At 51.1% G+C, this 142,393-nt stretch overlaps 1 protein-coding gene across 1 annotated transcript; it reads left to right on the top strand.

The window, feature by feature from the left end:
• The first annotated feature begins 91,979 nt into the window (after positions 1 to 91,979).
• On the top strand, positions 91,980 to 140,828 carry PRMT8 (protein arginine methyltransferase 8). The gene is made up of 9 exons (XM_012783177.2): positions 91,980 to 92,165; positions 100,936 to 101,091; positions 104,209 to 104,272; positions 117,717 to 117,859; positions 118,451 to 118,538; positions 125,441 to 125,556; positions 130,339 to 130,489; positions 139,109 to 139,230; positions 139,956 to 140,828. The coding sequence occupies exons 1-9, from the start codon at positions 92,085 to 92,087 to the stop codon at positions 140,037 to 140,039; spliced, it is 1,005 nt and encodes a 334-aa protein (XP_012638631.1). The 5' UTR covers positions 91,980 to 92,084; the 3' UTR covers positions 140,040 to 140,828.
• Positions 140,829 to 142,393: the final 1,565 nt, after the last annotated feature.

Genomic DNA, 142,393 nt, shown 5'->3' with positions numbered 1-142,393 from the left:
CCAGAATGGAGAGCCTGAGTATTTCTTCATCTTCCTCTCCACACAGGTCCTGCAGCCCAGAATGGAGAGCCTGAGTATTTCTTCATCTTCCTCTCCACACAGGTCCTGCAGCCCAGAATGGAGAGCCTGAGTATTTCTTCAGTTGCCTGCAATAATTTAAAGCACGGTTTAGCTTCTTCCATATGTGTGCTCATGGATTTGGTTTCTTCTTTCAGAACTTGTCTTTCTTGAAGTAACAGACGTGTGCTCTTCTTGATCTGAGCCACCGAAGTTCTTTTCCCAGCTCGTTTGCTGTAAAGCGCGTGAGACGCACCGACTCACGAGGCTGGGTGTGTCCAGGACGTTGAGCACGTCTGGGCTTTCATCTTTTTCCATTTTGTGGTGAAACTTGAGGAGAGCTTTGCATCTTACTGGAACTATTGCTGAACTAACTGCTAATGGTAAATTTGTCTCTGCATACAGAAAGTCTTTCTTTCACCAACTGAAAAGTTCTGTGTAAAATCAAGAAAATTGTTAGCACAAGCGGTACCATGACACACGCTACATCTCTCATTGCTATCCAGAGAGAGAAAGACTGACCTCATTGTCAGGCGCTTCTTCCACAAAACTGTGCAGTCTCTGGGTCTCACCAACAGTGCAGATCTATAGCATGCCAACGCTCCTCCACGGGCTCCAGGTTGTCACAGAGCACCCTATAGCCACTGTGGCCAGCTGCACAACAGCAGTCATGGAGGTCACTCAATAGGGTGTCACCCAGAACCAAGCCTGGACCAGGTAACCAGGGCAGAGAGTGGAGAGGACAGAAAGCAACGGGAACTCACATTCCCTCACCCCTGCCCAGGGCTCCCGCTTTCCAGAGGAACCAACCTCTCTATGTCTGTGTTTGCTGTTTCTTCTGCCTGGAAAGCCTCTGAGCGCTGCCCGTGTGGCAAGCACCCGCCCACCTGGAGCCACTGGGCCTCATCACCTGCGTCTCCCCGATGCCAAGTGAAGGGCTGGCGTAGAGTGGGCGCTCCGTGCTCCACACGTCTTGGAACGAATGGGATGAGTGAGTGAATGAATGACAAAGGGACAAAGCCATCCTTGGCTGTCCCTGAGGAGTCACACACATAATGCTTTCCTGGCTCAGCAGTTGTTTCCACTAGGGGTCTGCAGCTCCCATGGAGGTAGAAAATCTGGGTAATGTAATCAAAATATTTAACAAATGTTTAACTTTGGCTGACCGTGTACCAGTCCTCAAAATTCACCCTTGGACTATGAAGTAGACCTCAGAATTGTTTGAAATATAAAATTCTTTGTTGAAGTTCATTTTCTGTAATCACATTTCAGTAAATTTAGAAACAAGTAACAAAAATTGAAGTAAAAACAGCAACTGTGGAAATCACAATGCTCTCCTCAGTAAATTTGGGATCAGAGAATCACCAAAACCCAAAGTGAACAATTATTTAGAAAATACTAACAATGAAAACATGATACATCAAAATCTTAGAGCAAATGTTATCCACAGAGAAAAATTCATAGCATTTAATTAACATAACTAAAAATGAAAATGTAAAAATGAATTGGACAATTCAGCGTCCAGCTAAAAAAGTTAGAAATGGAAAAAATGGAGCACAAGGAAAGAAATGCAACGGAAATAGTATTGTAACAAAATGTTTTAGCACCCAGAAAATCTGAAGACTTGATAAAATAACCAAGAGGCTAATTATAGGGTAGCTATTATTTTTTCTATTGAACAGAAAAGGCAGGAATACAAAGTTGAAAATGAGAAAGAATAAAAACCAAAGACATAGAGGAGAGTAACTTCTCAGAGCCTACCTTTCATAACTCTGTGCAGGGTGGTGGAGAAAAGGGGCCTGGCAGGTGGCAGCTTTGGCCTGGGCTCCTGATCAGCCGCCTCCGTGGCCTGACCTGTCACCGCCCATGTGAACAGCCCAACCCCTACTGGTGCGGCTGAGACATCGCAGCTGGCTGCAAAGGCCTCGTGTGCCGGGCCGGCCAGGAGGTGGTGCGGCCAGGACGGCAGCTGGGGCCATGCTTGGATGCATTTCCTGAACGGGGGAATGAGAGGCCATGCTTTGGCCTTACTTGTACTTTTCTGTGTCTATCTCTATTAAGAAAGACAGTTTTTATAAAGCAAAATGTCAGATTCGGGATCTAAAGGCCTCTGTAGGCTGATTATTCTAAAGACTGAAGCATGTGCAGACCTTCCTTCTGGAACACATGTGTGTGTTTGTGGGAAGAATGAACGAGTGAGTGACCCAAGGACAAAGCCATTGTTTGCTGGCCTTGACGATGACACATAGCACTGTGGGCTCTGCCGCTAGTTTTCCCAGCAAAGCTGGAGACCCCAGTGAGATGCCGCAGCTCCCGGGAGCTGTTATGGGCCCTATGATAGCATTGCGTTTTTAGGGCTTTGGACAACCAAATTTGCCATGTCCCTGTCCCCAAACAGGGTTCCTTTGTTTTCTTCTTCTTCTTCTTTTTTCTTTTCTTTTTTTTTTTTATAGACAAGGTCTCACACAACTCACTGCCTCAAGCTTTAAACTTCTGAGCTCAGGTGATCCTCCTGCCTCAGCTGGGACTATGGGACTACAGGTAGTGCCACCACCCGGGCCCAGAAACAGGGCTGTGAATGACTGCGGCCCCCAACTCTGCGTTGCCTCTCTTTTCTGTCTGACTAAATGGCCCCACGCCCATGCAGAATTGCTCAAGCCAAGACCCTAGAGGCCCACCCTCCATTCCTGTCTCCGGTCTCCCTCTTCCCCAGCCCCCCCAAGTCTTGCCAAGACCCCCTCTAAAGGCTCCCCAGGTCGACGTCTCCCCCTCCACTCCTTCCAGCCTGGTCAAGCTGCCGCCATTTCTGGCCTGGAGCCCCACAGCAGCCTGGCACTGAGTCACGTCTGTGCTCTTTCCCCCTTCGGGTGTGGAGTCATCTTTCTAAACACGACCTGGTCACATCACCCTCCTGGTGAACCTGCCCAGGGCCACCTACCAGGTCAGTAATGAAATCCAGACTCCGCTCCCCAGAAGGCCACCAGGGCCTGGCCCTGCCGGCTGGCTCAGCGCCTGCCCCCGCCCTGTGCCCGGCGTGGTGCGCGGCTGCCTTTGCGTCCGTTCCCCACGTTCCCGCCTGCCTCCCAGATGCGTTAGCTGCCGTCCTGCCGTGCACCCCCACAAGGACAACGTATTGCTTTCCTTTTAGTTGTCTTCGTCCGTCCCGCTGTTTGCTCTGTCACATGTCCCTGTTACAGCTTCCGCGTATAATGCACTGGGCGACCTAAAATCTGCTCTCATTTCCGTAATGAGAGGTTCGTGGCCCTGGTTCCTCTTAGCCTGGAACCCAGACAAGGATTTGGGTTAATTTCCTTTCTTATCAGATGGGCTGTGGAGCTTTTTGCTGTTCTGGATCAACGAAAGTCCTATTCCCAGGTGCTTAGTAAACACTCCCATCCTGCAGGTAATGTCCCGGCCCTCGTGCCTCTGAGCAAGAACGCTGTCTCCATTCCAACTTTGCCATCTTGCTTTCCGTACTATTAATATTCTAGCCTGTAGACCCCTGAGGGGATGGGGGCCACAGGGAAGGACACTTGCCTAGGGAGCTGTGGGCCTACTGGCCTCAGCAGCTGGGAACCAGCCTTGCTAGGGCGAGGGCCCGGGGGCGAGGCACGCAGCTCTCCTCCAAAGTCAGCCACTGTCAGTCCCTTTGCAAACCTGATATTCTGATCGTACTCTCAGTTCCTTCTAGACCTGCTTTGTGGTAAGTAACTGTTGAGTGGAAGTTTTGATCAGAGGGGATACTTAGAGGTCAAGTCTGTGTGACAGGGAAAGGGACAGGCGTCAAGGCCGTTCCTATTGGAGGAGCCGGGCTGGTACATTTCAGAGAAGCTGTGCAGGCCACTAGACATCATGGGAGCGGAGCGAGAACCCAGGCAGTTCAGTGGGGGCGGGTGCCTTCCTCCAAGAGCGAGGGGGCCCAACGTGGAGGGCCCCCACCCTAGCCGAGCAAAAGGCACATTGGAGCTGTCTTGCACACGCCCCTCCTCGTGGCCCGGCAGCAGATGCCACCTGTGCTATGGCACTGCAGGGAAAAGACAGAGGGCAGTCGGAGCCCCAGGGCCGTTGGTGGTCCCCCTGCTCCCTTAGGGAGAGAGGAGGGGAGGGGAGGGGAGGGAAGGGGAGGGGAGGGAGGACTTTGTGTCATAGAAGGGAACGATTGGCAGGAAGGGGAGATTGCGAGTGAGGCACAAAAGGGGTTTGAAGCTGTGGTTGGAGAGCCTCTGCGTATGGGGTCCTCCCTCTCCTGCTTTTCATCAGATCAAGAGTGTAAATAGCAGATCCAGAGTTACATCCGCATCATCTCCTGTGTCTGCAGAGGGAAACTCGCGTCCTCCTGGGGCCTGGGGCAGGGCAGCCTGGGTGGCTGTCTCCCCAGGGAGGGGAGTGGGCTGATGGCATAACCGTTTTGTTTTATTATTAGTCACCAAACACAGGTAACTCATTACTGATGTAAGTTGCTTATAAAATGCCATACCAGCTACTGCTGGTTAAATGAGCTACTGTTGTAAAGAGCGCAGAACAGTGCCCCCACTGTCAGCTATTGCTCCAGCAACAGTAGTTTTTACTGCACTACGGTGTTTCGGCTCCTGGCTTCTTCTAGCCTGTATGGACAAATAGCTCTGGGTGTTACTCCAGGGTGAGCAGGGCGGTGTTCACCAGCTCAGTGTGCTTGTCTGATGGGCTTAAAAGGCACAAAAGAGAAAAAGGTGAGGGAACTGCTCCTGCACGCAGTTATTTGTTCTGACAGAGTATCTGAAGTACTCCAATGGCCCCAATACACATGCACGTGTATATAATGTACGCAAACCGCACGTCGGCTGGTGACACAGGCGCCTGCTTGTTTGCAGTGGTGCACCAACACCAAGGTGGGGCCAGCTGTGAGGCCACCTCTGAGCCACCTACCTCATGGCCCCTTTGATGGGGGTGCCCATATGGCCCTACTTGGATTTAGAGACCAGGCTGATAAGTCTTCACTGTCAGGCTTCCTATGGCATCCTGGACTGTGAGCAGAGGGAAAGCCTTGGCTCTCCTGGGGACATGTGGCCCACACCCCCAGATACCCTCTCCTCCTGGGGCACACTCACTGCCTTCCTGTCCCTTGGCCCGTAGATGTCCATAAGGTCCCATGAGTGAACTGGACCACTGGGTTACTGGAAAGAGGGGTTTAAGCATAGCTTCCTGAGAGTAAGACCCTCCATGTCAAGTTACCTTCCCTGAGCCATCTGGCTGGCCAGGACGGATGCCTTCCCTCTCTCTCCACTCCAGTCATCCCTCCCTCGCTGTGTGTCCCCATCTGCTCTGAGAGTCCCATCCAGCATGCTTCTGGGGCCTCCTGCTTCTCTTGATAGTTTCCTCGCCTGTTTGCAGATCACCTCGACCTGCAGGCCACTGTGAGCCGCGGGCCTCCTCCCGCCACCTCTGCTCCCTAGGGTCTTGCTGGGCTGCACTGCCTCGGCCTTCTGCTGTGCAACACCAGGGCAAGCGCCTGCCCAGGGGCTTCCCTGCTGCCAGCCTGCACAGGCCCTCCGAAGGGCTCTGAGACCCAAGTCCCCAGTCTGTAATTTAAGCGGTTTCCATCAGACTTCTGTTGGAAGCAGAGTCCCAGCTGCGTGTCAGACAGGCTTCCTCTGCCTCTTCCCAGAGCCTGCTGGAAAGGGCAGGCTCGCCCCAGGGACCGCTGGGCAAATGCCAGAGTCTCCTTTGGATCAGTTCAACCTTTGATGAAGGCTGTTGGCAGAATAGGTGGGCATTGATTATTATCAGAAAATGCTCCCTTTCTCTTCCCTCCCTTTCATTTGATGTAGCTAGCAGCACCCCCCCCCCCAGTGTGCTCTAGAACAGCACACACCTGCTGGTTTCTCAGAGTGGTGTTGATCTGCTGCTTCTGGCATAAACATTCAACCACCTTGACCAACTTCTTTGGCAGGAAAAACAACTTCACATGCTGCCTCATGAACTAGCCATACAACCCCTCTCTGAACCATGTGGAGTGAATTCCTGGGGGTTCATGCAGATGAGCCCTGAGTGGGGGCTGGGGGCCTTCCTCCTCCTTTGGCCCCCAAGGACCTGTGCACCCAAGACAATCATTCTGGGTGTCCCTTGTGAGCCAGCGATAGAACAAGTGCAAAGACAGAAAAGTGCTTAAAAGGAAAAGGGTGGCAGGAGTGTTTCCCTGTGTATTATAAGATGCAAGAGCAGAGTCTCATTTTTGTTTCCCAAAACAGGTACTCCGTATCTGCGTACCTAAATTATGAACCAGCCCATTCTCTTCTGAAAACAGAGTGGATGTTTGATGTTATCAGAGCTGCTATGTCTTGATTTTTAAAATATCTCAATTTTATTGAGTACATTACATTTATTTTGTTGGGGGGGCACATCGAGTCTGTTTTTCATTTTGTCTGCAGCCTTTCACAACTTCTGTTTCCTGTCTGTGGGCCTTTGTGTGCGCTGTTCCTGCCACTAGAAGCCACCTTCTGCAGCGCCGCTCCCAGCCAGTAACCACGTTCCCGCTGCCCCTGCAGACTCCAGGCGACGTCCCTTTCTCCAGGCAGCCCTCCTTGTTCCCATGGCCTCCCTCGCCCCAGCCCAAGGCTTCTCTCCACCAGCCTCATATACCCGTGCGCACATTTCCCTTCTTCCTACCCATATTTTAATTAGAACTTCAGTTGTGTCTCTCTTCCCTTCTAGACAGTAAGCTTTCTGGGCATGGCGAACGGACTTTCGTCAGGGTTGCGCTCCTCTCAGTCATCGCACACCCTGACACGGATCGGTGCTTAAGTTGATGTTGTTTGTCCCTGTGTTGGCCTCTTTATAGACCTTGCTCTAGACGCCTTCCTTTCTTGACAAGCAGCAGCATGTCCTCGGGCACACCAGCCAGGGCATTTTCTGATTTTTATAGCATGCAGGGCTGCCCAGCATGTTCGCCTTGTAATCTCTTTGCTCTATTGTCTACATCAGCAGTTCTTAAACTTTTTGGTCTCAGATTCTCTTTATGGTCTGAAAAATTATTGAGGACACCAAAGAGCTTTTGTTTATGTGGATTATATCTATTGATAGCATTATAACTTAAAATGATAAAATTTTAAAAACTATTAAATTGTTTAAAATAACAATAATAAGCCCATTACATGCTAATATACCTATTTTGAAACAAAAAATGTAGTGAGAAGAGTGGCATTATTTTATATCAGTGTTTCTCAACCTTGGCATTATTGAAATCAGTGTTTCTCAACCTTGGCATTATTGAAATTTTGGACTAGATAATTCTTGTTGTAGGAAATGTCTAGTGCATAGTAGAAGTTCACCAGCGCTGCTGGCCCCCACCCACCAGATGCTAATGGCACCCTCTCCCCCCAGTTCCGACAACCAGACAATTGCCTAATTCCCCTGGGCTGCAGGAGGGAGAGAACAACAACATCATCCTGAATGAGAACCACTGTCTTATTGTTTCGAAAATCTTTTTAATGTCTTCTTAATAGAAGACAACTGGATTCTTATATCTGCTTCCCCATTCAATATGTTGCAACATGTTGTTTTGGTTGAAGCATATAATGTAAATACAGCCTTGTACAGAGATATACTTGAAAAGGGAGACATGTTTTAATAGCTTTTTAAGGTAATTGTGTATATTCTTCTTTGATACTACACCAAAACTCAGCAAGGGGTACTTATAGCTTTGTTAGCTGCAATGTGGAATCTGAAATCCTATTAAGAAATATTTCTTACTCTGTTACATTAAAATATATTGGTTTATCTTGGACTTTGAATGGATCTTTTGCCCTGTGAGATTTTGTAACATCATATACTTGCCATTTGGAAACTATGCAGATCTTTTAAGTGTTGACACATCTTAATAAATAAGATAAATTGTATCTGTTAATTTTGTTAGAAAAGTTTTAAAGTACTGAGATACTATTAAAGTCACAAGAGAAGACCCAAGCATTCCAAAATTCTCATTCCCTCTTAAAAACTCAGATTTTATCAGTGACAAAAATGCTATCAATTTTCTTTCTTAAAGTGACCAGCTCACTTAGTTTTGAGAAAATGTCTGTCAAACACCAAAGTCTATACAATCATAGACTAAAAATTGTTCTTTTGAGTAAAAACAACATTCCACGTGAAAAGTGGTTGGTTCAGCCTGCAACTCCAGCACTCGCGCAGTGCTTTCCCTCCGGACACCCGCTGTGCTCTGGTGGGCAGCCCGAGCGTTTTATGTGTACTTCTTTTGTGGTCACGAAGACTATTTTAAAACGTGTACTCAAGAGCTGAGATGTAGTAAGATTAAACATGTTTCCCGCCTCCTCAGGGCACTCCCGTGGCTGCGAGGCAGCCATGCCTGGGCTGCCTGCGTCGCCTTGGCAGCACGCGGCATCCCGCACAGTGATAGGGGCAGACCGCATCTTACCCTTACCGCCAGAACAGTCTCGATGGCGCGGGCCCCGGAAAGGGTTTTGGGACCAGGGGCCACAGAACACGCTGCTGGCTGGCACCAGCGTGGTGTTACTTGGACTGGGAGCTCAAACTACTTCAAGAGTCCGGTGTGAGGGCACGGCGCTCTGTCCATGTGATTGGCTCATGAATTGCCAAGGCGATGGGCTTGGGTGCCACATTTCAGGCTGAGCGTCTAATCCAGCCCCTTCAGTTTACAGACAGACAAGCACACTTAGACCAGAGACAGGAAGTGACCGACTCAAAGTCTCACAGCCAGTTGTGACAGAACCAGACCCAGAACCCGCGTCTTTTGATTCCCAGTCCAGCGCTCTTTCTACCACGTCTGGACACTTGCAAGTGCTCGCGTAGTTTTCAATGCACGTCCATGTGCAAGGAGACCCTGCTGTGCTCGAAGCGAGTGATGTTTTATTATTGTTGGAATATTAACTGTCGGTTTGCACGGTGGTTTTCGCCCAGATCACATTAGGAGGCTGTCCTTTTCTTAAGTTGCTTGACCTACAATTACTCGAATGGCCGTCAGGTGTGCAGGCTAGGGGCTTGGCCACACCTCTGTGCTTCAGTGGTGGGACCTTCTGCAGAGCTGGCTGGCTAAGAGAGCCACGTGCCTGCTCCCACTCAGGTAGGCCACACTGCCACTTGTCGTCACCTACGGAGGCCACTTTTCCCCCTGCATGTTGGCTCATTTAAAAGAAGCCCCTGGAACACTTCTGCTGGGAACTGCTTTAGCTGGGTTGTCTTGACAATGCTAATTTCCTTGATTCCAGTCATAGCTTTGATCCATTGTGTCTCATGGCATTCTAGAAGAAAACTGTGGCCATTTTCCCTATCTGGCAGTTGGGGAGAAGAGAAGAGTAGATGTGGCTTCTTTGTGTAAATAATCTGCACAGCATAAAGTCGGAATTACTGATGACAGCTTCCCAGTAACCTGCAATTTTCTTGAGGAAGAAAGTGCCAGGCCTGCTTGGCATGCAGACAGCTGAGCTGAGAAAATAGAGACCCTTTCCTCTTAGTTGTCTTCAAACACCATGAAGAGACAACTTATTGGTAAAATGCAAGAGTGCAAGAAATTTTAGAAGACAAGTCTGCAGTGGAACTTGAGAATTATCTCCAGCCACATTTTTTTATTTTTTGGCATTTTCCCCACCAAATAGACCCAAGAGTTAATATCCTGAGTGGCCTTCTCAGAAGCTGCCCTGGGCTGGGGATCACCTGCCCAGGGATGAAGGCTGGGCTAGGTGGCCTCCAGCCTGTTTTAGGATTGGGACGTTCAGGGCAGCTGTGTGGCCTGAAAGCACCTTGTTTCACAAGCGATCCTAGAAACAGGGTCTGCTGTCTTCTGACCTCTTCCCAGGACTTTTGCATCCCCTGCCCAGGCTAGGCTTCCTGGGGTGGGCCTCCCGCCATGGTGAGGGCCTGGATTGCAAAACTGGTCAACCTTAGGGAGCGTTCAAGGCAGAGGAGAGTTAAAGCCACAGCCCTGATCGTGCTGGGCCATGCTGGCTCCCCTGGAGGCTGCTCTGGAAATACCTGGAGACCTGGGGGTGGGGGGTGGCTGGTGTGTTTGAGAAGGGGCCGTGAGTGTTGCCCAGCAAGCCCCAGAGACCCATAGGCAGAAAAGCAGCTCTGTTGGCATTTTGAAGGAAAACAACACATACACACAAAGAAAACATACCTGCCTGTTCAGAGCTTACAACCTAATAGGGGAGAGAAACCAAAACCTTAAAACATGACGAAATAAGTGACCAGCAGTGGACACTGTGCAGAGACGCAGGCCGGCCGGAGAGAGACGGCATTCACCACGGAAACCCTCCCGAGAGCAACGCTCTGACTGAAAGTTCATCGAGAGAGGTGGCAGCTGCGGACAGAGTGCAGGGAAAGCCGGTGCCTGCCTCCCCTCACTCCTCACCCATTTTCACACACCTGATGTGATCCAAGATCCTCCCCAGGACTCCTGGGGACAGGGCCTCAGTGGTCATTTATGGAGCCCGGCAGCAGGTCGCCAAGGGTGTCAGTTGGCAAATGCCAGTGGGGTGTCTCAGCCAGCAGGCCAGGGAGCTCTGGGCCAGCCCTTGCCAAGCCTGAGTGAGTCGTTTGGAGGCCAGTGATGCTGGGACTCCCAAGGGGTTCAGGACATGGTTTAGGGCCGAGGGAATCCGGACGCTACATTACACATGCCAGCGTGACCTTGGAGTAGGGCTGGGCATGACGTGTCGGGGTCGAGAACTGGTGAGCACAGGGTCATGGGGCACGCCTAGGAGGGGAGCCCACCCCTCTGCAGTCAGGGGGACTGGTCGCGGCGGCTCGCCCAGAGGACGCCGGGCCTCGTTCTGACCCGTCCAGCTCTCGAGCCCTGGACTGCAGCTGGGGTCAGGCGTCTCCCATCTGTCCCACCCACATGGCACGGTCAGCCCCTGTGGTTTGTGTCCTCATGTGCCCCAGCTGTGGATACCCTTGTCCTCTTGTGCTTTACGTCCATGTCTCAGCCCTTGCCCAAGCCTGGGACTCGGCGCCTGCCCTCCTGCAGTGACCGAGTCATCTTCAGCGCCTGACACAGGCTGCCTGGCGCCCCTCAAGGCTCGCGTGCCCTGCCAGGCCTCCAGAAGCAGTGGTGTGCTCGTCGCCTCGGGAGCGGGGTCTTACTGTACCGGCGTGTGAGGAAACAGGCAGTGCGGGCCATAGCCGGCACGGCCTCAGGCCTCGGGCCATCGAGGGCCCCCCCGTGGCTTGGTGGCGTGTGGCACGGGCGTCCTCTCAGCTCCGGTGCCTGCCCCAGTGTGTCTGTGGCTTCTGCCTTGCTGTCCTGTCCATGCCTCTTTGAGTGCCCTGCCCTGGCGCCCTCAGGGGGGCGTCACTGCACCTGGCCAGGTCCCCGCAGAGCTGCCCCACAGGCTGCTGCTTGGCTTTCAGGTGGCAGCTGTCCTCTCAGGCACTGGTCCCCAGTCCTGTCTGGACATGTGTGGCCAGGGTGGTGGTGTCACAGGGCACAAGGCATGGTGACCTGCGTCCGAGGAATGGCCTGCGGCTGCTTTCTTCAGGTGGGGTCTGCACTGGGGAGGAAACCGAGGTTTTCAGACCAGCCTGCCCACGTGCGCAGGTAGGAGAGCGTCCAGCCAGGCACAGCCACTCCGTGGCCATTGGCTGAAGCGCTTCCTGATAGTGTCCCCAAGTCCTGGGACATTGCCATGCACACTCCTCTGCCTGGGCGTGGACAAGCTTCAGAACACCTGCTCCTGCTGTCAGAGCTCGTCATGCGTGCCATCCAAGGCTCTCCGCAGACCACGAGGGACCCGACAACCTACCGGGTGTTGGACCTGCTCCCCTGAGGACGACAGCTGCCTGCGCTCCCCCTCTCCCGCTTGCCCAGGGCCGTGCGCGTGCGGGGTGGGGAGCGCGTGCGGGGTGGGGAGCGCGTGCGGGGTGGGGAGCGGGAGGCAGGAACCAGACAGAGGCGCAGCTGGGCCCCATGGCTCCCCTGGAGTCACAGTTGCTCACTTCAGAGAGGAATATTCACAGTTTGATGGGAAATGAATCCCATGGTTAATGAAAGGCCGCATTATGTGCGACTGCTTTGGAGAAGGGTGCAGGGCTGGAAAGGGACGGGGCGGCCACAGAGGATGTCATTCATTGCTCAGCACTGAGGAGGGCAGAAGGGCGGGCGGGAAAGACGGGGTGGAGCAGAGCGGAGACCAGCTGTTGTTGCTTCTTAAGTAGGAGACTGAGTTCGAAGGGGCTCGGGCTCCCGGCCCACCCCAGGGCGCTGGGATACATGCAGAGGAGGGAGGAGGTGGGGGAAGGGGCCCTCTGGCCTGGAGGAGGGCAGGGGAGCAGGATGGTGCCCGCAGGATGGAGGGAGGCAGTCAGTTCAGACAGGTGGAGGCAAGGATGGCAGATTGCATTTCCATTTTGGAGATATGAGAACCTGAATTTCCAAGAGGTTAGGTGACATGTTTGTGTCACTCCCCGCCCCCCCCCCCCGTCCCCTAGTGACACAAGAGATGGAACAAGGCCAGACCGAGTCTTAGAAAAAGCATGCCCCCTTGACCATGCAGTCCTAGTTCTGAACCCAGTTCTGTCTCTTGCTCGCTGTGTGACATAGGGGAAGTTCCTTAACTTTTCTGAGACTGTTTCCTCATCTGTAAAATGAGGATAATAAGTGCCCCCTCACAAGGGAACTTGGAAGTGGAAACGAGAAGACCTTTATAAACTGCTCAGCCCCATTCCTGGCCGGGCAAGCTGGGTGCTCAGTGAAGTTCCTTCCTTCGCTCTTTAAACCACACTTCCCAGTGACCACATCCAAGGACGGCCGCCGGCCGCCACCCCACGCACCGTCCCGGGGGGGGGGGGGGGGGGAGGAGTGGCACTTGCCCGTTGGCTGCTCTTTTCCCGGCCTCGCCATTCCCGATGGCCAACTGCAATTCCTACAGGGACGGTAATTTAGGGGATGGGGCCATTAGATAAAGTGTTACTGATGTTTTCCTGGATTAGGAACCCCTTTGAGAATCTAATGGAAGCTATGGATCCCCTCCCGAGGAAAAAAACTAACACTCACACGTTCTGCCACCCATATTATTGTCTATAGAATTTCAGGAGACTCCCAGAAACTATGACACTGCATGAAAAACTCCTCTGCCAGACAGGAAGGTCAGGATGTTAGCATCATTAGAGATTTGTTGTACAATCCACTTATTCTCCAGCTCACAGACTTTTCCTTGTGAAATGGCCAGGACGACCCTTCTGGATTACCCAACGGGGTGAAAATAGAAGGTCAAGGAATGTGAGTGGGTGGCTGAGAAGCTGGCCCAGAGGGGAGGTTGAGAGCTGAGTCGGCCTGGCCTGGGCGGGAGGTGCCAGTGAGGGGCGGGGCGGGCGAAACACCCAGAACAGCCACCATCCCAACACCCTTGGGGATTGAAGGAGAGAAAAAGATGTTGTCAGAAAGCACAGAAACCCCTGATTTCAGGGAAATTAGGTGAACAACAGAACAGAAGCTGTGGGCTCTCTTAACTCAAAAGCTTGAAAACACAGACAGGCATAGAACTTCTTGGTGTGGCTGAGGTCCTAGCAGCGTAAGTGGCGGAAGGCCAGGTCTTGCTGATCACTCCTGCCATGGTAACACTAAGGCCAGAGAAACAGAGTCCCAGTGGGATTGTGCCACTACCAGTTTTACATTACAAAAGAGCCCTGTTTTTGTTTTTTTGCAGATGACATGTCTCATAAAGATGAGATGCTGCTTGGTGTCTTTGCTCTACCGGTGTCTGAGCGAGCTATGCAAGGGCAGGCTTGGGTCCCTGGGCTTAGGCCGAGCACTGCTGCACATGCAGAGCTGCGGGACAGGGCCGTCTGGCTTTGATGATGCCCCAGGCCCTGGCCGGCGAGGGGCTGCCAGGCTTAGCCACAACCTCTGAATTCTCAGCTTCCGCTCTGGGAGGAAGTCCTGACTTTCCAAAGCACACCTTTGACTCTACAGCCGCCTCATCCTTGCTGCATTCAATTTAAAAAATACATACGATTTCAAAACCATACATAGTAGACAGTTTGGAGATATAGAAAACCAATATAGAAAAGAAGACAATAAATAAAAATCCCCTGCGGCCCCAGCCCCGACTCAGACACTGCTAACTGGTGAGCTCTTTCCAGGCTGCCTTGTCCCCACTTGGCAGCGTGTCCGCCCACAGCTTCCCTGTGACTGGGGCCTGGGCCTCAGCTTTCCTGCTTAGGAGACACAGCTATCTGCTAACGCGATGACCCGCTGCCTTCGCGTGGGCATCTCGCGTCCTTCATGCAGCAAGGGGAAGCAGCGGGGTGCTGGATCTTTCTGAGAACCGTGCCCGTGCTCCTGTACGCAAAATCAGAACAGCACCCGACCCCAGGAGAGAGTTTACAATTCACTTTCTGAGCCAACCAGAAAAGTGGACAAAAAACTTCCTCTGGTGCCATCTGTGTCTGTCGCGTGCACCTTCACTTCGGAGAGCTGCCCCATCTTTCTTGACAAGACGCAACCTCTCCTTGTCGGGCAAGCAATAGACTCATTGTCTGCTGCAGACGGCCTGGCGGTCTCGCTGCGGCCAGCCCTGTGTGCAGGGCAGGAGCTGTCACTGCAGCCCTCCCTGGTGGCTGCTCGTCGGGGGTTTTCTCAGTCCTCCTGGTCGGCCCCTGCTTTCTTTACCAGGTTGCTCAGAGGGCTCTGCTCCAGCGTGGTCGGCCTCGGGTGGTTGGCACTCACTCCCGCGCTGTCCTAGCAGGAACTTTCCCTTCCCTTAAGCTGTCTGTGGACAGCACCGATGGGCAGAGCAATTTGTTTCTGTTAGTGTGGCCTCAGAGCTGATGGAACAGCGACTGGGGCCTGGGCCTCAGCGTTCCATCTTTCAGCCAAAATACCTTCATTTCCCAAACTGTTCTGGATTTAGACTTATTTTGGAAATCGGAGAGAGCCTGGTTTGGCTAACTAGAAACATAACTTCTGAGTAGATAGTCACGGTGTGGAGCCAACAGCTCCAGACTGGGGCTTGTCCCTGTCCTCCCTCCCCACCTCTTGGATGGAATAGATGGCCAGGGACCCCACCCCATTTCCCCAGTCTTTCCCTATGGCTGAGAAAAGCTTTTTTTAACACCTTTTAGGCATGATTCCAGGCTGACATGGAAAATGCTCTGATGTCGGAGATGGTGAGGAAGCTACCCTATGGGATAGCTCGCGAAGGCTCTCACACAGAGTGCCTTTCCCAGCGCTCTGTAGAAAATCAAGTGTGCTCTCCTGAAATCCTCCTTAGACTGCTAATGCAGTCATTGTGTTTGCTCTTACTTAATTGGAATCGGGGCCTCTTGAATCCTACCTGCAAATTTATGCAAACAATATGCAAACATTTGTGACAAAAATTGGCAAAGGAAGATCTTTTGCAGGTGAAGTGCAGCTAACACTTAGTGGCTGGCTGGGGGCTGTTTGGGGTCGGGCACAGGGGAGAGTTGAGGCGGAGGAGAGGGTGGAGGGAGGGCTTGGCTGGTGTGTGCAGCGGTGATGGAAATTACTGGGCCCCTCCTTCCACTGGCCTTCCAGCTGGGGAATAGCCCGACACAGCAGAATTGGGGGGTCTTGTCCCTTTCTTACTGCAGGCATCCTCAGAGCTGGGGAGGGTGGAACCTCTCGGCCTGCCTTCAGACTGCTCCAGATGCCACATCCGGCACAGACAGTGAGTGTGAGAGGCCCCTAAGCCCTCCCGCCTCCCTCTGCCATTATATTTGCATCAAAGTGTACCACATTCTCATTAACTTCCGATTAAAACATTGTGATCGTCCCCCTGGGAGGTTAAGCTTTGTGGATTTTACTTCTCTTTGACCCTTCTCTGACTATCACAGAGACATTTAAACTTTAAGTCTTAAAATTGGAAGACTTAAGTGGCCATCTGGTCCCATCCCTTCATTTTTCACATGAAGGGACTAAGACCCTGAGGAGCGCCTTGCCCAGTTTGCAGACCCAGACTCTGAGTCAGTCACACGCCCCTCTGGGTGACATGACTCACGGGCAGCATGCTCTCAGCAATCTCGGTGCCATTTGAGATGTCGTGGCAGCCGAAAACATTTGCCTTCTTTGAAAGGGTCAGGAGTTACTTTGTAAATACACATCCCCGTCATTCCTGAGAAGTTGTGTGGGTTCCTGGACATCACCAGCTTCCAACTGTGCTTTTTGAAAGGCCAGGCAGCTGGGCAGGCTGCAGTGGGTGCTCTTGCACTTGCAAACGACATCCGGGCTGTCCCAAACTGCCCCGTTTGGTGATCATTCTACCCTCGGGCTGTTCTTAGGCAGTGATAAGCTGGGGTTCTGGGCAGGAAGAGGAAAGAAGAGAATGGCAGGGTGGGGTGTCGGGGTAACAAAGACAAATATTTATTGAGCGCTAACTATATTCCTGACATTATGCTTAGTGCTTTGCCTAACATTATCCCATTTTACAGATGGAGGAAATTGAGGTTTAGAGAGGTTAAGTAATTTGCCCAAAATCTCACAGCTAGTAGGAAGATCAAGGATTCAAACTTGGGGCTTTCTGATTTCAGAGCCCAGCTTGTCGTGATCATGCCATGGAGCAACGGTGTAGGGAGAGAGCCAGGCCACAGTCAAGAATGACCCTTTTATATCTGCTGTTGACAACTGGCCTTCATGGGCATTTCAGCCACCACGGTGGAAGAGAAGGCAGGCAAAGGAGGCGGCAGTTCCCTGAACTGTCCGAGACTCACCTCCCCTGCCCACTTTTTCCCGGGGGGACAGACTGAAATTGTTCTGCCAGGTGTGGCCTAAAGGTGTTAGGGCTTTACTTTTGTGCTAATGAAGGCAGTTTCCAGGCTTGGATGAAAATTCATTTAGCTGTTTATTTTTCCACCCCACAAGCATTTCCTAGACACCTCTTCTGTCAACAAGTCTAGCTCAGATTCAGAGATCCATTCCAACAAAGCTTTCTGTAGATTATCTTGGGGAATTTTTACAATCCTTTTTCTTTCCCACTTCTCAGCTATTGCTTTCCCAACAGGAACTTCTGCCGTGGAGGAATGGGAAGAGATGGAAAAGTTGGGCTGCTCTGCACTGGTTGGTGCTGAGGTTTTTGGGAAGGATATGGAAGCCAAAGACTAACAAGAGGTCTTGGTATTATTTGCGAATATCCCTGCTCCTTGCTATTCCATTGCCCTGTGCTTTTAACTAGGCCCAACTGTTGACTCAAAAATCCATCCCAGCATGCTCAGCTCTAGCTAACTGCCAGCCGCCACATGCCTGCCCAACGGAATTAACAGAAGCTGCCAACGGCCTTCCCTGACCTCACTGGACAGGACACGCCCTTAGCATACACGAGCTTCTGAGATAGCATCCCTCCTCCCAGGTGGCGTCTGAGCTTCAGACAGAGGAGTTGGGGCCATTTATTTGTTCCCACCAGGAGCCCCATTATTTGCGTTAGTGTGAATGTCAGGATTGGTTGGTCACAGGAAGAGCTGCTGGCAGGGACAGACAGAAGCCAAGGAGAGGGTGTGCAAGGACATCAAAGTGCTTGGGGGGGGGACGGCCAGCAGTCCCCTTACTGTGACCAACATTAAAAAGCACTGTAACTTCAGGCTGAAAGTGGTAAAAACTAGTTTGTTAAGTCACACAAGCATTTCTCAGACAGAACTGGCTAACCCTTTCCCCAGAGATCTTGTCACATGCAGGCCGATGGAAGAGACATGGAAAACAATCACTGCACAAATCTAGGGGTCAGTCCCTTTTGAAAGGTGGAGAGTGGTGGAAGTGCCTGGAAAATGCGTGTAGAAAGAGTGGATTTAGCAGAAGAAGGGCCTTAGGTTTCAGGGTTTGGTTACGGCAAGATCAGAGGGATCCGGGAGGGTGGAGACGTAAACCCGTGACTTGTCCTGGAAATGAGACTTCATGACTGAAACAATAATGTCACCCTGAGAATTTCTTTTGGTTCCTGGCTTCCAATTTAAGGTTATGGATGACGAGTGAATGTACACATGTTCAGGCAGGCACGTGAACCTATCTTGGACTTTTGGAGGATTTTCTCTGGGCTGAAGATTGTTAGCTAGGCTAAAATATCAAGGAAGGTTATAGTTGCTCTTTCTCCCTATTGTCAAGAAGGTGGACTCCTAAACCTGCGCGGAGGTTAGCTGCAGCCCAGAGGGAAAGCTCTGCGTCTAGGTTTCACCCTTGGCCTTGCGGAGATGTGTGCCCTCGGACGAGCCCTTTAACCTTTCAGCTGTGCTCTAGAAAGAGTGGCACCTGCCTTGCAGGACTCCCTTAATGATTAGGATGGAGAATAACCAAGAAAAAGACGTGTGAACTGTAAGGAGCTGTCATCACCTTACAACAGTGACAGTGACCATCTTTATGCTCCTGGGATGGTTGGTGCACATACTTGCACAGAGTGACTGTATGCAGAGGATAATCCTTCCATCTTTAGGACTCTCTAGTAGGCTAAAGGGTACTGAAATCACCTGATGTTTAACATAACTAGATGCACCCCCAGTGCTTTATACAGGGAAGAGATGGGGTTGAGGGAGCCTCGGGCAGCAACACTGAGCGTCTTGGGTAGGAGTGGAACGCACTGGGGGAGAAGATCGTCAGGAACCACTGAGAGCATGCGAATGGCAAGTTATTTTTGTTCAGAGACACAAACAACATTAGCAGCGAAAGGGATGCAAACCACATCTTGCCTATTTAGAGCAATAAAGGAAGGGAACGCAATTACACAGGCAGAGAGGTGGTTTTGCTTCCCCAGCCACGAGTGCTGCTGACAAAGTGTGCACAAACCACACAGTCGATCGCCGTGGCCCCAACTCCTAATGGGATGTGTTTCTTTAAGAACAAAAATCCTAAAAATAAAGCAGTGTCACACTTTCTTCAACTCACTCTATCTGAGCTTTATGTTTTTATTCTGTTGAGAAAATCTCAAGACACTACCCATTTTCTCTTCAGTAGTAGTTGATTCTTCCCAGGCAGGGAGTGAGGGGGGCAAATGCGATTTTCCAAGCACACACCCCTTCACGCGCTCAGTTTGCTAGCGCCTGCCGTGTGCCAGGCTCTCCGCTATGCAGGGATAACAAACACAGACCAGAGAGCCCCGCCCAAAGGGAAGACAAGGCACGCCCCCGGTCTCTGCACCTGGGCAGCGAGTGCGCTGTGGGAGATAGCTGGCAGGCTGGGTCCCGAAGGAGCAGCACCCTTCCTAGGAAATCTGACCTGCTGGAGGGAGCCTGAGAGGCGGACAAGGAAACAGTGGGCAAGGCGACTGGAGGTGGGTTAGACCCGATCCCATGTGGCCTTGGGTATGGGGTGAGGACGGGACTTTTTGAGGTCACAGGGAGTAATGGAAGTATTCTGAGCAGGGGAGCAGCATGATCATCTGGCTGTAAATAGATCCTGAAATTTGAATCTCATTTTTGGGAATGAACTTAGAAGTAATGACATGGGTGGACTGAAGGGTGACTCAAGAGCGGGTATCAGGGCACAGCATTTCGGCTGGCCTCTGCTAGCGCCCTCGCCCTGTGCTCGGGGGGAGGACTGCGCGTGCACACGCGGAGGTGAGGTCTGCCCGCCTCTCTGTGGCCAGACAGCCTCAGACACTTGGGAAATCCAGTCGACACTCCCAACTGAAATGGCCAGAGAGAAATGCCATATGTCTGGAAGGGGGAGCTGGCCAGAGAGGTTTCTTCCTAAGAGGAGGGCACTGAAGCAGGAGACTGCGGCACCCTGCGGTGACAGGAGGGACGAACACACCTGCCGTAAGGAGGTGGGATGTCGCAAGGCGCCAAGCTCTGGCAATCTCGGTCCAAGTCTGCGTGCTGCCACTCATCCCTGTGTGACCTTGAACTAGCTGCTCTCTCCTCTGGGCCTGGTCTCCTCATCTGTACACTGGAGATGAGACTGGCGGTCTCCAGAGTCCCTTTGAGCTCTGACGTCCTGTGGACTTGTGGAAGGAGTGAGACTGCTAGCAGCTCTGGCATGGCAAGACTGATGATCCCCAAGTTGTTCTTCCCTCGCCCTGGTGCTGAGGGAGACAACGCAAGGAGATGCACTTTTGCTCAGAACCCCTGACCAGGTTTTACAGCCTGAGTTAGAGTCCTGGCCCTGCTGCAGGCTAGCAGTGTGAACTTGAGCAAGTCACTTAACCACTCTGACCCTCAGTGTCCGTTTCTAAAAATATATATAAATTAATGTGTCAATGACATCCAGACCAAGACTCCTCCTCCTACCCAGGGAATACAAAGTCCAACTGTGGGACGTTGATCTCTGACATTCAGATCTTAACCATTGTGAGTTTCTGCCGATGAGGGTCAGGGCAGCGTCCAGAGAACGTGGCCTGTGGCTGGACGAGGCTCTACCCTTCTAGGCTCCACCCTGCTGTAGGGTGAGTTCTTGACTCTGACTTGACAACAGCACTAAAGACCTTGAGCAGAAAATGCCAACCAACTGCCACACAGGCAATTATTAGAAACAAAAGGATTATCGGTGCCTGTAACAGATAATAATAAAAATAGATAATGAAACTCAGACAGTGAAAACATCTTCCGGAATCCATCTGAGTCTGCTTTAGAGAGCCAGGTGGTTTTACCTTTCCCTAGTCACATACTTGCCCTGTGCTATTGACATAGGATGGCCGAGAGTGTTGCTGTGACATTAATTTCTCCTTGGGTCCCTCAGGGGAAGTTAAGGGCCGTGCGATTGTCCATGAGCAGCGACTGTGGCCGATGACGTCTGAACTGATTTGCCCAATCCCTACAAGCGAGGCTGTGCCTTGCGGTGTGTGCTGGGGCCACACACACCTGAGACCCGCCTCCAGCTGTGTGAGTGCCGGCCGGGCCGCGCCGGGCCAGCGAGGCGCTCCGCCAGGTGCTCCGAGTGGCCCCCTGCGGGTTCTGAGCATTCTCCTCAGGGCGGCTCGGCCCGGCGGGAGGGCAGTCATTCGAAACACCCCAGCTCCAGCGAGGGGGCTCACGCACGGGACAAGTTAGTGTGTTGGCAGGGGTGTTCAGCCTGGTGTCCACGTAAGAAGTGACACCCTGGTGGGCACAGGCTGTGTGGGGAGAATGCGCAGCGTTTGGCATAATAGGGATGAGCCTTTGTTTTTGGTCCCCCAGGGTGAGTAGACTCCTTGAGTTTAACAGTCTCTGCAAAGCAAGAAAGAGACTGACTGCTGTAGCCGGAAGAGCCGTATTCCCAACAGGCGAGGCCTGGCCAATAGGGAGGGAATGACCTCGGTAGAAATGCCTTGTTGATGTGGGGTCAGGTTCAGTTTTTTAAGACTCCAGTTTGGAACTAATTATATGAGGGAAATTTGAGAACCAGATGGATCTGGAGAAGGCAGTCTCCGTCCTTAAGCGCTTAGGGAAGGTGGTTAAATTTTGTCAACAATCAGTTGAATTTAGAAAAGCAGCTAAGGTTGGAGAAAACCACACAAGAGCTTTGCTTTTTCTTGAGTGGCAGAAGACCACAGGGAGCGAAGAATAACAGGATGAAGGGAGATCTTATTGAGGAAATAGGGGATGTGAAAGTACAATGATAGGCGGAGGATAATACCACACGAACCAAAGCCTCTAGGCCCTTTGAACACCCTCCGAATAAGCCGTCGTTATTACTACATTTGGTTGAATATAATTTCATATATATTCATATAACTTTTACTTTTAAACACATTATGTAAACAGCATAACTCACTTAAATCATAAAGCCAATGTAGAAAATTTGAGAAGTCTGAATCATGAGAACTTTAACTATGGTCTTGTTCAAAGCAAGATACTGTGCTGACATAACCTGTATACAGTAAATTAGTGTTTTAAAGACTTGAAGTCAAACCAAAATTTTTTCCTTGAAGCTAAAACATTTTATTATTATCTCCCAAATATAGTAAAAGACCATTATGTGAATAGCTTTTCAATGTGCACAAAAGAAAAGCAGTTACTTTCTTTTTAGAAATTTTTGACTGTTTACCTGGACTTCAGACATTCCTAGAATGGACGCATAAGAGCTGAATGATGGTTTGATCAGTTATGTTTATAGTTTTCCAAGAGAGGGGAAAGTAGAGGGGTAGAAACAAAAAACTTAGAGGGAGTTGGCTTCCAAGAAGTATGAAATTATTGCTGTCAGTCTAATTTGATTCCTTTTGCAAAAATAGGTGAGAAAAGCTAGATGTAGAAAAACAGATTTTAACATATGTACTCAAAAGCTAGTGACATTGCACTATTTTTGACAATAGCTGACATTTGACAATTTCATCAAGCTGTGTGATCAAAGGCCAGTTTTTATTAATCCCCAAAGTATGGAAACAAAAGAAGAAGGGTTGTGTCTCTACACTGAGCAAAACGATGTCTCTTTTTGACAAGACAAGCTCTTTGTGGGGGTCACTTTACTCTTTGTTCGTCAGTGCCTCTCAGATGAACAATCTTGTTATGTCCAACTCCCCCAGGGTGGCCACTGCAATTCCAAATTGTCTCGTAAGAAACTGTGTCAGAGAAATAAGATGAGTGAACATGATAGTGAGAAAATCTGAAAGCAGCAGGTGTTTGGCCCAGAAAAGTGCCATTTTAGATCAATAAGTTCCCGTGAGAACTCAGCAGGCTGTAAGGAGACTTTGTGTCTCTGGAGCTTGGTCACAGGCCAGAGGCTGACTGTCCCCAATCCTGATTCCAGGCAGACAGAACTCTAACGAAAACGGTTCTCAGGAGCAACATGGAAACAAGATTGAGGGGAAAATCTGCCTTGACCAGGTTTTGACATGGTGACCTGAGGTCAAGTTTATCTGAACAGGCGCTGGTCTGAGGAGGGCTGCGGAACGCCGTAGCCCGAGACCACTCAGGGCCACCTTCTTGGGCCTAGGCCTGTGCTCTTCCTGTCCCCTTCCCCGTGTAGGGGCAACACTGAAGACATTAGAGAAGTAGGCAGACACGGCAGCAGCTGTGAGAAGGCCAGACAGCAGTTTCACCAAGGAGCAACACAAACCTGATCAGTCAGCAAGAACAGTCCTGCGGCAGCTCATTCCTTGAACAAAATACAGGGACACTGTGACAATCTTCAGCTGACGCTGAAGGGCCTCGAGGGATGCGGAACCCAGGCTGCCTGAGCCGGCCTCCCAGCTACGGGCCTCCTGGTGCCACAGACAGGAGAGTTGGGGGCTTCGCATGCGAACACCACAGCTGAGGGCGGCGGGGGCTGGGGGAGGCTCTCGGTGGGACCTCTGCCTCTGCCAGTACTCGCCAGGGAAAAGCCATCAAGAACACATCTTTAGTTGAACCAGTTGGGTTTATTAGCTTGTTGCAAAAAGGAAAAATGTATTAGGTCATAAAATATGAAATGTCTGATTTCAAATCAGAAGTGTAGCTTACTATATCTCAAACAAGAGCAGTGAAATTAATCAGAGTCTGCGCCACCTTAACGGTAGCTCGTTCATGCCGGCGGCGAGGACGCCTGGGGAGCGAGGGAATCGTGAAAGGCGTTTTCCACAGCTTGTTGAGAATTAAATGTTTTTCCTTGCAAGGAGTGGAAGAAGCCTGGAAGAAGCATTAGTCAGTTAGTGAAAGGTCTGATAAATACAGTGGATGACAGAGAGTTTCCAAGTCCAGCCTCTGTAGTTTGAGCAGCGTTGTTTATGTGACATGTGGTTGAGCGTTGTCTTCCAAGAAGATTGGAAGACAATGTCTTCAATGCCTGTCTCTACTGGCCAGTCTCAGCTGCTTAATCACAAACATCCTCATCATTTTGTCCAACGGGTTGCAGTAGGCATCCACCGTGACTGATCGGCCAGGTTTCATGAAGCTGTGGTGGATAATACCAGCACGGGACCACCAAACAGACACTACTAGCTTTTTTTGATGAATATTTAGTTTTGGACTGTGTTTTGGCACTTCATCTTTTTCTTATCATTGTGCCGAACTCTTGTGATTGTCAAAAAGAATCCATTCTTCATGACACGTAACAATACAGTGTAGAAATGGTTCACCTTTATGTCGTGATAGCGAAGAAAGAAAGGCTAGCTTCGAGATGGTTTCTCTTCTGGCACTCATTTAATTCATGCGGTACCATCTACCCAGCCTCTTTACCTTGCCCATTTGTTTCAATTGGCCCAATATTGTTGGAATAGTAACATCAAACCTTGTTGCTAATTCACGTGTAGGTTGAGATGGACTTGCTTCCACTACAGCTTTCAGCTCATCATTATCCACCTTGATCTCAGGTAGCCCACGTGGCTCATTTTCAAGAGTAAAATCATGAGAACAGAAGTTCTCAAACCATCGACGTGGTGTGCATTCATTAGCCACATCCTTCCCAAACACTTGGTTGATATTTTGAGCTGTCTGCACTGCATTGGTTCCACGACATAACTCATACTCGAAAATTACACAAATTTTTTACTTATCCATGGTTTTCACAAAAATTGCTCTAAAATTTTGAAAGATAATCATAAGCCAAAATGTGTGTTTGAAAGATTGAGGATGTACCTTCACAATGAAAATAAAACAAAATGTGTCAAAGTGCAATGTCAGAGATATCAACTGTCAAACTTAGCACTTAACAAAATTGGACATTTCATACTTAATAACCCTAATCCATCAGTAAATAGGGTGTGAGAAAAAACTTACTGCAGATTCGGCCTGTGTCTGTTGATTTGGGGGAGGGTTTAGGAAGTGGGGCCTTTCTCTGGGTTAGATATGATCAGTAAGCAGGTGCAATGCTATGGTTGTGTGTCTTAATCATTCTTATCTAGGCAGTGAGAAGAATGAAGCAAGACCAAAAATGTGGGTGGGAAAGAAACCAGCAGTCACTCATATTAGCCAGGATGGGGTGACATTTGATATTTTTGTGATTTTCACAGTGTCCTTGTTGTTGCCTATGCTTAGACAAGATTATTAAGTGGTCTTGTTTTTTGTTTCCTCTGCTGTGGGTCCCATGAGACTGCTCGTGTCCAAGGGAGCACCGTGGCCGGTGCCCACGCGAGGTCCGCGCAGTGCCGAGGCCGACCTTCTGGCGTCAGTCAGCTCCTGAGTGTTAGGGGCTGCTTTCCTCTTTCTTCTGTATGCCAATTCTTGAGTGTTGATGGGAAACCCAAAATAGAGAATAGTTAGGAAAGGATTTATAAAAACATACAGGACAATGACGATGAAATGAATAATTCACAGTTTGATACTTGCCTTTTATCTGGGAGCCACTTATTCAGAACCCTTGGTTGCTGAGAAAATAGCCAAGAAATTGAAAGCAGGCAGACAATGTCTCTGAGCACCTGAAATAGAAGTCCCCAAATACCCCACATTTTCATAAGAACGCAAAATTTTACACAAGATCTGTGTAAGCTGTTTGCAGTATTTCTTGCAAATTTTGTTATCACGCTCACAGAACATTAGAAATGAAGGAACACGTAGAAGCAGGGGCCTCCAGGACTGATGTCTGCTGCCATGTGAGTAGGCCTTGAGGACATCATGCCAAATGAAAGCAGCAAGGTGCAAGGACTGCAGCGTGTGGGGTTCCCTTTCTATGAAAAAGTGTGCAACAGGCAAATCCAGAGACACAGAAGGTAGATAGTGGTTGCCAGGAGCCAGGGAAAAGAAGAATGGGGAGTGACAAGGAATGACTATGGGACTTGTTTTTGGAAGTGATGAAAATGTTTGGAATTAGTGGTGATGGCTGCACAACTTTGTGAAAACATAAAAACCACTTTAAAGGGGTGCATTTTATGATATGCAGATTATATCTCAATAAAATGGTTAAGGAAAGAAGGGAAAGGCCTCACGATCTGGCAGGTGGGCAGCCTGGCAGCAGGACAGAACACAGAAGACACCGAGGAAAGTGCTGTTCACAAAGCGGAGGCTCCATCAGCCTCCCTGCAGAGGCTCCGCGGGCTTCCGGCTGCGCAATCCGAGACACGCGCACGACATCCCCGGTCACCAGTCACCGCGTGCCGGCCTGGGCGCTGAGGAGTACGAAGGTGACTGAGACACGGTGCCTGCATTCTGGGGACACAATTATGGCTGCTCATAATAATGACCCCCAGGGAGTCATCCCGAAAAGGTTAAATTGTTTTCAAAATGCTTAGTGTAAGAAGGCAGGGGAGTGGATCATAAGACAAAAATGTACATATAAAAAATTATTTCAAAATTGCCATAGTAAAACCTCTGGTGTCAGATTTCAGTTAACCAGATGCCACCGTGTTGGTCAAAGGCGAACGTCCATGTACCCCAGGAACCGGGAGAGTGGGTGATTCTGAGGATTTCAAACCCTCCAGTCCCCTGGGCATCTGGGATCTCACGGCGACGGCACCTGCTGGACTGGCTCACGCGGGGCTCATGCGGGGCTCACGCGGGGCTCACGCGGGGCTCACGCTGAGCCAAGGCGGGGAGAGAGGGCCGGAGAGCGGGGCTGTGGTGTGGGGGTGCCCTCTCGCCGGGCATGCTGCCATTTTTTCTCAGTCAGTGGGAGATCCACATGCTGCGTACCCCGTGGTCTGGCCGATGTGAAACCGTTGCTGGCCCTGGTCTAGTCACTGGGATTTGCTGGGCAGGGACACGGCGGGTGTGGCATCTCCCAGGGAGCATGCCACGACAGTGTGTCCTGGGGAGGCTAAGACAGGGCCTCGGGCCAGAGGGAGAGAACTGAGGCCCGTCAGCCAAACACCGGCCTGGCGAATTTGGATGAGCTCTTTAGCTCTAAGTCGCCGTTTCCGACTCAGGCTATTTCAAGGGGCCCTGGGGGCCCACCTGTCACAGGCTTTGGGGTGCTGTGCCTGCTTCTTAAAATAAACATTTTGCAGTTTGTAAAGACATAGATTCAAACCTGCTACTAGAAGATAGGATTAAAGGGGCGACTCCCACTCTAATGCTGTGGCTTTCCACTGGGGCCGCGCCTGGCGGAACCCGGGCGGTGGAAATGAAGAGATGGTGACCTGAGTCTTGAGTCCCGGGAGACTGGGGCCAAGCTGGTCGGGGTCAGGGAGCAAAGGGGCGGTGACCTGTGCACGGAGGAGCAGGTGATAGTGAGAGAGGCACCTGTTTCAGTGGTTGCACTTTAGAGATCTGGACAGTGAGCCGTCCCTAGCCCCGGGCTTCCGGCCGGCGGCACAGTCCGCTGTAACTTTGGCAGGAGTGGGAAGGGCAGGATGGAGTGGAGGAGCCAGACGCCGGCATGGTGGCCCCCGCGCTCCCTGCGCGTCTGGCAAAGCTCGGCGCCGCGTGCCTGCCAGGCTCGCAGAGACGCTTGCACCCTCTGTGGTTACCTTGGGCAATGGGGACCGATTGTAAGGATATTTCTGGAAATCGGGAGGCCAGCAAACCTCAAGGCCTACATGAATACTGAGGGCAGAGTGGCCTCCAGAGCCAGAACAGGACTTGGCGCTCCCGTGGCCCCACAGCAAGACGACGTGCCCCCGTCACACCACTTGGCCCTCAGCGCCACGCGCCAGCACGTGGCTTCTGCTCACTCGTGGCTCTGCTTTCGTGTCTTTTAGCTTCTGGTCACACTGCCAGCTGCCTTGTCTCACAGTGGAACTTCTCAAGAGGATTCCAAATGCCCGATGGTTTCCGTGACTCATGGTAGTGGCCACTTCAACGCTAGGCCACCTCCAGGGCCACGGGCCGGCCGAGAGACAGACTGTTCTCAAGTCAGGCCCATCCCTGGTCCAGCCAGCGGCAGCTGGGTGGCAGGCCGGCCAAGGAGAGCCCCTGCCCACGGGGAGGGCTGTGTCTGGCGAGGGGAGGCGCTGAGTAGGGGCATGGCAGGCTTCCTGAGACGTGCCTGTCTGAACTTTCGTTCCAGCAACAGAAGTCTGCGGCACGCTGGGGGCGCTTTGAAAGGGCTCCAAGGCCTCCGCAGTGTGTGCAGCAGAGACGTCAACGCCGGGCTGCGTTGTCTCGAGTCAGACCTCCCCGGCAGGTTGCAGCAAGGGTTAGGCTTGGAGGTGCTGCCTCCTTCCCACCCCTCCGCTTTCCTTTTGTGATTCTGAAATGAGAACAAGAAGAGGTGACTGAAAAGGTGTGTGGAGTTCCTTCTGGCTGCAGGAGATGATCTGCAGATTGCCCTAAGGCACGAGCTCCACTGTGCCCCTGTCTGTCTGCACTGCCGCTCGTCTGAGCCTTTCCTTTGTGACGCTGAACTTGGAGCATCATACATGCTTAGATGTTTGACAGACAAGTGAATGGATGAATGGATTAAAACATTAATTCACCAACAACTCTTCAAGGAAGGCAGGACAGGAGCAGGTCAAGGTGCTTGGCTTTGGTGTGGAAAAGGCCCAGCTTTGAATCCCAGCTTTGCCACTTGCAAGCTGTGTGACATAGGGACAAGTTACTTAACTTCTCTGAGCCTCCCTTTCCTCAGCTGTACGGTTAGGATAACGCCCACTTCAAAGTTCTTTGGGAAGTCCAAGTGACTGTGCATTTCCTAGCACAGGGCCTGACACAGCGTGCTCGAGCTTTGACAACTGTCATTGTTAGGCTGGCTCCAGGGGACAGGCAGGTGGGAGCAGCTCCGTCTTCACATGTGGACATGGGTGCACAGGCACCGCGCGAACGTGCCACCCGACTGGTCACGCGGTGGCCCTGGCTGCATGTCTCGCCTTCACCACGCAGGGAGTGGGAGAGGCTGCGGTGCCAGCACTGAACCGCAGCTATAGCCAGAGCGAGGCTGGGACGTCCCCCGGTGGGGGCTGTGTTCCGGAAGCCAGGTCTTGGGGAGGAGGCAGGGAGGACCGGAATCCAAAATGAGGCCGATTTCACCAGTGGTGCCAAAATCTACACTGTGAAAATGAAGGCTTAGAGTCAAAGTCTGTGCTCAGTTTGGGGACAAAAGCCAAAGCCAACAGCTAGCAGGATGCCCTGGGGGTGAGAGGGGAGGAAACCACCCTGCTGGGGAGGGCCCCCTGGCTGGAGGCTGGAAGGTCACCTTGGTAAACTTCAGCTCCCTTCCAGACGCAGCTCTGGAGTCCAGGCTGTGCCAGCTGGCTGCCAAGCTAGCACTTAGAGTCCGAGGGTGGGGGTGGGGGGTGTGCAGGGAGGCTCTGGGCGTGAGGAAGCACTAGGTTCCCAGAGAAGCTAAAGGGGAGCGTGGCATTTGTCCACGCTGCCGCCACCAGGACCCTCCAGTGTTCCCAGCAGGTCCCCTCTTGCCCCTTAGCCCTGGAACGGCTCTGCCTCCCGAAGCTGGCATGCCACTGCCTCCTCCAGGCCAATTCTTGTGCTTGCATTTTGCTGCCTTGTCACCTCACGGACCTGTCCGGAGCTGAGGACCCAGCCTTTCCATGCCCTCCCAAGACTCCCTGGAGTCCCTGGGCCTCTTCAATTGCCTCTCTACAGGCCGCCACCTCAGCCACTCCTGCCAGCCCTTAAGCCCTTCACCTCACAGTCTGCCCGTGCAATCACAGATGCAAGCTTGACTCACCTTGACTTGGCCGCCACCTCTGCTCCTGAGTGGCAGGCTGAGCACTGCTGAGACCACCGGGCCCCACAGACCTAGGCCCGCATGAGACCCTGTCCCCAGTGTTGGCCGGAAGTCCTCCTGGGGTCTCTGGCCAGCCGTGTGCCCGCACCCCACAGTAGCTATTCCAAACCTCACCTGTCCCTCCACTCCCTCCTGCCACCCACCCTCCCCAGCCTGCCTCCCCTCTGCCTCAGGGCAGAGTGAGGTTCACCAGTGAGAGGGCCTGTCTCCCTCTCTGGCCCCGCCCTTGCCCGGCTCCCTCCCACGGTGGCGCGGCCCCTCCGGAAGGCTCCCACTGCCCGGCTCTGCGCCCGCCCTCCCCTTCCTCAGGGCGCTGACTCCATCTCTCATCCTTCTCTCTTATTTTAATCTTTCCCCACCACCAGCTCTTGCCCATTGGCATTTAAACATGTTCCTGGTTCTTTTGATAGAAATGACAATGAAACCCTCTGTCCCTGTGAACCTGGCTGCATGCCTCTGTCTCTCTTTACGGTCAAAGTTCTTGAAAGTATTGTCTGCACGGATGTCTCCACGGCGCCCTCCCACTCACGTCTCAACCCTCCAATTGGCTGTCACAGCGCCCGGGCCCAGGGCACTCTGGGCAACGCCTGGGCTGACGCCCCTGATGATCGCCTCATCACAAAGCCCAAGGGACGCTGCTTCTCAGGCCTCACAGGCCCTGCAGGCTGCCCCGCCGGCCCCGCCCGGTCCCTGAGGGCCGGTCTCCTGCTTCCCCCTGGCCTCCGCTGACAGCCTCCCCCTCGCCCTCGCTTAGAGCCGGGGCCTGCTCCATGCTTTCTCCCCGAGGAGCGGCTCTCCCCACGGTTAACTGCCATGCACGCTGAACCGACTCCCACCAGGATCTAAAGCCCACGTCTGTCCCGAGGGCCACATCTGTATAGCCACCTGTCACCCGGGCATCTGCCCTTGGCTACCCCCACAGCTAAATTCCTTCCCTCAGCCTTAAATCTGCGCCTTCTCCCTTGTTCCCTGTCTTGGCAGACATTGTCTCCAGCCACCCAGTTGGCTGAGTTGACCGCTATACCCGGCTGGGCGCCTTCTCTGCCGCCCGCACTGTGGCGGCTCCGTCCCTGTTATGCCCACACCCAACCCACCGCTGATCCCGCCGGTCTGCCCTGTGGCCACGGAGCTCACCCTTCTCTTGTCCCTGCTGCTCCCCTCGCACCCCAGACCCTGCCCTGTCCTCCGGACCAGGCCGCCGCCGCCCGCCCTCCACGCAGCTGCCACCAGCCTGCTCGCGCCCTTCCTCCTGCTTAAAGTCCTCCAGGCTTCCCCGACGCCTTCAGGGCAAAGTCCCAACTCCTTAGCGGGGTGTCCAAGACCCTTCATGTCACACAGAGCCCGGCTCCAATCCCAGCAGCGTTTTTGCTGTGTGACTTTGAGTAAGTTACTTAACCTCTGTGAGTCTCTGTGTTCTTGCGCATTGACAAGGGTAATTTGCCTGCTCGGCGGGCTGTGGTGAGGATAAAATGAATACACACATCGCTGCTCTTGTACTTGCCTTTCTATCTCGGGCAAAGCGCCTCGCTTGCCGTGGGCGCAGGGGGCCCTCTGCTCTGCTCTCAGCCCCCGCCCCCTGCCAGCCCCCCCAGGCCCCGCTCTGCCTCCTGAGGGGCTCGGCCTCCCCAGGGGAGCCCACGCCCCCTAATCGCTGCCGGGTGACACTCTCCGCAGCCCCCAAGGTCACCCCGGCCGGCGCCTGACTAACTCCTCACAGTCGTGGAAGGTTCTTCTCAGGAGCCCCTGCCAGAAGCTTCTCCCGAGCACAGCAGACCAGTCCCTGCTCCCACGCGTCTCCACAGCAGTCCCGGCACACCCCATAGGCCCTTGCGCCCTCGTCTGCCAAGTGCCTTCGCTCTCGTGCCCTCGTCCCTGTGCAAGGAACCTCCTTGAGGGCAGGGATCGTGTCTTATTTATCTTTATGTCCCTGGTACCCAGCCCAGCGCCTCGGGCGTGCTGGGCTGCCACTAAACGTTTGCCGTACGGACTGAACGTGGCATTCTATCCAGGCGGCATCCACACACTTGCTCTCATTGTTTCTTGTTCATTTTCCTGCTCCTCTTGGGAGCAGTGGCTGCCAGCCCTCATCAGTCTGCAAGCTCTGCAAGGGCAGGTACCTAGCAGCGTGGCGCCCGGTAGAATTGGCAGGCAGATGACTCTCATCGCATATCCTGTCGCTGACTGCCTGGCCCCTAAAGAAAGGGGCGTCTAACGAGAGGAGACTGGGTCCTCATCTCAGCATGTGCATGTCACACCCAGTGGCCGTGGAGTGTCCTGGGCTGGTGGGGAGGTCCTGGCGTGGTGGTGGTCACGAGGGACGGGGGATTTCAGGGGTGGGAGGCAGAGGAGATTCGGGAGGGTGCGTGCAGAGGAAAGTTCTGGTGGAAATGCACAGTTTCTTATTCTGCTTGGCTGGGAGAACTGTGGACATTTGCCCCAGGGACGGCCAGACAAGGACTGACTTTTATTTAGCACCAAATTTGTTTTAGATGTTGTTTTTAAATCAGTTTCCAGGCAGGTGAGAGAGTCTCTGAATGTCACTGTCTATCAGTTCACAAGGGAGCCTGTCTGTTTCTAGTCAGGGGTTCCCTCTGCCTGTGAGGTGGGCTGAGCTTGCTTGTCGGCCCGCTGCCCACAGCGTCCTTCCCGCCTCTGGGACTCTGCCACCTCCTGAGTGTCAGACATACTGGGGTCTTCATTGCCTTTGGCCTCTCGCAGAAGGGGAGGCAGGTTGCAAGCGGTCTGCAGGTAGCCTCCCTCCGTGTCCTGCAGGAGCCGGAGCAGTGACTTTGCTGTCCAGGGCCCTGGCGAGGCCAGGCTGCCCCCTGCCTGGTGCTGGCGCCCAGGCCTGGGTGAGGAGGGGCTGCCCGGTGCCCCTGACCACTCTTGTTTGTTATGCTCACTCTCTTCCGCATCCTGTGGGTGTACGATGTATGTGGAGAAGGAGGGGCTGAAGAGTAAAGACTTTTGTGCCTCAGTTCTCCTTTGAGACACTTTGTTCTATGTCAGAGCTTTTAAAGTTGTCTTTCTTATAATTGGTCAAGAAATGGGGTTGGGCTGGATGCTCCACAAAGTCTTTAGGGTCTGGGCACCTTTATAGCTGGAAGGCTTCATTTGGGTAACGGGTCCTAAGACCGACTTTAATAAAAATCCCATCTTCCTTCCTCCCAGCGCTGTGAGTTTCCAGAGCAGAGACCCAGGCGTTTTCTAGCTTTAGTGGGAACTGAACAATTTGGAGGGAGCTTTAGCTCCAAGTGGAAGTGGTTTAGGCTGGACACACGCCAGCACTTCTTGCTAGGAGTCAGGACATGTCTGGCAATATGGGAGGCTGTAGCCTCTCCCCCTGGAGGTCTTTAAGAAAGGACAAGCTCGCATCTCTGGGGCGCCAGGCATGTGGGCTTGTGGGTGCTTGGAGGCCAGAGTCAGCTGGTCTTGGGCAGACCATTTTGTTCAAGGAGTCTGAGTCTCTGCTTGAATTAGGTTCGGTTATTGGCAGGCACATAAACAGTGAACTAGGGAAGGCCTGTGAGCTGGTCCGCGCCTGTACGGAAGATCCACAGGTGCTCTAGGCCTTTCAACAAGAGCCCATCCCTGGCTCAGCAGCACATATGTTCTCTCTCCATCTCCCGCCTCTCTCTTGGAGCGGGGGTTTTGCTCATTGCTGTGCAGAAAGGTCACGAGACAAGGCAGACCGGTTGACTGCTTGTAAGAAAGCCTTCTCAGGCAGAGTCCTCCATGGCTGGGCAATGTGCACGGCCAGCTGAGGGGCGCCTTCCCCAGCAGCGCTGACAGCAGCTCCTGTGTTCTTTCCCCTTTCCGCCCGACAAGGGTCTGCAGCTATGTTTGTGGCCTCGGAAGGTTTCATCCACGCTTGCAGCAGGGCTGTGAGCTAAACTGGCACTCCCGGTGAGGCCGCCCACCTGGTGGGGGGTGGAGGAATCAGGGCCCCTCAGCCCTGGAGAAAATCAGGCAGCGTTTTAAAGAGCATCAGTATCCTGCAGTGTGTTGTCCAGGGACTTGTGTTTTTAGGGTCTGCCTGGAGCATGGCCGGCCATGGGTGAGACCTGGCTTCCCTTATTGTCATGTGGGAAGTGAGGAGGGCTGGCAGGGTGGGGGCAGTGAGGACTGTGGGGCTGCAGCCCAGCTGATGCTCCTAAACTGTGCTTTAGTGACAAGGTGCCCTAGTTCAGACACTATTTTTGAAATCCATTTCCTAATCTTTCTCTAGAATAATAAAAGGCGTGGCCCTAGAAGTTGGAGGAAAGAATCAGAACTGAGATGTGTCCATTCATTCATTCATTCATTTAACCAGGATGTCTTAATAGAAGTACCTTCTGTGCCCAGCTCTGGGCTGGGCATTGAGAGAGAAAGGAAATACAGGCATGGCCCTGTCCTCTGGTGCTCACAGCTGAGAAACCGAGAGGCATGGCCATGGAATGGCTAGCCACCTGCGCAGGACGGCAGGAAGTGGTTTGAGCTTTCTTAGTTCACCTTGGCTTGGATGCGGGGTGCACCATGTGCCCGGACTTTCCTACAGCAGACGCTCTTGTGGCTTTTACGTTCCGAAACATTTTTTTGAACACTGCTGACAGAGATCTTTAAAAAGATACTCTATTCTGCCTTGGGAAACAGAATTCACAGAACACAGTTTTCTCTCTTTTTGATGGCTCAGGCCTAACTCGCCCTTCCTTGAGTGCTCCCCAGCCCTTTGTGCTGTGGCTGCTTCTCTCAGTCCAGCCACTGGCCGTCACTTCTCACCGGGCCGCGTTCTGGCTGCCGCGGCGCCCTGGCTGCCCGTAACCGTGAAGAAGCGGAGGTTGACTTGGACGCCAAAGAGAAGAGCTTCCGTTTAGTGAGCAAGCTTAGCTTTATGTCCAGCTCAAGGTTAACGAGCGTCGGTTTGGGCTTGAGGGTTGCATGGATGATGAGATAACTTTTCTCCTTAACTTCCTGAGAGTGTTTTCCTTCCTTTCGCTCAAGCTGTCTCCTGCATAATCACAGTAGTTGGATGGGGACTGTGGCCAAGGGAGGGTGGTACTCTATAAGATGAGGTGTCAAAGTGAGTGGCACCATCTATAATGCTGCCAGAGTGGAAGGCAGAGAAAGAGTCCCCCTGAGCTGGGAGGCCCCAGGAAAGGTTTTATGAAAATAAAACTTACCTGGGCCTTGAGGACAAGACAGGGAGGGCCTGAGTGGGTTGAGAGGAAGTGGCCACATCATTACTGAGCTCTCCGGGGGAATCAGATGGAGCCTTAGCTATCTATCTGTGTGTGTTTGTTTAATTCCTCACGTGGCTATGCGTGATGCCGTGTCACCTGCCCTGCCAGCCCATGCAGGGAGTTGTTCCTCGGAGCTGTGGCTCGGGACGCTCTGGCTTCTGCAGGAAGCCCTGGTTCCTTTGCCGGCTGTGAGGCTTCCTGCATGGCGAGGACGAATTGCAGAATAGAAACTTGTACCTTGGCTTTCACTCAGATGTCATAAAATGAGACAGTATCATTGAGCTTCTACATGTGCTTCAAAGGCAGTGTGGGAAGATCGGTTTCATTTCCTTCTTGTGTGGCAAAGGCTCACCCTATTCCCTAGAATCTGAATTGTCCTAATACTTCAGGGTTGAATTTGGGCTACTAGTGAGTGTTAGCTCTTGTGGGCATCTGTTATTAATGAAAAGTATTAGGGTCTTCCTCCGCCTTGTCAGTCCTTGGGAATCCAGATAACAAGGAGGGTTGGGTGAAAGCTGCCCACCTGGGGCCTAATCCTACCACCTGCTGCCAAGCTGTGTATCCGCTTGACACGGTGGCAGTGGGCAGCGTGTTACACTCAGTCACCAAGTCAAGGACTCAACAATTATTTTTCAAATGTAAAAACTTTTAAAGTAAAAGTTACGGGGAGGCATTAAAATCCATTCTTTCATCTAACAACTATTTATTGAGAACATATCATGTCTTTTGGCTCAAGATGAGGCATTAAGCAACATTAGCAAGCCTACCTTCCCACCCAAAGTCCCCAAGAATGACAGCGTATGTCCTTTGAAAGCATAAACAGTGCTAGAAAACAAAGGATGTCTTTGGTGCATCAAAACTATGAGGAGTCCCTGAAAGATGGAAAGTAGGTGAGATGAGATTGATAAAGGAAACCACTGCTCCAAAAGCTCTTGCACGAGGACCCAGGGGAAACGTGTTCCAGGCTTGTGAGTGATGGATGTGGGGCATAAGATGACCCAGAGTACACAACAGGACAAGTAGTTGGGGCTACCAGGAAGATCAGACAGGCAGGTGAATCCCTCCATAACTCTGCATTTGACCCCCTTGGGTGCAGGCAGTGGCCAACAGAGATTGCTTGGATACTTGGGTCGGAGAGGCGGAACAGAGCTCCAGGTAGCCGAACAGGACCCAAGAGAAAGATCTCCACTCTACACTCCCTACTGGTCACTCTACCAACTACAGTCACCTTCCTTTGCTTACCTTAGACAGGCTGAAGTCAAACCTGCCCATAGTACATCCGACTCTTTCCTCCTGTTGCCAGGTTAACAGGGATTTTCCAACACAAAAATGAGCATGCATCTAGGACTCACCAAGACTGTGTGGAAAACCAATAATGTACAAAAGAGGTGCTGATTTCTGTAAACAAATGTTCATACTGAAGGAAATGTTAGTAGTATAAGCAGAATAGGACTTTAAAATAAGTATTGCTATTGGATCCATAAAGAATCTGCCAGAGGCCTTGGGAACTAAATCATTTGCAACAAAATTTAAAAACCAACAGATGGGCTAGGCTGGCAGAGTGGACATATTTGAAGAGTAAATTGGTGAAATGGGAGGCCACGCTGAGGAGTTCTCTTAAAGATGCAGTCTGAAAGGATCATGAGATGAAAACATGGAAAGAAAAGTTGAGATATGGAGAACATATTCTGATCTTCCAGCCTCCATCTGCAAGAAGTTTCAGAGGATAGAATGGGTGGCATGGAGGGAAGAAAACAGAACGAAATAATGCAAGGAAATTTGATAGAAACTAGAAAAGAAACAACACAAAACAAAATCCAAGATTAAATAGGACGACCAAGTGCCAAGTAAGATGAATGAGAAAAGACATAACCAGACACATCAGGATACTGAAGACAGAAGAAAACTATAAAACAAACAAAACTTCCATACAGAAAGAGGGAAAAAGGATTATCTAAAAAGGAGCAAGACCAAAGTGACAAAAGACCTCTCAATGACAATACGAGAGGCAAAAGGCAGTGGAGCTGTATGCCCAAAACGCTGGTGGTGGGCAGTCACTGAACACGGAACTGCACGCGGTGAAACTGCTGCTCAAATGTGTAGGTGAGAAACAGCCAGCTTGGACATCATAGATTCAGAAAGTTTGCCATCCACGGGCTCCCACTAAGAAAATTACTGAGGTCATAAAAAAGCAAAAGAAAACAAAAGAAGTGAGAGTCAAGAAGCTATCATTCCTCACTGCGCACTCTTCTGCCTTGCAGAGAGCTGGGCAGTGTCTCTTGACTGGCTTGCTCTTGGCTGAGGAGCAGTGCCCTGATGTGTCGTCTCCCCAGAACAAATGGCTAGAGAGAAGCAAGAGCTCACACAGAAGGTCTCTCAGTCTCGAGCTGTCCCTGTGTTTTCATCGTATCAAAGTGTGGAATGGCATGGCATGTTGGCTCTGAGCCCTGGCTTTTCCCTCTGTCAACTGAAACAATCATTAGAACGGATGGACAACCTACAGAATGGGAGAAAATATTTGCATGCTACACATCTGATAAAGGGCTGATAACTAGAATCTGTAAAGAACTCAGGCAAATCAGCAAGAAAAATCAAACAACACTCCTACGCTGCTGGTGGGACTGCAAACTAGGACAACCTCTATGGAAATTAATATGGAGGAAGATACCTCAAAGAACTCACAGTAGAACTACCATTGGATCCAGCAATCCCACTACTGGGTATTTACCCAAAGGAAAAAAAGACATTCTATGAAAAAGACACCTGCTCACGAATGTTTATAGCAGCATAATTCACAATTGCAAAAATGTGGAAACAACCCAAGAGCCCATCAATACACGAATGGATTAATAAAATGTGGTATATGTATATCACGAAGTACTACTCAGCCATAAAAAAAAAATAGTGGACTATCTCTTGTGTTATCCTGGATAGAGGTGGAGCCCTTTCTAGTAAGTGAAATATCACAAGAATGGAAAAACAAGCACCCATGTACTCACCATGGAAGTAACGTTCATAGGCTGTCCAGCAGGTGGGAGGGGGGAGAAGGGGATGGTAAATTCACCTAATAGCTGTATTACACACTGTCTGCAGAATGGGTGTGCTTGTAGCTCTGACTTGGGTGGTGCAAAAGCAATTTATGTGACCAAAACATTTGTACCCCTGTAATATTCTGAAATGAAAAACAAAAACTAAAAATAAAACAAAACAAAAAATAAACAGAAGTATGGCTACCTAGCTGGGGGAGCCACCATCCTACTACATGTTCACTGGCCCTTAAATTCTCAAATCCATCCCATGAGTGTTCAGAAGAAGGAAGGTCGGGGCAAGTATCCCTCTCCCCACACTGATGTTCTAGATGGCAGTAAACGTACCTCTGTGACTTTTTCTACTTGGAAGCGGTGCGATGGTAGACTTTGTTTGCTCAGAACAATAAGCGTTTGCCCAGCTGGTCACGGAGGCCTGGCCTGGACTTCTGGGAGCCCTACCCAGTGGCCTGACCTCTTGGGATAATGCCAGCCCAGCTGGATGGAGCAGGAAGGCCAGGCAGGAAGAGGCCCTGACAGCCTTGGGAAAGAGGAAAATGGAAGCTGTCGTAGGAGACTGCAGGTCCTAGAGGTCTCGCAGTGAGCCCGCAAAGGGCTGCGTTAGTGACCTCCTGAGCAAGCGCGGGAGGAGGCTGATGGGGCTGCCTCCTTAGCCACCGGAGTCTGGCTGGGAAGTGGCCTGATCCCAGGCAGGCCTCTCCACAGAGGAGGGTTTGGAAGCTCTTTAAAAATTCATATGTTATTAAAGTAATTTTTTCCCCTCAAATTTCTGTCCCCTGCCTAATTGTGTTTGGGAAAACAAGGGGGGCTAATGTTCCCAGCACAAGTTTGTGCTTCCCTGGTGGCTTGCCCAGTTCTTAGCCAGGCCTGGTCCTCCTCCACCTAGCGGGTCTTGTCCCTGACTCCCCAGATGGGAGGGAGACTGGGCACCATGCTGGGTCGATTGTCAGAAGGGCCCGTGAGCTTGGCTTTATGATAATCATAGATTGTGTGATCTAGAAAGAGCCATCACGTCCTGTCTCCTGGCTCTAGGGAGGATGGAATTTAAACTCGTGTTCTCAGATAACCGTCTTCTCAGTTTTTTAAAAAAAGTAATTCCCAAAGAAGCAGCTACCTTAGCAGCTCTTGGGAAGGCTTTCCTGCTTTTCTCGCTGTTGGCCAAGAACAGTTAAGCTGCTGCCCTGCAGACCCACTAGGACTTGGACAGGACCAGCCTGAGAACTCTCCGCATGCCCTGGAGCCCACTGAGTGCCCATGGCCTTGCTCCATCTGTAGCTGTAGAAAGATTTGTGTTACATGCTGCTGCTGGGTTCAACCCTCAGATATTTCCTTCGTGCTTCAGGCGGTACATGCCAGTTGGAAAGCATGTGAGCAGAGTTAGGGGGAACTATGGTAGAGGGGACGAGGGGGCGCCTGTGAAGGGAGGGCGGGAGAGGACAGGCCGCTGTGTAGGCGGCTTTGAAAAGACACTCGGAAGCAGCAGCCCACAGCCGCGTCTCAGCCGCACGTCCGCAGGGCACGGGTAACGGATGGACCCTAGTGGGCATATTTCTCCAAAATGTCCCAGCTAGAAATCCCTTCTCTGCAAGCCTGGCTTGAACGCAATATTTTAAAATGGATAATTTCTACCAGAAGACCATGAGCATTTAAGCTCCCCAAAGGGAGGAGGTGGCATTTAAAGCTTTTTTTTTTTTTTTTTTAAGAAAATGAACTTTGAAGATAAGTAGGGTGGGTGATTCTTGAGCCCCAAGTGCCTAAGCCTTTGGAGCACAAGCTTTTCCAGCACTTTTTCCTTCTCCCCGCTCTCCTGTTCAGAGAGCTAGGGACAGCGTCTCGGCTCTGACTGCCAGTCACAGGATTTACAATGATAGAATGGAAAAGCTGAAAATGACCCACAAATTCAGCTTGTCCAAACTCCTCCTGTCACTGAGAAAGAAATGAAAAACAGGAACACAAAGGACTTTAAGGGCAGAAACAGACCCTAACTGCTGTCTGCCCCCATTTCCAGGGGTCTCTGTCTTGACCCCCTTGCTCTGGCGCCATCAGTAGCTCAAGGCCCGTGCTTTTTCACCTTTAGAGCTCCATGCTTCCTCTGAAGGTTGTGATCCAGGGCACAACTCGGTGGCAGGCAGAATTAATACCAGTGTGGCGTGACATTACAGGGTGCCAGGAGAACTTTGAAATCATGCTGCCGCCAGCCAGCGACGGATGCTCGACCTTCCACCATTAGAGATTCATTCTTTTGTGCTTTGGGGGTTAGGCAGGCTTCCCAAGTCTCCTTGGATGCAAATACCTCTGGGAGGGCCACCAACAGTTGACAGCTGACAAACTGGAAGGGCTGCTTCTCCAAGAGCACTGACAGCCACAGTGGCGGCGCTGGTGTGCAGATGGTAGGCTATTACCTGACGGCTGAATAGACAAGACAGAACGTGCCCCAGCTGCACCAGAGGGACATTCCCTTCGCAAGGCATGAGCAAGTGTTTGCAAACCCAGAGCGAAAGACAGGGCTGCCCACACCCACGTGCCATCAGAGAACCGCCAGCCCAGGGCTTTCTGTGGGACAGGTGCCCGCTCTTCTCCCCCTAGGCTTCATGTGCAGGAGTTGACCTGTATGGGCACGTTTCTCTACTGCTGAAGAAGGGAGAAGTTCATTTTACTATTCTGTGAGTGGAAGACAGGGGGAGAGACCCAGACAACAGAGGCAATGGTGTATCATCTGCATTCTATCCTGACACTGGGCTTTGTGCCCTTGCAGGGGCATAGAAGAGTTAGGGACAGACACTGCAAGGGCATTTCTCCAAGAGACTGCATGAGACTCTGAACACAAGGAGTGGGGCCTGGGGGCACGTCTGGTTTTCCCAGACTTCTGCACAACATCCAGCTCTGCGAGTGCTGGGAGACAGCAGCCCTGGCACAGCCCTTGGCCATCTCATGAGGGACATTGTCAACATGGGCAAGAGCAAGGCTCCTGCAAATAACCTCCAGGTTACAGGACAGTGACTAAGTGGAGCCAAAGATGAAGCATGAGATGACTAAAGGTGAGTACATGCTATGTGATCCTGTAGGGTCTCCTGGATACCCTTGGGAGGAGGGCCTTTACTGGGCGATGGTGCTAGAGGATTCTCTGTCGCAAAAGAGGTCAAGAAGAGGAACTTGGAACAATTATTGCATAGTGAGACACAAGCTGCAGTGGCCTGGTGAAACCTGAGCTCCTCTTCGGTCGTTAGAACCCCTGCCTGAGATGCCGATGGACGAATGGCCTAGCAGCTCGTTGGCCCAGTCTCTCTCCCTCTTGCCCACCCGCGTTCAGGCTGCACTTGTACAGGCCAGAGGGCCTGCTGCACACTGTGCCTGGGACAGGGCGGCAACGAGAATAGTTTTGGGGACTCCATTCTCCAATCAGGGAGGAAGGGAGAAGCCTGATCTTTGTCTTAACTAGTCTGAGATGAAATGAGGCAGAAGGACGAGGGCAAGGTTTTCTCAGAGTTGTTCAGCCAGAAACCATGACTTGAACCTTTCAGGGCCTGCCTTATGGGCCAGGAGGAAAAGGCCTAGATGTTCACTTTAAATTAATCTCAGTGTAGCATACCCGATACTGTGGGGGATGGCAATAGATTGGTTTAAAGAAAGAAGAAGCAAAAAGAAAGAAAAGAAGGAGACCATATTTACCAAGTTGTTCTGATGCCAGTCTCCTCCACCATCCACTCGCAAATGTGCTGAATCTTTCCCTCCTTCCTGTGATTAATCCTACATTTGCTCAGGATGCATTCACTAAGTCCCTGCATAGTTGCATGGCAGATTTAGGTACTGTATAAGCTGAATTTTCCAGAAGGTAAAAAAAAGCAATGTCTTCCTACCTACAAATATGCAACCCAGAGTGACACCACTCAGAGAAGTTAGTAAGCGGATGTGACAGAAAGAGCTACAGCAAGAACACAGGTTGATAGGTGTCACTTAGGTGGAGTTGCGCTGTCTAGAGCCATTGCCAGACTGACAGATGCACTCTGGCCTCTGGCGGGTGTGCTTGTTAGACTTGTCCCTGAGCTGGAGAGTCTATCAGCAGATGCAGTTTGCTGAGTTAGGTTCGTCACATCCAGCCATGTGCCATATGTCATCGCTCCCATTTATAGAGGCCTGTGATGAGCATGGTTCTGGGTTAGGCCCTTTACAACAGCCTACAAGAGTAGGTTTTACCAGAGCCACCTCTCTTTCAGATGGAAATTTTGGAGCTCAGAGAGGTTAAATGATGTGCCCCAGGTCACAGAGTTAGTTAAATGTCAGACTCTGGATTTAAAACCAGGTCTGCGTGGCTCTAAGTCTAAAGTCTGTGTCTTTCCATTGGTGGAGTCAGGAAGACATGAGTTCAAGCAGGGTTCAATCCCCTGCTCAGTGTGTGACCTGGGCAAGTTCTGTCACATTTCTGAGCCATCCTTTCCTGCTATGAAGTGGGGACCACAATACAACCAATTTCTGGAGCTGGGGTGAGGATTGAACGGGTAACCCGTGGAGCACGCTAAGCACCGTGCCTGGCCCATAGTCGCTACTCTGACGACACCAGGCTCCCTCTCCCTTCTGCAAGGCTCTAGCAGGGAAGAACCACGGCCATGGGAGACAGCTCTGAGGTCTGCCAGTAGCATCTCCAACCCAGTAGGAGGAAGCCCTTCCTTCTGGAAGCCACCACTGGATTTGAATTAAATGGTCCAAGAAAAATGGAAACCACTCTTCTCTTGCTGTGTGATTTTAAAATGTCACCTAACTATTACATAGTTTTTTCTTATGAAATAACTTGAACAATCCCTAACCCCACTTTATTTAGACTTTGGGTTGAGAGCTATGCTAGGATAATGACTGATTTTTGTTTCCCTACAGGTGAAGTAGTCACAGAGTGGACTGAGCCTAGTGACATGATGACTCTGCCTGGCTCCTCCAGCAACCCAGCTGGGGCTTCCAGGATCATCCTCCGTGGCCAGCACTGGGGACCTCAGGGAAGCGCATTAATTCAAATATGTTTTGAAGTCAAGAATCATTAGACAGGTAGAAATTCTATTTGCATGTATCTAGATACATAAAATGAGTCAAAGAGTGTTTATTTACTTATTTATTTTGATAATCTACTGATTTGCATTATTTGTGTGTTGAAGAGGATCGTTGAGAGCTGATGGGCTTCTGGTGACTTTCAGCCAGTATTGTCAAGAAATTCACTGGTTCTCCATCAAGCTCTGCCCCCTGCCAAGCAATGACTATTTATAATGGCTGCTTGGTCACTGTCTTTGAGGCTGTTGGAATCAAACAGGACTCTTAAAGAAAATGGAACTCCCTTTGACCACAGGAAAGCCCAAACCATAGCCCAGTGCTGGAATGAACACAGTAATTAATGTCACCCACAGGCCTCCTTTGTCAGCCTCTGCCCTACAGTTCTTAGAATTGCAGAATTTTATGTATTGTTTCCTTGAAATCACTTTTACAAGTGGAAAGGAAGAGGGTATTCTACTCTTCAGCCTTTGTTTTGGCCATCGGAGTTGAGTTTGGGTTTGAGATGCATATGACTAGCCCTCATTGTCATTTGATGTGGTTAGAATCCTAGCCCACACCATGCATGCAAAGGCAAAGCAGAAAAGGGATGTGGCTTGTCTCGGGCAGATGTCTTCTTCTAAAGAGAAGGAAATGGGCCCAGAGAGGTAAAGGGACTTTCCCAAGGCCACCCAGCTATTGACTGACAGATCTGGGACTAGTGCACAGGTGTGGTAACCCATGCTGGGGCCCTCTTTCTCCACGTAACCCTATGTCATTATCTCATGGGGGTATGTCTGGTCTTCTGTGAAGAGATGCTGGGAAGGAAACTCACCAGTGCTAGAACCCTATCTCCCAGGAGCTGTGCAGGTGTTTCATCTACATTGGCTCATTTTTATCCTCATAACCCCTCTGGCAGGCAGTGATCACCGATAAGTCGTTTGTGCATAGATGGAGAGGTTAACTGTAAGACTGCAAACTTCTTTCTCCCAGGCTCTGTTAAATGTCTCTTTCCTCTCATTGTCTTCCTCGTTTGGCCTCCCTCACACTTTAAAACACACACTCATAAACTTAGTTGGGAGGTTTTAAATGGCAAGGTTTCCTTGAGTTGAGGGATGACGAGTGGGTCATATCTTATGGGAAACTCTGAATACAGAGAATATTGTTTTAAAATTGAGTCGAACAAGACTCTTCTGAGAAGTAGAGAGTGTGGTTTCCAAAGCAGTGGGCTTTCTTTTAGGCACTGGATACAAGCGGTGGTGGCATGCTCCTATTACCAGGCCCTCCTTCAGGCAGAGCCTTCCAGAAGAAAAGGGACCTGAGGGTGCCCCATCCTCTGTGGCTGTTCTACCTAAGAGACAGGTAATTGATATCAAGTTTTTTTTATCTTTATTGTTTTTCAGATCACAGAACTTTTTGGTGACATCAAATTGATGCCCTGCTCCTCAGCACTTGGAAGTGATCTGGTTTCTATAAAGACCTCTAGGGAAAATGCCCATGTCTCAGCATCTTTCATGAACCTTTTCCCGGGCATTGAAAAGCTCTTGGTGTAGAAACACCTTTAAAACAAAATTGTGTTTTTTATTTCATGGATCTTACTACTTAAGTGCCTAATTTGGGGCTTTGAATTCAGCAGGTGTTTTTGAATTGATGTTGCCTAAGAAAGGGAAGGAAGGTTGGAATTTTGCCTTCCAAGTTTTTAGGCTACTGTTCAAATCACAATATAATTGTGATTGTATCAAATCACAATTTGGTAAGGAATTGGAAATATATGTTAAAATAATACATCTTTTGGGAAATTATCATATGGAAATAAAAGCTCTTGTTCATAAGGATACATGGAAAAAAGTTTATTATAGAATTTTATTGTATTATTTTGTAGTGTTTATTATAATATTGTTTAGAATGACAGGAAACTGGGAGCAACTTGAAAGTGCATCAATAGATGAGTTATTTAAAAAGTGAGGTTTGTCCACACAATGGGATGTTACACAGCTCTTAAAAACAACATGACTCTACATGTAATAACCTGGAGAGAAGCCTGTCATACACTAGTCAATGGCGAAAGCAAGTTTCTGAGTAATGTATATAACATGATTCTATTTAGATACTACATATACCAACAGCAAACACTTCTATACATAACTTATGTCTTATATATATTTACATGAGCAAAATATAGAGCAGTATACAGCAAAATGTTAATATTACCTTAGAGAAGTGAAATTTAAATTAAAAAAAATCTAACAAAGTTTAAATTAAAAAAATCCTCTGGGAAGAGAAGAAAGAGATCAGAGTGATTGTCTAGAAAGGAATCAGATAGACTCAATCACAACTTCGTTTGAACACCTCCATTCACTGCACATATTCAGGTGGGGCTGCCTCTGAAGCACGAGAGACCAGCCCCGTGCTAGGGCAGATCACAGTGTGTTATGCTCCAAGTGATAGCAGTACATAGGGCATGTGGAGAGTCAAGGCTGCAAAAGTTTCAGAGGCACATAAGAACTTTGATATCTTGACAAAGAATGTGTCCCAACTCGTATTTGGAAGCTACTGTACTTCTGGTCTAGGCCTTGAAGCCTTCAATGTCTCCCTGTCCATATCAAATAGATCCTTCCTACAGGGCCTACTTGACTATGAGTCATTGATTATAGCTACATTTAACCTTTTAGAATGAATCCATAAGACTCCTGATAGTACCTGAATGTACTATAGCACTTATTATATTAGAGTTAGTCTTTTAACCAACTCTTCCTGGAAAACAAGTATGATCAGGGCAGGGATCTGTCTTTTCATCTTTTAGTCCAGAATGTCTAGCACATGCTTGGCCCATGGCCATTGCTATATAAGAGTTTATAGAACACAAAATGTATCGAGCTATTATGCTGGATAGACTGAATGGTTTCCAGCTGGCTTGGGGGGATTCAGGAGAGATTTTCCATGAAAAGTTAAGCCTTTATGAAAACTTTGAAAATGAGGAAAGAAATGGAATGTACAACCTCCACAAAGTAGAAAAAGCTAATTGTGTTGTGGCAGCATTTTAGAATATTTTATAATAGTAGCCTTAGGGATCTGCTACTGAATCCATCTTCCCTCTTCTCCAAAGAAGTCTGGGTTCCATCATAGGCCATTAAGAAAATGTCTGTATGTCTTTTGGGTCAATCTCATTCTTAGAGAAAGATAGGTAACAATATTATTCAATTTTCTAGGAGAATAAACCACCAAGGATTAAGCTATCAATGCAGAACTACTAAAGAAATGCCTCCCAAATATTGTTAGAATAAACAAACCAAATAACATCATATCCAGCACAAAACCTCAATGAATTCATTTACTCAGACATATCAGAGGAAAACATTTTGGTTTTACTCACAAAACAAAACAAAACAAAACAAAAACCCTCAATTTGCCTTGTAGGGACTGATGGCACTCCTGTAAGTTGTTCTTTAGAATGCAGTTTAAGAAGTACTGAGCCTTGGGTTGGGGAGGAGCAGGACTGCAGAAGCTTTTGTGTAGGAGAACTGTCCAGGTGTGGGGCTGCCTGGAGGCTCAGCCAGATAGCTGGCTGCTGCAGCCTTGGCTTGGCTCCCATCTGGTCCAGAAGATGCTGGGAACACTGCTGGATTAGGTGCCATGAGGTGGTGATGGATCATGGCTGTACCCTGATCCTTGCGGAGCCATGGATTCACTGCAGTATGCCAGGGTCGTATGTGAACCCCGGCCATGTGTGAGGTCACCTGGGAGGATGAAAAAACCACACGACACATCTTACACATCTCCCCTTATTGCAGCAACTATACTGGAACCAGCCAGAGCCAGGGCTTTCCCAGTCTGCACGTGAGAGAAGCTGCATACTGATTCCAGAGGCACCGCATTTTGGCAAGCAGCAAAGGAAGTGTTGATTGGCCTCTGGAGATGTCATAGTCTTCACCTTCTGGGGTTCCAGCATGGGCTCAGAGAGGAAAGGAGAGAGAATTATGGGGTCCCAGCATGAAGCAGGTGGAGCTTTAGAGGCCTTGCTCACCTTTCTACTGTTTGCAGCTCCTCTACAACATTTATGCCAAATACGTAGTCTAACTGAACCCTTCCAGTGATAGAAAACTCACTTCTGTGGTGTCTCATAAAGCTGGGTAACATTTCCAATTGTAGACCTCCCCAAGTGTCGCATTCCAACTGTTGTGTGCTAGCTCAACCATCAACACAGCTTCACCCTACTCCATGGCTCCCAAGAACCTCTGTGCTAGTGATGGACCTTTCTACGGGTAGCGGGGGCCTATAGTTTTGGAGGGCCCTTTCTATAACTTAGGGGTCTTCTGCAGATCTTTTTATTTCCAAATATCCTTATCCTGCTGTCTTTAACTATGACTGTCCTTAGAATTAGGGACTTAAAAAAATCCTGATCCCAGACCTCACTGAATCATATGTCTGGGAGTGGAACCAAAGCACTGGTATTTTTTAAGCTCCCTAGATGCAGCCAAGGTCAAAGGGACCTAGGCTCCCATTGTGTGGCCAAGGTCAAAGAACCACTGTCTCGCTCCCTAAACCTGGCCTTGAGAGTTATGCCATGAATCAGACATTATTTGAATCCTGACTCTACCGTTTGGGCAATCCTCAGTATTTTTATTTTCTCATCTGTTTTGTGGGGATAATAACAGTAATAATAACATCAGTAATAAAACAACAGTAATAATAACATCATATAACAGATAATAACATCAAAGGTTTGTTGAAAGAACTGCATGAAAACATATGTAAGCCTAGAAGAGTCTCTGGCATGTAGTAGGTTTAACTCGTGTGCGTACGACAGGGCCTGGCAAATGTTGACATAGTATTTGTGCCCTTACCATCAGACAGGCAGCATTCTAGGCAGTTGACATGTGCTAGTTGACATATATTGTGGCATTGAAGATCTAATGTAAGAAAAATGACATAAATAAAATGTGTCTTCAGGATTTCTTTATCTGGTAGGAGCTACTGTTTCAAATTACCCATTTAATTCACACCCTGGTGAACTCTCTGCACCCCTTATCATCCCATGTATCTTCTCACCTCCCATCAAAATTTCTTTAAAAGCTCTACAAAAGTTCTGTACATGCCAAAGCATCCGAGGTGACTAAATTAAGAATTCAACAATAGTCAGTCTACTATCTTATTGCTTATCTTGTCAAACCTAATGCCTATTAATGAGCTATGCCCAGTTAAGTTCTTTGCAGAATGACTAAAATAATTAACCCAGTAAGAGACTATACTAATACATTTAGCAACAGAGATGGAGACAGACTGAGTTCACGTGAATGACGGGATGTGAGAAAATGATTGCACAGCACCCACTATGCACTAGGCACTCTCCATGCATCCTGAATTTTCACAGTCAGGAGGTGGGTATTCAGGTGATCCCTTGTTGTAAAACAAATCACTTCACACTTGTCTCTTAAAGTAACAGTTATTTTGTTTGTGAATTTGTAGTTAGGTGGTTGCATAGTAGGGACAGCATGTCTCTGTTCCAAGATGGCTCAAAAGGGGGATGAAGTAGCCACTGTCGAGATGGTTCACTCTTCTCCTCCCAGCCTTTATGGAACCACCCTGGTGGCCTGGGCTCCTTACTCACAGCCCCAGGCAGGCTCTGGTAGGGTGGGCTGGGCTAGAAAACTGTTGCTGTGAAAACGTAGTTTCCTATCTCAGCCTCTCCACTCCCCATTCCAAGGGGAGCCGTGTCTATGCTTGGGGAGAAGCCAAGCCAAGCAAAAGATTTCGACAGCGAACGGAGGAAACACACCCACTGAGGTTCTCATAGCAACATAATCACGCACAGGCAGCAGCCTATTTCGGTGGGAGCTCGTTGCAGCCCCCTCCTCCCTGGTTAGTCACTGAGTGGCTGCACACGCAGCAGCGTGGGGTGTGGGCAGAGTGCTGGGCTGAAAGTCAGGAGGCTGGGGAGCTGGGTCTCAGCTTGCTGTAGGGCCACCAACAAACGACCTCCTCTCTCTGATTTTGGGGTCCTTATCTGTAAAATGAGAGTATTGAACCAAAGAGCTGTGAGGATTCTTTCTTTTCTGATTTTCTTTGTACAGATACTGCGACCCTTTTGGTGGGGGTCAGATGTCTCTCAGAGTCTTTTGTCTCTGAGAAGATGCTTAGAGAAAAGGGGCTTCAAGAGGGTAAAAGTCATCCTTGAAGCTTCTTGCTACATCTTTATTTCATCCTCTCCTCTTCTCTCCCTATCCCTCACTTCCCACCTCGACTTAGTGCAGTGTACCCTCTCTTTGCCTGGGGACCGAGTGACAGACCTATCTTTAGTACTGAGCACAATTCTGGCCCTTTTCTTCAATGGACTCTGGGGTTAGTTGAGGACAGTCAGGATCACACTTCCTGGCTGTCAAAGGTGATGATAAAGGCAAAGAGGGCATTTGTACTGATCTCCCCAAATAGGTGCAGAAATGAAGTGAATAGAGCCAGATGCTCAAGGAGCATCTTATAGGTCCCTGTCCTTGACTCGAAGTCTGAGAGCTTTGAAAGTGCAGCTGTTTTAAGGAGTGAGCCTGAGGGTCCTGTTGCAACAGGGGAGGCAGAGTGGGGTCCCCCTTTGTTCTGTCTCCCACCGCCTGACAGATGGCCAGTAAGACAGAGAAAAAGCAGCTTTGGAAGTGAAGACAGGAATGCATTGTATAAAAATTCACACCCCCTGCTGCCGCCCAAACTCCCTTAAAAAAGGATCAAGAGAATCTTAATGGGTATGTGACATCCTCCCTTTCTCCCATAAAAGGGACTTTGAAATCTGGCGATGGTGGGGGAGGGGTGAGGAGAGAGAAATGTGTGGGCAGGGGGCTGGGGGGAGACTGGGCTAGGGGGAGTACAGCTTCAGTCTCATCCATTTGACTTTCTCCCACCCTCTTTCCCAAGCCACCTCTGGTTGCCGCTTTTGTCCCTCCCTCTCAGCCCTAGAGGGGAGAGGGGTTTGGAGTCCCAAGAGCCTTGGACAGGGACAGTGGGAGAAAAGGAGCAATAATGATACCATCCTTAACCCTAGAGTTGAAGGAGTTAAGGGCCCTCCCCCATCCAGACACCTACCCCTTGGTTCCCGAAACCATAATTCTCCCAGGAAGGATCCAGGCATTGGCGAGGAGCAGGAGAGTTGGGGCGGGAAGGGTGGGGTGAGAGCGAGGTAACGGTGGCCCAGTCTTGCCCAGAGCTTGCCCTAGGTGGGAGGACGCGGACTGGATCTAAATCTGCAAGAGCCTCGCCTGGGCACCTGCTTCCTCCGAGCCTCCACGCGGCCGGCAGCGTCCGCTCAGCACTTGCCCCCACGCGGGTTGTGCGTAGCGCCGGGGGTGGGGGCGGGCGAGGGGCCCTAGGCGGCGGGGGAGGGGCGGGCCCGGGGGCGCCGGGGGCCGCGGTCTGCGCCCAGCCGCCGCCCGCCGAGCCCAGCCTCCGCCCCCGCCCCCACTCGCCCGGCTCAGCCCGAGGAGCGGCGCGCAGGGAGCGAGCGGCTTCGCCCGGCGGCCCGCACAAGTTGAGAGGAGTTGGCTGCCTGCCGCCGGCCGGACTTCGCGAGCCGCCCGGAGGCCGCCGCCGCCGTGGAGCCTTCGGGGCTGCTCCTCCCTCTTAGCCCGCAGCGCGGGTGGACAGGGGCGGGGGTCGGGGCGCGCCAGGAGAACTTGCAACTGTGTGAAGGAATCCGGAGCAGATGAGAAGGGAGGAAAATAAAAGAAAGTGGAGACTGCAGAAAAGACTCAACCGTGGTGGATCGTGTCGGCTGACGCTCCAGCGGAGGGGCTGGGTTGGATTTTTCTCTCCCATTCTCTCGCTCTCTCTTTTAAAGCGACACCAGCTCTCTCTCTTTCTCCACTATCTCTGTCACCAAACCCTTGCTGGCTCTTATGGGCATGAAACACTCCTCCCGCTGCCTGCTCCTACGGAGGAAAATGGCGGAGAACGCCGCGGAGAGCACCGAGGTAAGCCGGCGACAGCCCGGGCCCCCGCGCCCGCCACCCGCCCGGACCCCGCGCCGCCGCCGTCGCCGCCGCTGCTGCCGCTCAGCGCCGTGCCAAACTTTCCCCAGCTCCATCCCGCTCCCTCCAGCCGGCCGAGTGTGTGTGTGTCTGTATGTGTGTACGTGGCGGTGGTGGTGGTTGGGGGGGAAGTTCATGTCTCAGGTCCCCTCCCTCTTGAAAATGCAAAAGAGTCTGTCTCACCCCCACCACCCTCTCCTGCCACCCGCTGTTCCCTTCTCCATCCCCCAAGTCCCAACCCCTGGCAGCCGCGCGCCTCTGCCCTCTCCTTCGGGGGCTCCGTTAGGGCTCTGTGCGGAGCCGGGTGGGTGATCGCGGGTCCAGGCTTTGTGCGGAGCCGGGTGGGTGATCCTGGGGCCAGGTCTGCTCCCTGCAGCACCCTGGCCATCTCCTGCTGCCGCCCCAGCTTTACCCTTCAAGCTCGAGGCAGCCCGAGCCCTCGGTCCCCGCGGCAGCCCGGAGAGCTCCTGGCCGTGGGGGCCGAGCCGGTGGCAGGATCTGGGCACCTCCAAAAGACCCCCTGGCCCAGCTCCGGGCCCGGGGAAGTCTGCGATCTTCAGATCTAGAGCCTCCTCGGGGTCGCTAAACCTGCGGAGGGCGCGCGGCCCGCGGCCACTTTCAGCACCAGGGACAGCGCCCGCGCCTGCCGCAGCCGAGCCTGCGCGGGTGGCGGGGGAGCGCGCCGCCGGCTGCGGAGAAACGGGTCTGCAGCCACCTGTCCCGCAGAAGGAGAGGAGGTCGCTCGGGCTCCGCAGACTGTGCTCTTGCTCCTCCGCCTTCGGCAGCCCAACTGCTGCCCTTTCCGTACTCTCTAGCTGCCCTGAGCCTCAGACAGCCCTGCTGGGCTTGGTGTTGCGAGACTCGAGGCTGTGTTTCCTCGCCTCGTACTGACCCTGCTGTCATTACAAGTGGACTGTTCCGTAGGCTCTGGGCACCTGTAGTCACGAAGGGGATCGGCGTGGGCAGCCCCCTTACCTTCTCGGAGAAACGGTGCAACGAGGTGGGGGCGGAATGGGGTGTATGTGTGAAGATCGTCCCTTACTCGGTGGCAGGAAAAAGACATAGAGCAAACTCCCGGGCTCTATTAATAGCGGGGTGTCTGGTGGGGCTGCCGTACAGTTCACATATGGTTACCCATATGCAGGGGGGGGCGGGGATGGGGGTGTGGCTCGGGATTGTCCCTCTGTCTTGCCAGAATGCAAGAAGGTGCAAAGACCCCTCCCGATCTTCTTCCCTGGAGGTCTTAACTCTGCAGCTAACCCTACTCCACAGCGTTCACAGCAAAGCTTTAAGAATCTCCATTCTCTGAGAGACTAGAAGCAGCATGCATCTGGCAACTGTCTATTTGAAAGAAACACGCTCTGGGACTTGAAAGCACTGGGGCATTCAGTAGCTAATGCTGTCTCCTTGAGTTAGGGCAAAGCCAGAACCAACGTCCCCTACCACTTCCTCTTCCCCACCCCCACCAGAGAGCAGACGTTCCATGATGTGTAGTGCAAGGCAGCTAGCCTCCCAGCAGAGAGCCAGCCTTCCCATCCCCTCGCCCTCCACCCTCAGATCACCCACCAGTGGAAAAGGGTCTAAAAATAGCTCAGAGTCTCAAGGCCGGGCTGTGCAAAGTGTTGGGCAAGCGGCACACAGCAGTCGCTGCAGCCAGGTGGCTGGAGCCCTGGAAGCCACAAGGCGCTTCCTCCAACATCCACCTACCCCCAAGCCTGGCTTGTTTCTTTTTTTAATAAATAAAAGTTTATGTGCGTCCCTTTCAACTGTACCCGGCCATTGTGCGGGGTCTGGTGCAGACCCCTGCCAGGTTCCGCAGTGTGCAGTGGCGGCTGCTGGGCTCCCAGTCTCTGCGAGGGTTAAAGGCGTCCGGAGCAGGCAGAGCGACGAGCGCCAGGCTATTTTTACTTGCTTCCCCCGCCGCTCCGCGCTCCCCCTTCTCAGCGGTTGCACATGCCAGCTCTGCTCAAGGCATCAATGAAAACAGCAGTAGAGGCGGCCCAGCTCCTGCAAGCAAAAAAACCTAGGCACGGCACAAAAGGGAGGTGGGGAACAAACCCAGCTGGGTATCCTTGGAGGGGAGTGAGTCTGGTGGGGGGTTGGGTTCTTAGCAACTTCCTTTAAGAAGGGGTGGAACCCAGACTTGGTCAAACGTGCCCAGTGGAGGCATCCAGGCAGCGTGACAATCACTTGGTTTTCCTCCAGGAACTGGCTGTTTTTGGAATAAGCCAGGACTAGAGCAGTACTTTCAAAAGTGGGGTATTGTGGGTTTGCCTGCATCTATGGTGGGAGAGAGGTGAGAGCCCACCTCTGTGTATGTGTGGGTAGGTGGTGGTGATGGCGGTAATGTCCTTGTTCTTAATTCTGCCTGTCTTTATCAAACACTGACTCTGTACCTGGAATAACTAGGTAGCCAAGATCCAAACAGGGGGACCAACTGGTCCCTGCCCTCAAGGGGCTCATAGTGTGGTGGGCAATTGTGCTGGATAATCCTGTAGCCACCTTTTCCAGCCTTCTGTTGATGTTGTTTTTAAGCTCTGTATCTCATTTCATCCTCACGATAATCCTGTGAGGTAAGAAAAGGTTAATATTCATTTCTTATTGTCACTTTATATTTGTCCTACCCCAAGGCCGAGGCTGGGGCTGAGGTCAAGCAATGTCTGAAAGTCATCTGATGGGTTAAGTCTGCCTTGGAACACAGATTACCCCCATTCTGATTCATTGCTCTTTGCCCTACCCTTGCTATTTCTAAAAAGATGCCATGTGTGAATGGGAGTAGATGAGGAGTGGGAGGAGAGGAATACTTTGGAAGGGAGCGATGCAATGCTGGGGTAGGCAGGAGGGTGGAGGAGGTGTTCTTTCACAAGGTAAAGATAGGGAAAGATATTCCAACCGTTGGGCAGGATGGAGAAAGTGAGGAATAAAAGTACTTTTATTGTGACCAAAGCTCCCTTCCACAAAGCGAACTATCGGGCCAGGGTGTGGGGACATCAAGGTCACAGGCTTGGTGGGCACAGTTGGCACTAGATGGCCCTGGTGCACTCTTTAACCACTTTGACCTCAGTCCCCTTCTTTGACTATTTGGGGTATTAGAAATGCCAGGACAGCCGCTGGCACACGGCAAACATACAATGGTGTTAGTTCTATGTATGCTTTTTCCAGATATGCTTCTCTTCCTCAGCTAAGGACATTACCCCTACCCCACCTCAGTCAGCCTCTTCTTCTCCCCTGATCCCCAGGTATCATCACAAAACTCTTCATGTGGCTTCTGAAATGTCTGAGAGCTTCCGGTCCCACTGTCCCTTCCAGCCCACTCCAGGGCCTGAGGCCAGCCATCTCACCTCTGCCCTCACTGCAGCTCTAGCTTCTGAACCCTGGTCCTCCTCTCCATTCCAGCCTCATCATCACTACCACACTTGACTGGCTTTCAGAAGCACAAATCTGCTCATGATCGGACATCTCTAAAAACTTGGGATATTGCCCTATTGACTACAGGATACTGGATAAAGCCCAATTTCCCTGCAATATCATACAAGGCCCTTTATACCTGCCCCATGCAATTCTCCAAAAAGATCACTGACTTCGTACCTGAATGTTTTTATGCCACACTCTTCCCTCTGACTGTGCTGCTCTTTTCCCTGTCTTCTTTCTGGAAAAAATCTTCCTCAATCTGCAAGACCCAACTCAAATGTCCCTTCTTCTGGGTGGCCTTCCAGATCTGCCACTTATCCTCTCTTCCCAAGGAGAGTGACTGCTCCTTCTTATATGTTTCTAATGCCCATCACTTACTTTTCCCATTGCAGGATAATTGGCTTTTTATATGTCTATTTCTCCAGTTAAATAATGAACTTTTTTTTTTTTTTGGTATTTTCTGTTCTTAGCACTCTGTCTGACACACAGTAAATAATACATGTTAATAAATGTTGACTGAATTGATTCATGTAATTGTGAATAAGCTCTTGAGCCTTCTAGGTTTTAGTCATTCATAGCTTTCTGAAAATTTGGATTTCTATCCTCCACACCTCTGCTGTACTTAGGTTATTGTGAACCTTTAAAACTCAAAATGAGTAAAGATTCTGGGAATCAATGTGCTGTGGCCACTGAAAGCATGGGTACCTTCTGTTAATTCGTGTAGCTATTCAATAGTCAGTAATTCCTGACTCTTGCTATGGGGTGTTCACCTAGATAGCAGTTTAATGGATTAATCACAATGTCTAGTTATGAACCAGGGGAGATAATGGAGCCCTCTGCACTATTGCTTGCTTTACTGATTCTTGGTGTAATTCATGGAGAGTCATGGTGATGACTCTCTAGTTGGGGTTTTATCACCTCAAGGAGAGCCCCCAGGGGTGAGAAACCAGTTTTGGCAAAGAGTCATTGGTGGAGACTGTTTTTTAAAGGTCCTGTTCACTTGCTTGCTCAGGCAGAGAGAATAATTATGGGTTGGGAAAAATCCTACAATATGATAGTGGGATTAGGGGTTGTCATGAGTTATGGGGATAACTTAGCTGAGTTCTGGCATTGTGTATCTTTCTGGTTTGGCCTAATGGATCCTTCTTCTTGGGAAAGTTACTTTCCGCTAGAGTGTGGTCCAATTATGCCAATGTCAGAGACTTGAGGAAGTGGGGCAAGCAGGAGCAGGACGCAGGCCTACTTCTCTGAGGATGGCCTCCTTCAGCATCTCTTTCTGAAGATGCATAGGCTCTGGTGCCTGAGCGCTGGGTTGTTAATCAAGCTCTGGACTTAGTAGATGTGTTGCTATGTTGAACAAGTTGCTTAATCTCTCTGAGCCTCATAAAATTGTTGTGTTGGTTAAATGTATTAATTCGTGCAAAGGGATTAGAACATTGCCTTGTACCTGATGAGCACTCAATAAGTGTTTATGATTATTATCCTGCTAGCTTTTAAGAGTCTTGCCAAAAAAGTACAAACTGGATGAATTCTCCCATTTCCTCATTTCTCCAGTTGAAATGATCCATAAAACCATAGTCCGTGTCACTTTTCCCTCCCTCAGCAAACACTAATTTCTGTCCATAAGTGAGCTTAAGAGAATTAAGAAGATACCCACATTTTTCCCCCCTGGTAAATTTGGCTTTTCCGAGAGTCTTAAATTGGCTTTTGGCTGTCAAAGAGGGTGAAACACAACACTCCCATCTCCAGTTCAGGAGTGGGTTTCATTTCCTCCTCTTTACTAACTGCAATGTGGAACATTGCAGTACCAGTATGGAACATGCAAAAATCTGTAAAAACAGTCCTTACACCTTGGAGTTGATGCTGCCAGCAGGGGAAAAATGGGCAGCATGAAAACATGTGAACTGCCAAGGTAATTGCAAGCAGCTAGTGCGTGTGTGAGAAGCAGGCAGGTGGTGTCGTTGCGAACTGGCTTGGCCACAGGGTAGAGTAAGCACAGGAAAGAAGGAGCCTCCAAGAGGTTGTCCTTGTGTCCACGCTTCTGCCACCCAGCACACTTAACCCAGGATGAGGAGTTGGCCACCTGGTCTCTTGTCAACAGCTTCAGAGAAGGCAAGTTCCCCAACCTCCTTAAGCATTTCAGTAGTCAGGAAGTTCTTGAAGTCTGAGTTCAATCTCCTCTATTACAATTGGAGTCACCTTTGATTATGTTATTCTAAAAGGAGATGAAAGCGGGCTGGTTACTTTTCTGTTTGGGGTTGTATTAGGCTATCACTCTCCTCGTTAGTTTTTGTTCCAAATGATCTCAATCTTTTTCTCTGATATTCTGGTATTATCCTTCCGATAGGAATAGTTAGGAGAAGAGTATTTGAGAAAATTTGCCTCTTGAATATTATTCAGCCAAAAATATACGAAATACCCATTGGGATATTTCACACATCAAATGTCTTTTCCTTCTTCACTTGTTGTAAGAATTCCCTCAAGTATCACATCTCATCCCAGATTTGTAATGGGTAACCCATAAGTAAAGATCTCTTTTTAAAGTGTAATTTTATAAGAGCAAACAGCTTGATATGTATATTTTCATAAAGTCGTAGAATCTTAGAGCTGGGTGGAAACTCAAATCATTTAAACCAGGAGACAGGAACACTTGCTCAATATCACAGAGCTCTTCGGTGTAGGTGCTGAGACGTTGTGGATTCCTAAGCCCGTGCTATTTATACCTCTTTACATGAGGAACCTGATTTATTATTTTTATTTTTTGTGCTTTCTGGTATATCCTGATCTGTATGTACTATCTAAAACCATTGTTTCTCTACTTAAGAGCTAGGAATTGTGTATAATGAGAGCTCCCTCTTTTTTATAGCACTTAAAATGCTTGTTTAATATATTTCATCATATGTCACGCCACGAGTTGTGTATTATCCCCACTGTACAGGTTAATTAACTGGAGCACAGAGAGTTAGTGTTGCTTGCTCAAGATCCCGCTGCTAGTAAGCAGTGAGGCTGGGCCGCAGACGCTGGTTTTCTAGCCACCGACACCCCTTCTCTTTCCAGTCCCCAGGCTGTGAAAGCATGAGAAGAGCCAGAGTAGAAACTTGAAATGTGAAAAGAAAGGATGGAGAAATGGACAGGAGAAATGTGGGAGGGTGGCTCTGGAAGAAACCTCAGAAGAGACCCCAGCCCCACTTTCCTTTCCACACACTTCCACCACCGTCTCGCCATCTTCACCTCCACGGTCCTCAATACTTGTGCCCTGCGGATGACAGGAACTTGGCGTAACTGCGACAGGGACAATTATCACTCCCCTCCCCCTATGCCTCTGAGATATCCCTCGGCCTGGAGTCCTAGCCGGCGGGCCAGGGAAAAAACTCTTGTCTAACAAGCACACCTGTTTGGACGCTTGATCCCAGGCCATCAGTATTAAGCTTGGACTTTCATCCAGCTATTTTATTGTGATAAAATGAACACCAAAGACTTCCAGATGGGAACTTTGTTTTGTGAATGTATTTTTTTTTTTTTTTTTTGAGACAGAGTCTCGCTTTGTTGTCCAGGCTAGAGTGAGTGCCGTGGCATCAGCCTAGCTCACAGCAACCTCAGACTCCTGGGCTCAAGCGATCCTTCTGCCTCAGCCTCCCGAGTAGCTGGGACTACAGGCATGCGCCACCATGCCCTGCTAATTTTTTCTATATATATCAGTTGGCCAATTAATTTCTTTCTATTTATAGTAGAGACGGGGTCTCGCTCTTGCTCAGGCTGGTTTTGAACTCCTGACCTTGAGCAATCCGCCCGCCTCGGCCTCCCAAGAGCTAGGATTACAGGCGTGAGCCACCGCGCCCGGCCTTGTGAATGTATTTTTATAGTTGTGTTAGCTGTGTTACTTTCCTAGGGGTGCTGTCATAAATTACCACAAACTGTGTGGCTTAAAACAATAGAAATGTATTCTTTCACAATTTTGGAAGCCAGAAGTCTGAAATCCAGGGGTCAGCAGGGCTGATTCTTTCTGGAGGTTCTGAGGGAGAGTCTGTTCCTTGCCTTTCTCCCGGCTTTGGGTGGTCGCCAGTTTTGCTCAGCATTCTGTGGCTTGTAGACACATGGTCCTGACACCTGCCTTCATCTTCCCGTGGCATCCTTCCCCGTGGGTGTGTCTGTATCTCTTCTCCTCCTCTTATGAGGACAACGTCGTGTGGGATCAGGGCCCACTCTAATCCAGAATGGCTTCCTCATAACTTGATTACATCTGCAAAGACCCCATTTCTAAATGAGGTCACGTTCACAGGAACCAGGGTTAGGACTTCAACACATCTTTTTGGGCGACATGATTCAATGGGCGACATCACCTACGACGGCGCCCACTATGTCGAAAATGGCCAACCATGCCCAAACGCGCGTGTAAATGGGCCCGGAATGGAGCGCGGTGAAGGTCGTCTCTGTCTCCCTTCAGCTCCCCGGCTGCCCCCTCCGCTGCACATCTCGCCCCTGGCTTCCTGGGGTCTTTAGTGTGGCTTTCCCCTTAATCAGCAGCGATAATTATAACAGGAGTTGCCATTTTAATATCTACATTCTGCGTTGGGCACAGTGTTAGGCACTTTCTAAGCATTGCCTTATTTAATTTACACACCAACGTTACAAAGCCACTCTTATTAATTCCATTTTTCAGTTGAGGAAACTAGACTTACTGAAGTTAATTATCCTGACCAAGATAGTGAGTGGCAGAGCTGGAATGTTTTCTGCTGTGGACGTGGCCTCTCTCCTCTCTTTTATCCACACCTCCAACCTCAAGCTTGTCCTTCCATTTGCCCATACCAGCTCCTTCCCGCCGGGAGATCTGGGAAGGCACTGATTAACCTCCATACAAGGGACACGGCTGTTGCCGACTTGAGCTGGTGGCCTGCAGTGGGCTCCCTGGGTTCGATCCCATCATGCTCCCAGAGAACTTGCTTTGTGGTTGTCAGAGGAATTATTTTAGTGGGAGAATTGTGAGCCTATCACCAGGTTATTTGAAGAGCTATATTGCAGGACAGCGGGACGATGAACAACTAAACCATGTGGGCTGCTGACTCCGTGGCCTGAGCGGTTCTGTGTGCAGGTTAAGTATGCAGGCTCTGGGGCTGCCATGCCTGGGCTCGTAGCTCAGCGGTGCTGTTTACTAGCTTGCACCTGGTGCTGAAGCCACCTGTGCCTGGGTTTTATCATCTGCGACATGGGTAAGGGTGCATTGTCCCAGAAGCACACAGTGAGGATTAAGTGGGTTATTTCACATTAAGTATATACCTGGCACATGGTAAATATTTAAGACAGATTAGCTATTATTAATAATCTGGGCTTACCTGGCAGTGTCCCAAAGGGAGAGCAGATAAACGAAGGGCCTTGGTGGTGGCATAATGTCACTAGAAGAGGCAAAAGTGGAGCAGTTGAACGGAGAAGGCCTCTTTGATTCGGGCAATTCATTCCCAGTCACCCAGACAGAGCCAGGAAAACAGCTGGTGACAGGGCTGTTTAGCGCCCCTTCCCAGGGCCACTAGTCCCCAGGTGAAGTGCCCAGTTACAGGAGGAATAGGGACTCTCTGTGACCCACGGGCGCTCTACGCCAGCTCACACTTTGCTCTGGGGTCTAGAACTCAGGTGTCTGGAGACATCTATAGAACAAAAGTGAAACCTCGAGTCCCTACAAATGTGAGAGGCGTGGGCAGGGGGCAGCCGCGCGGGGCAGCAGACTTCCCACGCGCAGACTCGGCTCCCCAGCATCTTGGTGCCCCCCCCCCCGCTCCTAGAGAGAGCCCACGTCCTGCGTGTTGATAATTGGATCGATTGATGACTTTTCCCACGTTCCTACTGAGAGAAACTGAGGCATGGGGGAAGGACGGAGAGAGAAGAGAGATACGTCCAGGCTGACATGAGGAATTGGGTGTTTAATTACCAAGCTAAACTCCCTGTCCTCTTGGACCTAAATCCTGCAGAATATATACTGTATGAGTGGTACACTGAGAGCAAATCGGGCTAATGCCACTACAAAGGGAATGGCTATTAGGAAATTCATCAATTAGGGCCCCATTTGTCGCTCTATTGTGAAAGATAATCTCTTGTTAGCTGAAGTAAAGTGGTGGCCTTTCAAGGCTGGGCCTCCCAGAAAATGAAAGACTGTAATTCCCACAGACGCATTATATTCAAGGACTTCATCTCTCCCTGACAAGCAGTTATGACAGCAATTCTCGGAGGAGGATCAATGTGAGAGTTCTACAGATGATTGCAGGCCACCAGGAGTGTAGACAGGGCCCTCACTAAGGCATGTGCTCTATTAACATGCACTAGTGCAACTTTAGCCTATGGCTACATAGCACACACTTGGTGACTATTGATTGAATGAATAAAGGAAATAAACCTGTATGTTGCATAGACCATGCCAACTGCCTTTTGTTAGACTCTCTTTCTACTTCTCCTTCCCCCAAATTAAAGCTGTCGAGCCAGTATGGTGTAAGGGAGAGTTTTGGAGTCACATCTGAGTTTGAATCCATTTTCATCCCTGTGGGATTATAAAACCCATTTCGTAGGGTAGCCATGAGGATTAAATTTGATAGTGGGATAAGACAGAAAGAAGCTTAACATATGTTTTCTTCTTTTTCCTTCTATTATAACTTTATTCGCTCAGCCTTTGTTTTGCTTTTAGGGGAAAATTTATAGTTCAAGTGGGAACAGTGGCTTTGGGTGTCAAAGCGAGTAGATATGAGTGACACAGTCTGGGCAGACGGCAGGGTGTGTGGGGATACGTACACTCGTAAGAGTCAGGAGGTACATTGTACAGAAGAGCATGCTTGTACACTTACATACTTATTCTATGTGGTTTGCAATTCCTAACATGGAATACTTAAGGCACAAATTGAACTACTGGAACTTCTGAGCTAGACACAGGGTCTGAGGTCTCTGCGCGGGGCAGCATGGTGCACATGCTAGGGCAGGGCCGGTGTGGGAGCAGTCGAGGGGGAGCCTCGTGGAGACGGACCCACGTTTCAGGATGAGAGGGTTGTGCAGCCCTGACTCAGCAGCTGGCGCATGGCAGGTGCTGACACGTAGCAGGAACTTGCCGCACTCCCGGTGCTGTGGTCCTCCACAGGGCTGGTCCTGGGTCGCCTTCCTCCTGTCTGCCATCCGCTCTCTCAGCTGCTTTGCTGGTTCACGTCAGTGATTCCTGGGCTCAGAACTGCAGCCCAGATCTCTCTCCTGGGCTTGGCCCCCACATCTGACTGCCTGCAGGACGTCTCCGCCTGGATGTCTCATGGGCTCCTCAGGGTCCTCCGTGTCCCCTCTGAGTCCTCACCTCTTCCCTCCTCCTGCCAGCCTCATCTTGCTTAGTAGTAAGTCACCAAAGTCACAGACCTGGACTCTGCTCTCTCCTTTCAACTCAACAAGGCCTGGTGATGCCACGTCTTGAGTATTTCTCCTTTGTCCTGACTGTCCGCATGCCCTGCCCACTCTGGTCCTCCTGGTTTGCATCTCTTCACCTCTTGCCCGATCTCTGTGGGGACCTTCCGGGTGCTGTCCCCACACCCTCCCTTTCCTTGCTCTGATCCGTTCTCAGAGCAGCATGAGTGCACATTCTAAAATGGAAATCTGATTATACGTCTCCCCTCCTTACACCCCGTTAGTGGCTTTTCCATTATTCTTAGGATAATGACCCACCTCCTTACCACAGCTCACGAGGCCCTGCAAAATCATGGTCCCAAACACTTTCCTATCTTCCTTTCTTACGAGGCCTTCCCTTCTGCCCCCACCGCACTCGCTGCTGTCTTCCCCTCCTCGTCAGGTCCCTCCTACTCTCTCTGCAGGTCTCAGCTGAGATGCCACTTCTTCCAGGAAGCCTCCCTGACACCACTCCCTTGATTCAAGTCTGGCTTAGTTTTGCCGCTGTGCTGCCTCAGTGACAGTGGACACCACACCACATGCCTGTCCCCATTTTCTGTCTGTAGCCGTCTGTGACCGCGTCTCCTTTCTTTCTCCCGTTCTCAGCCTGTCTGTGAGGCTGACCACGAATCTCCAGCATCTGCCTCTGTGTCAGGGGCCTAACAAAGGCTTAAAACCTTTTCTGCCATGAATAACCTTTGCCTTCCTGCATGAGAAGTGTTCTGTGGGTGCTAGTAATTAAATGAATGTCTACTGATCGGTCCCCTTCCCAACACCTGGCTGAGGCCATATTGGTCACATGCTCTTCCCGCTGGAAGAGTAAATCTCTGAGGTCACAGCTGCCATTAAGCCGTCCCAGGTAGATGTTTGCTGCTGCAGAACCAAGCCAGAGCTGCAGAGAGGAGGCTCATAGTCAGTGCAAACTGAGCAAGGGAGAATTGTCAGATAGACAAGGGTAACTGGCAGATGTAGGTCTTAGAAAGGACTGGAAAGTCCTTTGCCTGGGGCAGCTGGGCATCCCTGCACTTCGGCAGTGGCAGGAGGCAGCAGAGACATCACAGAGGCAACCTTGAAAAACTTCGCTTTAGGCAGGGGGCTTAGCATTTGGATCAAACAGTATGTTTCCCCCTTGACCTGAACCATTACTGGCTAGTCTGAGCAAGAGGCACAGTGGGGATGTCCCCAGGCCAGGGGCAGGGATCTGCACTGCCCTGACGCTGTGCCCCACAGACAGGCATGCAGGGCCCGGGGCTTGCGTGCTCTGGGCCCCGCATTGTCACGCACTCTTCTATTTATAAGGTTATGTCCAAGTTCTAGCGTTCTTTACCGCTGTAGGATGACTAGAATTCGCAAGAATATATTATGCAGTTTCAATTAGTTAGAAGGAGGATATTGAATATTCCCAACACAAAGAAATGAGAAATGTTTGAGATGATGGGTATGCTAATTACTTTGATCTGATCACCATACATTATACATATTGAAACATCACTCTGTATCCTATGAATATATACAATTATTATTTATCAACTAAAAAGAGAAAAAATAAAATCTTAAAAAATGCAAAAATAGGATGCTCCGTACTCCAGGAGGTAAAGAAAACCAAGCCGATGGCTTGGGCTGCCCGTAGCTCCGGGCCCTGGGGCTTCGTCCACAGGCCAGCTCTGGTGGCTTTTCCTGGAGGCGTGACTAAAGTTCTGCCAAGCCCCTTCCCCTTCCAGCTCCGCTCGGCACCGGAGACTGGAGTCTGAGAGCTCTTCAGGGTTGGCTCCAGCTCTGCAGCACGGGGCCACCTCTGGAGCCCCAGGGAGGAACTTCCTCGACTCTCCTCTGTCATTCACGGACACTTAGCTGGCGCCGAGCCACGTGGCGACAGGAGGGTGCCGAGAGCCCGAACCCAGGCCTGGCGCTGCCGCGTGATGACAGACAGTGCCCCGCCCGAGAAAGGGTGAGATGACCCCATCCACACCACTCTGTGGGGTTGCCCCTGAAACAAATGGAGGCCGTGGCCTGGGGACATGTGGAGAAGGCAGGAGGTGCCGTGGGGGTCTTCACCTCTGCTGTGGGTAACTCGCATCTCAAGTGCCTCCCAGCGCAGCCTCACGCGCTGCGCCGGCCCCGCTGTGGGGGCCCGGGGGCCAGCTCCGCATGGCGGCCCCTTCCTCACAAGCCCGCGTGCACGGAACTCGCGCTGTTGAAATGCTGTGATGTCCCCGTAGGTGGCAAATGGCGCAGAAAGTGGAGGTTTGGGGAAAAGCGGACAGGTGCGGTTAGTCTGGGCTCTGGCTCAGTGGGGAGCCGAACCCTCCGGGCCCTGAGCTGGACGCGGGGTGCAAGGGCCGGCAGCCCGCAGGCAGTTACTTGTCTGAGGAAGGAAGAACTTGCTCTAGAAATCTCCACCTTCAGTTTTGCTTCACACCTGCCGGCCCAGCCTTCTTCCTCTCTCCCGTCCCCAGGCCTGGGCGGTTGCAAGAGCACTCTGCATGCAGGAGAGGCTGAGGCTCATCCCCAGGCCTGGGCGGTTGCAAGAGCACTCTGCATGCAGGAGAGGCTGAGGCTCGTCCCCAGGCCTGGGCGGTTGCAAGAGCACTCTGCATGCAGGAGAGGCTGAGGCTCGTCCCCAGGCCTGGGCGGTTGCAGGAGCACTCTGCATGCAGGAGAGGCTGAGGCTCGTCCCCAGGCCTGGGCGGTTGCAGGAGCACTCTGCATGCAGGAGAGGCTGAGGCTCGCTCCTCCGCTCTGCGGAGGCAGCCCCGCCTCTGCCCGAGCTCGGCTGGTGCGAGACTCCGCCTCAGGCAGCGCTCCCCGTGCCTGTGTGCCTGGCAGTCGCGCCAACCTTGCTCAGGCGTCGAGGACCCAGCCTGCTCTGAGTGCGAAAAGGGGGGAAGGAAGATTTGAGTTTCAACCTGTTAGAGCCGCTCTTCTCCGGCCTTGCTCAGCGTGTCATGCTGGTGGTTCTTTCTGAAGTGCTCGTGCCTGGCTTCCCTCCCGGGATGTGGGCTGTCCTGTTCTTCTGGGTCCCATGGCTGGTGCCGGCAGCCGAGCTCCACGCTGGGGGTGGTAGTGGTGGTGGTAGTGACCCCACAGCCACCCCCGCAGCTGCCCTCCTCTGACATCGCCCTTGCCACCAGCCCTGGGGACCCCCTTGTGACTCACTGCAATGGACTGTCTTTGGTCTCTTCCCACCTGGCCAATCGGCAGCATTAGACATGGCTGGCTGTTGCCTTTGACTTGATTCCCTGTGCTCTCTGGGCTTCTAAGCCCTGCCGTCTCCCGCCTTCCCGCTGCTGCGACGTGCGTCCAGCTCTCGCGCGGGTCTCCCCTCGCCCGCGAGGCTGCCCCCACCCACTGGCCCCGCTGATCTCATGCTCTTCCACGTCTTGGGGCACCTCTGGCTGGATTTCTCCTCCTCAGCGCTCTGCAGACCCCTCAAATCCAACGTGACCCGGGCTGAGCGCCTCACCTTTCCTCCCAGTTTGCTCACCGGCTTCCCTCACCGTCTGCCTGTCTGCGAAGGGCACTGCCGTTCTCGCTTCAGCCTCGCCAGGGTCGGCGCGCAGACCAGAGGCCTCCCTTACTCCTCCCCCCAGACAATCTGTACCCAAATCCTGCTCATTCTACTTCCGTAACACCACTGACTTCGGCCTCCTCTCTACCCACACTGCCTTAGCTCAGCCCTCTGGCCTGGGCTGCTGCAGTCGGCTTGCGCTGCAGGAGGACTCGGTGCATGCGGGTCGGGCGAGTGAGTGACGGGTGGTGGCTGCTTGCTCAGAGCAGTGACGCAGGGCTTGCTCTGCAGCCGGTTGGCATTGTGAGTTACTGTCAGGGCCCCATTCTCTGTCTCTTTTGGCCTGAATGGTGGGGCTTGGGTATAAAATCATTTTAGGGTGAGATTTATGGGATTCAGGAGACTGGGGTTATAGTCTGGGCTCTGCAACTTGTTTACTATGTGACAGGTCCTTTTTGAGACTATTTCTGTCCCTGAGAGAACTGCAAAACCAGGGACCAAAGAGTTTGCGGTGCTCAGTCGCTCTGTACCTCCCATGCAGCATTCTCCTTGGGGAGGGAGGACGAAGATGGTGGCGGAGAACCTGCGGAAGTGGCTGAATCCACATGGAGGTATCTTGGTGGTTTCTTATGCAAAACATTGTTCAATTCTCTAGCATTACCCCTACCCCAGAAAGTTCTAACATGGGCTTCCATGCCCCTCTCTTCCCCTTTTCCCCAGGACAGAGTGGGCTTGGTCTTGGGGGTTCTGGAAGCCCCTTTGCAGAGCCCTGACACCTAAACCGAAGCGAATATGAACCTGCCGAACAGACAACTCCTATTGCACTTTCCCTTATATTTTGGCTAGAGTAGAGATTTTATATTTAGGTTGAGGAACTAACTGGGTGACCCCCAGCAAGTTTCTTGGACTCTTTGGGCCTGCTCAATGATACCTTACCTGGAGATGGGACGAGAGCCAGGGGAGTCCTTGGGGGCCCTTCTGGGTTTCCTTCTGTTAATTCTACTCTTCTAATTGTAGCTTTAGTGAGTACAAGTGTGTTCTGTGACAATGCAGTCTTCTCTTTCCATGGTAAACTCCCTGTCATACCTTCTATACTCCATCAGACATGGATCCTTTTGGAAAGCCAGCTATGTGCCTCTTTCATGTCACTTTTCCCATCCTCAGTCCCTTTCAAGAGTTCTGGAGATAAGAGCCAGTGTATGAGTAAAAACAGCATCGGAAGTTAGCAGTCGTGGAAGAATGTTTAATAGCAACTATTTTAGTTCAGTTCATTGCCTCAGTGGATCCGTTCCCCACAGTATACAATTTTGCAGTACTCTATCCTGTCCAATTTTTTATAATGAATAATAACAATTATACAGGTGTTGCTCTAGTGATTTCCTCCAAGGAGCTGAAGGTGACTTAGCACATCTTGGAATCCTTCTCCAGCCCCCAGATCCTGAAGAGCTGAGAGGGTCCAGGCAGAGGGAGGGCCAGGAGTGATCATGACTGTCCTCTGAGAGGGAAGCTCTGAGGAGGGGGCTCTGTTGGGATCAGAGAGCTGGCTTTGGGGCCAAGGCCAGGCCCTAAGCCCTCAGCATCCTGTGTCTTCGGCTGCTGTGTTGATTTTCCAGTTTTTGCTAGTTCATCCTGCCTTTGCTGGCCCCAGCAAGGTCGCTGTCTTGTCCCCTCCAGAATGCGGAGCAGTTCCATTTCCTCCAGGGTTGGTGCCTGTTTGGCTCCGTGGCGGAGCCCTGGGGTCTGGCACCAGGACCCTCCGGCTCACCTTGCTGGGGAGGCCAGGACCAGACTGCTGTTGGGGCGTGGCTGGCACTTCAGGTCTCGGGATGTGGCTTGAAGAGGGGCTGCTCACCCAGGGAGCCTTTCTGAATCCATCTGTTGTTTCATTAAAGATCACCAAAATAAATGGTCAGAGGTCACGCTGCCCCCGGGTAGGGCAGGCCAAATGACACGCAGAGCCTTTCGTAAGCACGCTGGTGCCTCACATTTGCACCTCAATTTGCTCTCTGCCCTTCTACACCCTGCTTCGTGAAGCTTTCCTTGGAAAGGTGACATTTCTGGTTGATTGAGTCCCCCTGTGGGAAGTGCCAACAGGTGCATCAGCAGGACGTCAGAAGGGGGAGAAGGGAGAAGGAGAATGAGGCTGGAGTGTTCGCTTCTCCAGCTTCCCTACAGCGTCACTGTCAACTGGCTCCTTCCCTGAAGCTTTCGTGCCCAGCCCTCTCCACACAGCCCTCACTGCCTCTGGGTTCCAGGATCTTCTCTCCTCTTGCCCTTTTTCCTAGGGGTCATCGGGGACCTCCTCTGTTACCAGTCCTGGTGACCACAGTCGCAGCTTCCACTGAGCTACTTGGGCGCACCAAGCACTCGCTGTGTGCCGAGCTCCTTCCACAGCTCTTGGTGTGGATTATCTCATTTAAATCTTAAACAGTCCTCTGAGCAGATGCTAATAATAGTCCTGATTTATTAATGAGGAAGCCGAGACAAAGACAGGCTCGGTAAATTCCCCAAGGTCACGGGTCACATAGGTGGTTTCAAACACAAGCAGCCCTGTTCCAGAATTCACACTCCCCTGGCCAGCAGTGCGGTCCCTAGACCAGTCGCACCCCCCAGTGTCACTTGGACACTTGTTGGAAATGCAGACCCTTGCCCCTTCCCAGACCTGCTGAATCAGAAGCTCTGGGAGTGGGGTCAAATTCTGTTGTCCAGGTAATTCTGCTGGACACTGGCTTGAGTCCCCACACTACACCGAACCTGCACATGTGCCATCTGAGTTCTGTGCCCGCCGAGCCATGTGGGGTCTGTTCTCCAGCCCGCTCTGCCCCCAGGCACTGCCCTGGCTTGGGCATCCCTATTTCCTGCTTTCTGGTGATCATGACCAGCCAGAAGGCCAGGTTCTCATGGGTGCTTTCTCAAGTTTGTGTACCTGTTTGTCCTGGCTCTGACTGCCACTGACCTTTTTCTTCACCTGGGCCTCAGCCCCCTAATCGTGAGCATGGTGGCAATAAACAGTGTGTGTGGGGGGGCTGGGCCAGACCTGCCCATGTGTACGCTCCATCTGCCCTCACGGAGGCCACCACTTAAACATCAGGAGATGCCTGATCAGACAGCAGCACGGGACCTCAGCCCCCTCTTAGAGAAGTGTCATTCCCCACCCGCCACAGCCACCCTGGCCTGCTGGCCCATGGCGGATGCCATCACCTGCACCTGCTCACTCCATGGGCTCACATCACCTGCGTGGTCCCCTTAGACATGTTGGCTTGATCTGTGGGCATGGGCATTTAATCCAATCTCTCTTATTTCTACCTGTAGGAGTCCAAGTCCAAAGAGGGTAAAGGTTGACTCAAGGACACACAACAAGTTAATGGCAAAGCTGGGACTAGAAATAAGAGCTCCTGGGTACATGTGTGGCCTGCTCTCATGTGGTCCTTTGTCTGAGGCTGAAGATCTCTGCATACCTTGGAGCCTTCACAAGCTGCCCCGTTAGCTTTCCTCTTCAAGACCCTTGTATAGTCTGGATAAGGAAAGGCACTCTCTAGTTTGTTGGAGATGGGCTCCAGCGTAGGGTGATTCACGAGTAGGGCCAAATATTTGGGAAAATGACGAGGTAGTTAAGGGAGAGCTCAGAACACTGCACCAGGGGCCTGAACGAGATGAGTTTACCTGGAATATACCGCAGGCAGGGGCTGCCATCCCGGCCACTCCCACCTCAGGGCTGCCACCTGGGCCCAGCGCTGCCTCTCCTGAGCGTGTGTTCAAACACAGGAGGCACTTTCCTCCAGGCTTGAGTCCGGATTCTTCTGATTTCTAACTCTGTGACCTTGAACCAGTTACCTATTTTACCTGGGCCTCACTTTTCTTATATGTCAAGGGGGAATCATATATTCTTCCCTCAGAAGATTAGCGTGAAGATCAAATGAAATAGCAGTACAAGTGCCCTCGGCACAGGCCTGCTGTGGCGACCGGCGCGTTGTTGTGCGGGTGACTGTCGATGGGGATTGCTGCCTGCTCACCGTTTGGGACGAATCCAGAAAAGTAGGCCTGGTTTGCATGTTAAAGGTGAGCCCAAAGAGAGCAGAGAGCAGCTCCCAGGCCCTGGCCCTCGGGAAGGTGCCTGGGGCATGGAAGGGAAACTGCACTCTGAGCCTCGGCGACGGCACCGTTGCGGCAGTCAGCAGCTGTGAGTGCTGCCATTTACTGGCATCGGGCACTTGAGGGGAAGCCACTTAAAGTCTGAGTTTCAGTCTCCTCTGCAGCCTGTTTGTCCATCCATCTACCTATCCATTTGGTCTGTTGTTCCTTCAACAACGTCCACTGAGAACATGCATTAGGGCAAGGTCTGGGGCCGCACGGGAGGGTTGGGATCAGTCCTTGCTTTGGAGGCGCTCCTGCCTTAGCAGGGGAGCTGGACAAGGGCCCCCGCAGTGACAGGTGCAGGGGAGGGACTCTGAGGGAGCACTATAGAGGAGGCCATTGAAGGGAAAAGGCAACACTCAGAATTGAAAACAAGTTTTCACCATTTACTAGGAACTGCAACACAGGCAAAGACCCGTCCCGAAGCCTGCAAGCTTCAATTCCTTAACATTTCTTAACATATCAAAACCACAGCTGTCTTTTATACAGAGATAAAGCTGAAGAATTGCCTGTGGTCAGCTAGGGAAAGGCTATTTCCCAGTGCTCCCTGCGGGGAAGGGGAAGCCCATAGTATCTAAGGAGAGATCTTGGGACCTTCTGATCCGCAACTTCAGAAGGCTGGCCCTCAGCAAGGAGACTGGCAGCACACAGGACTGGCGATTCTGCTGGGACTCCCCCTGCTCCAATGGCAGGATATGTGTGTGGTGGCTGATTTCTTCATGAGAGTGCTTGGCATGGTGGGGGAAGGTGATCAAAGTAGACTTGCCATGGGGACTGACACCTGATGATACCTGAGAAGGAACCCAAGGAGCAGGCAGGGTCAGACCGTGGTGGGGAGTGGAGGACTTCCAGTAAGTCTTGCTAACAAATTGGACTTTATCTGGAAGGGCCCTCGTAGCTCCAGCTTATACTTTGGCCTCATGGATAAAGTGTCTGCCAGTGTCTGGCCTGGCTTTCCTGGGCCAGCCTCCTTCTGAGAAGAAGCAAAGCGGAGTGGGCACTCCTGAGGGTGGCGTCTTAGAGCAGCAGGACCAGAGTCACACGTGGGCAGTTGAGGAAACACCTCACTTCATGCGGGTCCTAGGGGCTGTCTGCCATGGAGTTGCCTGGAATGAGGCTCAGAGTGGGTCTCTGGGACTGGCCCCAGCTGTTCCGTCTCTGTGCTTCTTGGTCCTTTTCTCTGTATGGTCCCCCACCTCGGCAGTTTCCTAAGGGACTCATCCATCCATTCATTCTCCTGCTCGTTCATTCATGCACTCGACAAATATTTACTGAATGCTGCTCGGTGCGGGGCACAGTTCTGCAAGCGGGATCATGGCGGCAAGAGGCCGGACACTGCCAGCATTTGCAGAGCTTTCGCTGTACGGGGGAGGCAGACAATAAACAAATATCTGGAATAGTGCCAGGCACTGAAGAGAGTTTTGAAGGAAAATAAAGCAAGTAAGGAACAGAATGTGGTGGAGGTGGGGTGTTTGCAGAGAGGGTGATCTGGAGAGGGCGCTTGGAAAAGGTGACATTTGTGAGGAGAACCAAGTGACAGAGTGAACTACAGCTGGGGCACGGTCCCAGGTGGGAACCCTAGTTTGGGGGTGTGCAGGAAGCCAGATGTAGGCCAAGGTGACAGAGGCTGAATAGAGCAGGGTGACAGAGCAGGAGGGGTTGGAAAGGGCGCAGGGTTTGACAGATATGGAGAGGATGCAGGAGTTTGGGGATTAAAGTTTAGAACCCTGGAGCACCGAGCGATGGCAGTTGGACGTTCCTATGTCTCTTTTTGCACACAGCTTTCCTTCTAGATGCTACCTTTCCCAGGCTTCACAACTCACAGACATTCCTTGGGAAAATGGCCTTTGAACTGGCCTTCTCTCTCTCTTCCCATGATTATTAATATGTACTTTTCCCCCCTTTTAGGAGTGAAGGGACCTGATAAACGAGTTCATGCTAAGGTGTTAATTGGACAAGTAAATGCTTAAAAGTCTTTGACTTGGGAGTTTTGGAAGTGATGGAAAAGACAGAAAGGGAAATGCTGCCTCCAGAGTCTGTGGGCTTTAAGTCCAAGGATTGCTTATTTTAGTGGTTTCAGCCACCCAAATCAAAAGATTTGTCTGTTTCACTGTGATTCTATCAGATTTTTTTCTCATTTTAAAAATTTTGGTAGAATACATATAACATAAAATTTACCTTCCCAACTATTTTGAGGTGTACAGTTCAGTGGTATTAAGGACATTCACACTGCAGCCATCACCAGCACCCAGCTCTAGAACCCTTCGCCTTGCAAAGCTGAAACTCTGTCCCCATTCAACAATTGTGCCTTCCTCTCCACTCCTCTCCATTCCTGGCTGAGATTTATGATTTTGACTACTCTGCCTCACATAGGTGTGTGACCATGCAGCCTGTCTTTCTGTGACCGGCTTATGTCACGTAGCATGATGTCCTTAAGGCTCTTCCACATTGCAGCACGTGCCAGAATTTCCTTCTTTTGTAAGGCTGAATAATGTTTCAGTTTATGTATGTTCCGCATTTTGTTTCCATTCACCCATCAGTGGAGGCCTGGTTTGCCTCCATGTTTTAGCTGTTGTGAAAAACGCAGCTGTGAATGCGGTTGTACAAACATCGCTTTGATACATGCTTTCAATTATGTAGAGTATGTACCTAGAAATGGAGTTACTGGATCCTACAGTAATTCTACTTTTAATTTTTGAGGAACCACCATTCTGTTTTCCACAACACTTGTACCATTTTACATTCCCACCAACAGTGCAGAAGGGTTTCAATTTCTCCACATTCTTGTCAACATTTGTTATCTTTCCTCTTTCTTTTAAAAAATACATATTAGCCATCTTCTGGGTGTGAGGTGGTGTCTCGTTGTAGTTTTGATTTGCTTTTTCCTAATGATTGGTTCTATCAGTTTTTGCTTCATCTGTTTTGTATCTTTTTTATTAGGTATATAAACATTTAGAATTGTTATTTCCTCTTAAGTGACCCCTTTATCATTATGAAATGATTCTCCTTTTCCTGATAATATTATTTGCTCTGAAATATACATTTTTGATATTTATATAGTTATTCTAGCTTTCCTTTCATTAATTAGAATTAACATAGCATATCTTTTCTTATGTTTTTACATTTAAACTTTTAGTAAGTTTCAAATACGGTGGCACATGTTTGTTTTTTAAAGCTAATATGACACGGTTTGCATTTTTTTTTTTTTTTTTTGGGTTGTCAAGGTCTACTTTACTTGGATTTTTAGTAGGTTTTATATACAGAAACAAGGAAGTAGAAACAGAAAAATAGTATGGGGGGATGAGGCTTGGGTGTGGGCTAATCAGCCCCAATCAGCATCTCAATGGCACCAGAAGCTGTTTGTGATGGATCACTCAACCCCAACCGGGCAGGGGGTCGGGAACAATTGCAGGTAGCATGCCCTGGAGCAAGCACGTCATGGAATGCATTCTTCTCGGAACTATAGCTGGAGGGCTGGGTGCTATTTTCCTCTTAGGCTGTTTTCCGTGTGTGTGCATGCGTAGGACAAGTCAGGACTAGTCGTTGGAATGTGGAGGGCCTTAGTCTCCAACATCTCCCCCTATCTTTATTAATATGAGGGAGATTTACACAGGTTGGTGGAGAGCCTGTCTTAGGCTACGTGATGGGCTTCCGCGACCAGCACCCCAAATATAAGATCGGGCGATCGAAATGACGGTGAGGCCTCTGTCTTAGGCTATGTAGGTGGCATCCAGCTCTGGCACTTCTGATTATGAAGTGTGCCCCCGGGCATGGACCTACAATATTCCCGTCATGGAGTCACCTCACTGCTGGCGGGGTGTGCACCTGGTACGCGGCATCACGATAATCCCGTCATGGGCGTCTCCACAGCTTTTGGAACCAACTGCGTTCCATGTCTGCGGCAAGGTCTGAGAAATTTAGACCTTCAGTGGGTGTGTTGGGAGACTCTTCATGGAGGTCTTCTTTGGAGCCTCTTAGTTCTAGCCGTTGGTAAAACACGGAGACCGATTTTTGTGTGGCTGCGTCTACCTGCGACTTGACAAAGTTGGTTAGTTTTTTGAATGCCCAAGGCCCAAAAGTGAGAAGCAACAAGAAACCTACAAATGGCCCCAAGACATTGGGAAGCAATGTGGATAGCCAGGGGGATGTGGAAAACCAATTTTGATACCATGCCTCACTTTGTTCTCTCTGTTTCTTTCTATTTTCAAGGCTTTGTCTAACTTTTTCAATGCTATCTTCTACCAGGCCTGTTTTGTCTGCGTAAAAGCAACATTCTTCTTTGAGTGTTGCGCACAAGCCTCCCTCTTGGAGGAACACTAAGTCTAGGCCTCTTCTATTTTGCAACACTACCTCAGAAAGCGAAGCGAGGGATTCTTTGAGATATTTTAGGCCCTGCTGTAGCTCTCGGAGATTATTATCAATGGCAGCAGAGAGCTGCAGGTACTGCTGGTTGGAGGTGACTAGAGAGGCTATGCCTGTTCCAGCCCCTGTGGCACCAAGGCCTAGAACAACTGAGAGTGTTATGGCCGTGATGGGCTCTCTCTTTTCTCGGGGCATTGTGGTGCCACACTCCCAAAATTTAAGCAATTCGTCAGCAGGATGTACAGTGAGTCTGGGGAAAAGCATGACTAACACACAATATTCTCTATGCTCAAGAAACGTTGCAGTGACTACATACAGGGTAAGGCCAGAAGAACAAGCAAAATAGGAGGTGTTAGATGCCTGAATATACTGAAAAGTGGAGTTGACAGTAATTGACTGATTGCATATTTTCTCTAAGGGTGCGGGAGGGAGCATTCTTGGGCTAAGAAGGCAAAGGCCTAGGCCTGTGACTTGGCTGAGCGTCAGGCCATCATGGGTCTCTAGACCCCATCTGAGTCTGCTGGTGTCATTAGTAAATAATGGCTCACCAAAAGTAGCGACGCCTTCATAGAAGGGAGGCCGGGGGGAGTAGCATACCCAACACTCCTGATATTCTGAATTATTGGCCTCTCGGATGGTCCTGACAGAGGCGTTGACTAAGGAGAGAATTAGTTCTGCCGAGGAAGGGGGGCCCTCGGGCAGGGTAGGTTGGTATAGGGAGGTGCTGAGCAGAGGAGGGGACACAGTTGGGGAGGAGGGTAGGCCCCTGGAGGGACGGCGAGGCCGTGGTGGGTGTAGGTTGTTATTAGGGCCTAATGCGACTGTAGGACCTCGGGGAGGCTTTTAATTAACTTGATTTTAAATGTGAGACCAATATCTCTCCCAGATATGTAAAGTCTGAACCCCCATTCAAATCCCCTGGACTGGTCCCAAGAAGCCTTTTTTCCAGCTTCGGTGAATGAAATCAACAGGGGGTTGCACCATTGGTTGCTACACTCTTTCTCAAAGGGGACCGGACCGCTGTTGAGGTGGTATGGGGAAGGGGATTTTCTTTTGACTGTTATATAGTCCCAGGAGGAGGAGGGGCTCCAGTAGGTATCGCCCGTAGTCTCACAGCCCCAGGAGGCACAAAAGAAGTCAGGGGCATAGCCACACGCTTCAGCAAGAGAGCGGTCTCGATGAGCCCCAGGGCAAACATATATAGGGGCCATGGTCAGATAGGTTCTTCGAACCCCAGAGCTACAGCCTGGCCGAGAACTGGTGTCTGGTTCTCCCGTGTTAATGGGTTTTACCTGTGGTGCAAAATGTGAGGGCGTGCCCCAACAGTCATGGGCTCCAAGGGCCAACACGCATAGGTCGACTTCTAGTGGACCCCATGGTGTAGTGGCGGAGAGGTGTGAGGAGGAATTGGCAACGTCTCCTGCCTCATTAATTATTTGCCATGTATAGTTGTAGACCTGGTGGATGTTGGCTATGGCGGTGTTCTTGACTGTGGCCAGAACCAGGCACAGGAGGGTCAGCGTCTTTTCTCGGGGAGTCATTGTATTTCTGGAAGAGAAAAGAATTAAGAATTCTTCTCAGGGGATTCCCTGGGTGGGTTATATAACTTAATCGCTCTCTCTGGTAGCCATCTGGCGTTTCCTGCCTGGGTATCGTAGATGCAGGCATGTCCTTTTCCCCATATGAGGACAGGGTCAGGCCCCAGCCATTTGCCTGTAAGCGGCTCCTTCCATAAGGCCTGTGCATAAGTATCGGTGGTAGATGGGTGCCAAAGGCGGTCGGCGGCCGTTTTACCGGCAGTGTCAAAGGTGAGAAAGTTTAAAATGAACAGGGCATGATTAAGCAGGGTTTTGGAATTACCTGTCAAAGGGTACAAAATTCCTCCTCCCGATTGTAGTTTGGAGAGCATATTTTTTAACGTCTGATGAGCTCTCTCTACAATACCTTGGCCCTGAGGGTTGTAAGGAATGCCTGTAACATGCTTAATGCCTAGCTGAGCACAAAAACTTTTGAAATTGGAGCTGACATATCCCGGGCCATTGTCAGTCTTGATAACTTTAGGCTGAGGGAGGGAGGTGAGACAGGCTATAACATGGCTGATAACGTGGCGGGTGGCCTCGCCTGTTTGTAGGGAAGCAAAGATAAATCCACTGCAAGTATCTATAGAGACATGTACATATTTAAGCTTTCTGAAAGGGGGGTAATGAGTGACATCCATCTGCCAGAGCTCCCCAGGGATCAGGCCGCGAGGGCTGACTCCTAGGTGTGGCTCAGGGAGAAGGGTAAAACAAGCCCTGCATTGGCGGACGATTTCTCTGGCCTGTTCTCTAGTAATGGAGAATTTAAGCCTGAGGGTATGGGCATTGAGATGGTGTAAATCATGAGCCTGGCGTGCAGCGCAGACAGGATCAACAGTGATATTGTGAACAGCGCCTGCAACGCGAGTCGCCTGATCAACAAGATTATTTCTAGCTACTAGAGGCCCAGGAAGGCCACTGTGGGCGCGAATATGGCCTATAAAAAAGGGCGCAGAACGGGAGTGAATGAGTCCTTGTAGTTGCTGGAACATTTGAGTGGTATTGTTGGAGGGCCAAATATGAGGCACAGTTTCCAAAGTGGCGACAGCATGAGCAACATAAGAACTATCAGTATACAAGTTAAATGGTGACTGATCTACGTATTTGAAGACTGCGACTAAGGCTGCTAACTCAACGAGTTGAGCAGAGGAGAATCTGGTGGGAAAACTGCGGACCTGGCCATTAATGCTATAGGCCGCGGTGCCTGAGGAGGAGCCGTCGGTAAAGACTAAGACGGCTCCTGGAATGGGGGAGACTCTTGGTTTTTTTTTTTTTTTGGGAAAAATTACAGGTGTCTGATAGAGGAACTGAATTAGTTTATCAGGGGGGGTAATGATTATCTAGTTTGCCCTGGAAAGATGTACAGTTAACCGCCCAATCATCATCATTTTGTATTAGCCACCGAATTTGAGAAGCATTATAAGGGAGTATTATGATATCTGGATCCTTTCCAAAGAGCTTAAGGGAGTTTTCTCACCCCAAGCGAATAATCTTAGCTACTAAGTAAGGGTAGGTGGGAAGGACTTTAGGGGAGGAAGCTGATAGGTGAACCCAAAAAAGAGGCTTGCCCTGCCAAAAGAGTCCCGTGGGTGAAAAGGGGGTGGGGAGGACAAGTCTTTGGAAAGCTGGGCAAACTCTTTTTGAAGTTGTAAGACATCCTTTAATTGCGTAACCCTTTGACTTAAGTCTTCTTTGGCACGCAAAAGCAAGGGCATTGTAAGGGGAGGCATTAACGAAGGTGCGCAAATTTGGGGCGCGTAAGGAGGAGGCCATTCGGGATTGTGATATTGGGCCGCTTCCTCTCTGAGGGTTGCCTCTTCTGCGGGGTCGAGGGACTCTCGGAGGGGTTGTTTTTTGAACACCGGGTAATTAAATGCATGAGGGGCTGTACCCTCGGGTAAGGGAGGATAGAGGGTCTTGGTGTCTGACCTACTAATCGGGGGCTCGTCCCTAGATGTCTGGAGCTCAGCCGATGGGTCCTGAGGGGGCATATTAATACAAACTGAGGGGCAAGGGGAAGGACATGTTGGTCTCTTGAAATTATTAGGAGAAGCTGGCCCTTCAGCCGTCTTTAAAGACGTTCTCGAAGCGGACCACGACACGGGTCGGAGGCAGAATTCTGCTACTGAGAGCAGCTGCTTTTTATTGGGGTCTGAATCTGCTCCTTCAACAATATCTCTGATTAGTCCCCAGTACGAAAAAACAGATACGGGGACGGCATCTGGGCCCTGATTTAGAAGTAAATCGTTTAAATCTCTACCTACTTTTTGCCATTTGTGTGGGTGAATCTCAGGTCCACCAATAATAAACCAAGGACAAGCACGATCAACGAACACAAAAAACTTTACTAAGTCTTTTTTCTTAAATCTTTACCTACTTTTTGCCATTTGTGTGGGTGAATCTCAGGTCCACCAATAATAAACCAAGGACAAGCACGATCAATGAACACAAAAAACTTTACTAAGTCTTTTTTTTTAACTCTAATTTCTCTCTCTCTGAGTGAGGCCTTAAGATTCTTGATAAAAACGGCCTCTTTAGACAATGAATGGCCCATCTCGATGGGGTGACAATGTAAAAATTTACTCACCAGACCGTCGACTCTGTGAGCGGCAGAACGAGGGTCTCTGTAGGGTTTCCTTCGGCCGAAGAGCACTCCACGGCGTCACCCGACAAAGGTCCGTACCTCGGGCCCCACGTTGGGCGCCACTTGTCCCGACCCGCGGGACCTTCTGTTACTCGCGGGGGCGAGGGGGACTGTGCCTGAAAGAGATGGGCGAGAGAAAGAAACGAGACCAAGCAAAGGGTTGTCAAGGTCTCGGTTTGCATTTTAATTGGACATTTAGTCCATTTACATTTAATGTAACTATTAATGCAGCTGGGTACAAACTTAAAATCTTGTTATTTGTTTCTATATTACTTATGTCTTCTTTTTTTCCCTTATTTTTCTGTCTTTTAGGGGCCATCTATAACTTTTTGTGCTTTTATAAAGTAGCCACTTTAGGGTTTATAGTATATATTTTGAACTTATAGCATAGTCTACCATCAAGTGACACTATAGCACCTCACGCAGAGTAGTCCCCCCTTGTCTCCAACAGATACATTTCAAGCCCTCCAGTGGATGCCTAAAACCAAGAATAGTACTGAACCCTATATATACTATATATTTTTTATATGATAACCAAGACAGCTACTCAGTGACTAATGGGCAGGTAGCATATATAGCACGGACACACTAGACAGAGGGAAGATTCATTTCCTGGGTAGGATGGAAAGTGGGATGATGCAAGATTTCATCTTACTACTAAGACAATCTTACTACTCAGTGTGCAATTTAAAGCTTATGAATTGTTTATTTCTGGATTTTTCCATATAATATTTTCAGACCATAGTTGACCTCTTAGGTAACTGAAACCATGGAAGGCAAAACCATGGATAAAGGGGGACTACTGTATAAGAATCTTACAACAGTATGTTTCCACTCCTCTCCTTCTGGCCTTTGTGCTACTGCTGTCATACATTTTATTCCTACATATGTTATAAATCCCACAAGATGTTTCTAAAATTTAAATAGTTAATGATCTTCTAAAGAGATTTAAATAATAAGAAAAAAGTCTTTTATATTTATGACGTAGTTACCATTTGCAGAGCATTTCATTCTTGGTGTAGAACCAGATTTTTATCTGGTATCATTTTCTTTCTGTAGTGATGAATGATGAAATCTTTCAGTTTTTGTACATCTTGTCTCAAAAAGTCTTTACTTTGTCTTTATTTTTGAAAGATATTTTCACTGGGTATAGAATTTAAGTTAACAATTTTTCCTTTTTCCTTTTGGTTCTCTAAAGATGTTGTTACCTTGTCTTCTGACTTGTGTAGTTTCTTAGAGGAATTTGACTGTCATTCTTACCTTAGTTCCTTTGTATGTAAAATGTCTTCCCCATCCCCCCACCTCCTGCCACTTTTAAGATTTTCTATTTATCAGTGGTTTAAAGCAATTGGATCATCATGTACCTCTGTGCTATCCCTTTTTCCCCCTCATGTTTCTTGTGCTCAGGGTTTGTTGGGGTTTGACTGTGTGGGTTTATGATTCTCATCAATTTGGAAGATTTCAGCCATCATTTCAATGTTTCTTAAAGATTTTTCTGTCTCCTCTTCCTTTGCATACTACAATTACATGCAGACTAGGGCTCACTGGTATTCTGTTTAACTTTTGGTCAGTATTTTTTTCCTTCTGGGTTTTATTTTGGATAGTCTTTATTGTCTTGTGTTGAGTTCACTAGCCTTTCCTTCTATAATGTCTAATCTGCTGTTAATTTCATTCAGTGTATTTTTAAAAATCTCATATGGTTTTTATCTCTGTAAGTTCAATTTGGGTCATTTTTATATCTTCTGTGTCTCTGCTTAATATGCTCAGTATTTCCTCTAGCTTCCTGGATAAATGAAATACCGTTATAATAACCATTTTAATGTCCTGGTCTACTAATTTCATCATCTGTGCCATTTCTGGGTTCAGTTTTGAGTGACTGTTTTTTCTCTGCCTTAGAGGTAGTATTTGCCTGCTTATTTGCAAGCCTAGTAATTTTTGACTGGATGCCAGACATTGTGAATTTTACCTTGTCGGTTGCTAGGTATTTTTAGGTATTTTGTATTTCTAAGCTTTGTTCTGGGATGTATTTAAATTACTCGAACAGTTTAATCCTTTTAGATCTTGCTTTTAAGCTCTGTTTGATGGTATCAGAGCTATCTTTGGTCTACGGATAATTTTCCACTATTGAGGGAAAATATATTTATAAATATACAACAATAACAAAGCACCTCTTCTGAGTACCCACAAATTATGGAATTTTCCATGATGGCCTGTGGGGACAAGAGCTGTTCCCGGCCCTGTGAGCACCACAGGTCGGTCCCGCTGTCCTTTTAGTAGTTTTTTCTTGGCTTTGAGTAGCTTTTTCACATTCATGGCTTGATCACTCTTAGCTGAAAACGTAAGGGGAGCTCTCTGAAGATCTCCAAAGGCCCCTCTCTGTGTCGTGTTCTAATCCCCAGGGCTCTGACGCGCTAACTTCTGCTGCCTTGCTCTCCCCAGGTTCCCACCCCCAGCTCCTCCCCTGAGAGAGGTGACTGGGTCTCCCTGGGTTCCTACTCTCTGTGTGGCAGCTGGTCCTCTCTCCAGGCAGCAATCTGGGACAATCACAGGGCTCGCCTTGTTCATCTCTCAGGGATCATGGTTTTTTATTGCCTGATGTTCAATGTTTCAAAAACTATTATTTCTTATATTTTGTCTGGCTTTTTAACTGATTGTTGGAGTTGCCTGGGAGTGCTTCAAAAATCCAGATTCTTGGAATCTGTGTTGGCTAATATGAGGCCACCGTTGGAGCAAACTTTGCTGTTATTCCCTTTCTAGCCGAAATGCTGATGTTTTCAGTGAGTATTTGCACTGGAATCCTGATTAAAGAAGTCAGTGACTTCTGCTAAGAATGTGAGTGGAAATACATTTATTTGGGGTAAGTGGGTTTCCTATAACTGGGTGGAAATTATCTAGAGGAGTCCATGGAAACCAAGTGAGACTCTAGATGAAGTTGGTGTGGCTGTGGCCTTGGTCAGCAGCTTGTGATTTTCTTTCTGTCTTATAACACAACCTTATAGCTTGTTTTTCTCCAGTCATCAGCTTAATGGCTAGATACTGGGCTGAGGCTCTATGAAAGGTCAGCTCCTGGCTCCTTACCGTTATGCTGTATGGGCCGAATCAGTCAGCCAGCTTCTCTGAGCCGTGGCATCATTGCCTTCAGAGAGGACTTGTACTACTTGGGTATAAAGAGATTGTTGGAAAATGTCTAACAAATACACTTGAATCTGTACTTGAAGCCACTTGTAGACTACATGGATGGAATTATGGTGCTTAGTAAATGTGTTCTATAATTGCAAGAGATTTTCTTCTCTTCGAAATCTCCTTATCCCCCAGGAGATAAGACATTTCTTGGTAGAGACGTTTGGAGTGCCACTGGCCCCTCCAGAGGCAGCTGAGTGTTATTGAGATTCTGTTGCTTCCTCTTCTCAGTTTTGTCTTTCTTCTTGCCACCTCTCTACCCTCTCAAGGGGGTGAACGTTCTCCAGTGGCATGGTGGGAAGGAGCCTCCCCACTCTACTTTCATGATATATTTATGATGTTGACCAAGTTAAAGAGTAAGGACACCATAACCAGCACATCTTTACTGAGCACTCAGCTTTATACCAAGTGCTGGGGGGAAACAAAGACACATATGATCTGATTACTAGTCTGAAAGAGTTTACTTCTTGTTGTAGAAGTAACACCTGCAGTTTCGAGACCGTCTGTATAACACCTAATACTCTGGGAGGCTGAGGCTGGAGAATCACTTGAGCTTAGGACTTCGAGACCAGCCTGAAGAAGAGCGAGACTCTGTCTCAACTAAAAATAGAAAAAATTAGCCGGGCATGGTGGCGCATGCCTGTAGTCCCAGATACTTGGGAGGCTGAGGCAGGAGGATTGCTTGAGCCCAGGAGTTTGAGGTTGCTGTGAGCTACACTGATGCCACAACACTGTAGCCGGGTGACAAAGTGAGACTCTGTCTCAAAAAAAAAAAATGCATGAGACAATGTGCCAACAACACAAAACAGAATATAACCAGTAGTTTTGGGCCAGCATATGTCACAGAAGGTCAAAATAGGAGCAGAAGAGACCCAGTGTCAGCCGCTGGAGAGAGTGACTGATTTCTGGTGATGGCCACCCTCCTGAAGATATTAATCCTGTCACACGCAGAAAGCTGAGAGGAGGAGGGGCAGAAGCAAAGCCTAGAGAGTGGACTATGTGCAGGGTGGAGGACGGGGGTCAAGCCGTGAGCAGAACCGAAGTCTCGGGCAGCCCAAGCCACCGTGCGCAGTGCCAGCGCAGGCCAGGCAGCGCCCGCAGACAGCACCCTGGCGCAGTCAGATGGCAAGTGCTGGACGTCCTGTGCTCCCGGTCGCACTGTAGGCTCTCCTGTGAATGTTTACACACTCACTGTCCCTCAGCATCACAGGTGCCCCTCAGAAGAGGCGGGGCACCGGTTATTGCCATTTGTAGAAGAGGAAACCAGGGTAGGGAAAGCTCAATGCCTTTTCCCAGTGGTGTGAATGGGGAGGAAAGAAGCAAGGTCAGAGCCTACAGGTGCTCTGTCCGCATGAAGGGGGTGCCAGGGAGGCTCCTCTGCTGGTGACCCCGGCCTGGGGTAAAGAGAGTCACGGACTTCGCTCAGATCCCACAGGGATGATGTGAGCAGAGTCTGGCGCTGGAGTGTAGTCTACCGCAGGCGAGCTGAGGGTGTGTGCGGACGCTTTCTGCGCATCTGCCCATAAAGGAGCACAGAGAGGGAGGCCAGAGCTCAGTCATTGCTTCGAGGCAGAAGAGGAAAAGAGGCTCCCTTGCCTCCAGGAGGGAAGAGGGAGGAAGAGGAGGGCAACTCACAGGGAAGTCTGCTTTTAAGCCCATTAAAGAAGAAGAGCTAGGAGCCAAGCATCCAATTAACCTAACATCTCTTGTAGCCAAAATATCTGAGGATATAAGAAGAGAATTTAATATGTGGAGGCTTGGGAGACAAGTGACTAATAGTAGAAAACAGCCCTAGTTTATTTAAAAAATAGGTCAGGCCCAACAAATCCAATAGATTCCTTCCCGGCAGTGACTGATCCGGGAGACAGAGGAGTCTGTGTGGGTGCCGTGCCGTCTTCATCTGGAGCGGGCGCTGCTGCGCGGAGAGACGCGGCTGCCAAGGGCTGCCCTAGTCCAGCCACACGGGGACCTGGTAGTGGCTGGAGTCAGGGGCCCGCCCGAGGGCACGACGCCCACCCCGTGCCCAGCTCCTTCCCAGTCAGAGCTGAGGTGCCTCAGCCAGGCGCCCCTGGCCTGGCTCTGGACTCTCGGCAGCGCCGGGCCGGACCTGAGGGCCGCGTCGCGGCTCCGGGTCAGAAGGCGCAGCCAGCGTCAGCGCTGTCACGGCCAGGGTCCCCAGGAGCTGGCACTCGCTGAGCTTGCAGGTCGGGTCTCGTCCCCTCCCCGTTCCGTTGGCCTGAGGAGGGCCTGAGACCCACCCACGATGCTGACACAGATCACAAAACAGAAACACTGTTCTATAAAAAATCAGAGCCCAGATTGTTTCCCTCAGAACATTAATTTCTAGAGATGTTTATAGATCTCCCAGGAAAAAGGGTGCCACAGCCCTAAATTTGGTAGCATTAGACACCCTAATTCTGTTTCAGAGAGTCCCAATTTACTTTAGTGTATTAAAGGCTTAAAGTATTGCAATTAAGAAATCTCTTTAGCTTATCTGCCAGAACGTAATTGACCGTGGAACTTTCTTCTGGGAGTGCCAATGCTGTGGAAGACAATGTGAAAAAGTGCTATTTAGGCCAGTGGCTTTCAAAATTTATGGTGTATCAGAATCCCCTGCTGGGCTCCACCCCCGGGTCTCTGGTTCAGTGGCCTCTGGCAGGCCTGGGAATATGCATTTCTTACAAGCCCCCAGGTGATGCTGAGGCTGGTGGTCTGGGGGCCGCACTTTGAGAACCACTGCCCTGGACCCCGCCGTGAGCCCCGGCTCAGCTGAGGGCCAGGTAGGCCTCCCCAGCAGCAGCCCCTGTGCAGCACACGGAAGACGGGGGAAAGTGGACTGACCGTGGTGGGTGGCAGGACCCAGGGAAGGTGTCCGGGAAGCACAGCCTCCCAGGCAGCAGCACTGTAGGTGAGGCTGGGCTCTGCCTTGTTCCCAGAGCGACAGTCGGAGATGCTATGAAACGGGGGTTCCGATGGGGACCACAGACACTCTGTGACCGGCATCAGTGGCTGGCCTCATGCCCCGCGTTTGGGGCTAGAAAAGGCAAATCCAGACGGCATCTGTGCCAAGAAGCCAGCTCTCATGAGGGGCATGAGGCCGACCACGGAGGCAGGAGGCAGAGCGGGCCAGGGAGCCCGGGGCTGTGCGCAAGAAGCCGGCCCAGCCCTGCGAGACCAGCAGCGTCTCCCTCCTCCTTCCCTGTGCCCGACTCTGGGCCTCTGGCCCAGGCTGGGAAGCCATGAGCCGGGCCACCTGCCCCAGCGCAGGACTTCCCTCTGCAGAGGCTGGCTTCGCGGCTCGCCCAGGTGAGGAGACGCATGGGTGCGCCCAGGGCCGTCTTCGGCCGAAGGCAGCCGTGAAAGCTGTGCAGGCACAGCGTGATCTTAGGAGACAGGAGAGGCCGATGCCCAGCAGGGCCTCGCTTGCCCTGTCGCCACCTGACGTCGCGCAGTGGAACACGCTCCATGTAATACTCGGGGCCTGTCTAAGGCAGACAGGTGGTGCTGGAGGAGCTGACACTGTGTGGTTATCGGCGTCTGGGCCATGGTTCAGATCACAGACAGGACGGAGAAAGGTGGGGTGAGGGTCTAAGGGTGGCCCTGGGCGGAGGGCGAGCATCAAGCTGGGTACGGTGGGACGGAGGTGAAGGCGGGGGGGGGGCGGGGAGGACACGGTGAGGCCTGGGCTGGAAGCCACCCCTCCCCTGCGGCGGTCCCTCCCCCTGCAGTCCTCTCTCTTCCCTCCCTGGGCCTCCAGGCCAGGCAGGCAGCTGCTGAGGACAGACGACTCAGGTTAGAAAAAGCTCTCTTGACATTTGGAGAACAGCGCAGGATTTGGCTCCTCTAGTGGAGCCTCTTGTTCTCAGGAAAATGGTTTTAAAGCTTGGGCTGGTGCCAGCAGGAGCCATTTATAGCCCAAAGGGCCTGGGTTAGCTTCGGCTGCCTGGTGCAGAAAGCACCACTTCTCCCTCCCCTGCGGCTGGCCTCCCCCTTCCTGCGGCTGGCACCTTCTCTGTCCTTCCTCAAAGCCTCTTCCTCCTCTCCCCACCACCGCTGCTGTTTCCTTGGAGGCTCCGGTTCTAGATCCACTTTTCCCTTACTTGTGTGATGTGAGACAAATTCCTTTCTTCTGCTGTCCTCAGTTTCTCCATCTGCAGCCTGTGCCTGCCTCCACTGACGCACTCCCCTCTGTCCAGTCACTGCCGTCGACCTCTTTCTGCCCTGAAGGCTGGGCTTCCTTTGTCGCCCGTTCTGAGCACAGGGCCTGGCTCCTGGCAGTGGCTCAGGGAGGCTCGTTGGTCTGAACTGAGCCAGCACAGCATCAATATTATTTGGTGTCAAACAGATAGTGATGCTGGTTGACATCCTGGCTGTGTCAATAGCTAGCTCTGGGCTCTGGCAAGTGACTGAACTTCCTTGAGTTTTAGTTTCCTCATCTGTGAATTTCAGCACCTCATCGAGTTGTTATGAGGATTTTATGAGATGGTATTTGATGGCCTGGGGCACAGAGGGCTCGATGCTAGGTCTCGTCGCCATCGGCCTTGGCCAGCTACCCTCGTTCTCAGGTGGAGGTGGGGGGGGCACGTGCTCTCCCAGCCCCGGGAAGCCACACTCCCTCCTGGCCTCCGCTCTGCTGCTTCTGCCGCCCGCCATCGCAGTGCCCGCGGGGCCGTGGCCTGCTCACCCCAGCAGAGTGGACAGGCTGGAGCATCATGAATTACTGGGGAGGAAAGCTGTGCTGGAGATGCCCTAGGGAAGGCCAGCCTGGAGTCAGGCCACGGTGTTGGAAGTGTCCGGATCGGCAGAGGGCACTAAGAGTGAAAGACAAACCACAGGTCTTGACAGTGGACCGAGATTCTCAGCAGACCAGGGAAGCAGACAGCATTGGGAGGCCCCAGCAAGCCACAGCCCGCACTCTGTCTTGGGGCCCCAGACACCCCCACAGGACACGGCTCGGGGCTGCGGTGCAGAAACGAGACCGGAACTGGACCCCAGAGCAGAGCAGGCAGGGCTAGAGCTCCAGGGTGATGTGGGCACGATCCCACATAGGGGTAGTGCTTGCAGGGACTGAAATGTCCCATAGAAAGGGGCTCAGGCACAGGGAGCAAACTGGAACTGCCACCCTGCAGCCGTGGGGAGACCAAGGTGCTGGAGTTGGGGTCGGGCTGGCTATCCATGCCGGGTGAGTCCCAGTCCTCTGCTGACTTCCAGCCAATATATGCAAGACTGGCGATTGAACGCTGCCCCACACAGAGCCTCTGGTCGCCCAGTGTGGCCTAGCGAGGAGTCGCCTTCTGACTTTACAGAGGTGACCGCTCTTCCCCCGAGACCCATCCCCGATGTTCTCAAGTCCCTCCAGGGCCGTCGGTGGGGCCATGAAGCAAAGGCCAAGTGTTCAGAGCCCCTCTCAGCTGTGGCTGAGCCGTCTTTTATAGCTCTCGGAGACACATGGGATTTCTGTAAGAGTTCCTGTTCGCCTATATGGGAACCTTTAGAGTTTCTACATATCTCTGTTTCTTCTGCACGGCCTGCATGGTGCCTTGCTGGCATAGATGTTGAGTAGGTAGTTGAGAAATTAAAAGCAACACCCTGGCCGGGCGCGGTGGCTCACGCCTGTAATCCTAGCTCTTGGGAGGCCGAGGCGGGCGGATTGCTCAAGGTCAGGAGTTCGAAACCAGCCTGAGCAAGAGCGAGACCCCGTCTCTACTATAAATAGAAAGAAATTAATTGGTCAACTGATATATATATAAAAAATTAGCCGGGCATGGTGGCGCATGCCTGTAGTCTCAGCTACCCGGGAGGCTGAGGCAGAAGGATCACTCGAGCCCAGGAGTTTGAGGTTGCTGTGAGCTAGGCTGACGCCACGGCACTCACTCTAGCCTGGGCAACAAAGCGAGACTCTGTCTCAAAAAAAAAAAAAAAAAAAAAAAAAAGCAACACCCCACGTAACTGAATGTTTAGGGATCGCCGGCCACTGCTGCCTCCCACCCATTCTCAGCCTCCTGGGAGAGGACACACCTGCCAGCCGATGGGCAGAGTGCAAGCCCCATCTGCAGGAGGAGCTGGCAGTCTTCAGGGCCAGGGACTGGGCCACAGTCACCTCTTTGTCCCCATGACCTGTGGCTATTGACATGAATGGCCCCCAAATCCATTCATCCCTCTGCCTCATGCAATGCACGGCACAGGGCAGACACTTGGTAAGTTGGCTGTTGGGGAGAGAGTCTTAGGGAGCCCCATGGAAAAGGGACCGATCTTGACTGTGCACGATGCCTGGGCCAGCTAGGACTCTTCTCTCCTTAATATATTTTAAGAGAGTCAATACTGAGGTTAGCTTGAAGCACAAAGCCTTCTTCAGTCCTAGAGGTGACTCTGCACAGCTTCCCCAGCCTAGTGTCCTCCTGGATCGCTGAGGCTCAGAGGGCCCTGGCCACACTACACAGAGGCCGGCCCTGTTCCGGAGCCTGTGCTTGGGTCACACGTCCTCCAAGAAGGGGCAGACACAGAACTGGGGAATGAAGACAAATCCCTCTGATGTTTGTCTCCCTGTCCCCAAGCGTCCCTCCCTGGTTCCCTGGTGCCGCCAAGGTCCTCAGAGGACGGTGGCTCTGGCTTCTCTGCCATGCCCAGCCTCACTCCCCTCTCCCTCCTCCCCTGGGCTCTCCCCACCTGGGCCCCCGCAGCCGCCCTGCCTCCTCGATGGCTTCCAAACAAGAGCACCAGATTACACTTGTTATTTACAAAAGCAGTACATGTTAATGGCATGACTTTTCAAAAATATGAACAAGCACAAGAAAGAAAAGAATGAATTCTTCACAACCCCAACCCCTGCAACCACCTCTGGCCATTCTGGTGCCTTCCCTGGGCCTCCCTCTTCACACAGAGCCATGAACAGGTTTTCATTTTAAAAATGCGATCCCACTGTCTATTCTCCTCCCACTTGTCTTCCCCAGCCACCCATTTATCACGATCGTGTCTTCATGGTATTAAACACTCTTTCTACATTTAAAACGGCTGCGTAGTTTTCTATTGTGTGGATATACCATAGCTTCTTTAATCAGTTTTGTTTTATGGAACATCTAAGTTAACACACACACACACACACACACATATATATGTCATTATGAACAGTGTTGTCACAAAATTCTTACAGCTACATATTTATGATTATCCACAATTCTCTCCTTATGGTAAATTCCAAAAAACTAATTGCCGGGTTAAAGGAAATGTACTCTTTAACACCAGTGTGTTTTACCAAACTGCCTTTCCAAAAGTCTTGACCTGTTTACATTCCCATTAGAAGTGCATGAAAGTACCTATTTCTCTGCAGTTTTTACAAATGCAGAGATTTGGTAATTTGGGGAAGAGGAGAGCTTATCTGGTATTTAATAATTATAAGGCTTTTTGTTTCAATTTGAATTTACCCAATTTCTAGTGAGGTTAAACATTTTTGCTGCATGTTAATTTGCCATTTGTATTTGTTCTCATGCAAATAGACTATAAATAAGACCCTTTGCCCAGTGTTACCCTGGGAGTGCTCTTTCTCTCACCGCTTGCAAGAGCTCTCCCGTGGTAAGGCTGTTAGACTCTGTCCGCTGTATACATTAGATTGGACTTCATGGTTTTTCCATTGCCTTTCACTTTTGTTTATGATATTTATTGGCTGGAACTGCAGTAATGTCTGTTTGCAAGACATCTTTTCATATATGACTCAATGACATTTCAAACTCTGCAGATCCAAATTGAAATTCATTATTTCCCCCACCCCAACCTGCACTTCCTGCTGACTTGCTTATTTCTGTTAATGTCACCACCATTTCCCTAGTCACCCAGGCTTGAGATGTTGCAGTCATCTGAGATTCCAGCTCTTCTCCCTTCCCCTACGTCTCATCAGTTGCCAATGTCTATAGATTTTGTCTCTGCAATTTCTCTGGCAGGCAGCCTCTCTGGCACCCCAGAGTTGAGGCTGTCATTGTTTCTTGACTGGACTTTGAAAGCACACTCTGAATTTCATGCCTTGCCTCCCCCATCCCATCCCTGCACTCCTTTCTCCTCCCTGGCCCTCCTGGACCACGTTCATAGCTCCCCACCGTCTTTCCTATTTAATTACAACCTCCTAGCCTGGCCATAATTTCCTTGCAGCTGAATCTTCCACTGCCCCAGCCAAGCTGCTCCCAAACACGCTCACTGCTTCCCCGCCTCTTTCCCTTGTTGCTCAAGCCATCCCTTCCTGGTAGAATCCACCTCGCCATCTCCAGCTACCAAAAGCCATTCGAGACCCCTCACCTTACCCCACTGCCAGCTATTCCAGGGCTTCCTGGTTCTTTGAATTGAATTCTCTCTCCTTTGAACTCCCAGAACAATTTGCTTGAACTTCTCTTGTGGAATAAACATTAATCTAGCATCTAGTGGAGCTGTTGAGGGTCATAGGGTCTAGAAAGCAGAGTCCTTGGAGGGCACAGTTCCCACATGTCTCTGTTCCTTCTGCACGGCCTGCATGGTGCCTTGCTGGCATAGATTTTGAGCAAGTAGTTGAGAAATTAAAAGCAACACCCCACGTAACTGAATGTTAGGGATCACCGGCCACTGCTGCCTCCCACCCACTCCCAGCCTGCTGAGAGAGGGCACACCTGCCAGCCGATGGGCAGAGTGCAAGCCCCGTCTGTAGGAGGCAGAGCTGGCCTGGCAGTCTTTAGGGCCAGGGACTGGGCCACAGTCACCTCTTTGTCCCCATGACCTGTGGCTATTGACATGAATGACCCCCAAATCCAAATCCATTCATCCCTTTGCCTCATGCAATGCATGGCACAGGGCAGACACTTGGTAAGTTGGCTGTTGGGGAGAGAGTCTTAGGGAGCCCCATGGAAAAGGGACCTTGGAGAAGAAGACAGCTAAAGGGTGCTGGAGACCCTTGTGACCTTGACCATGCATAATGCCTAGACCAGGTAAGACTTTTCTTTCTCCTTAGTATATTTAAATAGAGTCAATATTGGGGTCAGCTTCCTGCAGAGAGCCTCCCTCAGCTTTAGAGGTGATTCTGCAGCCTGCATGGGAGTGTGCAATTGACACAATCTATTTTTAGCCTCCCAGAAACCGTGACCAACATCCCAAGCGGAGGGTGGGCACACCTGCTGCATTCTAATGAGACATCCCTCGCCAGCCCGCCCGGGCTCTTGCCGACCTGAAATCTGATGTTGCTAAACTGGGAAGTCTGCTTATTTCCCTGGGGCGGTAGCCTAGATACGCTGGGAGAATGGGACCATCATAGTCCCCCACCGCACTCCCCTCCAGCCCTGCACACAGCACAGTCTCGGGGCTATGCCACATCATGACGGAGGGTTGGGATCTCTGGGGTTCTTCATCTTGCTCCATCCTAGGAGCCCTGTTTCCCCCACTGGAAAGAGGGTTGTAACTCTAAGCTGACCCAGTTCACAGATGAGAAAACTGAAATGTAGAATAACACCATGATTTACATAACAGTAATGTTAATAATAATAAAGTACTTACTATGTGCCATTGTCCTAAAGCTTTTCCATATATGAATTCATCCAAATTTCTTGACAACTCTTTCAGGTGGGTTTTATTAAAATTTGATCTGTGTTTTATAGAGGAGAAAACCGTCATGCCGGTGACTTCCCAAGGCCGCGCACCAACCGGCAGCAGAGCCGGTCGGGCGTCGGCCGCGTGGCCTGGCGGCACTCTCCATCACTTTGCTGTCTGCCTGTCCGTGTCTATTTTTAATTTTACAAGAGTCGGGATGGGATCCAGGAACCCTGATTTCCAGCCCCAGAGGACCAATGACTAGATAATACTCCTTTGATTTTTAAAATTCCGCCCCGCTCTGAGGCCTTTTCTGTGCCCCGCTCATCTGGGTCTCTGCGCTCCAAGGAGACTCGCGGCGTCACTGTGCTCCTGCAGTGCCGCTCCGCCCGGCCGCAGCTCTCTGGGCCCGCCTCCCCCCACCCCGGCCCTCAGCCTGTGGGGGAGCGGGGGCAGGCAGTGAGGGCCAGCCGCCCCAGAGCGTGGAGCTGGGCGAGTGTTGGCACGGGAGCGCCCGCGAGAGCGGTAGCCGGTGGTGCGGAGCAGGCCGCCGCCAGTGTGGGCATCCACAGCGCTCAAGTTCAGGGTAAAACTGTGAGTCAGAAACCAGGCAGGCAGGACAACAGGTGGCAGACACCAGAACCTGAGACACCTGTGTCCTGGAGGCCAAGTCCTATTTTAGCTTGATGCTACCTGTTGAGTGAAGAGAAGCCTATGGGCTTAGCCTTCCTACGGATATAGGTGGGACTTCTTTTAGCTTAACACACACTATGTGCCTAGCCCTTTTCCAAGCATTTTAAAAATACTAACTTGTCTAAAACTCAGGATGACTCTAGGAGACAGGGACTGTTTTAGTCCCTATTTATTTTTTATTTATTTTTTTGTGACAGAGTCTCAGTCTGTTGCCTAGCTAGAGTGCCATGGTATACTCATAGTTCCAACCTCCAACTCCAGCGATCCTCCTGCTTTGGCCTCCCAAAGTGCTGGGATTACAGACATGAGCCACCATGCTTGGCCTTTATTCCCATTCTAGAGATGGGGAAACTGAGGCACCAAGGAGTGAATAACTTTGCCCAAGGCTGAACGGCTAGTAAGGGGCAGAGCTGGGCTTCACGACTTGGGAGACTGGCTCTGGAATCTCGACTCTCAGGCTCCACACTGCGCCGTGCATCTTACTCTTTAGTGAGTGCTTCCTGTTTGCCTTCAAGGAAGACGTTACCTACCCCATTTAACAGCTATGGAAACAGAGGCCTAGATCGGCTCAGGCCACCCAGCCATTAAGAGCTGGAACTGGGGAAATGCAGGTCTGCTTGGCTCCACGGAGCCTGCCACCTCTCCACAAGTCACAGCGGTGCACCTGACTGCCAAAAGTTAAAGGCCTCACCTGCCCTGCAGGGAGGGCTGCTGCTCTGGCCAGGGTGGAGCTCAGGGAGCGAAATCTCTGTGGACAAGACCTCTGCTAACACGGCCCCCTTCTCTTCCCCTCAGGTGAGCAGCCCCCCCTCCCACCCCCCTCCGCCAGTCATCCCACCCAAGCCTGCGCAGTGTGTCCACCACGTGTCCACTCAACCCAGCTGCCCAGGGCGGGGCAAGATGTCCAAGCTGCTGAACCCGGAGGAGATGACCTCGAGAGATTATTACTTCGACTCCTACGCCCACTTCGGGATCCATGAGGTAGGGCGTCCGGAGCGGGTGGCCGCATGGGGCAAGGTTGACCCTGCTGTCTTCTTGTTTCAGAGGTTGAGTAGTGTGTTCAACTCCTTATCACCATCATGTGAATTCTCCCAGTGCCCCCGAGGTCCCTGACCCTTTCTCCAACCTGTGGGCCCCTCCAGAGGGGCCGGTCCTGGAGCAGGTGAGCAGGTGGAAATGCGTGTCTGTGTGCACCACAGCCAGAGAGAGAACAGGGTGCTTAGGGCTTGTTTGTTTTATATTCCAGCACCTGTGTCTGTCCCTGACCACAAACCCAGCTCATCCAGTGTGGGCGAGATGGAGCTGGTCCTTGCACTAGGAGCTCAAATGCTGCGGCCAGAGTGCTGAGGCTGCCAGGACCTTCGGCAGGTCCCGATGTCCGTTCTTTTGACCAAAGAACGCCTCCAGGGGCATATCTGCAGGACGCTTCCATGGGAGGCCGGCCTAGGTCTGATACCCTGATTGATTTCTGGAAAGTCTTTTGTCTAAATGCCTGTCTTGCACCATAGCAGGGAAGACTTTGTTAGCTGCAGAACACAACAAAAGGCTTGCTGGCTACAATGGGGGCATAATAATCGCCAGCACTCTCCAGCCACCCCAAACAAACAGGTAGCACTTACTGAGTACTTACTAAGTTCCAGGCACAGCACTAAGCACATTATATGTATCATTTCTCTTAACCCTAATAAGAACGAAGAGGAACAGGAAATAAGAAGATAATATTTCCACAATCCCCTTATAGTGTGAAGAAAATACTGAAAAAGGAAGAGCTTGCTATGAAAATGCATTTTCAGAACAAGTCTCCCAGCTCTTCCTTCCAATCAGATGCTGCTATAAACTCTTCCTCTGTTGAAATGATGACAGAGCCATTGATGAAGGGTATTTAATAGTAACAACCCGCTTTTTTTTTTTTTTTTTTTTTTTTTTTTAGTGATTACTACCTGCTGGATGTTGTTACAAAATATTGGCTCAATGTTATTGTTATTCAGGTCAACCTCGTGAAGTTGGTATTATTGTTTGTCCCCATTTTACAGATGGTCCAGGCCCTTAAGAATCAGATTCATGCTGTTTCCTTTGCACAAGGCCACGTGCTGGTAGACAGCAGAGCTGGAAATGAAACTTCTTCGCTGTTTGACTCCAGGGGCTTCATTGCTAATTATCATGATATACAGCCTTTAAAACAAGTTTCCTTTTATTCTTTCTGGGAACCTTAAGAATCAGGTTGCCATATTTGTTCCTGCTGGTTCCTATGTAGCCCCACATGCAGGTAGCGGGTGGACGAGAGGCCCCTTCATTCCTTCTAGATTCAGCCTCATTCAATCCAGGGAGGCTCAAGGTTTGGCTGCCTGAGAACTGCTCTCTGCCTAAAACCACTGGGCCTGGTGCCTGTGCTTCCTTCTAAGGGTTCTGGCCCAGAAGGGCCTGGGCAGCTGAGCTTGCAGCTCTTGGGAGACCAAATGCCATCTTGGGGAAGGTAGGTGAGCTCTTGTACCCTCCTTGCCCCAGCTCCCCATTGGGATGGGGCCAGGGATGGTGCACAGAGTCCTGTCCTTGGGCTGCAAGGTGCTCTAGGAGGCAGAAGAGACCCTGAGAGCTCCTCCTCCTCAAGACCCTATCCCTAATTAAAGGGTGTGTTCTCCATGTGACAAGTTCTAATGAGCCGATGGCTCTGGGTACCCATTTCAAGGATGATTCCTAGGAAGAGAGAGCAGTTCCAGGGACCCCAAAATGCCTCTCCTTGGACATGCATGGAAACTATCCCATCAGGAACCACCCAACCATGGTTACAAGTCAAGGCCGGCCTTCCCTAGCCTTCAGGTTCCCCTCCTGCTGTGGGACCCTCACAGATCGGCTTCTCAGATAATGTACGTCCCTTTGAGCTGCTAAGATCTTGCTGAGCCACCCCTTCGGCATTTAGAATGTGTTCTCCTGTGCTGTCATTGATCTCTATAATTCCTTCAGGACTTGGTGTCCCCAGCCTGCAACCCAGGCCATGGCACGTTGTCTGGTTTGCAAAGAGGCTTGTTGACAAGGCTGCTAGTCTAGTCACTCAGGTGATACCTGCTCAGCACCAGGACCCAGCACCCAGAAGGGTGTGATTTCCACTTGAGAGAGCATGCCAAGGACCACCAAATAAATACTAGGCCAGGTTCCCTCAATTTTGTGTATGGATGTAAAAGTCAAACTTGTGTGTGAACTATATAAGCTGGGCAGACTGAGCAGGGGACTTAGAGTAAAGGATCTGTGAGTCATACATGACATTCCTGTCCTAGAAGAGTCCTTAGCAACCTTCTCATCGGGAAGTGCTTCTGGACACCTAGCTTACATCCTTCCTGCTGCTGCTATAGGGCAGCTAGATAACCTTCCTGTGCCCTGAGGTCTCGCTCCACAGGCCACCTGGTGCGAGCGAAGGTGGGGGCACGTGGACGGACCCTCAACACAGTTCTTTGTAGAGGAAGGTCCTGCTCTCTCCTCGTTATTGAGCACCGGGGACCTTGTTCCCTGCCAGACGGCTCACAGCGATGCCCGTGCGTCTCACCAGGCGGGAGCCGAGCCGGCCACGGGCAGTCTCACCAGGCAGGAGCCGAGCCGGCCATGGGCAGTCTTCTCCGGCATTAACAAGATCTCACCCGGGCGGGCAGCAGCTCGCCAGCTTGCCGATTAACAGCAGTCAGGGAGTGTCGAGGAAACAGTGAGGATGGATTGGGTCGATTAGTCTGTAAATACAAACAAGAAGTGCTGAGTAGGGAGGGGGAGGAGTTGGGGTCTGGAGAGCACCGCAGGAAGCGATTCTGGACACTTCCATTCTCCCAGCCTGCACCCCACCCGGAGACCGCTGCGCACGAAGAGCGGGCCGGGGGGAGGAAGACTGTGGCCTTCAATCCAGGGCCCTCCCAGGAGACAGGATCTCGGACAGGAGCTGAAGTGATGGCCATGTGCTTCCGGAGGCCTCTACCCGGAGAGAAGGGCAGGCTCCATGACCCCTGGATCCCAGCTCTGACTTCTCGGCATTTCTGACAGTCGGCACTGGGCCTGCCCCCTCGGCCGCAAGAAGCATCCCTGCCAACGTGTGCCTCGGCCCTGAGCCCCAGTGCCAGCCCCACTCTGCCAGCCCCCTTCTCTGATGAACTTGCTGCAGATTCTTTTGAAATAGACTCTTCGGGGCCTCATTTCCCAGCTATTAGTCAATGTGCTGTCATGTGTTTAATAGGCAGGAAAACTGGGAGACCAAGCTGTCCACGGCTAGGGACTGGGAATTGTTTTCAACAGTGGCATGTTCTTGTCTGAAACATCTTGAGACTTCTTTGTGCTATTATTCCAGGAGTGCTTACAGCAGGAGTGGAGGAAGGGGAGAGAGAGCCTCGTCTTTGGGCAGGCCGGGTAAGGGAAGTCTTGCAAAGCCACAACCTCCATTCTCCTAGAACTTGTACCTTCCAACCTAACGCCAGGGGCCTGGGCCCCTAAGGAAAGGAAGAATGAGCTAAAGAAGTAACAGAAGGCAATGAAGGAAGGGCAAGCCCTTTGCACTGGGGAAGCTCCTCATCAGCAAAAGTGTGATTCCCAGAGGTGTTCGGTCAATCAATTGCAGCCAGGAAGGCAATTAGGACTTTTAACTGTGGTTATGATTAAGCGATTTCTGAAACTATTGTCATTATTTTGCCTCCATTCTCTGCTCAGCTCAACTATTTCCTTGCGTGGATGAAGAAAAGGATTCAAGTTGTCACAAAGAACCAGAGCTAACACTTTTGTGAAACTTACTACACTTATGTAATCATCACAACAAACCCCATTTTTCAGATGAGGAAATTGAGGCACAGAAGGTGAAAAGATGGACTGAGAATTTGAATGCTCCAGAAACTGCATGTTTAACCCCTATGCTGTGCTATCTTCCTTTTTACTGAGCACCTACTATGTGCCATCCCTTGTGCCTGGTTCTGGGGATCTTGCAGTCATGTGGGGTTTGGTCCCAGAGATCTTCTGGAGGAAGAGGCTTAAGCTCACCTTCAAAATATTCAGAGCCAGAATTGAACTCAGTCTAACCAAACCCCCATCTTACTCAAATTCTAATAAGATCAAAGCTGTCAGCCCTGGGGCAGCACAGGAAGCTGTGGCTAGGCTTCAAAATGGCTCCTGCCTCCAATTCATTCATCTACCATATCTCACTGGAATCTTCCTTGTGATCCACCCTAACTGGAAACACAAGAGAGAGAGTGAGAGAGAATTCTGAGAAATGTAGCACAGCCTGGCCAAGTTACAAAGCCACCACAACATACGTGCACAGAACTCCAAAAAACATGAAGCAAAATCTACGGAACTAAAGGGAGAATCATAATGATACATTTTAAACACTTGCCTCTTGGTAATTGATCAAATACACACAAAAAAGTCAGTAAGAATGTAAAAATTTTGAACAATACAACCAAACGACCTGAGCTGATTGACATTTATAGAACATGGTCTGCGTTCCAAACCCCAGAAGACGCGTTCTGCTCGTGTGCATGTGGACACATCCCTAAGACCAGATCTTGAGCTGGGTCACAAAACAAAACCCAATCAACTTTAAAAGATTAAAACCATGCAGATTATGTTTTTTTTGTTCATAATGAATTAAATTAGAAATGAAAGCAATACGTTTTTCAGAAAATCTCCACATAATTGGAATGTAAGCAGCACTCTTCCAAACAACCCATGGGTTGGAGAAGAAATCACAAGAGGAATAAGAAAATATGCCAAACTAAATGACAGTGAAAACACAGCATATTAAAATTTGTGGGATGCAGTTAAAGCAATATTCAGAGGGAAATGTATAGCCTTAAATACTTACATGAGGAAACAGAAAGGCATAAAATCAATGACGAAAGCTTCTACCTGGTGAAGCTAGAGAAAGAAGAGCAAATAAAACCTAAGTTGAAGAAAGGAAATAATAGAGATGAAAGCAGAAGTTGATGAAATAGAAATCAAACCAACAAAGCCAAAAGTTGGTGTTTGAAAAGACTGACTAAATTGATAACATCTAGCTAGACTGATTGAGGAGAGAAAGAAAACAGAGAATACACAAACTGAAATATCATAAATGGAGGCAGGGCTATCATTACAGATTGTGCAGACATTAGCAGGTAATGAGAGAATATTATGACAATGTTATGCCAATAAGTTTGACCACTTACATAAAGTAGAAAAATTCTTTTAAAAATTACCTTGTCAAAACTGACATAAAATGCATAAAAACTAAAATAGCTCTTTATTGGTTAAATAAATAGAGCTCATAGTTAAAATCCTTCCCATAAAAAGAATTCCAGGCCCATATCGTTTTACTGGTGAATTATCATAAACACATAAAGAAGGAAAATGCCAGTCTCACCCAAACTTCTGCAGAAAATACGTGAGGAGAAGACACTTCTGAACTTTGTGACGAGCCTGGCATAGCCTTGATTGCCAGAGAAGGTGAGAGACAGTTACAGACCAGCATTCCTCATGAATATAAGTACAGGTATCTGCAACAAAACATTAATAAATAAAACCCAATAATGTTTAAAAAGGATTGTACATCATGACAAAGTATTGGCTGAACATCTAAAAGCAACTTTTGAAGTTCAAAACATTAACAAAATAAAGGAGAAAAGTCATAAATCATCTCCATAAATGTAGAAAAAGCATGTGATGAAATTAAGTGCCAATTCATGATAAAAGCTCTTTCCAAGTTAAAAATAGAAGGAACTTCTTCAGACTGATAAAAGATATTTATAGAAAGCCTAAATTATATTTGATGGAGATATTATTGGAGCAAAGGAAAGATGTCTGCCCTCTGCAATTCTATCCAGCATTTCACTGGCACTCTTTGCCAGTACAATAAAGCAAGAGGAAAGAACAAAAAATAAAACACATAAAGATAGGAAAAAAGAAATAAAATGATCTTTATTCACAAGTGACAAGGTTTTTTACATAGAAAAATAAAAGAATCTGCAAAAAGAAAAAAACCCTACTAGAATTAATATGTGAAGTGAGCAAGGCTGCAAGATACAAGGTCAGTATAAATACCAACACATTGTAAAATAAAAATTTTAAAATGCCACCTATAGTACCATAAAATAAAATAGTTAAAAATAAATTTAACCAAGGACATGCAAGATCTTCGTACTGAATCTATAAAACATTTCAGAGAGAAATTAAAGGGGACCTAAATAGAGAGCTGTATCATGTTCTTGGATTGTTATACTCAATATTGCTAAGATGTCAGTTTTCCCCACATTTATCTATAGGTTCAGTGCAATTCCAATCAACCTCAGGAGGCTATTCTGTGTGAATTAATAAGTTAATTTAAAATGTATATGGAAATGCAAAGGACCTAAAATAACCAAAATAATCTTGTTAAAGAAAAACTATGTTCTCACTACTTTGTTTCAAAGTTAATATAAAGCTATAGTAATCAAGTGTTGAATTTGTATATCAATGGAACACATCAAAGAAGCCACATGTGTACAGTCAATTGATTTTTGACAGAAGTGGCAAGGTAATTCAATGGGGAAAATGTTAGTCTATTTAGCAAATGGTGCCTGAACTATTTATTTTTATGAAAAAAATGAGTTCAAACTCTTAACTTACATCATACACAAAAATTAATTTGACATGTAAAAGCCACAGCTATAAAACTTCTGAACGGAAACATAGGAGTATATCTTTGGATTTTAAGGCAGACAAAGATTATATAGGACCCAAAATGCACTAATCATAAAAAGAAACTGAAAAGTTGGTCTTCGCTTTCCAAATGACAACATAAAGAAAATGAAAAGATAAACCACTGGAGAAGATATTCACTACACACACACACACACACACACACACACACACACACACACACACACACACACACAGTATATCTGACAAAAGACTTTTTTCCAGAATGAACTCCTACAATTCAATAAAGACAAATAGCTCAAGAAAAAAATGGGCAAAGGACTTGAATAGACACTTCACAAAAGAAGATGTATATGAATAGTCAATAAGCTATGAAAAAATTATATCAATTATCAGAGAAATGCAATTAAAACTATAACGAGATATCAGTTCATATCCACTAGAATGGCTACAATTAAAAAGATGGGTAATACTAAGTTGCCAGGATGTGAAACAACTTGAACTCAATACATTGCTGTTTGGACCATAAAATGGTACAACTATTTTGGAAAACTTTTTGGCAATTTCTTATGATGTTAAATATACACCTACCCTAAGACCCAGCAAACTTACTTCTAGGCATTACCCAAGAGAAACGAAAACCTGTATCCTCAAAATTATACAAAAATGTTTACGGCAGATTTATTCATAATAGCAAAAAACTGGAAACAATACTAATACCCACCAGCAAGTGAATGGATAAATGATGAACGCATCGTGCTGTGCTCATACAGTGGCATACCATACAGCAAGAACAACAAAATGGAACGAACCTCGGTTACATGCAATAACATGAATGAATCTCAAACACTTTCTGTTGCACAAAAGAAGCCAGACACACAAGCATCCATAATGTATGATCAAATTTACATAAAGTTCTAGAACAGGCAGAAGAAAGCTTTGGTGACAGAAATCAGATCATCTGCTGTCTGGGGTGGGGCTGAGGATTGACTACAAAGGAGCCCGAAGGACCTTCTAGGGTGATGGAGAAGCTCTGTATCTTGGTTATGGTGGTGGCTATGCAAGTGTACATTTTTCAAAACCTTTACACTGCACTGACCATAAACTTACTATCTATACTTTTTGTTGCATGCAAATTATACTTAAATAAAATTGATTTATAAAAAAAATCACTCCAATACTTTTGGTGATGAGTTAGTCAAAAATGTCTGCCAATACCTTGAATGGCAAAAGATCTCTACCTCACCGCCATACACAGATTGATCATGCTCTCCTTGGGCTGGAGACAATCGGGGTTCTCTGTCACTACAAGCACTTGTGCTGAACAGAGGAATATGTTTTCTAGTCTTAAAAACCAACCAATAGGCCGGGCGTGGTGGCTCACGCCTGTAATCCTAGCACTTTGGGAGGCCGAGGCGGGCGGATTGCTCAAGGTCAAGAGTTCGAAACCAGCCTGAGCGAGACCCCGTCTCTACCAAAAATAGAAATAAATTAATTGACCAACTAAAAATATATATACAAAAAATTAGCCGGGCATGGTGGTGCATGCCTGTAGTCCCAGCTACTCGGGAGGCTGAGGCAGGAGGATCGCTGATCCCTGGAGATTGAGGTTGCTGTGAGCTAGGCTGACGCCACGGCACTCACTCTAGCCTGGGCAACAAAGTGAGACTCTGTCTCAAAAAAAAAACACAAAAAAAAACCAACCAACAAAACAAAAAGAATACTCATAAAAACCTCCTTTAATAACCTATTCAATGGCAATTCTCTCACCATGACAGAAAGTTCTGCTTCAGGTTTAACTTAAATCTTTCCTGTTGTGTGTTGCTGATCTTTCCTTTAGTTCTCTGGTAAATTGGAACTCTCCCAGGCCTGGACTTGAGTTCCTCTTCTGATAGTAGGTAGTTATTTTTCCGGGCAGAGTTTTAAGGCCGGAGCACTTTGGAATGATGCGGGTAGCCCCTGGCCCAGCTGCGCCACAGTCCCCTGTGTGGCTCTGCCTGATGACATTGTTGAGATTCTTGGAAAATTTGCTGGCATGGCCCAGGGCCCGTGACCCTGCCGTGCTCCCAGGTGCCTTGAATACACTGACGTTCCCTTTCCTTTCCTTCCATGACAGGAGATGCTGAAGGACGAGGTGCGAACGCTCACGTACCGGAACTCCATGTACCACAATAAGCACGTGTTCAAGGACAAAGTGGTGTTGGATGTTGGGAGCGGTACTGGAATCCTTTCCATGTTTGCTGCCAAAGCAGGGGCCAAGAAGGTGTTTGGGGTGAGCACGTCACCCCCCCCCCGCCGGCTTCCGCAGAGCCAGCCCCTCACCCTGTCTTCCCCAGCCCCTCCTGGAAGTGCAGACCAGTCCACCCCTTTTGCTTGGGTCAGACCTTTTGAGGAGGAGCAGAGAAAATCAAGAGTGTCTCTTAGGAGGCAGGGCAGGCTCTCTGTCACCTAGGCATTGCTCCTGGATCCTGCTGGGTGACTGCTAACATTTGCGGGCAATTTTTGGCTCTCCTGAGATCGTTCCAATGACATCCTTACCTTATGGTGCTTAGCCCCACTGTCAGCTCGAGAGGCAGTGCAGTGTGGTGACACGTGGGAGCTCGTCCACTCACTAGAGGGTGACCTTTGGTAATTCACTCCTCTGTACCTCAATTTCCCCATCTATAAAATGGGCATAATAACAGTACCTTGTCCATGGGGTGATTGTGAGGATTGGACATGTTTAATACACAGGTAAAGTGCTTCAAACAGTGCCCAGCATATGGCAAATGCTCGGCGTCTATTATTGCAGTTGAGAAGGGGCTACTGAGAGGTAACAGGAAAATCCCCTTCCCTTTTCTGCAATGGAAAGGTTGGTAGACTTTCCTTCTGCTGCTTTGGCTGCTGCAGCCCCTCGACGTGGAGGATGACCACGCCGCCCAGCTGTCCCCTGGCTCTCACAGGCAGCTGTGTGCAGCCTGCGGACAGGGGGCCTGGGAGTGTCTGGAGCTGGAAAGAAACTGTGAAAAAAGAAGAGCTCTGAGCTGCTGGCTGAAGTTTGAAAAATGCAGTGGGTCTGAGGCTGGAAAACGGACATCAGCCATGCTTGGTCCAGATGAAAGGCAAACTGCAATCAGACTCCCCCGTGTGTACGAGCCGGCCCGTTTGCAGGGTCCCGTGGCAAGCTGGGCAGCGCTCAGAGATCTCCATTCCTGGGGCATTTGGCTGGGCCATCCTGTAGCCTGCCTGCGCTGAGGAGCCCCAGGCTCCCGGTCGCTGGAGCCCTCCAAACCCCTGTGGCCACCCCTGCCTCCATAGGCTTGCCCCTAAGTCGCCCAAAGGGGACAGCACTCCTCCTCCACGCCAGACTTGGGAAGCACTTGGCTGTGGCTGGCGAGGGTCTTCTGGATGCCTGGGCTGTCCTCCAGCTGCCTCAGGCACAGCCGCCTGGGAAGCGCTGCGATCTCTCAGCCGAGGCACTGTTGAGGCCAGTGGCCATCGCACACTAAGGGCAGGCTGTGTCGTCACCACCCGTGTGCCTGCAGGGCCCCAGGGATGGAGGCCTTGGACAAGGGACAGGCAGTGTTTGTGAGGTCACGAGGCAGCAGAGCTGGACGTGCGGCCATCCAGTGCCCCGAGTGCTGTGTCTCCCAGCGCTGCGCACCTGTCCCTGGCACCCGAGCCGGAGCCGTCTGGGGGCTTCAGCCGAGGAGCTGTCAGCGCTCCCACGCGGCGCCTTCCAGCGGCGGTGACTTGGCCATCCGTCTGCCTCCCGCCCTTTTCCCTAACAGCTCTTTCGTAAGCGGCTCCGCCACCGTTGGCCGGCGCCGTTCTGGGTGGCTCACTTCACAGGGCCCCTCCACCCACTGCCGTCCTCGTGGTGACGGGCGCGGGAGGGAGGGAGGGAGGGAGAGGACGACCATCCCTGGAGACGGAACCTGGAGGTAGAAACGGAGAAAGAGGCAGAAAGAAAGGCTCACAGAAAAGCTGGGAAATGAGACAGGGATCCAGGAAAAGAAAGAAGATAAAGTAGAAAGCACAAAAGAAAAGGAGGGAAATGGAGGGTGGGGAAGAAACGGAAAGGAGAAGACGGAAGAAAGGAGGGCAGGGCATGGCGTAGCCTGCAGCCTGGGCGTCTCCGGGCAGTGAGTGCTGGGGTGTCGGACACGCAGGGACCCCGTTGTCCCAGCACAGCCTCAGGGAATGGGGACTCCGGCCTCACTCGAGGGACCGCTGAGCCACAGTGAGACAGATGGAGGCCAGCTGGGGATCCAGGCTGCCTGTGGCCTCTGCAGGTGGGATGACAACAAGCAAGACAGGGAGAGGAGGAGACGCAGCCCTACAGTCAGTAGGACCTGAAGACAAAGGCCCCGGTAGCCCAGGAAAGGGCTGGTCCTCCTGGGACCTGTGCCCTGGCTGGGCTCTGCCTCCTTAGGGACCCCTCCCGACCCCGTAGGAGCCCTCACCCTTCCTTAAGGCCTTGCTGGAGGTCGTCACAACTCCCTTGGTCCCCCTACGTGACCACTTCTCATGGGAGTGCTCCTGTCCCCAGGGCCCAGGGGAGTGTGGGGGGCTCCCCAGTGTGGAGGGGAGCGGAGTGTGGGGCCCTCGCTCAGGCCAGTCTCTGTAGGGGCCGGACGAGGCGGCAGAGCGGCTCCTGGCACCTGTGCCCCTCACTCCAGCCTCCCTTGGCCGTCCCTGGCAGCACCCACTAGACCTCCAAGCCCTGGGCTGGGCTGGGGCTCCAACCATTCCCCTGAAGACCTGTTCTTAGCAATGGCCAGCTGGTCTCTCAAATACCTTGGCCCTTTGCTTAGGAGATTTGGGGAGCCTGGGAAGACTTCCAGATTAAAAGGAATAAGCTTGTTCCAAGGTGGAGCTGTAGAAGCAGCGAGAGCTACCTTACAGTGGGGGTGGGGCGGGGGAGAGGATGCTAAGACCGGCCCTGGGTGCCTGGCCTGGCACTTCCGACATGGCCCTGGTCCTGCACGGTGCGCAGTTTACCCTGGGGGGCGGGGGTGGGGAGGCCCACGCCACGCGCCACCCTGGCGTGGCTCTGCCGTCCCACACCCTCCCCAGGAGGACAGTGGCTGTGCAGCCTCTCACCCTCTGGCCCAGCCAAGAGGGCGAGGCCCGCCAGCCCCTCCCGAGTCTGGGGACAGGGACGGAGCCCATCGCGGGTGGCAGCCGGGGCTCCGTGTCCTGGCAGCGGCAGCCCAACTTAGTGGAAAGCCACTGGCCTGGAGTCGGGAGGGCCAAGTTTTAGTTTTGAATCTGCCACAAATTCTTTGTGGGGCCACGGCAAGTCACTGCACCTCTTTGGGCCTCTGTGTCTCCATCCATTAAGTTGGCGTTGGACGTGCTGTGACTTTTTTTGATGCCTTGCTCCTTTGTTCTGTGCCCTTTCTAGATTGAATGCTCCAGTATTTCTGACTACTCAGAGAAGATCATTAAGGCCAACCACTTGGACAACAGTAAGACATACCTCCAAGTATTTTCTCGCGGATGGAGGGGTGAGGGGCTTGCGCTTTCTTGTCGGGCGATGCAGAGGGAGAGCGGAGCACCCAGCTGAGGCTCCTGCTGGCGGGCTGTGGCCGTGGGTGCTGAGGTTCTCACCCCCAACATGCCAGCCAAGGGGTACATTTGTCCCCTCTCAGCTTTCAGCAAGCCCTGCCTATGGCTAGACCCTTAGCTGCCGTAGCCCCTGCTGGGCCCCAGCTGTAGGCAACCTGTTGAGTTCTGCAAAATGGCCACATCCCTCCTCCTCCTCTTCCTCCTCTTCCCTCTCCACAAGCACCAGCCCTACCTCTCCCTGCCACCCAGTGGCATCCTGGCAGACCCCAAGATGTGGTCCTGCCCCCCCCCCCAAGCCACGTCACTGACCAGCGGGGCCTTCCTCATGCTGGAGTGTGATTACAGAGAGGTGTGTCCCTGTCCCGTCCCTTCCCTTCCTCTCTCCTTGCTTCCTTCTACCTGGAGCCCATCTTGAACACACCCAGACCCAAGGACGGACTAGGAGAGCTCCTTGTGGCTTGCATCTGTCACCAGGATTAGATGCAGGCCCCGGCCCCTGTGCTCGGCGCTGGGGAGAACTTCACAGGGACATTGTGTCCCACTGCGCTGGGGCTGAGGCAGTGAGGCCAGGAGAGGGACAGGTGGAACTAAAGTTGCAGTGCGGGGAGTGAGCTGGAGTCCAGACCGGTGGCAGAGGCAGGGGACTGAAGCAGCGTAAAGCCGAGGGCCTGGGAAGCCTTAGTTCTGGAAGACAGAGTTCATTGCAGAGTTCTGAATGGTGGCAAGGAAGCAGCAGGAGGGAAGGATATTACTTAGAGGGGTCTAGGGCGGGCGGGGGTGGTGGTGGTGGGGAGAGACCACAGTGGAGCAAGAGACAGGGCAGGAAGGGGTCTGTTTTGTGTCCCTCTGGTGGGAGCTGGGCACAGAGGTCTCGCATGCAGGCTCTGCCCCGTCCCCGGCACCTGGGACTCCACACAGCCTTCCCTCTCTGTGCTGTGTGACCTTCGGCTCCAAGGATAAAGCCCTTGCCGTGCTCCCTGCCAGGCTTCCAGAACTCTCTTGCTCCCCTATAGGGTGCCTGCTGCCCTGATGCCCTTTGGGTCTGACCTGAGTAACTAGGTCGGGGCGGTGCTGCCGACTGCACTACTGCACGCCTGTCCCACGCGGCTGCAGCCCGCACCTGTCCTGCTGCTGCTCGACACACCTGCTGCAGACTCTTAGAAAGGGCAGGAGTGTTACTCAACAAACTTCTCTGCCTGCCACCATGAGCAAGGCTCTGGGGACAGAACAGGGAGCAAGACAGGTAAAGTCCCTGACCTCATGGAATCCACACTGTAGCTGGGGGGAGGAGGGGGTGGTTACACATAATAAAGACGTAGAAGCCCAAAGAAAAATATCAGATGGTGGTAAGAGCTCGCAGATCACAAAGGAGGCTGATAAGATAGAGGAGGACCAGGTGGTTACTGTCAGGTCAGTCTCTGAGCAGGTCACATTCAAGTTCAAATTTGAATGACAGGAAGGAGACAGGCTGACAAAGGTCGGGGGAGAAGGAGTTAGAGCTACGCAGTGCACAGGTCTGTAGGCAGGATGGGGCTCAGCATCCCCACGGGACAGAAGAAAGGCCTGTGGCCAGGGTGTCGGGCGGCAAAGGGAGCAGAGGGTTGCAGGGGCCAGTCCTACAGGCTTGGAAACTAGGAAAGCAAGGTTGGATTTCATTCTCTGGGTGCTGAAGTCTTCTGGGGAATTTTGAGCAAGGGCGGTGTCTTCTCTATGGAGAATGGGTGGAACTGGTCATGGGCGGGAAGAGCAGAAGCAGACGCCGAGAAGGAGCTATCACAGCGCTCCAGCCAGACTGCCAGCGTGGTGACCGGAGGTGGCGGGGGCGGAGGAGAGAGGGGGCCACTGTGGGAGATGCATGGAAACAGAGGGTGGGCTGGGTGTGGGAATGAGGGGAAGAGAGGGCAGGCTCTAACTCCTTTTGACTTGAGCAACTGCGTGACTGGGGACTGGCTGCAGGCAGAGTACTCGGCAGGAGGCAGGGGCAAGAAAGAAGTCAAGAGCTCCCCTGCGCCGTGCTGGTCCGGGCTGCCTGTGGGCCACCCAGGCAGAACTACGGAGCCGGACTGCGTGAGTCTAGTCTAGAGTTTCAGGGAGGTTCAGAGGAGACCCACACTCGGAAGTCACCAACATATAGATATTGTTTAAAGCTTCGGGATGAGGTCACTTAGGGGTGATGTGTAGCTAGAGGAAAAAATGGGACAAAGGTAGGGCTCGTGGGCATTTCAATGCTCGAGGTCAAGCCCAGGTCAAGGGCCAGCGAGGGGGCTGAGCACACACAGTCAGCGAGGTTGGTGGCCGTTCAGAAGCATGACTGCCATGAAGCCCGAGAAGGAGGGTGTGGCAGGCTGCAGGGAATGCCGTGAGCCCAAGCAAGGTAAGAACAGAGAAGTGCCCCTTGAGTGTTGCCACATGGAGGTTACTGGCGTCCTAACAAGAGCAGACTCAATGTAGGGGTGGGGACGGAAGTCCAGTTAGAGTAGGCTCAGGAGAGACTGAGGTAAAGACCATAACTCTACTCGTTGTGATGGGGACCAGGGAGATGGAACGGTAGCTATTAGGGATGTAGGATGAAGGGAGGTTTTTTTTTTTTTTTTAAGGATAGCAGATATTAAAAGGTGTGTATGATTGAATGGCACAGTAGAGAGAGAAAAATTGCAGAAAGAGGAAATTCAGGAGCAAAGACCTTGAGGAGGTGGGGAGGTGGGCTCCAGAGCACAGGTGGGAAGGTGGCCTTTGTCTTGCACAGGTGGAGGGGGTGACCCTTGCCTAGAGTAGAGACAGTTCAACTCCCACATCCGAGGAGCAGGGTGTTGGGGGTCCAGACAGCAGCGGCTGGTGGTGGGAAGCCTTGCTTTGCTGCTCCTGTGCTCTGTGAAGATGGGGCGCTGGCTGGCAGGTGGGGCGGAGGCGGTGGGAGATGACGGGGCTGGCGTGGAGCGGGGAAGCAGACCGCTGGGAGCACCGGCGCCTGTAGAGGTGGCAGCACAGACACACAGTGAGTCCGGTCCTCACTGCTGTGTGATCTTTCCCTTGTCACACTCAGTGGCTGGGTGCGAGTGGGGGAAGGTTGCTGGGTGGGGGCTTTGCTGGGAGGACATGGCAGAGTGGGGGAGCCAGAAGTTGATGACAGCGTTGGACCAGGGCATCTAAGCTGGGTGGGGGAGGATGGAGGAAGGGGCGATGGTGGTGACAGGCCGGGGCGAGGGGCAGGTGGCATCTGTAGTGGCTGTGGGTGGGCACAGTCCCCCGGTCCGAGCGGGGAATGCAGCTCCGATCCCCTGACCTCTGGCGGGTACCCAGCCCCACTTTGTTCACGCAGGGCAGCGGGGTCTCTCCTGTGCCCTCTTCACACAGCGCTTGCCCTGGGCTCCCTATCTGCATACTAAAGATGGAAAAAGCAAACCAGTCGATTCTTTCCGTGCAAGACGGTATGGCCTGGCACCCACAGGTTTCAGCTGGCCGCCTCCTCCTTAGCGGACGTGGAAACCGAGGCTGGGGAAGGGAGCGACTGAGCTGGGCGGGAGCCCTCAGTCGCGGCTCTGGTTCTTGCCCCCTTTCCTCAGGTGTGCCTGTGTGGATGCGGACCCTCCACTGCTCGCCTGTCCAGAAGGTGGAAACTCATAGGTGGGGAGGGGGTCGGATGTCCTCAGGGGTCCTGAGTCCCATCCCTGGGTTCTAAGAGGCTTCCCAAGAACTCTCCAGCCGTTCCCTGCCCCAGCACTGGTCCCATCTGCACAGGAATTCCTGCCCTCTGAGGCCCTGCCCGGCCTCTGACTCTGCTTCTCTCTCGGTGCTGGCTCACCCCCAGCAAGTAAGTGTTGGGGGCTCTCTCTGTCCTCCCCCAGCTGGCAGAGGCCACGGCCCTGCAGTAGAGTGCGGGCTGGGTGTGGAGGGGCGGTGGCTAACACCTGCTGAGGAGTCCCGACCTTCAGACATCACCAAATTTCCACCTATCTGTCCACCTGCTCATTTATTTGTTCATTCATCACACTGTGGATTCCTATTTTATTTAATAGGTTATACCTGTTATCGCTGTTTACTTTGACACTCAGATCGCGCCTGATTTGGTGGCTGGGAGCCCCTGGCTTGTGTGTCCCTTTGCCGTCCCTCTCCCCTCTCTGCGAGCTTCCTGACTCTCTGGCATGAGATGTCCCAGGCCGGTCCTGAGCCTTCCATGCCTGTTCTGGAGCCGGCCGTTTCTCCCGATCCCATTTAAAGGACAGCAGCATTTAGAAACTAAGATCGAGTGACACGTGCTCATTGATTTTAGGGTGCTGGTGCTCCCAGGCTGCTTCGTTGGAGAGAGCTGGGGCGTGTGTGCGTCTCTTTGTGCACACACTTACACGAGATTAATTCTGCATCTCCATTTTGTCAAGTCGGAGCTCGCGTGGCACCTCCCCTGCTAACCAATGCCACAGGCTTCCCTCTAGTTTTCGCCTTGCCCATGCTTGTGCCTCCTTTCTCTGGCACTGGAAATCGCACTCTCTGTAACGTGTTTACCTATCACGCACCCGTCTGTGTTCACATAGCCCTGTACGAAACCGCTCTCCCATGGTCGCCACCTCCTGCCCCACACGACGGCCTGTCAGCCTGTGCTGGCCAGCATCCCATGCGGGCCGCCTCTGCCGAGCCTGCTGCCCGCTGTTGCGGACGCCCACCCCGCACCCTCCACGCCAGCGTCCCGCACCGGGCTGCCCGTCCCCCAGCCCTGCCGCCTGGACTCCGACGCGCTGGGCCAGGCCGCCCCTGCTCAGGCTTCAACACGCCCTGCCGACATCCGTGCTCTGGATTCTGATGGCTCAGGCTTGACTCTGTGCTACCGAGACACAGGCCCAAGAGGGCCAAACCACTGTCCCCCAGGGAATAGCTGCCACGTGCCCCACGCCTGTTCCTCCCTGTCACACACACTGTGCTGGGGGCACGCAGGGTGAAGCAAAGCTATCTTTGTTTCTCCCTCCCTGGGGGTCGAAGCAGGTGGGTGGAGCTGGTGAGGCTGCTGAGGCCACCCTGGGTCCCGACTGCTGGCCCAGTCCCCTCAGCCTTGGCACGTGTACTTGAAAGAGGACAGCTTGGCTACACAGACGCTTCCATGGAAATGCTTTTGAAATGCTGCAGCAGCAATTGTGTGGGGCTTGGGAGTGTAGGTGTAGCGACATAAATAACAACATGGCATCAAATACCTGCTTCCCAGAACCAGTCAGTCTCTCTTCCTCTCCGCCTCCGTGCGGCTCCGGGCCGGAGTTACCCGCGCGGACGCACGCCCACGAGCAGCACCTACGGCAGACACGCGGCCCTCACGTGGCTCCTTCCACGTGCCTGGCCCACACACGTGCTGCAGTGACTCTTCTTTGACTTAAGCACTAACGATTATTATTTCCTCTCCTGGCGAGCAAACCAGTAGGCTGCTGAGATGCTTAGAAAGGTGGGTTCATTTGTTAAAGTTGACATAGGAGCTCAGAGAGTGATAGAATTTTTATATTTCTGGAAACAAAAAATTATAACCCATTTTCTTCTCGGAAAACTAGAGAAAAAATGTGTACCCCTCCTTTCTCTTTTCCTACTTGTGCATGACCTAAAGCATAAATATGATGGATGGAAGAGACCTTAGAATTGCATGACACGAGGCAATGACAAGGGACGGGGCCTCTGTGACATAAGGGTGTGGAGGACTGTGTCAGATCGCCTCAGCTTTCTGAGCCGCTCTGAGCCCCCTGGGGAGGAGACGAGCTGGGAGCGGCTTGCAGGGCTGCTGGCGGTTAGAGAAATGTAGGGCAAGTGCCTAACACAGAGCCGTTTCAGGTGTCGAGGGCTATCCTTGATGATCCCTGCCCTGTGCTGCCACAGTGTTTCTCCATGCACCGCAGCCACCGGCCTGGCAAGCTGCTCCTGAGGGCACCCGGGCAGCTCCCGGGGAGCGGGGCCGTCAGAGGTGCTTCCTCCCTCTGAGGCAGGCGGACTCCGCCTCCCTGCAGCCTTCCCAGTGCCCCGCAGAGTGGCTCTCCCTCCTCTCCTCTCCGGCTACACACCCGGCTCCTCCCCTTTGCTCAGGTGGGCTCTGGTTTGAGCCTTCTCTTCTGTTCACGCTTTAGCGTCTCTCCTCCCCACCCTCAGGGAAAGCCAGGCTAAGAAGCAAACACAGCGCAGTCGACCAGAGGGGCCAGATGCTGCTCTTCTGACAGTGCAGCTCTGCTGTCCGCTAGCGATTGTGGAAAGCACCGTGTCACAGTGACCCTAGCTGGAGAGCAACCACAGCCTGCCATGTAGCCCCATGCTGCTGCCAAGCCGTACCTCCTAACCTGTATCTGGCTCATGGGTGTTCTGTGTCCCACGGGACCTTCTTTTACTCACGGGGGCGAGGGGGACCGTGCCTGAAAGAGATGGGCGAGAGAAAGAAACGAGACCAAGCAAAGGGTTGTCAAGGTCTACTTTACTTGGATTTTTAGTAGGTTTTATATACAGAAAACAAGGAAGTAGAAACAGAAAAATAGAGTGGGGGGATGATGAGGCTTGGGTGTGGGCTAATCAGCCCCAATCAGCATCTCAATGGCACCGAAAGCTGTTTGTGATGGATCACTCAACCCCAACCGGGCAGGGGGTCGGGAACAATTGCAGGTAGCATGCCCTGGAGCAAGCACGTCATGGAATGCATTCTTCTCGGAACTATAGCTGGAGGGCTGGGTGCTATTTTCATCTTAGGCTGTTTTCCGTGCGTAGGACAAGTCAGGACAAGTCAGGACAAGTCGTTGGAATGTGGAGGGTCTTAGTCTCCAACAGTTTTGAATCCAAACTGAGCATCATATATGTTTTCTATTTGTATTCATCTTCATGCTGTCAGATTTGATCCTCCATTCGTCCCTTGCTCATCACTCTCCTGGGGTCATTGTTCCTGGCTTTGTGTCATCTACACATCTGATAGGTGCCCTGTAGTGAGTGTGGAAGCTCCAGCTGGCTGGTCTACGTTCAGCTCTTAATCAGCTCCCTAGAATACGGTCATGCTAGTCGGGAATCCACACAACTTGTCATCTCTGTTAGGAGGCCATGGAAGTGGGGTCTTGACGTCCCCACGTGCTACACGGCAAGCTCTGGCTCTGCGGCCACACGTTCTTGTTCACACCCAGTTCTGCCAGGTTCAGCTTGTGATCTTGGATAACTTACTTTACGTGCCTTAGTTTCCTCATCTGTGAAATGGGAATGATACTGGCTCATACTCATAGGGCCATTGCGGGCTTACACAGCTACCAGATATGCAAGTACAGCATTCTGGCTCAGGCTCCTGCCAGGATCCTGAGAGCTGATTATGAAATTTTCAGCAAATTTGTGGAATAGATGCAGTCACTTTGGTGGCTTGGGATTGACCATGGTGGAAATCAGCAAATGCTACTAACCAGGGTGTCTGTCCCCAGGATAGCCTGTCGTTTAGTACCTACAGCACCCTACCATGTAAAACACAACAGCACCCAGTGCACAGTAAGCACCTGATAAATGTTAGCTGTTGTTATTATTATTTCATTTATTAACTTGACTAATGACCGTGTCAAAAGATTAATCATATCTAATTGGTTTTAATGAGCCTGTACTAGTGACTCCTGGCAATTGCCACTTCTTTTCCTAACTGCTCGTGAGACAACCCATTAATAATCTTAGACGTGAGTGTCATTTATTCCTTCCTTCCAGCATTACTGTGCCGCGTGGTAGGCCCTGCACCGGGCATGGACCAGTCAGTGGTGTGACTGGCGCACACAGGATCTTTGCTCTCACAACGCTTACGGTGTGGTGGGGAGGACAGACGTGAAGGCGAGCGCTAACACAATCATAAGCTCACCGCACGTTGCGACAGTGCTTAGAAAGCACCGCGCTGGAGAAGCTGGGAAAGCCTGGGTGGGCCCGCTTCCGGCTGCCTGGCCGCGGGAGTGCTGGAGCCGCTCTCACTGCTTCCCGAGGGCCCATCCGCACTCGCGTCTCTTCTCAACCCTGCCTTGAGTGACAGCGTGTGTCATTAGCTTGAAATTGGCCTGGTGGAAGTATTTACATTACAGACGTCAGCAGAGTTTCTCCTTTCTGGAGCTGGCTGTCGAACATCTAACAGCATAGCACTGGCACCGTGGAGGGAGAGGACCCTTCTCTGAGGAGAGGCATGGACCCCAAGACCTGAAAGGGGAAGAGCTAGGCCATGCTGGGGGGGGGGGAGTGTTTTACAGGCCTGTGCAAATCCCCGGAGGTGGGAGACACTGTCTGTCCCGTCCCACGTAAGCTGCTACAGGCAGTGGGTGAGTGAGAGCCTGGAACGATCTGAGTACCTAGCCCCGGGGAAACTTTGTCGCTTTTAATGTTTCCATGGATTTCAACCACTCCACCAGGGCCCTCTGCCTTCTCTGTTACCCCTGCCCGCCTTGGCCGAGCCTACGCAATCGTCTGCCCGTGGCCGAGGTGTCGCGTATTTGCCAGGCTGGACCGTGCGGGGTTCTACGTGGTGGGTGACGATTTTGGGTGGGCAGGAGCCCTGGCACAGCTCCAATCAGCCGAGCAGCATTCTAGCCAGTGCCCAAGGGAGGAGAGAGGCCAGGGAAGGGCCCTGGCAAAGCTGGCAGGGCTTTAGAGCCCTGCGAAGCGGACTGGAACCTGAGCCACCAAGGGAGCCAGAGCAGGCTGGGGCATGAAGCCAGGCAGATTATGCGCTGGGGACAAGGCAGACCCTCAAGCTCTCTGTTCTAGGGTAAATGGGGGATTGGGCAGAAACAGGGGACAATGCTGTGGAACCTTCTATACTGAGGCTCCATGGCACCCAGGGCTCCCCTATGCCACGCTAGTAAGGGGGTCCCTTTGCTGCAGGACGTATTCCCAGTCCCCTTGGATACTGAGGGGAGAGATATTAATGTTCTCTTTCTCCCATCACCACTTGTCCCAGAATGGGCTGATTCTCACCTTGTGAGAGAGGTTTATCCATATAGCCGAGCCTGGGAAAGATGAGAGCAGAGAGCAGAGGCAGGGGTTGACGTCAGGGACGATTGACAGGTGCTGGTCCCACCCTGGCTGCTCTTGATGGTTCCGTCTCTCCTCAGTCTGCCAACCAACCTGACCAGCCTTCAGGAGAAGGATGGTTTTGTCCTTTGCCTTCTCTGATTTCTTTTCTCCCAACATCCCAAGCAGTTGCTGATATTCACACCAATCCCAGGTGGTAGGAAGGTTGGGTATTACGATACCTGTTCGCCAGGTGGAGGGAAGGAGCCTCAGGGAGGCTGACCGACTTGCACAAGATCACACGCCGGACAGACTTCGGTTTAGGCTCTGCAATTTGACTTCTCCAACCCCAGTTCACTTGTTAGGCAAAATGAATAATAAGCCAACCACGCCAGACCCTAGAAGGATTATTGAGATAATATATGTAAAATCACTCTGCAAGCTCCTATTCAAATGCTAGTAATTTTTTACAACCATAATTAGGACTAGTTGGAAGATCTTTTGTCTCTTAACCTGATGCTCTTTTCTTCAAAATTGCTTATTCATCCACCCATTCATTCGCTAATGATTTCTGAATGTTTGCGAGGATCCAAGTGCTCCACCAGGCCCTAGGAACAGGAAGCTAAAATAGACAACTAAGAGGCAGAGTTCACGGGCTCCAAGTGAATGAGGTCCTCAGGAGGCGTGTGGCAGCTGCTGTGGGTGTCACCAAAAGCCGGTGGGTGAGTGAAGTGTGGAGGGCGTGGAGGGAGACGAGGGACGGGCTTTGCTCTGTGGGGTGTCCTGAGGCCCTGCTGGCTCAGCAAGTGCTCCTGTCCCCATGCTCCTCACCCTCCCGCCCGCTCTTCTGTGGGGCAGGGTCTGCTCTCCGAACAGTGACGGCTCAGGTGGGGAAACTGTGAACTTCAGCCCCGTGGGGTCAGCTGACTCTGATGGACGAGCTGGAGGCTCAGGTGAGGTCGAGCTGGCCTGGTTTGTTAAAAAATAAAAAAGCCAGCCAAAGGGCCATTAATCATGTGACTGTATTTCCATATATCCACTCAAAACTCAAACCAAAAAGAAAAGAAATCATGCTAGAAACAATGAATAAAATCTGGATGTCTCATTTGCAAACTTGAAGCTACAGGGGAAAATTTCCCGATTTAGAGTTTATTGCTCCCTGTGGTGCATTTAGTTATGATTAATTATTCTAAAATATATGAGCCAGGGTCCTGTCGTAGTTAGTTGAACAAACTAACTTTCCACCCTCCTCGTGGAATAAAAACACTGCTCCCGACAGTGACCTCAGTGCGTCCTTGAGCGGATGCAGTTTAGTGATGTGGGTCCAGACCGGGCATGGAGTTCTGCAGCCTGTAGCTGCGCAGAACCTAATGTCAGTGGCTTAGACCCCTCTGCAAGCCTCGACATGGATGAGAAGGGAGGACCCGCTGTGCATGCCCACACAGTTCCTTGAGCCAGCCTAGCACCACATGTTGGCCAGTAGCCCCTAATGAATTGGCATAAACCCCACCACGAGAGGGAGCATTCTGCAGGTTGGGATGTTGAATCTGGAAGTGTAAGTGGTTGCTGGTGGTGACTACAGACCACAGGAAATCTAACCCTGGCGACTCAGCTGAACAGTTGTATTTGGGTCCACAAAAGAAAATTTGGCCTCTTAAAAAAAATCAAACGGGATCCAGGAATTGTTATAAATTAGGGTCAAAGTGGACATTGCAGGCACCACGTCTTTATTGTCGTCAGCTGTCCCTACCAGTAAACCTCACAGAATGCCTTACACATAGCAAGTGCTCAGTACATGTTTAAAGAGTCACAGCATTCTGGTGCACCAAGGATTTCTGATTCACCCTCTCCAACTCCTTTTTTAAAATAAGGAAACTGAGGTCCCAATGCAGAGGAGGTACTTGCTCAAGGTTAGCAGTGAGCTGGAACGAGAGCATAAGTGCTTGAGGACCCCAGCATAAAGTTGTGTAGGTTGAGCACTGCACAAAAGCACCTGGGCAAGAGGGTGAATGGGTCTGAAATCCAGTCCACCCCTGGACTGAAGGGAGGTGTGCCTTTTTTCTTTCACAAAGGGACCGTCTACTCACGAAGCCAAGCGTGGGGCCACATCTGCTCTGAGATGTGTTTGCGCGGAATAGATATAGAAGGGCGTTGCTAAGTGAACAGAAGTCCAGACTATTAAGCATTTTATAGGGTTAACTGATTCCTTCTGCCTTTTTGCAGGCAGAAATAGTGTGATATTTGCTGTTCTGTGCCCCTCTGTATGTATCATCTATCATAATCCATACTGGTCAGGATGTAGCAGCTCATAGATAAGACAGCTGGCACAGAGAACAGGGCAGCAGTCACTCCCTCTGGAAGGCACCTGGGAACATCCCGTATGTAACAAGAGCAGGCAAACACATCAAGCCTGCCTGTCAGACTTGGTAATATTTGTTTCCTGCAGCTCCTAATGGAGTCCTGTCCACGAAACCATCCTGGGTGGACACTTGTACCAAACACCCAGGGTGAGTCGTGGGCCCGGAGGCAGAAGAGGACTGCAGGGAGGTCACGCCATAGTGCAGGAAGAGGAACTGACCCACAGCTGCATGGGCACATGCGGACATTAGGGGAGAGACTTCAAGAAACGTGCAAAGAAAAAAGAAAGTGAGATAGATCATTGAAAACACTTTTCAAAAGTTTACAGAACTAAGACAAGCCAGTTTCAATTGCATACAAAGACCCACTGTTCTATTTTTCCCAACAAAGCTCAGGCATTGTGTGAATTTTCAGAGGATGTTACAGAATGAGAGTTTCAGAGCATGAATATATGTAACTTTTCAGGAGAAATGTTCAGAAGGAAGCAGCCAACCAGTACATCACCCTGTCAGTTTAACGGCAGTAGCTCAGATAGCCTTTGTTCTGATCTTTACAGCAAGAAATACAGAAAGAGACTTCAAAATTACGTGTACATCTATGTTAATTGATCAAAACTCAACTAAGAAGTTTCTCCTGGCCCAGGGGGACCTGAAGGTCTTGGGAGTGACTCGCAGGCAGGGCCACCTGGCTCAGGGGCTTTGTCCCGGCCCTATCTCCTTCCCCCCTCCATCTGTCAAGGAGCATGTCAGATGATGTCTGCCTTCTCGGGGCCTCAGCTGTGGGCCTGGCGCTTCATGTGTGTTATTTCGTTTTGTCAACACAACCATCCTCCAAGTAGATATTACTTTCCATGGTTGTCCTCTGGGCAATTAGAGTTTAGTTAGGTCCAATAACTTGTGTGAGGTCACACAGAAGTCAGCATTAGAAGACCCAGAACTGAAACCCAGGTTTCTCTGACTGCAGAACCCATGCTCTTGTCAAAACACCAATTTGCCTCCTTCACAAACGCTAGAGGGGCACCCACCGGGTGCGGAGCCCTGGCTGTGAACAGACGCAAGAGTGGCAGAGGAGGCATCTCTGCTTTCTTTGGGTTGGAATCACCATGGTAACCTGACATAGGGTGGGGAACCATGATAGAGTGTTAGAGTCATATCATACCAGGTCTGGGCTCTGACCTATGGCCGCTATTTAACCTCTTTAAACCTCAGTTTCCTTAGTTGTAAGTGAAAATGATAATACAGTTGACCCTTGAACAATGTTTAGGTCCCTGGTGCTGACCCTGTACACAGTCAAACATCCATGTAGAACTTTGACTCCTCAAAAACTTAGCTACAAATAGCCTACTGTTGATCAGAGGGTTACCAATAGCATAAACAGTCAATTAACACATATTTTGTATGTTCTATGTATTATATACTATACTCTTACAGTGAAGTAGAGAAATTAAAATGTTATTAAGAAAATCATAAGGAAGAGAAACTGTATTTACTGTTCATTAAATGGAAGTGGGTTATTATAAAAATCTTTGTCCTCATTGTCATCAAGTTGAGTAGGCTGAGGAGGAGGAGGAAGAGGAAGAATTTGGCTTGCTGTCTGCTGGTGGCAGAGGCAGAGGAGGTAGAGGAGGTGGGAGGGGAGGCAGGAGAGGCAGGCACACTAGGTATAACTTTTATTGACAACAATCTGCATATAAGTGGAGCCATGCAATTCAAGCTCATGTTGTTCAAGGGTTAACTGTAATGTGCTTACTTCACAGGGTTGTTGGAAGGGTTACACGATACAGTACATGTGATTGGCCTAGCGTAGTGCCAGGCACATAGTAATGGCTCAATAATCTTAGGGGAAAATACGCAAGTAGTTTTCAGTTATCTTAGTATAAACTAGCTTGGTGAAGGGCGAGCTATGTCATATCCTAAAAGTAGAATCAGAATAGAGCTAAAACCTGGAGATCTGGCTCAGATATGGGGTACTCATGGTTTCCTGGGTGGAGTCCCTGCAAAGTATGGCCTTGGGGTTCTTATTTTCCAGTCATCACCATATTTAAGGGTAAAGTGGAAGAGGTGGAGCTGCCTGTGGAGAAGGTAGACATCATCATCAGCGAGTGGATGGGCTACTGTCTGTTCTATGAGTCAATGCTCAACACGGTGATCTTTGCCAGGGACAAGTGGCTGGTGAGTGTCCTGCATGCTGTCCTTGTGTTGGTCCGCTGGCTGTCTTGCCGCTCCACCCGTGGCCTACAGCCTAGGAAGAATATGAGGACCTCAGAGAGGACTTGGGCTAGGAGGTCACCTCTCCCAGGCTCCTGTCTTTAAAGCAGATCTGCTCTGGGGCACAGAATGATCATCCGTGGGGCCAACATGTCTAACTGTCAGAATGTACTTCTGTAGTCTGACCTTAGCCTCTTCTGCAAGAGTTGACACCCACTCTCTTGTCAACATAAAAGTCCATTCAGGTCAACAAGTACTTAGGAGCCGAGTGTGCTGCCCACCTTGGCTTCTCCAGGCTAAGAGGTCCTACCATATTTCACTGGTCCTCATTGGATTTAACTTCATTTATTTTATTGACTCCACGTAGGTCCCTCAAATTCTCTTTGCTCCAAAATAAAAATTGAGCATTGCTACCCTAGCCCTAAGGTGACAGTCCACTGATGAGAAATGCTGGCAAGGGGGTGCTTGTCTGGTGACTCTATGTGCAGTTCAAAATGTGATGTCTTTGTCAGGTGAATAGATTACGAGACCCATTTCCCCACAATTCATCAACAGAAACCTGGAGGGCTTATGTTTCCAGACCGGGCAGCTTTGTACGTGGTAGCAATTGAAGACAGACAGTACAAGGACTTCAAAATCCACTGTAAGTGCCCTTTTGATTCTCTGCTAGCTTCTATTGCGCATTTGGGTGGGAGGCGCGTGGATGGGCCTGGGATGGGCAGGCAGTGTCATGAATACAGGAGCTGTCCCTGCAGAGGAGATTATCTGTGACCCTTTCTGGACTCTTGCTAAACATTTCTCTTTGCTCCCGAGGGTGGGAGGTCTACAGAAAGAAAATGAGCAAAATGGTTTGTATAAGATAAATGTTCTGGGGTGAGGGAACAAATGCAATGTGATGGAAGCTGCAGAAGCTGAGATTTTGCAGAGAAAAGTGGGACAAGTGCCTAGAACCCTGCCAAGGGTCAGTCATCCCGAAAGTCCACGCCAGGGGTCAGAGATGCAGGTCTCTAGCCAGGCCAATAATTTTGAATCCTGCCTTCATGCCACTCAAACTTATCGAAATAATATTGATTCTCCTTCACACTGAGTAAAATAAGTGTTTTCTGAGGTTCCGTGGGGGATGGGTAGCAGTGGGGGTGGGGAGGAGTGGGAACTTGCTTTGAACAAGCGGACAACTGGCGAGAGCCGTGTGAGGCGGCGCGTGGCTAAGAGCGCGTTCGCCGCGCCCTGTCAGCCAAGTGCAGTGGTTCCCTGAGAAAAAATAAGATGAAAACAACTCCCGTGATTTACCTGGTCTGAAAAGGGCTGTTTTGTTCTATTTCACTTAAAGGGTGCCACTTTCCTGTGACACAGGCCTGGAAATTAATGAGATCACACTGAACGTCTTTTCACAAGGTTGGACGTGGCTGTGTCTCCTTAATCAGAACTAAATGCGAAAAGAACCCCTCACACCAGCAAGCGCACAAACAAAACAAAAGCCAGAGGCAGACGCTCCAAAGTGTCCCGAAAGTCAGCAAATCCAGGGGTCCTGTCGCGGCAGGGCCATCAAGCCCTCCTTGGCCAGATGACTGTGGGGGTCGACATTGAATCTGTGAATAATTGCCTCTTGCCCTGAGGGGCTAAGACTCCACCCACAGCTCAGCAAACTGTCGTTCCACTGATTCAAACAGGCGCCCTCCAATTGCCATTAGTGGCTGTGATGACACCCCGACTAGACTGTGCTATGGAACGTGTGTGTTTGTGTGTACGTGTTCACACTTCTGGTAATGCCAAAGTGTGAAGTTCAGAGCTCGGTTCAGGAGAAAACAGGAACGGGCAGCTGTTTCAGGCTCTGTGCCCGGAAGCCCTCTCTGAGTGCGGTCTGCCTCCGCCGGCCCGGTGTGGTTTCTACCATGGGACTTGTGGGGCAGGGAGGCAAACTCCCAAATGAGGGGAATGCGAGGTAGGGTGGCCTGTGGAATGCCTCGCAGTCTGCCAGCTCTGGCTTTAAATCCTGGCTCTGCCACTTACTAACTAGGTAACCTTGAGCAAATTATCTAACATCTTTGAGCCTGAGTTAAGGGATCATCTCCTCAATCCCACAGACTGCTCATGAGGATTAGGTGAGATGACGTCTGTTATAAAGAACATAGCAGTCTGGGTGCTGTAGTGCGACCAGATGGGATCTGGTCTCTGGCCATGTAACTAAGCCCCTTTCTGCCCATGGTCTGGCAAGGGGGCCAGACTGCTAAGCCCCTGGTGGCCCGGAATCTAGGACAGCTCTACTCTCACAGAAGATTGCAGACACGGCCCAACAGAGAACATTGATCAAATGCATGTGTAAATAGGACATGCTTTGCCCTGGAGCTGCATTGTGCAGTTCTTACCATGAAGTTGTAATGAATAATGTATTGAGGAGAACTTTTGGGTACATTCTGCATTCTCATGTCCACTTACATATTTACTGAGCTCCAACCTAGGCACAGCTCTTTAGAAACTTCCTCGTGGTTTCCAGAACAAACATACCTTGTACCTGGGAGCCTCTGGAGGTAAGCACATTGCATTGAGCCCCACTGGGGGTAGGAGAGCAAGGGATGGGGTGGTCTTTGCTGTCACTCAGCCGCTAGCCCAGAACTGGAGAGCATGTCGTTTGTTCTTGTGATTCCCACTGCAATTTCACAGCTTTTGGTAAAGATAAAAATTTTTTGTCAGTCCCATTTTTCTTGCACAGTATGCTTGTTCTGGAATATCTGTCAATGAACAAACAAACCCAAAACAACAACAAAAAAACTAAACACTTAAAAAATACCGTTAAGTCTTCTATTTAAATTTTTAAAAATAATTTGTCTCTCTCCTTTTTTATTTTTATTATTTTTTTTAGTTAAGGAAGCAAATCCATTTAGAAATCTGTTTCAAATATTGATTCTTGGCCTTTTGGCTAAGATCAAGTGACATCTGTTGAAATAAATGGAGCTTTTGGTTACTATGAGTTCTAAATCAAAGGCAAAGCACAGAGGTTGCCGGTTGCTAAGGGAACAATTGTAAGCAAACTTCTAGTGGCTTAAGAACCAGCTAAGAAGGAAAAATCTTAATGTGGGGCAGGAGAGTGAGACCTGCCAAGCCCCTCAGAAAGTGAATTGTTAGGGAAGAGGCTTCGCCCCTTCCCTTCTCTCCTCTCTCCCTCTCTCTTCTCTTTTCCTGCCTTTCCTTCTCCCCTCTCCGTCCCTCCCCTTCTCTTTCAAGCACAGGCAACCTGAGAGTGTGAGAATGCGTGAAATGCAGAACCTTCCCTCGATTTTCTCATCAACTAATAGAGACTATGGAAAGAGAGAGAAATAACTAGCATATACGAGGCTCACAATGCATATTTTTGTTGAATGATTGCATGAATAAATGAATGAAGAAATGAAAGTAAACCAACAGAGGAAGGTTCAGGTGTAGTGTTTAACTCTGAGAGAGGAGCAATCATTAAAAACAATTTTTCTACACTAGAGGAGATTTCTAGAATGTTAAAAATGGAAGGAAACTTGGTGGGTATGCTATTCAATGTCATACACAATACATGAATCTACAGCCTGCCGAGAGTCAGCAGGATGGCCCCAGCTTCCCGGCTGATGAGAAGAGTAAAAGAAAGACCTCATACGGAGGCAGCCTCCACATAGCTGGGCGTGGAAGGACGGCCTCTTGGACAGCACAGGTGCTGTCCACGGGCAGGTGCTGTCCACGGGCTTCTCCTTCACCTGCACTCCAACAGCCAGAGCCACTCTCTGGCTCTAGCCAATCTCATGCAAGGAGTCAGCTTTGCTCCTGAGAGCCTAAAATGTACAGCGCTATTGTAAACACTTTCCCTTGTGCACTGAGGAGAAACCGTAAGAGGCATCCGGTGGTACTTGTTTTCCTCTGACTGCATTCTGAGGCAGTCCCGTTCGCCCCAGCAGACACCCAAACTGTTGGGGCCAGCGTGGCAGGAGGACATAGCTACAGCTCTCTGATAAAGTCAAATTCCTTTCCTGGTACTTAATATTTCTTTTTCCTCAGGCTGTTTTTGGTACTTTTTCTTTATTTTGATATTCAGCAGTTTGACTCTCTAGGTGTGTTTGTCTTTTTATTTATCCTACTTGGGGTTATATGGAATTATTGGGTCCATGAGTTGATTATTTCATTAGTTTAGGAAAATTTTCAGCCAGTATCTCTACAAATATTTTTCTCTGCCTGATCTTCTTTCTTTTCCCCTTCAAGAACTCCCATTACACATATGTTAGATATTGTCCCATGGATCTTGAATAATATTCTTTTTTTCCCCACACTTTTTTTTCTTTGTGTTTAAGTCTAGATCATTTTTACTGATTTGTTTTCAAGTTTATTGATTATTTCTTCTGATAAATCCATTCTGCTAATAAGCTTATTTAAAAATCCTCCTTTCCTGATATTATAATTTTGATTATAATTTCACTAATGAAATTCTCCATCCATTCATGCATGCTGTCCACCTTTTCCACTAGATTCCTTAACATATTCATTAGTTACTTTAAGGTTTCTGTTAGCTAATTCCAACGTCTAAGCTATCTCTGAGTCTGGTTCTATGACTTTTTTCCTTTGATGGTAGGTCGTACTTCTTTCCTTTTTCATGTGTCTTGTAATTTTTCATTAATGCTGGACATTGTGAATAAAAGAACAGTAGAGACAGATGAATAAGTTTTGTGCCCAGAAAAGAGCCTTTTCATTTTCCTGGCTATTGGATTGGGGGTTTGAGTCCATCCAGTCCACGGTTATGGAACGTTTAGCCTTTGTTCTTGCATTAGTTTCACTCATTGCACCATAGTGCAGTCTTTCTCAGGAATGATTCACAGGCCCTTCTGATGTTATTTTTTAAATCTCTAGATAATTAATAATAATATTTCTTGATGGCCAATGATCTTTACCCCACATTTACTCATTTAATAGACAATACATGATTGTAACAAAACAATTATGTATTTGATTTGTATCCCTTCTCATCTCTGCTCCACTTTGGTAAAAGGGTCTAGTGGGAAATGAATAGTCAGCAGAAAGGAGAAAAAAATCTAATGCTCTGAATGATCTGTCCCCTGTATATCTAAAGGTGAGGTAGTCTAGCTGAGGAGATAAGACCTGAATTAACCTATACAGGTAACTAAAACAGTAGGCATTGCAAAGCAATACGGGCATTACATGTTTGGGAATGAATTCCAATTGAAAAAGCATTGTCTGTGGACCAACGCTGCAAAATGTTGTGCTACAGGTGCTGAGGATATAAAAGCAAAAGTCCTATGGTCAGGAGTAGCTGGAGAAGGTTTTACAAAGGCCATAAAACTTTTAAAGATCATATACCCAAAGCTTTCCAAACTCTGATTGAAATTTCCTATACTGATTTGTGAAAATCCAGCTTCCTAGGCACCGTATCTGATATTCTGATTCAGTAGGTCTGGCTTGGGCCCAGGAGCATTTTTAAGTGTCCCAGATGATTCTGGAACACAGAACGACTGAACCAAACTCCCCATTTTACAATAAGCCCAGAGAAGGGGATTAATCTGCACATGGTCACATAGCTTGAATGGCAGCAAAGCCAGAGCTCAAACCGCATAATGATAACAACTACTATGCATCAAGTGCTTTCTATGTGCCAGGCACTGTCTTACACACTTTATATACATTATCACATTTAATCCTCATAACAACCCTATGGGATAGCCACCATTATCATCAGCTCCATTTTAAAGAACTCTTAGAAACCAAGGCTTAGAAAGGTTATATTTTTGCCTAAGGTTACTTAGCAAATAAATGGCAGAGCTCAGAGTTAAACTCCAAATCCCAGGCCTTTAATCATCACACACATTGACTCTCAGATTTTTGCCTAACACTTGCATTGAACTTGAACTTAAGGTGGGGTCCAGGGGTGGGGAAGATCAGCTGCATAGCTGTAGGTCTCCTAATAAAGGATTCTAAACTGAAGGTGATGTGTGTTAGTATGTTTGCTTTGTCTGGGGAGAGGATGGATAGCTATTTCCAGATTCTGGAAGGGGGTCTTCTCTGAAGCCCATCCTATTGCCAACCCATCCTATTGCCAACCAAGCAGCTTCCTCTCCCCAGTGCAAGTTTCAATTGGGAGTTTGGCACCAGCCTCGGGTGATTTAATGGGATATGATGGGCATCATATCCTCAAGCCAGAATTTCACAAGCACTCATCTTCTGGGAGATGATTACTTTCTTTCTGCCTTCTATTTCCAAGGAAGGTCTCTGTACTGTAGAAAAGAATCTGAGCTAAGGGCGCAAAGCTTTCACTGACTGTTCACGCCTCCCTCCTCATACACCTGCTCTCCTAACACACAGAGGGACATAAGCTCCCTAAGGAACCATTTGTTTGGTGAACTTTTTAAAAGAAAATTTAACCCCATAATATTTTTAGAGAAAAGTGTTTCTACTTTCAGGCATTTATATAATAAATGCCTGAATAAACAAATAAGTGAGAGTCAGCTGCCCAGTAACTAGAACTCTGCCAAGGCCATCCTCTCCGTACTGTGCGGACCCAAAGGCTGCATTCCTGGTTGCTGTCACAGCTGGGTCAGTGCCGGTGAGGGGCGAGGGGTTTGGGCTGGGTTTGAGCCCTGTCTACACTGTTCCCCTGATGTGTGATAATGGGCCAGATATTGTGTATGAGCCAGATGCCAGCTTCTCCCAGCCACGATTTTCTTGTCTGTAGTACAGAGATGCCCTCATGAGGTTGCTGGGTAGATGAGATAGAGTCTAGCCTGGACTAGGTGATCAATCAATGACAGCAATTATTACCATCATCTAAGGGTAATCTTGGGCTATCAGACTTGAATTCATTTGCTCACCAACTTCTAAATCTTTCTCCCTCCCAAACAAAGTGCCTTATGAGTAGCAAGAAGCCAAGGAGCACAGCTGGGGCGGGTTGTGCCCACCTGGGGTTTATTTCTCATGAATGGGTCCAAAGTGAGTGCATCACGGCATGGGAGAAAGGCGAGGACTTTGTTGGGCCCACCCAAGTGAAAACCTGAGCTGCAGAGAGGTTAGGTCATTCGTATGAGGTCCTGACTAGCCAGGGGTGGTGCTGGGATTCAAATCACAGTCCATGTCACTTTCCGAGCCCCTGCGGTGAAGCTCAGTGGTGGGACGGGAGCAGGAGAGACGTGCGCCTTCCAGGTGTGGAACAGCTCGAGCAGAGGCGTAGAAAGAGGAGCGAATGGGAGTTCACGTGAGACCCTGCCGGCTTGGAGAAGGGACAGGAAGGCAGAGCCTGGAATGAGTTAGGCAGTTTGGGTTCTAGTCCCTGCCCCGCTGCACTCTAGCTGTGTGAACATGGTCCAAGCTCTAGTTCACGAATCGTAAAGTGGGACCTACCTTTTTAAGAGGTACACATGGAAAGAGTGGGTGAGAGTCTGGCACACTGCAAGCTCCCGCCCGGGGGAGCGGCTCTTAGCCCGCTCTCATGCAGAGGAACAGCAGCTGCTCCGCCCTCTCTCAGGCAGGAGGGTGGGAGCCTCCGGGGTCCTGCGGCCTGCTTCAAGCCTCGCTCTGTTCCCGCAGGGTGGGAGAATGTGTATGGCTTTGACATGACCTGCATCCGGGACGTTGCCATGAAGGAGCCCCTGGTGGATATCGTGGATCCAAAGCAAGTGGTGACCAATGCCTGTTTAATAAAGGTCTGGAGACTCACCCTGGTCGGGCCTGGGCGTGCCGGGAACCCAGCTGTGCCACCTTGGATGGCCAGGCTGGGGGTCTGGAGTCTAGGGAGGCAAGGCCGTCTTGGCCAGAGCCTGTGCTGCTCCATGGTGACAGGTCAAGAGCTGGCGCTGCCACTGGGCAGAGCTGCTGAGAGAACGACTCCACAGTGGCACAGCTGAGGGCAGGGGGCCCGGAGCAGGGCCGCTGGTGGGGTGAGGGGGGTGGAGGGGCGGGGGGCATTGGAGGAGAAAACACCTGCAGGCAGAAGGGTGTGCTCAGGCTTGGGGAAGCTGGTGTGTTCCGAGGTCACTGTCCCTCTTAGGAAAGAAATCGCATCCCTCAGTATGCTGTGTGATCACCCATCATCGCACTCCCGCCTCCAAGCACGCACCTGACCCCACCCCCCGAGTGTCCCTGTTTGCATGGGCTCTAAACACCTTTTCTCCCAAGGATTTCTTCTGTGAAGGTGACAGACGGCCGGTCAGCAGCCTCGACACACTGCCCCCTGACGCATTCTTACCATTAAACATTCGAGCACGCCCAGTTAGACAGATAAGGCACAGTTCCCCGCCCAACGCCGTCCTCTGCAGACAGAGCCCCGTTCATGGTCGATTGTTCCTTCCAGTCCCCTTTCTATGCATTTGCATAACACATGCTAATGTGTTATGTCGAACCATATAAAACTACTGCTATTTGATCTTTTTTTCAATGTAGAAAGACATCAATGTCATATGGTTCAAGCTAATTTTTTAATTTAAAAATGTGGGCTCATGTAAGTATTCATCAGCCCACCCACCTCTCATCCTGCCAAAACATATTTGCCTACTCTGGTCCTTTACAGATCACTTTTTTCCCAGAAGTACAGGGGCAGGGGGCTGGAGTGTTTACAGTAGGATAAAGGGGGGAGAGCCCAGGGCCACCAGGGATGAGGGGAAATTCCTGAAAGACTGATGCAAACTGCTGCTTTGCTCATGTGAGACCCATCCGGCCCTGGACAAAGCCTTGCTAAGAAGAACTGCAGCCACTGGCCCAGAGCATCAGTGTGGCATCTAGAAGGGACCTCGCAGGGCAACTCAACTAGACGAATCTCACAGAGGTCTCATCAGACGTTGCCCCCTTTGGTGACATCCTGCCTAGGAGGCTTGGCTTTGAGTCTGAGCCGCAGACTCCTGGTTCTCAAGGTTCTTACCACCTTATTCAGCCTGTTCTGGGTCCAGGCAGGATGGGTTTCTTCCTACCAGCCCTCTATCCAAAGCCTCTCCCTCCTGCTATCCCAAATGACAGGAAGGAAAGTGAACCCCTCAACGAGAATCTCACCCACAGTGCAAAACGCTTTGGTAAAAATTGTAAAATAGGTAGAAGTCTGGCCGGTGCAATCGAATTTGCAGAAATGACACATTACAGTGATATAGATCACTAGACATCTGAGGGTAATGGCTTCCACTTGGGGGTAAAATTCCTTCAGTGTTCTTGGACTCCAGGTCACTTTCTGCCCTGACCCCAGCCCCAATTTGCAGGTATAGCCATTGTGCTTCTTTTTGTCTATACTGCTGGACCGTCAGGGACTGGCCTGGCTCTATCCACCCAGGTCACACTGGTCTTCTTCTCCCCACTTCCAGACAGGAGCCGGCAGGGGCCTTTCCCTTGGCCATACCTGGGTGCATCGGGGGTGAAGCAGTCAGGCTTATCATGGAGGGGCGGGGGGGGTATACGCCCCTCCTTATGAGAACTCCCAAGGGCTTTGCTTATGTCTCCAGGCAAGCAATCTGTGCTGAAGGCCTGCCCCTCCTGTGCCCGTACCTTTCTCCTTGCCGTGCTTCTGAGAGGGTGAGATTGTCTGGCTTTGCTTCTGCAGCCAGGAGAGCCTTCCCATCAGCTCTCGCGCTAATGTGCTCAGCAGTGTCTTGCCGAGCCTGTTGGGAAAACACTTGCCCTTCTTCACACACTTAATTGCTATTTTCATTGCTATTAACGTTGCAGAGTGTGACACTTTATTATAATTAAGACTCTGTTTTGACCAGACTTCTGCTCAGAGACATCCATTTGTAACATTATTTAGTGGTGGGGATGGCAGCGACCAGGGGCTCTTCTGAGTAATGTGTGCAGGCAGCAGCAGAGCCCTCTGCTCCGTGTGGGTCACCTGAGGCCAAGCCAGTAGGTCTCCTGGAGGTCTCGGAGCTGCTGCTGCAGCAGAAAGAAGCCTTCCAGAAAAGGGGTCTGGCCTCTGGGGCATCAGGATAGCTGGGGCTGATCTGTAGACTTTGGGTCTGGGACGTGGGGAGCTGAGCCCAGAGGGCCTTTGTGTCTCCAAAGCCCAGCCACAGCTGATCCCACCCTCACAGATGGCCCTGGACCCCCACTCCAAAAGACCAGCTGCCTCTATTGTTGCATTATAATGTATGGCTTTTGTTTGGTCAGAGGAGCCTATTAATATGCAAATATCTCAAAGACCTACTGAACACTGTCAGCCAACACATGAGTTGTTAGCTGACACTTGGTTGATGGACATCTGAGAGCGAGACCCTCTAAAAATGGAATTCCTGCTCGATGGGGCGGGTGGGTGTGTTGTGCACACCTGTGCTGGAAGTGGCGAAGAAGCGAGGGCAGAGGTAGAAGGAGAAAGTAACCAGGTCCAGATGTCAGGCCACTGGGAGTCACTGAAGATCCAGGGAGTGACATAGTCTGGATGAATCTTACAGAGATTAGTCAGGTGGTGGTTATGGAGGAAAGGCCTGGGGAGAGACGTGAATCTGCGAGCAGGTGGACCTGCTCTGAGGTGCCGATGAGTCAGACACGCACCGCCTGGTATCGGGTGCCGTGTTGCACACCGAGAGCACGCAACTAGGGACGCGGGGCAGCTTTCGCCCTGTGGGGCTGCAGTCTAACTGCGGGGACAGCCTGACAGCAGGGGCCCAGTCAGGAGGGTGAGGACCTGGAGTGGTCAGCCTCACGCCCGGCTCTGAGAGTGGCAGAACCCCCAGAGAAGGGCCAGGATGATGACAGGCCAGAAATCGTGACTCACGAGAAGCCAATGAAAGGCCGGAGGCAGTTCACACTGGAGAAGAAAAGGTTTAGGGGACCAGCGTGAGCTGGAACGGACACCCGGCTGCGTCTGTGGTGGAAGTGACAGGGGGATGGGCGTGGGCTCTTCCATTAGTTCTGAAGAAGGACCTAGACTGGAGATGCCAGCACATGGACGAGCTGCCGGTGGAGTGAATCCGCCATCCCAGAAGCTGCTCAGCAAGCGGGCGCTAGCTGGCCATTACGGGGCGTTCTGGCCTTGGGTAAAAGGCTCGACGAGAGGGGAATCTGATAATCCCATCAAATTCTGCATGCTTCACCAAGGCTGCTCAGCGTTCGACCAGTTCCCGTTTCCCGTCTTTGGTTCTAGAAACACAGCATACCTGGCATTTGAAAGTGGCCTCACTGAGGGGCTCCCACGGTCCCCTAAACCTTCAACCCCACCCTCTTCCCAACCAGCAGTCAGAGCTTCCGCATCCCTGGAGCACGTGGCGGCCGCTGACCCCAGGCCCCGCAGGACTCTGATCTGACGCCTGCCTTGACCACTCCTCCTGCGTGTGCCCTGTGGAATCAGGACTTCTCTTGAAGGCCCCAGGACACTTCCTGTCTGCTTTTCCTTTGTTTGCCCTAGGACTACATAGAGATGAAGGCCGTCGCTGCACTGCCCCGTTGTCTCTCCGCAGGTCTCGTTTCCCTGCCCTCACGTCCCTCCTCCTAACTCCTCCTGACGTTGCCCGACTTCCAAGTCTCCCGAGGACCCTCTGGGACCATCCAGGCACACGAGCATCTGTCTGGCTCTTGCAGAGTTTTCAGGACAGAGGTCCTTGCTGCACAACCCTGACAAGTGGGAAGTTCTTCTGGGGCCTCCCTGGAACCCAGGGGATGTCTCGCGGGAGCCGCAGACAGCAGGCTGACGTTCTCCCCGCAGACAGGAGCAGCGCGTTGCAGTTACACTTGCTCCCTGTGCAGGACTGGCTCGCAGCCACTTCCCAGCTGGAATTGTTAGTTATTAGTTCTTTATCTCCCACATCCCCCAGCCAGAACTGAAAATTCTCACTCGTATTTTCCCCTCTCGTTTATTTTTAAGAACTGTCCAGCCCTGGCACAAATGGCCAGCAGAAAGGCCCTCAGCTCAGTCTGTGACTCTGTGGCCTCAGGCCCTTACCCCTGAGGTAGTGCTTGAGCCTCCTATTTCTGGGAACTTAAATGTCAAAAGAAAAACAACAACAAAAAACAAGCAAAGGAAAAGAGTAGTCTGGTTCATTCAAATCCCTGACAAGAGCAGGTGGCGGTTTGATCGGGAGGTCTGCGTCCCCGAGTCTGCCCCAGGGACGTCAATGCTGGCCGTCCGCGGACGACACTTGGAGGACCACTAGGCTAGACCAAGGCCGCCATGCTCACGGGCCGCCCTGGGGCCGTTCCCGCCGGGCTGGGGAGCTAAGGAGCACATCCCCTAAGCAACCCCCCTCTTCTCTTCCCTTCCCACCCTTCAGCCCCCAGCCCTGGCAGATTTACCTTCCTAATTCTGTTCCCCTCTGGTTTGGATCCAGATCCATTTGCACCATTGTCTGAACATACTCCACCCTAGAGGGGATGAAGGAGGTGATGGGGGGCAGTGTGTAGGCCTGGGAAGGCACCCCAAGCTCAGTGATATCCCCGGAGAGCCTACCGGCCACAGTCTCTCCCAGGCCTGGCCCTCGCGAGGCACTGAGTCCCGCACTCTCTCTTCCCGGCCGCAGGAGGTGGACATTTACACGGTGAAGACGGAGGAGCTGTCGTTCACATCGGCCTTCTGCCTGCAGATACAGCGCAACGACTACGTGCACGCCCTGGTCACCTATTTCAATATTGAATTTACCAAGTGCCACAAGAAGATGGGGTTTTCCACAGGTGAGCTGGTGGGGTTCCCGGAGCTCCCCCTGGCCTGTCTTGGGGCTTTGTGGAAGCTGGCAGCGGCCGGTCTCGCCTTGGGAGAAGGTGCCAGGGCCCTCGTCTGACAGCTCGCCAGCCTCCTCCGCTGTGAGGAAGCGCACGGCTGAGGGCGGGGCGAGGGAGGGCGGCGGGCCGCGGAGGTGAGGAGGGAGTTGAGTGAGTCTTCTGTCCGTGGCACGCCTCCCCACAGGGCTCGCCTCTTGGAGCCAGTCTGGTCTCTGGGTTTCTTCCTTCCACCCGCCCCCTTCATTAAGTCCCTGACGGTTCCCCAGAGACCAGCTCCCAGCTCCTGGCTCTGTGCCCAGGTGCCTCGCGGCAGCCGCTAAGCCCAAGCCTGGCCAACGGCGGCTCCGTGAGCCGGCCCGGCCCGCCTGTGCAGCCTCGTCCCTCGCCGCGCTCCTGGCTGGGCCTGCCCCACCCCGCCCGTGGCTGCTGCCCCACGCCCAGCCCGGCTACCCCGGGTCCTTGCAGGCCCCTGAGCCCAGTCTCTGGGCCACGGTTCCGCACACAGCAGCCCGTGTCCACCCAGGAGCACCACGGGGCAGCGGGGCAGCGACTCCTCTCATTCCCTTGCTGCTCTGTCCGTCCGCTAGGGCTGCCAGAGCAGAGTGCCACAGGCCCGGCGCCTTGACAACGGAAATTTGTTTTCTCGCCGTCCTGGAGGCCAGAGACCAAGATCAAGGTGTTGGCAGATTAGGTTTCTCCTGAGGCCTCTCTCCTTGGCTTGCAGATGGCCACCTTCTCGCCGTGCCCTCACGTGCCTTCCCCTGTGCTCTCGTGCCCGGCGTCTCTCCACGAGCCCTAATCTCCTCCTCCTAAGAGGACGCCAGTCAGACCTGCTTCAGCTTAATCCCTCTTGTAAGGCCCTATCTCCAAATACAGTCACCTCGCGGGGGGCTGGGGATTAGGGCTTCAACACGAATCTGGGGACACAATTCCTCACCTGGCCAGCACCAGACAAGGCTCCGTCTCTCAGCTGAGCCCTCTTCCCTCCTGGGTCAAGGTTGGGGTCCTTCTCAGGGCTCACTCACATCCTGTGCACGTGTCTGTCATGGCGCTGCTTAAAGTGACATATGCACAATGACAAGAAGAAGTCAGCACAAAATGGTATAAAAAAGTCAAGGAGGAAATTCTCTCCCCAGTCCATCCCAGTCGCACTTCTCAGAGATAAGTATTAATATTGGTAGTAATTTCTTTTGTATTCTTCCAGAAAATTTCAGTGGGTACACAAGCACATACATATCCATACACGACTCTTTTCTCTTTTTCTTGGAATAATTATAGACTCACAAGAAGTTGCAAAAATAGTATACAGAGTTCCATGAACCTTTTGCCCAGCTTTCCCCATTGGTGGCATCTTATATAATTGTAATACAATATCAAAACTACACCTTTTAGAAAACATAGTTTGGATAGTGCTATCCACACTGCCCTCTGCTACCTTTTCTTTATTTAATAACATGTCGTAGAGACACTGCCACAGCCTTACGGAGAGACCTACTTTCTTTTTTTTAAACAACTGCACAGGATTCCGGTGCTGTCACGTACCCAGCGTTTCCACTCTTTTTAGCAGCTACAGCTTTCTCCATGAGTAGGGATCCCACCTCGTTAACGTCCGCATTCCTGGCTTCCAAACCAGACTTCTAAACAAGCCACTGTGGAACAAGTACACCGAGGTGTGGCGCTGCCCTTGGGAATGGAGGATATAGTTCTTCCCTCCCTGAAGCCTTGACGGCAATGCTGGCCTTTTAATGTGTGGACAGAGGGGCACGACACTTACCTCATCCCTCACCTAAAGGCCCTTTCCAGAGCCAGCGTCCCTGGCCACTAAGGCCACGGTCCCCTGGTCTGTATTGGCCAGGCCAATGCAGGTGCCTCCCCGCCCCGGGCAGGACCTGAGAGCCCGGTCTGGGCGGCTGTCGGCTGCTGGCCTCCTTGCAGGGCCGTGGGCGAGCTCCTCTTCCCGTGGGCAGGAGCGGCCAGGAGGGGGAGATTCCACTTTGACCTTGAAGGATGGGTAAGCCCCAGAGATGGTGAGTGTTGGGGTAGCGAGGGAGCAGAGGAGGGGCCTGCTCGACCAGAAGCTGGGGATGGAGCCACAGGCCTACCCCAGGGCTGGCCCCGCTGCAGACAATGAGGAAGTCAGTGGGCAAGGGTGCTCTGGACAAAGTTTCGGGTTTCCAAAGCCTGGGCTCCGCACCGTAGCTCTCAGCCACAGGGTTTCTTTTCTTTGAGATGATCTATCTCCAGTCCCCAAAGCCAAGCAGACAGCCTGCTGCAGCCATGTCTGGAGGTGGCGCCCTGGCTCTCTGGTGGCAGGGACGATGTTCCTGATGGCCCCAGGTAGGGGAGGCTTGGTTAAGTTCAAGTCCAGAACCAAAACGTGTGCTCTGGGCTGCCTGAGAAATGGCACTGAGGGTCTGCCCTCAGTGTCGGCATCTCTAGCCCAGGGTTGAACTTGTGTCCTTCCTTGTCTTTGGCCACTGTTTCCCCCACCCCACCCCTGCCGCCACAGTCCCACACAGCTCAGACACCACAGGGACACATCCGAGTGAACCTGCTCCCTGCATTTTGGCAGTTATGTGTTATGTCCCATGCCCCTTTGCACAGAATTTGCAAACTTAGGCTCTGAAAGGACATTTGGAGCTCCTGCAGCCCCCTGCTCTGTGCCTGGGTGCAGCGGTTCTCCTGACCAGCGCAGCGACCTCACCTGGGAGCTTGTTAGCGTTGCAGGTTTGGGGGCCTCACCCCACACCTACGAAATCAGAACCTCTGGGGGTGGCGCCCAGCACTCTGTGTCTTAACAAGACCTCCAGGTGACTGTGATGCATGCCACTGCCCTCATGCAAGACTGCCCCGGGCCAGAGGGTTGAGAATTTGACCAATGCTGACTCCCTTCTGGAAAGGCAATTCCGTTCCTCACTGAACACCCTCTGGTTGCACCAGGACTCTGCGCCTTCTGGCTGAGGAGCTGCCTCTTGCCTGCAGCACTCCCCTGCAGGTAGGCAGGGCTGGGAGAGTGTCAGCCTGGGGCTTTGTTTCCAGCCAGTAGCTGACCACATTGCTGGTTCAACTGGGTTTGGCAGTTGGCTATGCTGACAGTCTACACTGACTACCAACAGAGTAATTGTTTTTATGCATCTTGGATGCACTAAGATTAATCTGAATGCTTGGTTCATGACATACTGTCATCATTGAACCATGCATGGTTTACATTTTACTTATTTATATATTAATATAATGGATATCCATGAACTAACCACCTAATTCAAAAACTAGAGTGTAAATAATCATTAACTAGAATGTAAATAGCAACCAGAAATAAATTTATTATATTACTATTGGAATATAAATACATTAGTTAATATTAAAAATAGTGTTATTAATTAGAATATAAATATTAACTAGAACTACATTGCTAATAAATGTAATGCGATTATAATTAATAAATGTAAATTAATTCATATCCATATAGTAAATCCCCATGAGCCCACACCTAACTCAATGACTAAAATACCAATACCTCTGCACCCACCTGGGTGCTCCACCACACCCCATCCCCACATATCACCTCTAGATGAACATTGCCCCGAATTTTCTGTTTCTTATTTCCTCACTATTTTTGAAAGTTTTATCACATGTATATGTGTGTCTAAACTAGGTATTGCTTGGTCTCAGCTGCTTTTGAACTTTCTGCAAGGTGTAGTCTACTGTATGTGGCCCCTCCCCATTGACCCTCAACCGAGTCTTCTGTCCTAACCCAGCCACAGCTGGCTCTGGGGTCTGCTGGAAAGCACACCCCACACGAGTGCAGCTTGAAGATGATCCCTGCCAATGGCTCTGACTTCCCTGCAGCTCCAGGCAGAAGCTGCCACATAAAGGCACAGACACCCAGGGTTCCAGGGTGTGCCAGCCAGTGGGCACAGCTGCCCCCACACCTTGGACACATCCTCAGTGGGGTGGGGGTATAAAGTGGGAACTGGGTCCCTGGAGTTGCTGCTGAATGCAGGAAAGCCAGTGAGTGGAAGGCAGGAGCCCTGGTAGGAGCAGGACTAGGTGCAAGTCCTAGTTTTTCTGGGCATCAGCAGGTTGTGTGACCAGACATTACAGACAACCTTGAGCAAGTCACTTTCTCGGCCTTGGGCTTGGGCAGTCCCTCTTTAGCTTTGCTCTCCCGTGACATCCAGTAATTTTCTCAGGTTAAAGAAACTTCTTGGTGTCTAGTGTTCAATTCTCCAAAAAGCTTGTGGACACCCTAGGGAATATAATTCTAAATTTATAGCTAGAAAAATTATATCCCAGAAAGAGCTGCCAGGCATTTAGCCGTTGGGAAATGAAACAGGAAGCAGGATTCCATTCCCTTTCCAAAGCGCCAGGAAAAATGGTCCTGGGAGAGGCCCTGCCCTCCCACAGCTCCCCGTGCACCCCTGCCCTCCCACAGCTCCCCGTGCTCCCCCGCCCTCCCACAGCTCCCCGTGCTCCCCCGCCCTCCCACAGCTCCCCGTGCTCCCCCGCCCTCCCACAGCTCCCCGTGCTCCCCTGCCCTTCCACAGCTCCCCGTGCTCCCCAGCCCTCCCACAGCTCCCCGTGCTCCCCCGCCCTCCCACAGCTCCCCGTGCTCCCCAGCCCTCCCACAGCTCCCCGTGCTCCCCCGCCCTCCCACAGCTCCCCGTGCTCCCCTGCCCTTCCACAGCTCCCCGTGCTCCCCCGCCCTCCCACAGCTCCCCGTGCTCCCCAGCCCTCCCACAGCTCCCCGTGCTCCCCCGCCCTCCCACAGCTCCCCGTGCTCCCCTGCCCTCCCACAGCTCCCTGTGCTCCCCAGCCCTCCCACAGCTCCCCGTGCTCCCCAGCCCTCCCACAGCTCCCTGTGCTCCCCTGCCCTCCCACAGCTCCCCGTGCTCCCCAGCCCTCCCACAGCTCCCCGTGCTCCCCTGCCCTCCCACAGCTCCCTGTGCTCCCCAGCCCTCCCACAGCTCCCCGTGCTCCCCTGCCCTCCCACAGCTCCCTGTGCTCCCCAGCCCTCCCACAGCTCCGTGCTCCCCAGCCCTCCCACAGCTCCCTGTGCTCCCCTGCCCTCCCACAGCTCCCTGTGCTCCCCAGCCCTCCCACAGCTCCCCGTGCTCCCCTGCCCTCCCACAGCTCCCTGTGCTCCCCCACCCTCCCACAGCTCCCTGTGCTCCCCCGCCCTCCCACAGCTCCCTGTGCTCCCCAGCCCTCCCACAGCTCTCTGTGCTCCCCCGCCCGTCCTCGGTCATGGCTCGCACTGCACCTTGTCACTATGTACCTGTGTGTCTCTTCACAGTGGCTGTAGGATCCGGGATGGGGAGCACAAAGCAATGTTCATCTTGGTCCCTGTTCCCCAATTTCAGAACCATGCATAGCACATGACAGGCATTCTAAATAGAAGTGTGTTGGATGAATGGATGGATGGATGGATGGATGGATGGATGGATGGATGGATGGATGCACCTACACTTGGAATGCTGTGGCAGTACTGGTCATGCTCACTTCCAAATATGGAGCAGAAGCTATCCATACTCTAGAGCCAGCAGCGGCGTTGTGAGTGGGAGGGGGCTTGAGGAGGCAGGCAGGGGAGGCAGGCGTGGTGGGGGCAGGACGCCTCTGCACGACAGGGACAGCTAAGAGCCCGCTGGACAGTCTTGATGGTCAGATTGGGCAGAGGAAGGAAAGACTTTTTCACTGACAAAGAAGACTCTGGATGCTGTCCATAGCCCTTGGGCACAGGAATGTTCCAGAAGCTTCCCCAGGACATTATAGACCACTAGAGTACCTTTGCAGGCCAGAGCCATAGATTATTGATAAATAAAACCATACACCACTTTATATTAACATAATGACTAAAGGACTTTCTGATGCAGTGGTCTAGTGATACCCTAACATGGACGCAGTGTGTTACAGGTGGGGTGACCACACAATTTATCTTTCCATTAGGGACACTTCAGTGAGAGGGGGAGCTATTGGCAATCACACCAGGGAGGCAGATGTGAACTGGAACTGTCCCAGGCACGTCAGGAGGTCCGGTCACCCTGCGTGTCTGATAGGCTCACCCCTTCATCTCATCTCATCCTCAAAATACCTCAGGAGATAAACGCCATGACCCATATTCTACGGAGCGAGAAATGAGCCCCGGGTCACAGCACAGGTGGAGAGTGGACACTGGGCCTGTGGCTGCCTGTTTAAGTGTCTTTCCCACGATACCTGCCCAGGGGTGTCGATTCCAGCAGCGGCTGTGCGTCTGCATCGCCTGGGGAGACTGTAAGTCCTGGCAGGCCTGTCCCTTCCCCACGCCCCGCAATTACTGAATTCAACTCTCTTGAAGTAGAGTCAAGACGCTGGACTTTGATCCATTCTCCTGGGCACTTTGGTGGAGAACTAGGATTGAGAAAACTGGTTTAGACAATGAGTTCACGGCTAATGGACCCATCATGGAAATGAGACGTTTGCGGAAATTCTTAACCTTTTGATGTTGATGTCAAGGAAAAAAATCGTTGTCCTTCAACTGAAAGCAGAATCCTGGGCCAGCCAATTTGAGCCAGTGAGGCCTCTGGGGTTCTCTTAGGGCACTTGATTAGGTGACAGACCGGGCTGCTTGCGTCCCTTGCCCGAAGGTCTGCAGGAAAGGAGAGATACCTGTCTGAGCTGTGCGGGTGGCCGCGGGGGTGGAGTGGTGTCAGGCATACACCGCATTCCCCCGCACAACTGGAAACTGTCTCTTGACAGTTTTTAGAGGTAGTTGGCAGGGAGGGAGTTGGGAGCAGGCGGACCTTGCCCGCAGACGGCAGCACGCCTGGGAGGCCAGGGAGGCTGGGTGTGTTGGGGGCCCAGAGTCTGAACGGCACATGCACGTCCTCCTTCCCGTCCCAGTGTGCAGGCCGCGCCTTCTCCCCATGACCTGGAGCTTGCATTGATTTCCCAAATGCACACATTGAAGGTACTCGAGTCTCTGTCCAAACCACTGACATTTGATCAGGCTGGTTTGTTGCAAAGGGCAGAGAAAGACAGACTCTTCACCAGCATTAAAATAGATCTTGGGGTTTTGAAAGATCTCAGAGGTCACCTGGTCTCTAGAGTTGTCGCATGATAAACTTCCAGTCGGTGGTATGGGGACACCAACAAAGGTGAACCTCAGGTGGCTCATGATTGTGAGGCAGCCCTTATTCTTCCTGGTGAATTAAAAATCTGCCTTCTAGTAATCCCTAGTGACAAGCCTTTGTTCTGCCCCTAAAGCTATATATAAGGCCACATATCAGTCTTTCCCTGTGGCAGGTTGGAAGTGTTTGAAAGGCCTTTATCATCTTCTCCCCAGTCTTCTCCTCTCTAGCACTGGCCCCAAGCACGGGGAAACCCTGGTGGGGGAAGGTGAGAGCCCTAACCAAGAGGAACCTGGTATAAGGGGTTCTTCTCCAACCCATAGATTCCGAAGGTGCGATGTAATTGGACATCTATGGGTATGCTGGGGCGTCACGAGATGTCTGCTCTTTGGGATCTTGCTGTCACTCATGTATTCAATACTTATAGAGCTACCAGGCACGGGGACTGCAGCAGTGGGCAAGGCTGGCATGGCCTGCACTCACCGCGATTGCAGGCCCGAGGGGGACCGCTCAGGCAGGGGAAAGGCATTACATTGTGGGGTGGTGCACACCATGGTAGCAGCTCAGGGTGCTGTGGGAGCCCTCAGTCCAGCTTTGAGTGGTCAGGCGAGGCTTCTCAGAGGAAGGACGAGGAAGAGAAAGGCTGGTGCAGATGATGGCCCACAATGCAGGACCCCTCGCTCAGTAGGAGACCATGTCTCGTGCCAAGAGGCGGTGGCTGAGATGCAATGGCAAGGACAGGGGAGGGGCAAGCATCACTGTGGCTTTGAACTCTCAAGCCACAAGCAAGCTGTGGACCCGCGCTGGGGCTGCAGAACAAGAATATCCCTGGTTTTTCCTGGCCCAGTTAGGAAGGCACAGCTGATATCCCACAGTAGGCCCGGGCCAGGTGCGGGGTGCAGCTCCGGCACAGAGAAGCGGGCAGGGAATCTATTTGTGGGGCTGTGGAGTGAGGACCTGCAACATCAGTGGAACTGCGGAAACTGGTTTAGCTGTGGGGTTTGCATAAATGATGTCATTCAAGGGGAGATAGAGGATCTACTCTACAAATCTCTCCCCCACACTGTCTGCAAGTCTTCTCTCTGTTGAACTAATGAAAAACAGTCACATTTTGAGATTCATTCGTGCTAATGAGTGTAGCTGGTGGAGGGCACTCACCACCCACCCCGTGGTATAAAACTGTAATGCCGGCTGGCTTCCCTCTCACCCCAGCGCAGGTCAGCAGTCAGTGGCGAGGGCCCGGGACGTGACGGGAGGGGAGGAGAGGCCACTGGGGCTGAGCCAGAGGTCTGGTCTGGGCTGGGAGCAGGCTACAAGGACTGGGCGCCTGACCCACCACGGTGCTGGGTGGGGTGGGTGCAGAGTCCCACAGGAAGTCCAGCCACTTGTAGGCAGGGTCGTGGCCTCTGCCTTCTGGAAACATCTCTGACTCTTTCTCCCCCTCCCCTGTCCTGTACCTCCTCAGCCCCTGACGCCCCCTACACCCACTGGAAGCAGACCGTCTTCTACTTGGAAGATTACCTCACTGTCCGGAGGGGGGAGGAAATCTACGGGACCATATCCATGAAGCCAAATGCCAAAAACGTGGTGAGTGCTGAGGCCACGCCTCTGTGGCCAGGCTCTCAGAGGAGAAGGGACCCACAGAGCAGCCCCAGGGAAGCCCTGGGCCCCGCCGGTGCGCCTGGGTGTCCTGTGCAGTCAGTCACAGGAGTTACTGAGGGAGGCGCTGGGAGGAGCCACGCTGGGATGTGACCAGGCGTAATTGAAGGACTGCAGCCTGGGACCCTCAAAATTTAGCAAGTAGAGACTCCCGGGTCCCCCTGTGGACTCTCAGCTTTTAGGACAGTTTCCAGCTGTTCCCATGAGGGGTCTCAAGATCAGAGGCTGTTGAATAAATGGGCTCTACCGCAGGTGGCATGAGCTGGGCCAGCAGGCAGCGGCTACTGGTGGCCTGGACAGTGTGCGTGGGCATTTCTTCAGCTGGCATGGCGGGTGGAGACCGGATGGCTCTTGGCAGCCCTGGGCGTGGGCACGCGCCGAGCCTGCAGAATGCCCTGGGGGTCGTGCCACGGAGGGCCCAACCATCCTCCTCTGTTCTCTCCCGGGTGAAGGCAGAAGGAACATTTTTATATTAGAACAGGAAGGATCTAGTTTGGAGATCGAAGAGCGTTCTGTGCGGATAAGGAGGCAGAGCGGGCTGTGCCTGGGAACCCCTTAGCTGCAAGACCTCAGGCGCCTCCCGCGGCGCCAGGGCAGCGGGGCTGCCGCCTCCCGCCCAGACTAACGCCAAGTCCTCTGCTCCCTCTCTGCAGCGGGACCTCGATTTCACAGTAGATTTGGATTTTAAGGGACAGCTGTGTGAAACATCTGTATCTAATGACTACAAAATGCGTTAGCATATGTGGGAAGCTGCAGAGAGCGAGCGAGAAAGGAACTCTCACCTCGATCTGCCGCGCCATCCCAAAGAAAACCGCTTGCAGGACTACACACTTGAAAACCAGAGTTTCCGAGTCTGCCTGGAAAATTGGTGGCCTCAGCAGGCCCGCGGGCCCTGCCGCTGACAGAGGGCCTCCAGCCCCCGCCGTCCTGGGGAGCCCTTCAGAAGGCTTTGTCGTCGTCAACAAAGAACAACCTCGCGCTCTGTGGCTGGGCCCCGAGGATGGAAAAGTACCGTGTCCCCATCGTCCCCCTAACTGTGACTCTCCAGATCTTCCAAGTTTTGCATGCCGCAGGCGTCTAGGACAGATTGCTCCCACTAGAACCTGGAGACATAGTGTCTTTGATAGCTAAGCCAGATTACCTGTCCGTGCGGTGGTGTGTGCGTGCGTGTGCGTGCGTGTGCGTGCATACGGCATAGATATTAGTTTATTCACCCACAAACGCCTGTATATGCATGCATATACAACCGAGTGGGTACACAGCGCGTTCACGCAGAGCGGTGTGCGTGTGTGTGGGCGCGCGTGCGTGTGCGTAGAATATATATTGCTCTCAGAGGAGATTCTGTTGCTTTCGAATAGGATTTTGTTTTGTGATTAGTTCGCCCCTTCCCATCCCTCACCAGATGTTAAGCAGCTATGAAACCTCCTCTGTACTAGCTGGTCTCCTTTGGACTAGACCGTGGCTCTGAACCCTGAGCATAGCACCACGGGCTCCGTGGGCGCTCAATAAACACATCTGAGAACAAAGCTGCCGGGACGTCTGCATTCCTGGTGCTCCGAAGTGGGAGGGCTGGGGGCGGAAGTCGGGGGGCACATGGAACAGAGCTCGGAGGGCACAGCACGTGCTTGTGTTCACACTCGCTCCCTGGGGGTAAGCGCCTTGGTAGGAGCCACAGGAAGTCAGGGCTAACAGCATCTCCGCTGCAGACTTGTAGGCGTGCTGCCCTTGGTGGGGTTACAAGAGGGTCCTGGAGCTGGGGTGAGGGGCAGGGGCTAACCAAAAATGTTCTGGAATGGGAGGCCATGCGTAGCCTGCAAGTGACACTTAGCATGGAGACCTGGCAGGAAAATGTCTAGCCTTGGTCCGAGCGTGGTAACGATAGGTCTCGATAGGATGGAATGGGCCTTGGCAGGCTCAGTGGGTGTTTTGGTTTGGTTTAGTTTTAGGTTACTCTTTAGTTTCCAAGTCCAACTATGTTACCTCCCCTGGAAGACACAGATGCTAAGAAGGCCAGGGGCCATTCCAGGTGCTAGGAAGGCCACGGGGCCATTTAGAGATGGTGAGTAGAGCTGATGGGGCCCAGGCAGGGGAGGAGGCAGAGGGCATCCTCAGGCCTGTCTGTGCTGGGGGGGGGGGGGAGGGCTGTCTGTGCAGGGGGCCCTGGCTGTGTAGGGGGGTCTGGCTGTGCAGGGGGGCCTGTCTGTGTAGGGGGGGCCTGGCTGTGCAGGGGGGCCTGGCTGTGCAGGGGGGCCTGTCTGTGCAGGGGGGTGCCTGTCTGTGCAGGGGGGCCTGGCTGTGCAGGGGGGCCTGTCTGTGCAGGGGGGTGCCTGTCTGTGCAGGGGGGGCCTGGCTGTGCAGGGGGGCCTGGCTGTGCAGGGGGGCCTGGCTGTGCAGGGGGGCCTGGTTGTATGGGGGGGGCCTGGCTGTGCGGGGGGGGGGGGTGCCTGTCTGTGCAGGGAGGGCCTGTCTGTGCAGGGGGGGCCTGGCTGTGTAGGGGGGCCTGGCTGTACAGGGGGGCTGTCTGTGCAGGGGGGCCTGGCTGTGCAGGGGGGCCTGGCTGTATGGGGGGGGGGCCTGGCTGTGTGGGGGGGCCTGGCTGTGCAGGGGGGGCCTGGCTGTGCAGGGGGGGCCTGGCTGTGCAGGGGTGCCTGGCTGTGAAGGGGGGCAGTGTTGGCCTTGACAGTGCCTTAGATGGGGGTCACTTCACCTCCGTAGCCCTCTGACGTCTGTGCCCTTTGTCAACTTCCCCAAAGCCCAGGGAGTGGGCCACAGAGGCGCTACCCTAGCTGCTTGGTAGCCGAAGTGAGCAGAGCCAAGACCTCAAGCCCCAGCTCAGTGTGCCTCTCCTGCCCTGGGCTGATCCTTTTGGGCCTCAGGCCCAGAGGGTAAGACTCTTTTTGTACCTAGAGAAAAACAGTGAAAATAATTTAATGCCTTTTGTGTACATGTGTCAGAGAAGAAAAGTGGAGAAACTTAAGAGTCTGTTAGAAGAGAAAAGGGGGTGGAGAAGGACATTGACGTGGGACCCCACAGAGGGCATGTGAGGGAGCTCCTGTGTGAGTTTCTGTGGGGGGGGAGTTGGGAGCCCGTG

The sequence above is a fragment of the Microcebus murinus genome, chromosome 10 (assembly GCF_040939455.1).
Source record: "Microcebus murinus isolate Inina chromosome 10, M.murinus_Inina_mat1.0, whole genome shotgun sequence".
In the NCBI taxonomy this organism is placed as follows: Eukaryota; Metazoa; Chordata; class Mammalia; order Primates; family Cheirogaleidae; genus Microcebus; species Microcebus murinus.
This window is presented reverse-complemented; position numbering and strand designations above follow the sequence as displayed.

Excerpts from the sequence above, each read along its gene's own strand:
- PRMT8 (XM_012783177.2), top strand. The coding sequence starts at position 92,085 with ATGTCCAAGCTGCTGAACCCGGAGGAGATGACCTCGAGAGATTATTAC. Across the intron at positions 101,092-104,208 it reads GGGCCAAGAAGGTGTTTGGG|ATTGAATGCTCCAGTATTTC; the intron begins GTGAGCACGTCA and ends TGCCCTTTCTAG. Across the intron at positions 139,231-139,955 it reads AGCCAAATGCCAAAAACGTG|CGGGACCTCGATTTCACAGT; the intron begins GTGAGTGCTGAG and ends CCCTCTCTGCAG.